This window comes from Pipra filicauda, unplaced genomic scaffold (assembly GCF_003945595.2).
Source record: "Pipra filicauda isolate LSUMZ 115617 unplaced genomic scaffold, ASM394559v2 scaffold28_size6257848_pilon, whole genome shotgun sequence".
Lineage (NCBI taxonomy): Eukaryota > Metazoa > Chordata > Aves > Passeriformes > Pipridae > Pipra > Pipra filicauda.
Genome location: NW_024104409.1, coordinates 3565551 through 3709729, shown reverse-complemented (window position 1 = coordinate 3709729; position 144179 = coordinate 3565551). Strand labels below are relative to the sequence as shown.

At 40.0% G+C, this 144179-nt stretch overlaps 1 protein-coding gene across 1 annotated transcript; it reads right to left on the bottom strand.

Annotated features, from left to right (window-relative positions):
- Window positions 1–51938: 51938 nt before the first annotated feature.
- On the bottom strand, window positions 51939–137384 carry EPSTI1 (epithelial stromal interaction 1). Its single transcript, XM_027720292.2, has 11 exons — window positions 137188–137384; window positions 127267–127325; window positions 125230–125313; window positions 120705–120778; window positions 119992–120075; window positions 114432–114505; window positions 104929–105022; window positions 101658–101741; window positions 98826–98899; window positions 96787–96884; window positions 51939–52466 (listed from the first exon to the last, which is right to left on the bottom strand). Exons 1-10 carry the CDS (start codon window positions 137382–137384, stop codon window positions 96797–96799), a joined length of 912 nt encoding a protein of 303 aa, XP_027576093.1. The 3' UTR covers window positions 51939–52466; window positions 96787–96796.
- Between the last annotated feature and the right edge of the window lie 6795 nt (window positions 137385–144179).

The window sequence follows — 144179 nt, the reverse complement described above, 5'->3', positions numbered from 1 at the left end:
TAAAATCCTCCTTTCTTCTGATGTTGAGAACCGATGTGGCTCCTACTTCAAATAGTTATTTGAGTCTTTATCATGCAATGGAAAACTGCTTAGTTATAAATAGCAAACAATGACAAAATATCTAAATAGATGGGTAGGATGGTGGGAGGAAGTTTGCCTGTATTTCAGAATTCCCAGAGCAGATCCTTGTTCCATAGGGGTGGCATTGTGCACCAGCTCTGCACAGGCTGGAGGTTTGATTCGGTATGAATAAAGTCTGAGTGAATAAGTGGGAACTTTGAAACTTTAGTTTCAGAACTAAAATCAAGGGAGCTATGGGTTTGTTCATGCAAACAGAATGTATTTTTTTTCCTTTTCTTTCCCCTCCAGCCCAGTGAATAAAGTACTTGAACCCAGATTCATCAATTTTCACAGGAGAAAGCAGGAAATAGGTCAACCTGGAATAAAAGACAGCAGGGCTGTCTTAGAAAGAGCCAAGGACTCTGGTCTTTTTGGAAGAAGGAGCAACCCAAATCCAGTTATGCGTACTGAGTTCTTTAACTCTTGAGTAAATGGGAGAAGAAGAGGCTTAAATCCCAATGGATAGAAATGCTCTACTTATCCACAGTTTTGATTCATCCCAAGTTTACCCATACTCTTTCGGGTTGATTTCGGGTTGAATACATTTTTGTGTTTATGTTTCTAACGATGCCTGATACTTATTTATGGGGACTAGTAAAGTTATTACTTTTTTTCTTGTAAAGGTACTTTCATTAATTTGTTTGTTCATTGAATTGCATGATTCTGTTCCTGCACTTGTTTTTGCAACTACTTTTCTCCATTCTAAACACAGTAAGAGGACACAGATGCAATTTAACAATCAAAGACCCATAGCATTGCAATATAATCAACGGCATCAAACACAAGGCTTTTATTTAGTAGAGGAAGCACAGGGAGTGTTGTCCTGAATAATGACAGTTGAGATGAGGTAATACAGGTGGCTTGGGGATTGCCAAGGAAGAAAGTCAAGCCTTGGTAAGAATGAGTATGAGGCATTTGTTTCATTAATGAATTTACAATAATATAGCAATATTTGGATAAGTCTTTCTTCCTGAAGATGCTGATCTGTTCCTCTAACTTCAGGATTTGGACCATAGCCCAAGTCTTTTCTTCTCTAGAAAGGAATTCCCACCCACTTTTAATGCAGAATGTTTTAAAGCCAACTGTTTCCTTGAATTAGAGAGCTCACTCCCCTTCCCAGCAGGGTCATAGCTCTCGGGGTCAGGAAAAGATTTTGCTCTGTTGTTTTTACCAGTATCTTGCACCATCAGGCTCTCAACTTTGCTTTGTGCCTTTGAATGTTACTGTAATGAAATTAATTATTTATAACATATAATTTGCCGAAGTCACGTGGGAAATTGCTTGCAGGAGCAATGCTTGTAAGCATTTCAAGGGTAATTCATTATATTCCTTCTCTTTCCTCTTTCTGTCATTTCACTCAGAGCTTCCCCTCAGCTTTCAGAGGAAGTTTGGCGTGGGGTAAGATTCAGATTGTTGGAAGTGACTGAACAACTGGAAAAGGAGCTTTCAGAAAACAAAGTTAATAAAACTGTAGTAGAATAGGTATTTTTAGGAAGTAGTTTTTGAAAATACTTTCAAGATACAGACAGAAAAACAATTGCAAATATTTAGCAATTTTCTATAGATATTTATTTTGTTGTATCCAAATCCTAGATGAACAACTGGATGAATTATTCCACTCTTAATTATCATTCAAATTTGACTAGGAGGCAGAGTGGTTAGAGTAAAAACTATGAAGTCATTTACTGAATCATGGCAGAGAGGGAAACAGTAAAATTCCCTATTTCCATGTTTTAAGTTATTATTTTCTTTTTGTCGTTGGGGTTGTTTGTGTCTTGTTGTTTGGGTTTCTTTTTGTGTGTATGTGTCTTTTAAAAGACTGCAGAAGCTCACCACCACATGAAATAGTGTGTTTTATCAGGAGAACTGTGATCACAAGGGGAACGAAGTTGTTTCATTCCATTCAAATGCTCTTTAGAGAGCTAAAAGGATAATGTACAAAGCTGAGGCAGGCAGGATGAGTAAAGTTTGGAAACATCAGGCTATGGGTGAATGGAGTATTTGCATGCATTTTAAGTACCCACAAGTGGAGACCTCAAACCCCTCTTCAGTCAGGGAATCTTCACCTCATACCACTTGCTTGTGAGGATGTTGCTTTCCCTTTCCACCCTCCCTAGGCAAAATACAGCCTGCTTCTTTACTGCCTATCTAGCTACAAAATGATGTGAAGCACAAAACACACACAGCCGTACTGGGGGCTTGCTCCTCAGCATGCTGAAATCAATTAACATCTTTTGTGTGTAAGCACTGCTCTTCTTTGGCCAGGCAGAAATGCGACTCTGAGGGAAATAAAAGAACATGAAAGCTGAGATGCTGCACTACTGAACTATAAAACTTCGTTTCATTTTATAATCCTTTATATGTAGAAAGATTTTTAGCAACATCTGCTTTCATCAGGTCCTTTAGTGTGTTAGAGAGAATTGACAAAAGTTATCCACAGAGAATCTAGTGCAAGATTAGTTGTCTAAACGTAGACACCAGATGTCATCTTAGGGTCCCATGCTTGTTGTCCAGCTGTGGCTACAGAAAATTAGAAATGTCACATAAATCTCCTGTGACGTCTGCCAGTCATGTGCAGATGTGTCAGGTGCTGTAGGAATTCTAGAATATCACTGGACTTCTGTATGTAAGCAGCTGAAGTCATCTTTGTGTTGAGCTGTTCTTTTAAAAATTTGCACTTATTCATTTTTATTTAATCATCACGTAAAAGGTGCGCTTTTACTGGTTCAGCAAAAAATGTGCACTTACTGTATGGAGGGTGAAAAAAACCCCCAAACCAATCCTATTTGGTTGTTCGTATTTCCTCATGAAAAAGTATTTGTAGCTTCCAGTGATCGGTTGCTGTTATTTCTTCCCACAGCCTAAAGAAGACAGATTTCCCCTATGACAAGGCCTGGTAGCCTTCTCATCATTTGAATGAAAAAGTGACTTTGTCATCTCCTGAAGAAGCTTGGTCTGATGCTTACACTCAAAAACAAAGTTTCAGCACAAAGTTCAAGTGGTATTTGGTTTCCAGGGTCAAGGTAGTGCCTGGGAAGCTGTGGAAATGATGGGTCATCACTGTCATGGTGAAACAATACAAAGTAAGGGCAGGTTCATGGTCTCAATGACTTGGGAAATGTGCTATGAGGGAGGGTAACTGCTCCTTATTTTTTTATTCCAGAAATGTTTTTTTGTAGTTTATTGAAATTCATATGGCAAAAGCTTAAGAAAAATTCCTATTTTTTTTTGTCTGAACCAAGAATCACAGAATATTCTGAGTTGAAAGGGATACACAAGGATGAGTGAGTGCAACTCTTAAGTGAATGGTCCATACATACCGGGGATTGAACCCATGACCTCAGCATTATTAGCACTCAGTTTTAACCAACTGAACCAATCTCAGGGAGCTCTGCTGAACTCTCCATTGCATTATTGGATGGCTCTGCATGCAAGTTATGCTCATTATCCTATTTTCTTTTAATTTCCAAATGAAGATCCAATTGCAGTTAGAAAAAACTTTTTTTTCCTCCCTTATGCATAACTATTATATGGTCAGGGAACGATCTTGCATTTGTGTCAAAATTAATTTTTTTAGTTACTTTAAATTGTCCTCTCTTGCTGCAATTACAGCATTGCATAATGAACGCTTCAGGTTTTGATTTCCAAAGGGAGGTACTTCAATAAACATTTTTAATTGCCCACTTTGTGTTTCACAGAGGTGAGATTCCCAGTATGAAAAAAAAAAAGATTTTCTTATTATATTCAATTCTTTCTCTCATATTAATTTTTGTGGTACCATCCCTCACGGGACATTACCATTCCCCCGATGTAGTCACATGTTCTGTATATGCAGCCACTATTAAAAGCACCGTACAAAGATTTCAGGTGTGGGCACTTGGACCTATTATTTGATGCCAGTAAAACATCAGGCAGTTTTCAGCTATAATATGCTCTGACTTAGTAATACTCTGTTTATCTTCTTCAAGAGGCCACTTGGTAAATGTTTATCTTTTACTTTTAGAAGCATGATCTGTTTTCATTTACAATTATAATTTTCAATTACTTGCTTTCCGCAAAAATTCTTTATCTTTTGGCAGGTTGAGTCAGAGTCACAAAGTGAGATGTTCTTATTACTATACATTAATAATTTACCATGTGCAAAAGTGATTGGGAGCTTTCACATGGTTTACATTTAGTGAAAGGAACCACCACATTTAAAACTGAAGGCTGGCACATAAACTTTGCAAGTTGAATTTCCACTGAACCTGGATCCCAATGATCTTCCTTGTTTTCCCTATGTTTGGGGTTTTTAATGAGGAAAGTCCTCTGCCAGTTGAAAACTTTACCTAATTCCTTCTTTTTATCCACTGTTTTACTAATTAGGCATGGTTATACCTCTTCCTTTCCCCTTTAGGTTTTCAGGCATTATTTTCCCTCCTCAGTGGTTTGTAATAGATACAATGACAACGCAAATGGTCTTGTCACTTCCCTTTTCATGTGTTTTAGAGAAAAAGACCAACTAATTGATCGGTTGAAATTAAAATCTCACATTTTGGGTAAAAACCTTGGAAATGAACAGTATACGTATAGAAATTCTTTTGACTAACTAAGAAAGTAAAATAAAACAATGGAAAAAAACAAAGTAATAGCTACTCAATGAGACTAAAAGACCATCTATGTCCTTCAATTCCTCTAATTTCTTTTTTTTTCCCCTCCCGACTTTTTAATTTTTAATTTGTGTGTTGTGAAAGAACCTGTGTTGTCACCCCTTGCACACTGGAAGACCGAAAGTGAAGGATTCTGCCATAGGTCTTAGCACTGAAGATGACCAGGGAACATTCTCATCAGAGTCAACAAAGAAAAAAGGCCACCCAAGAGATTTGCATGGAGGAGGTCAGCAAGTTACTTCCCGCTTGTGTAGAATTCAGGGGATTTTTTCTGTTGAGTTTAAAGAGAGCAGAAGCGGGTCAAAAGGCAACCAAGATGCATTTTGTGTAAGAGTCCCAGCAGTTATCTGCTCCTTGTACATGAGTTTGTAACTCAAAGGGAAGGACAGCGTGTGTACAGGGAAGAGTGGGACACTGCCCCAAAGAAGCAATAGCTCTCAGAAATCTGTCATCGGGGTGGAAATGTAAAGCTACATAATCATCTAAATCTCAACCAGTTAAGGTGGGGGAGATGAATGACAAAAAATGAATCACCTCCATCTACTGAATTTTATGCACTTCTGCACAGTTCTGTTGAGAGTATCTTGTAATGCTTTTTCAGGATATCCGGATGTTATGACCTCAGGAGCAGTTGTTCTCCTGGAGAGAGAGACAGAGAGAGGGCAGAAGGGACACACTGTTTAATGTTGAAATAACCTGCATGGATTTTTTTTCTTGTTCTGTTTATAATCTGGTTTGTTGTACATTGGTTGTATTGTGGTAAGAAAAAAACAAAGAACAATGGATTGACATTGTTGACAGGACGAGAGGAAATGGCCTCAAGCTGCACCAGGAGAGGGTCAGGTTGGATATTAGGGAGAATTTTTTCACTGAAAGGAGGCTCAGGTGTTGGAACGGACTGCCCAGAGAGGTAGTGGAGTCACCATCCCTGGTGTTCAAGAAATAACTGGACATGGCATTTAGTGCTGTGGATTAGTTGACATGGTGTTGTTTGGTCAAAGGTTGGAATCAATGATCTTGGAGATCTTTTCTAATATTAATGATTCTATGACTTTGACATTGCCTCCGATATTTTTGTTTCTTCTGTTCAATAATAGTACTTGAAGTTTTACTGCTTCTTTATCATTTTGAAGTTGTATATCTTGTACCCATATGTCTTGTATCTTGTATATCTATATCTTGTATCTATATCTCTGCTCCCTAGGATGGCATTCCTCTGCCCAAAGGTAGGCCTTTAGAGTTGATATAGAGAAACACAATTGCAAAGGCAGAAGCAGTGCAGTGAAACCTTGGAGGGAGTTTTCTCAGCTCCTGGGTTGGCCAGTAAAGACGCACCAGCAGAGTTGCCTTCCAGAGTGCTTACTTCACCACTGACTATGTCAAATTTTCACACCATACTTTTAGATGATCTCAAGTATATGGATCCCACCAGTAGCATTTCTTCTCTGCTAAACTTGTAAATTATTATTCACTCTGCCCCAAATGGAGTTAGAGACGGGGCTCTGACATATACAAGAGTTTTCATGGCTCTTGCTGTTTCTCAGCCAGTCATGCATCAAGATAGTGATGGGGCATGTAAAGGTAATATGAGATTATCTTTATATGAAAAAGCATAAGGCGAGAGACTTTAGAAAAGTGGCTGGCAGATGGCAACTTGACTTCTGGATCAACAGCACAATGAGGAAATAGAGAAGCAAGATAACCAGTCTCAACTTGGGACCATCTGGTCAGAATATCAATCCGTCAGCTGAAGAGCCGGGAAAAAAATAATAAATCCAATCAAACAGCTGGAAAATCTGCAAGCCAGCCAACAATCAACTGCATAAAATTTGCCTAATATCCTGAAGAACTTCAGATGGTTTTGCAGTGAACTTCACCCATTGTTTGGGCCTGTCTCCAACCAAATCCAGTGAGAGCTCTAGTAGATAGGAAGGGTGAAGAGTGACGCTCATGCCCGCACTTGTCAGGCACCCACAGGGAAGACCTGGTTTTCACCCAAGAGGGAGTGGGAGACACTCTTAACTTGGTCACTGATTCAGAGCAAACCTCCAGCTATGTAAAAATCCACTTTGGAAACACAGATGAAGGATCAATGTTACTCCTACACTCTGGTAAATCCCGAGACTTAGCATTTTCTGCTCAGTGACCATGATGGAACAGCAGAGAGGTTCTCTTTGGTTTATAGATGAGTGTATAGAAGAGTTTGGGTGAGAAATATTTGTTTCTTTCCCTGTACCCTTGTTCCCTTTTTCTATTTCCCTCACATGCTCTCTCTGCTCCTTGTAATGGTGTTCTTTAGAGACACAGGTTCACGGAGCTGGCTAGGATCTTTGGTGTTCCTCTCATCCTTACTTTGCTCCATATCCCATTATCTCACCCGCACTGATTTCAAGGTTTAAACATCTACATTAACAAGGCTTCAAAAGGATAACATAATAACATAATAACAAGAATTGTTTATCTCAAAGGAGAGACACAGGGTGAAAATGTTCTGAAGAAGCTCATGAATCTTCAGGCTTTTTTGTTCCCTTGTAGTTATTACTGGAAACAAGAAATGATTATGGCTGCCTGTATTCCAGCTAGGAGACAGTCAGCAAAGACAGTATTGGGCAGTGGGCTGAGGTTGGCTTGGCATCTGTTTTAAACTAAAAGAGGGTCAATTTAGATTAGATATAAGGAAGAAGTTTTTTACAGTCGGAGTGGTGAGGCATTGGCAGAAGTTGCCCAGAGAGGTGGTACATGCCCCATCCCTGGAAACATTCATATTGGATGGGGCTCTGAGAAACTAGAAATAGTGGAATATGTCCCTGATCGTTGCAGGGTAAGTGGACTACAGGGCCTTTGGAGGTCCCTTCCAACCCAAATGAGTCTATGATTTTATGATTCTGTGAAACTGCCACTAGATGGAGAGCTTTAGATACACTGTGTGTACATATATCTATATGCGGAGATTCAAAGACACTGAGGCTGGAAGGTAGCTGTATTATCCCTAAGTCTGAGCTCCAGCAAATGAAAAGCAGAAAATTTTTCTTAAAGATTTCCGTGTTGAGATTATCATTCCTTGCTGTGCCAAAACACAGCTTCTCGGAAAACAGACATCCTCTATATCAAGACTTCAAACAAGAATTTACTGCATCCATACTAAAGTTATTCAAATGGCAGTTAAAATATGCACTTCATTTCTCATCTGGTTCTTGTCTGTTTGGAATTCCAGCCATCACATGTATAATTTTGCTGGGTTTTTTACAAGTTGTTTTTACAAACATGTCTATAGTTTATAACTGAGCTTCTCTCTGCATTTTTTATTTCTGACCCATATTACCCTGAGCTGGTGTGCATGGGAGTTGTCTGGCATAACTGGAGAAGCTAAGTGCTCTGTATAATTTCAACACTTTGAATTTTTAAATTGCATTTTTGTTTTAAGAACACTAATTCCTCACTTATCACAGTTTAGAAGGGGGAAAAGGCTTTGCTAAAGACTTCTGCCTTTAATTTAACAAGTTCAAGTGAGAGTTCAGTACTGTCTGGTTTAATTTAAGCAGGATTACCTTGAAATACAGCATTAGTGACTACTAGTTTCTACTTTAAAAAGAGGCTGAAAATCAGTCATCAAATTTTCCGTCAAAGTTTGAAGCAGTGTTAATAATACTACTTATGTCTTGTTCCTTGCTAGTTCTGTGAATTATCTGCATTAAGAAGCTGGATCCATATAGTTGTCTCACCTCAACAAGTCTTTTCTCTGCAGGACTTTCACTAGAGGCAGAGGAGTATGAATAATACAGTAGAGGACGTTTCTCACAACAAAACAGCTTTCTTGCTGTGTTTGTTCTAAGTTCAGTCCTATTTCCATGACGGGTTATGTGTAGTTGTGAATCCTCCAGAAGTCATTTAAGGGTTTGGGAGCACACAAATAAAACCTGAGTGTTTCTGCTCATGGCATCACTGATGCTGCTTTCCCTGCTGACCCACATACAGTGGCAGATAATTTCTTTTCCCCCCATGCAGACCCCTGCGCGCTTGCCCTTGCTCTCTCCTTTCCTGCACCCTCAGGTCTTGCCCAGTCACAAGTGGGGATAAGGTACCATTCCAAGGATCCCCATTGGCCTGGCCCATACTGATTGCAGGGGCATTGGATGGATGGAAAATCCTCTGCAGAGCAGAGGGGATTGGCACATTAGATTTGTTGGCCTTTCTTTCTCAGGTGCTTTCAGGCCAAATAGGGACTGGGCACATGTTTGCCCCAAGCACGTGGTGTCACAGTCCTTGTTGCAGCTGCCCCACCACCTCTGGCTGAGAGGTCACCTCCTTATCTGTGCCCTCCCTATCCAAGCCCTTCCAGGTCACGGGATGTCCTTATTTGCCTCGTCCTGGCCTGAATCAAGCTCTCCATATGTGATGACCAGAAAAACAACTTTCCTAGTGAGTATATAACTGGGCCTGTGGGACTAGCTTCCTTCCCTTGGCCATTTGCATATCCAAGTGGAGCACTGTCAGACACTGGCCACCAACCCAGATGCCTTTTGTGTATTACAGATGCTGTCAGAGATGCTCTGCTGGGTGGCCTCCTCCTGTTACCTTCCCATTCCTGTCTGAGCCCTTAACCCTCAACCTCATTCTCTCTTTGGTGTCCATCCTTGTTTCTCCTTTTTCCCTTAGTTTCATCCTCTTCTAAGAGGCCTCTGTCCTGACACCAAAAGAGAAAATGACAGAAAGTCTGCCTACAATGCAGTCTGCCTTTAGAAAAAACACTGTTCTGGATTGCTCTGCTGCAGGGAAGGTGTTGCCAGGTCGTTCCCAGCTCCCTCACTCTGAGGCTGCCTCATGCACCATAACACAAGAAATGTACTCAGTGCTCTTGACTTCATGGGGTTATGCCTGCAGGAGTTTTCTGGACTATTGAGAAGGATAAAGGCCTTGTATTGTGTTGAGGAACTGAGTTTGCTGGAAAAAAATTCCTGTGCTATTTCAGTGCCATCAATGTTCAAAAAAAGACAAAGAAGAAAGTATTGCTTTCACTGACAGAAACACCAATTAGTGGGACAAGGTTATATGAAGTGTAACTCATGGTCCAGGAGACATCATCTAGTTGGTGGGAAAGCGGGAGCTGGTGGGGAGCTCAGCAGCAGCCAGTGCAGGAACATGCTGCTTGTGAGAGGCAAATGCAGCAATGGCTTGATGAGAGCTAGAGCCACCTCTAGTTGCTCAAGAGGATGAAGATGCCAAAGTTTCAGGAAGCCAGGAAGGAGAAAAGAAGGCATATTTTGCCAAACAGAACTTCCTTCTGTGGGAGGTGTTTTTATGCCCTTAGTTCTGCTACACACCCACACCCCTAACACTGAAGCATCTGCTTTTGTTCATGCACTTATCAAACTCATAAAGGAAAGTTAGACAGGAATCTGATCTTTCTAAAGTCTGCATTTTCATAAATATTTCCCTTTAGGAGTTTGTGAAATTTAATTTTGGTTGATAACCCTGCTTTGTTCAACCAGCCTTATATCCTCAAGAGAACAGTGAGAAAAATGAAAAGACTTTAACAAAATGTAATCATGGCAATTCAGTACAATGGTATGGAGACAAAGATAAGATGAGAAATAAGGTACTGTTCTCTCTGCTTTCCTTGTTCTCTTGTTTAAGTGATAATTTTCATACCTTACCTTTGAAAGATAATTACAGTAATTGGAATCTGACTATTTCTGAGAGCTATGCTGTGCATTCCTTTTTCCCCTTGATATTTGTGTCTTTTTAACTAATGTAAGATCTTTAATCTACTAAATAAATATGTGGGACCTGATTATCTGCTAGGTATGTGCACTTTGTTCTTCTCAGGCAGCTAAAAGCTGCATTAATACCAGCATAAGCAACCATGGGAGTCCATGCTCTGGAAAAAAGAAGGGTGATTGAAAACTGTTTCAGAATTTCTGGGACCACAGTGTGATACAAGCACTATTGTGGGATATGTCTTACCTGTTTCTCACTGTGTAAACATCCTGGTTAGCGATTCCCAAGAAAAAAAATGGGGGAATACAGTGAGTCCAGAGGGGCAAGAGAGAGGGAAAAGAGATTTCTGTTTTCTTTCAGAAAGAGGAAAAGATGAAAGACAAGATGAAAATGTTGGAGAGACAAGATGGTGAGTCTGCTTTAGATGGTGCACAAGCCTGCAGCATGGCTCTGGGTGTGTGGACAGTCCCCAGAGGCTTTCCTGGGAGGGTGGGAGACTTCTGGCCTTCAAGTCCGTCAGTCTCTTCAAAGGGTGGGAGTTAGTCACCTAGCCTGCACATCTAGTTGTAATTTAGATTTTTTTTTAATGTCAGGAGAAAAGTCTGGCTTAACTGCTTCCCCAAGTTTGTGTTTGATCAGGAATTTTCTTCTGCTGTGGTATGGTGAAATGCTTTTGTTTGCAATACCTGGATGGATCAGAAAGGGCATGCTAGAGCCGATATCCACAACTTGGCTGTTCCTTAGCTCACTAAAGGCGTGTTTTGTGTCTGAGTTCCTCTTAAACTAAAGCCAGTGCAAAAGGTCATGGTGCTGTCAGCTTGCATTTCACTTTCTATTATACATATAGCTTTTGTGTCTGCCCCCTTTTGTCTGTGCATTACCTGGGAGATGGAGAAAAGGCTTAGGAGAATACTGCTGGGATCAGAGGAAGAGAACGGGCTTGACACTTTTAATGTACTTTGTGTTCATGCCATTATACTGTGTGAATAACATAATTTTACTGAACTTTTTTCATTTCAGTTTTACTGAGGTCTTTTTAATGCTTGCCAAATTGCTATGTACCTTTCAGTACTGAAAAATAAGATAAATGCATAACATAATTCAGCTTCACTGACTTTCCATCCAGTTGTAGGAAAGGAAAAAAGACATCTCTTGATGTCTTCTTCCATTTTAGCGAGTACATTTCAGTAGTTTCTCATTCTGGTCTGGTTTTTTATCCCTTTGAAAATGACAATGAGATAGAAAATAATCCTGTGAAAATGAGCAACAATAAAATTACAGTGACTTCAGATGTCTTTTTGGAAAATGGCAACTTAGACTTGTATGCCAGTTTTGCCTCCACTGATACTTTCTTTTGGCATTTTCTAGTTTCCTTTAAAAGGAGCTCCCTTTCCAGTATCATGACCCTGAACTCTCTAGAGTGATTATCTTTTTGGGAAGGTGCTTCATATGCCAGAAAAGCTTCCAGAGACATCACATGATTGCTCAACAAGCAGGTTAGTCAGACTGGGTGTTTTTTAAAATGATTCCTACTTTTTAAGCTAATTTGAACTAGTATGACTGAAGCACAAGAAGGTGGAGTGACTTCCTTACAGTCACACTCTGAGTCACTGGCTCAGTACCTCCAGGCTTCCCATATTTTTATTCCAACCACTGAGAAGACCACATGGCTTCCTCTTGTTGTGCTTTGGGGTTTCACAGCTGAGAGGTGCAGGCTGTAAAAGTTTTTGCTGCTAACATGTGAGCTGCTGATTTTAGATCAGAAGTTCTTAATGTAGGAAGACAGGATCCATCCAGCAGCAATCAGTTGGCTTCTTGTCCATCCAATCCACCTCCTGTTTGTGTAGCTCCACTCAGACATTTTCCTGCAGCACTACCACTCACCACATAGCCTCTGCTTACCATGGGAGACAGGAAAATCACCGTGGTTTCTGTTCCCAGGGATCTCTGTCAGCCTTCTGTAGTTTTGGCTGGTGAGGTTCATAGACTCTTACTTTTGCTCACTGCTTCAATTTTTGAATGAACCTTCCTCTCTCTTCTCTTTCCTCCACACCAAAAACCCAAAGCAAAAAATCAGCTGAAATGGCCAATTTTTGCTGTCTTTCAGACGGAAACCATGCAAAACCACAGGGTTTGGCCTGGTGTCAGCTGGAAACTATAAATAGGATTGTTCAACTGAAACTCAGCCCTGTTTAATTCAAGCCACAACCCAAAGTTGTGAGACAGTCTCTGAACCCGAGCGGATGTTTTGGAGTGTGTTGACCAAGTATGGTGGCTACAAGAAATTCAAAATTCTGCTGAGTTACCTGCCTGGTTTGGGGTTTCATTGCAGAGGTTCTGTACAGCTGTATTAACCATCAAGTGCTCTCAAACTTGTTTCCAGGTGCCTCCTGGCCTTTTTTCAGGTTAGGTAGAGCCCTGGCCTATTGACTACTGCTTCTCAGCATCTCTAATAGTCAGGCTGTTCAGTGAAAGGGTTCTAATTCTTCCTTAATTTTCCAAGATGCTTTCAAATCAAACAGCGAAATTGTATTTGCACACTTTTACTCTGGGCATTACATGGTTTATTCAAATTCTAGTAATTTTAGGACCTAATCCAATAATCTCAGCATGACAGAAGTGCTATTGAAGGAAAATACTCTACTCCCTTCTGTTTAAAGCAACAGTAAAGGCCAAAAAAAAAAGTAAATATTCAGGGTCTAACTGCACCAGGTACCTCTTAGCCTAAGACTTGACACTGAATTTCTAATGTGCTCTCAAGAAGTTAGGCTGTAACAGTGTTTGGATCAATACCTTTCCCATACAGCAAGTAAAACACTTTTTAACTCAGCAATGAAATTAACTGTGTACATTGAAATTCTTCCATCCTTAGAGAGCAAATTTTCTCATCACATCCTGCTGTATGTTTCTGTCTTTTGCTCCTCCAAATTTTGCTGCTGAGGTAGGTTAGGATTTCTTTTGGGTTATAACATGAGACAGGATGCCTTTCCAAATTTTTTCCTCAGCTGATATATTTGATTTTCAGTTTATTCGCCTGAGATAACAATGTATTCTTTTATTAGCAGAGCTGTCACACTTCATTTGATAATTTAGAATTTGTTCTTTGGTATAGTGGATGAGGTAGTTTTGCAAGGCAGTATAATGTAATGAATTTATCTGCCTGGAAGGTGTCACCCAGAATCTCAGAGAGATCTATCTTTATATATTAGTAGATCAGCCTTGACTCTGGAAGCACCTCTAGGTCACAGTGTATTTGAACCACTTTAGTGTTGGGCACATAAATAGGGAGCAAGAAGCCAGTTCCCAATCCAGCTGTCACACAGACACACCAGAGAAATTCATCACAGAGCCAACTGTGCTTATTGCCTACCAACCATGAAATACCACAAGGACCCCTTGTGAGACCATAAATACTGTACCTTCCATCAGTAATGAGGGTGACACCACCCAAAACAGAATTTCTATCTTGAGCTCTCTGTGCAGAGGATGATGCAGGGTTCCACCTTCTTAGCGTCTCTAGGCAGGACACTGAAGTGCTACTTGTTGTGTAGTTCTTGTTTTCTGAGAGTCTGTCTTGAGCCTCAGCTCTATTCTGTGTAGGGCTGAGCAATCCCAGCTGAAAGTGAATATCAGCAGCTGCACTTTGAAGGTAGAAAGTGCCAGATCACAGGATGTTACAAATGAGAAATCCCCAGATTAATGGGTATCTTAATTCCCTCTTTGCCCCATTCCTTGGTATTTAATAGGAAGGGAATACTATTTCCTCATCTTCTGGGGGTTGTGAGGGACTTGAGAACAGCAGCAGAGCTGGGGGAGCACTAAATATTCTACATGAATTGACTAGAGCACAGTGAAAGCTGCACCTCCTAAGGGAATTCATGATTTGAAAAAAAAGGACATGTTAATTTTCAATCTTGTCTAGATCTCAGAAAAAAAGAGGATTTTTTGTGGAAAATATGGGAATGGGTCTGTTGAAATATTTTTGGTTTTACTTTCCAGAAGCCTTTTTGTTTGTATCCACTGTTCCCTTTCATTTCGTAACCTATTTTTAGATGAACTGATGTAACTCTGTCCTTGTCTTCCCCAAGTTTTTTCTTTCTAGGTAACATTTCATGCTCTTTCCCTTCAGGTTGGGCCCAGATTCTTTCTGGCATTCTCCCCTCCAGTACCCAGGCATCACAGGTAGGAAGGATGCTAGAGAAAGCCTCCTCCTAATTTCGGTTCAATTTCTGGCTATGGCTGAAATGGTAGGAAAAATCTCTCTGAGCCCTGGACTGGGGCACAGCCAGGGAACATAAAGCACTAGCAAGCCTCTATAAAGCCTGCACACATGGTAGTTTATCAAACCCTCATAACCTAGCCTCATGTAGACATGATTTTTTGTTTTCTTAACAGCACTGGGCAAGTCCTTGAGCCAGATGAAACCCTGCTGCCAAATCTCAACACCTATAACATAGTGACACAAAAGGTGTCTTGGGGAACCATGCGGAGAAATCAGCATGTTTTGCCTGAATCCCTTTACAGAAACTGGTGACATATTTTCAGTGAAATTGTGGATGTGTATTCTCTTTCTATATATGTAGATAGATAGATAGATAAGTAGATAGACGAAACAAACAAAAAATCCCCACCTGAAGCAGGCACACAGAATGGGAAATTTCAATCTAAATGAAAAAAATTGGCAAAGGACAACTAAAAGTGTACTTCATCTACTCTATGCTTCTGTTGTTTTTATTCAATTTACCTGTCTAGACTAGCCTCTTCTTCTGTTACTGAACAATATACCGAAGTCTTCTGAATGCGTAGCATAAAAATGGAACACTAAAGAAAAGGGTGTTTTAAGGTGACTGATTAAGTAGGGTATCTCTCCAGACTGTCCTGTTGCCTCTATTGCAACTACATCTTTTCTATGTTTGCTCACTATGAAAATATATTGAACGAATGCTGACAGGTCACATGATACCAGCCCAATCAAGTAGCAGCTTTTAAAGATGAGTCATTGTTTTGTCTGTAACAAAAGTACACAGTGAAAGGCCTAATAAAACAAAAGTACACAGTGAAGGGCCTAACACAACTTTTTAGAAAAACTCCAGAGATTTATTTTTCCATTTGTGGTTTCACTTTTTTTATCTTTCTCCAAAGCCTGAAACAAAAATCTTCATGAGCTGATACAGTATATGCAAGCAGCAGACTTTTCCTCTTGCTGCTGCTCACATTACTGCCTCACCTAATCTGAAAGTACAATTCTAGGGCATGCATCTGATTCCCACTCCTTGTCCTGAAAAGATGGGTTGACCCAACACACCTCAACTTTTGTACAAACAACGTAAACACATTTATATCAGTGAGAGGACTTTTATAGGCAGCAATCAACCTTTTCATGAACCCGTAGAATCCCAACTTTTTGTTTTCATTGTGTATTTGGAATGTAATAATTCATATAAAATCTGTATCTGACTTACGCTTTCAGATGCAAAGAATCTGCAAAAAAGCTGCACTGAAATAACCTCTCCCCATTTCATGTCTATAATATCCCATTTTAATTCAGAAGACTTGAAAAGAGGCTTTCTTGATTGTCATTTTGTATTGGTTTAACTTCAAGTCTTGGAACCTAGCTTACGTGATATTTTCAGCCCTGAAACCACGCTACAAAGTAATGTGTCAAAAAAAAGCCCCCAAAACACCCAAAGCAAAGCAAAGAAAAAACAAACAAACAAACAAGCAATAAAGAACAACAAAAAAATAACTGAAACAAAAAGGTAACTCCCCACAAGTTAACTCTTTCTAATGGTACCAGCTGCTGTCCAGATAAGTAAACACAGCAAAAAAATACATCTTTCCCACATCTCCTCTCAGACTTCTATAGTTCTTACTCACTAACTTCCTTTTTTTTGTAGACACACTAAAAATCATTGAATCCAATGAGTGGAATAGACAAAGACTTGTACGTAGTGGTAGGCTCTAGATATATTTTCCCGTGTGAAGAGGGGAAAAAAGTAGCCCTTGACAGCAGAAGAGCTTATACAGCTTATTTTGGACAGAATAAGGGAGGCCTGCCTGTTGAGGTCTCTGCTTGCTTGAAGTCTCTGGCCTTAAATTCACATAGAATCATGGAATGGTTTGGGTCAGAAGGGTCCTTAAAGATCATCTTGTTCCAACCCCCCTGCCATGGGCAGGAACTTCTCCCACTAGACCAGGTTGCTCAAAGTCCTGCCCAACCTGCCCTTGAACACTGCCAGGGATGAGGCATTTACAGCTTCTCTGGGCAACATGAGTGAAGGAAAATACTGCCTGAGCCTTCCTTCATCCTTTCTGTCTCCCTATACCTTTTCTGGAGATCCCAATATGTTGCTCTGCCTGAGTGACCCGTTGTGGCCTCTCACATGCTTTGCGTGCCTGCTTCGATCTAATGAAGAAAGTTTCTTGCTGAGCTGTACCATCAATCACCTAGTCCTGGAAATTATGTATACTTTATATTCTTCATGAGAAGCAGAGAATTAATAATTCCTTGGTTCATCTATTTAAATATTTATTCTTGACGTTCTTTCTACCCTCTCTTTTTCTTGGCTATGGCAGTGAGTGATGAAAACATCTGCCCTGCATTGAAGAGATTTGCAAATAATGCAGAAATCTACATTATAATAAAATATTGTTTCCTGTGGTGAGGGCTCCTGAAACTCAAAGCACCACACATCTTTTCAGCTGCCATTGGTTTGCATAGAGAGCTGACTAATTATACACTAACAAGCATATTTTGCCTGAATCTATAAGCACACAGTCTGAATCCCAGTGTTTCTGCTATCTGTCTTGGTGCTGCTTTTGCTCAGCTGAAGTTTGAGTTGCTGATTACAGGAACATAGGTCGGAAATAATGAGAATCTTCTTTTCACTGAAAGGCTGATCCCGTTGATCACCTTCTCTTGCTGCATAGATGAACAATGTTTTTATTCAATTTCTGTATACTTTACACAGGGGAAGCAGAAATGCTGTGTCCTCAAGGTGATTTGTATTTCTAGCTAAACACGCAAATGATGAGCTTGGAGGAAAACAGGTATTGAAGAGAAAACATGGGTTGTGATTCAGGCTGAGATGGGGGTATTGGATGGCAGGTATTCTCTGTGCTGTTTGGAATGAAAATGCAAAATATTTTGTTCCTGCAGAAATCTCAGGTTCTTTAAGCAACTCAGGAGAAAGCAGAAAGCTGCCTTTGTCCCCAGTCTACCCATGGGACTGGAGTGCACTTTGCTTGGCACTTTGGAGTCTTGACTAGAGCAGGGTGACAGATTAACCTCCACAGCTGTCTTCCTGCTGATCTGAGCTGTGGATTTTCATATTATCCAATCACCTAAGAGGGTGAAAGAGACTGTCTTTTTCCTCAGTGTCTGACTTTGTTTCTTTACCTGGCTCTGTAGCCTTAGCTCACTAAGATTACTTGATAATGTTTGATCGAATGGACACTTTAAACAAGAATCCTTGGAAAATATCTTATTGGGAGTATTTGTACCAGTAAATTGTTTCCCTTGTGAACAAAAGCTCTTAAGAACAGAGATAATGATGTTATTTTCCTACATATAGGTATCTATTGATATCTAAGCTATCTGCCCTCTATTCTCTTCATAGCCTTTGCAGAGAAATGGGAAATTCTAGGTGTGATTCACTTCATCATATTATAGGTGCCTGTGGTTAGAGAAATTGCTCCCTAAACATACCAATTGTTTTCCAGAGTCTAGGGAGGGAGAGTAGGATGAGTCTCCCTAGATGACTCCATAATGTCTAGGGTTCAGTAAGTGAAACCCACTCAGGCTATCCTTTTGTTTGTACTCAATTTGGCGCATCAGAACTGTGATTGCCAGCTGGGCTCCTAAGGCACTTCCATCCTGTAGCTCATCAACTCTGACAATGATGCTGGGAGAAGCAGACACAGAGAAAAGGAGTTCTTCAACAAATCTGAATTTGTGAGATATGCTTTTGATTGAGTGATCAATCTCTCACTTCTAATAATTCACAGTCTTGCCAGCATTGGGGATGCTGTTAAAGCTGTCTCAGCTAGTGAAGTGGTAAGGAGATCAGCCTCTTGTGCTTAATGCTGTCAGTGATCTTCATGGACTGGCATTCACTTACTGTGACTATAGATGGTTCTTCATGAGCAGGTGAAGGTTGCCTTGATCTCTGATCACTAAAGCACCCAGCATGGTGACTGATTAGTAAAGAAGGTTTAGCAAGAGTGGAAAATGCTCCTGTGACAACTTAGTGTAACAATGCCCTAGAGAGGTGGCTCAAAAAGAGACTCACTTATCTTCTCACTCTTATACACTAGAGCAGTTAATCTGCTTCCTAACAATAGTAGAAAAGAGATGTGTGATCCTCATGGTTTAGTTCCCAGATGCACCAGGTCAGGTGGTTACAAGTGGCTATTGTTTCTCTTTTCATGTCTGCTTTTCCACGGAGCCATCTTTGAAGACGCATTTCTCTGTGATAACACAGGTCTGTCCAGTGAGAATGAACACCTTCTTGGGGCAAGAATTTTGTTTTTGGGCTTTTAAACATCTAATGAAATTGTCCAATAGTATTTCCCTCTAGGTTTTTTATTTATATAATAAGGTGTCCCTTCATAAGCAGAACATACCATCTCAGAAAGAGAAGGCTGTTTCCCAGGAAGAGCTGCTGGCAGTGCTTTCAACACCTTCAAGAAATAATGAATTCCATCCAATATGTGTTCATGGCATAGGGTGTTTTATTACCCCTTTGTGTATTTGGATAATGGTTTCTTCTGGGGGGTTGGGGTCTCGGCCGGGCTAGGGCCTCGAGAGGTACTCGAGCCCCGGGTGGGTACAGGGGCTGGAATGGTTTGTTCATGTGTTTGTTTTTGGCTCACCTGCGGCTACTGCCCAGGTTCGGTATGTTCTGGATATATTTGTTACATCCTGAAAGGGTGGTCAGGACAAAGGGTTGTTCCTGGGTATTTCCTTGGGATTGAATATAGATAGGTGGCAGAAGAGTAGGAAGTGAAAGACTTGCCCTAATCGTTTTAATAGGAATGAAGCCTGTGTACCCCTATGTGGTTGTGAGCTATGCTGGCAATGGTACATGCCTTTGGTAGGGTTGCCCATGCCAGACAAGTCAAAACTGTAGGGCCAGATACAATACATCCTTGGGCAGGATGAGCTCGTTAGCCTTCTGGCAGTCATCCTAGGAGAAGGACAACTCTAATCCCAAACCCGGGCAGATGGAGCTCGCTTAGCCCTGTAAGGCCATCCATCTAAGAGAAGGTCACTCTAATTAAACCTATGTCCTGAGGACCTCGCTGCCACCATCCAAGCTCGCTTGGCCCTGGCAGATGAACCTTAGGATTAAAGGGTAGGTTCAGTTCCACGCATACTGCATCTCACCTAAAAAATCCATTGCACAGGCTTGAAGGCCTTACCCACATTCGAAAGCCCTGTAGCGATGGGTGAGGGTCAAAACGGCAGGTGAAAGATGCACTGGGAGCCACAGACCCAGCCCTGCATGCAGGCGGTTCAGGATATTGGTCGTCAGAGACTGACCAGAGATGACAGTGTCTTTGGGCAGCACCCTGAATGACCAAGCAGCCTTTTCAAGGAGAGCACTGCTTGCTGCACTTGGAGAGGGGCCTAGAAAAGGTGGCCTAAACAAAGCTCATCTCCCCCTTCACCCGGTTGGTTAACCGCAGGTCAATGGGCATCTTCTACTAATGCGGTCACACAAAGATCAAAAGACAAAGGCACACACCTGCCTCCAAAGGTGTACCCAAACTGACTCTAGCATGCTGGAACATCAGAACCATGCTTGATTCTGTGGACAGTGGATGTCCTGAGCATTGTTCTGCCCTAATTGCCCATGAACTGTCATGTCTCCACTCTCCAAGCTGACCCTGCCAAAAAAGATAAATTTTACACTGACCTGCACTGCCTTACCCAAAAAGTTCCTGCAGATGATAAGATCATTATCCTTGGTGATTTCAACAGCAGAGTAGGAAAGAATTTTGAAGCCTGGAAAGGAATTTTAGGCAAGCATGGTGTTGGAAACTGCAAGGATAATGGTCGACTTCTCCTAGAATTCTGTGCAGAGCAACAGCTCACAATCACTAATACTATCTTTCAGCAGAAAAATAGTCTGAAGATAACCTGGATGCATCCTAGATCTAAGCATTGGCACCTCATTGATTACGTCTTGGTGCAACGGAGAGGTATCCGTGATGTCCATCAAAGCTGCGTGATGCCCAGCGCAGATTGTCAAACAGATCATTGCCTTGTGCGCTGTAAACTTAACTTCAATCTTAAGTTCAAACCTAAAAGGGGCAGTATCCCAAGGAGGAGACTCCAAGTTAACAATCTCCAGTCAGCCACAGTGAGAGACAGATTCCAGGCAAATCTTCAAACTAGGCTCGAAAACCACTCCATAGATTCCACAGATACCTTTCCTGTAACACTTTGGCACCATATTAAAAACAACATCCTGCAGTCCTCTGAAGAATCCTTAGGGTTCTCCCTCAAGAAGAACAAGGACTGGTTTGATGAAAACAATCAAAAGATCCAGGAATTGTTGAGGAAGAAGAGAACTGCTCACCAAGAACACCTTGCACTGCCATCCTGTCACATAAGAAAAACAGCCTTTTGTCTTGCATGCAGCAAGCTCCAACAGAAACTTCGTGACATCCAGAACAAGTGGTGGATCAATCTAGCTGAAAAAAACTCAATAATGCACAGATACAGGTGATCACAGAGGATTCTATGAGGCCCTGAAAACAGCATACGGGCCTACATACCAGGTCCAAAGCCCTCTACTCAGCGCAGATGGTCAAACGCTTCTGACAGATAAAACCTCCATTCTGAATCGATGGTCTGAACACTTTCAGACTCTTTTCAGTACCAACAGTGTAGTCCAAGACTCAGCTATTCAGTCCATCACACAACAACCTGTAAAGTATGAATTGGATACTGCCCCCACTTTAGGAGAAATCCTTAAGGCCATACAGCAGGTGAAAATTGGCAAGGCAGGTTGGGGTTGATGGAATTCCACCTGAAGTCTGGAAACATGGGGGCCATGCGCTCCATGCTAAATTTCACAAGTTTGTGGTGTGCTGTTGGGAACTAGGCAAACTCCCATCAGACCTTTGTGATGCAGTCATCATCACTTTGTATAAGAAGAAAGGAGGTAAATCAGACTGCTCAAATTACCGTGGTATTACTCTGCTCTCCATTACTGGCAAAATCCTGGCAAGAATACTCTTGCTATAGCAGAAGGAATTCTACCTGAAAGCCAATGTGGTTTCAGAGCCAACAGGAGTACCACAGACATGGTATTTGTTCTCAGATAACTGCAAGAGAAGTGTAGGGAACAGAACAAAGGTATGTAACCTTTGTTGACCTTACCAAGGCTTTTGATACTGTGAGCAGAAAAGGTCTATGGCAGATTTTGGAATGTTTAGGTTGTCCCTCCAAGTTCCTTAAAATGATCATCTCACTCCATGAGGATCAGCACGGCCAAGTCAGATATGGCGATGCACTTTCTGAGCCCTTTCTAATAACTAATTGTGTGAAACAAGGCTGTGTTCTCGCATCAACCCTATTCACAGACTTTTTCAGCACGATGCTCCAAAGGGCCACAGCAGACCTTGATGATCAGGACAGTATCTACATTAGATACTGTACTGATGGAAGCCTATTCAACCTAAGGCGACTGAAGGCCCACACCAAGACCTTGAACCATCTTGTCTGGGAGCTGCTTTATGCTGATGATGCCACCCTTGTCGCCCACACAGAAGCAGCTCTGCAGCGTTTAACATCCTGCTTCACAGACGCCGCTGAGCTCTTTGGGCTGGAAGTCAGCTTAAAGAAGACAGAAGTTCTCTATCAACCGGCACCTCAGGAAGTCTTCCATCATCCCCCTATCACCATTGGCCAATCAGAGCTCAAATCAGTCCAGCAGTTTAATTACCTAGGCAGCCTCATCTCCTTGGATGGTAAGATTGATGGAGAGATAGACAACAGGTTAGCAAAGGCATACAGTGCCTTCAGAAAGCTTCATAAAAGAGTTTGGCAAAATAAACACTTGAAGAAAAGTACAGAGATCAGTGTTTACAGAGCCATTGTGCTGTCTACTCTCTTATATGGTTCCGAACCATGGGTCATCTACCGCCACCACCTGTGACTCCTAGAACGCTTCCATCAATGTTGCCTCCGTACAATCCTAAACATCTACTGGTCAGATTATGTGACCAATACGTCTGTTCTAGAACAAGCAGCAGTCACAAGTATTGAGACCATGTTGCTGGGAACACAGCTGCATTGGGCAGGACGTGTCTCAAGGATGAAGGACCACCACCTCCCTAAGATCTTGCTTTATGGTGAACTTGCCACCGGCTGCCACACAAGAGGAGCCCTGAAGAGAAGATACAAGGACTCCCTGAAACAACATCTCAGCCTTGGCCATATTGATCACCATAACTGGTCTACTCTGGCCTCCAATCGGGAGGTCTGGAGACACACCATCTATAACACTGCTAATGCCTTTGAGAAAGCACGCAGGATCACCCTTGAGGAGAAAAGGCAACGCAGAAAGAATCGTGCCTTGCAGAATTTACCACCTAAGGAGTCTTTCAGCTGTACCTTTTGCAACCGGCCTTTTTAGCCACCAGCGCGCTTGTGACAAATGTGGGTAGAGACCTTTCCCAAATCTTCGTTTGTGAAGCCTAGCCATGATGTGTATTTGGAGCCTGTGTATTAATCATCACCTAGAAGCAAGAAGAAAATTGTTAGAATCTCTTGAGGTGAAGGCTGTGTGTAAAGTAGTCAAGGGCTTTGTGGTATATTGTAGTGGTTTGGAAGCTGAATTAACCTGCATTCTTTTTTTTTTTGCCCTTCAGCACAACCAGCCATGGCTACAGAAATGGATTTCTTACTGTAAGAAAAAAAGAAAAAAGCAGGGTTTTTTGTGTTTCCTACCAGATCAAAGTGAAGAGGGCTGTAATTTTTCATCCTTTTACCATGGTAGTACAGGATTAGGTGCATTTAATCTACGTAGTTTGTGGACTCTGGTGAGCTTTTTATTCAAATTCTAAGGCATTTACTTTAACACTGATATGCATTTTTATTAGTGCAAGGCACAGTTCTGACCTGGCAGAAAAAAATTATTTTTTTTTTACTATGATCCAAGGATGATCTTTAATCTCATGCACGTACCTGCAAGTGGACATCTAGCCTGCATGTGAGATAGTGTGGAAATTCTGACACCTACATATTCACATCAAGTGCTATGTTTTTACTTCCTGGATTGTTGAAGGGAGAAGGCAAAACTCAGAAAAAGTCCAAAAGCAAAAAATCCAAATAACCTTGGTATGTTTGCTAAGAACATGAAATGTAATACAAAAGTGGCAGGTCAAATTAAATGTTCTAGATCTCCTGTATACTGATTGCAATGCTAACTAGAACTGGACATTTAAGGAAGAGTGTAAGAGAGGAAGAGAAATAGTAGTATTTTCCTCTAATATTTTCTCAGACTTCACTTTCTTTAAAGTTAGAAATTTTCTGGTCCTGACCAAGGCTTGTTAACCTTCAGTGGACTTCTCCAATCTTTTCAGTCTCCCTTGGAACCTATATACACTTTCTGTATCTACAACATCCTTTGTCAAGGAATTCTGCTCGTGAAGAATTACTTCCTTTTGTTTATTTTGAATTTTCTTCCTGTTATTTGATACCTCCTGGTTCTACTATTAAATCTTGTCATAAGTGTGAAGTTACAGGTCTAGGCATGGTTAGTTTTGTGTGAAAGGGTGGTTCAGAATTTTTACCAATCTAATTCTAGGAGAACTTGCAATTTTCTTTTATTTCCAAAATATGTTTTGGTGTACCATTCTGGACCATCACATCACAAAGCAAACCCAATGCCTAATTACTTGCATTTACCCCTTTTGCTTGCATGTTGTGGTAGCCACTTACACAAGTCAGGCCTAAACTTCAGTTTGCATAGCTCAGAAGGCTGTGTTAACATGACATCAATCTCATGTCATCAACTGCCTGAGGGAAATCTCATGTCATCAACTGCCTGAGGGAAAACAACACACAGGTTAAGCCAAACATACTGGTTGAATGACTAATGGCAATAAAGCCTTCGCATGGGGCTACCACAAAGTTCAGATGGTTTGGCGAGGCCCTCTCAGATGTATTGTCTCACATTTCTCTCCAATTATCTGAGAGTAGACAATTTAATGAACACCCAGTCAAATGCATCTTCTGCAGAGACTGGCCCTTCCCTCCCCATGCCTCCATGTTGTGTTTTGCCATGCAAGAACAAACAACCCAGACTATTCCTAACAGGGTCATCATCATGGCAAGAGAGCATGGGAAACCAGGGCAGCCAATTAGGTCACAGCTTTTTAAGAACCTTTCTCTTTCATCAGTCCTTTTTCATAAATTAAGTTATAAACTGGAAGAGAAAGAGAGTATGTTGTCTGGCAGCCTGGATACTACCTAGGATAATGAAGCCTCCCTCCTTCTCATGCCCTATAGGCATCACTGTAATATAACTGAGAAATAAAATTATTCTAGTTCATAGTCACAGCATATAGACAGATTCATTAATGTAAATTGGGAACACAATAATTAATTACTTTTTAAAAAGGAATAAATAATCATTATTGCTAAACATGTAAAGCTTAGGGAGGATGCTCAATTTATTGTCTGAAAATGGAAGGCCTTTGGTCATTAAATAGGATGTGGGAAAGTTGCCAAAGCTAGTCTGCTTGACTGCCTATGGGTCACATTTTCAAAAGCATTTGGATGCCTAAAGGTACTGCCATGAAAAATTCTACCCTAGGTTTTTTTCCTCTGTCTTTTGACATTCAGAGGTACTGTACAATTGATGCTGTCATGCTATGGAAGGAGGCAACCTGGCTAAAAGGCCGCAGCGCTGGAAGCTGAGTTGGGTTTTTTCTCTACAGCTCCTGACACTGTCCTGCGGTGTTAAAATAGGCCATAAACTTGCAGAAAGTCCTTTAGGATCAGTGAATGATAAAAAGTGACTGTTTTCATTCTGGGACAAGGCTCAGGTTCATTGTCCAAGTCTTGCTGTTTCTGCTGACTTTCCCAAAGATACGCCAAATCGTGAGTTACTAACTGTGATAAGGCTTCTCTGGTGTGAACAAATATTCATTAGGATCTTAACTGAAGCAATTACTTCAGTTTAAATTAGTTAACAGTGATCCACTGAATGCAGATTAGGCTACAGATCCTGTAGTATGGTTTGTATTGATACAAAAGATATGTACATTATGAAACCCCCAATCCATTAATTAGTCTCACCTACTTGTGGAAAGTCTTTTTATCTTGAAAAATATTGATTATAGCACCTGAGTTTTCTTAGTACGTGTACACTCAGGATCAGTTAGGACTTCTTACAAAGAAGTTTGTATTGTTGCAGAAAACCTGTGTTGCAGATATGCAAACTGAATGTGTGTATATAGTGTGGTAATTAGAGATTGCTGTCAAATGTTTAGAAGGCTGATAGGTCAGGGAAGTTTTAAACTTTTAACTTTACTAGATCCATTCATAAAGTTCACCCTTTGTGCTCACAGCATTGTTCAGCATCATCACTGTTGGTCTTTAACAGCCATATTGTAAGTCAGCTGTGTGCACTTAATAATGTAGAGATTGATGCCTCACAGCTGGCACTGATGGTTGTGGTCTTTGGTGGTCCCTATTTGCCGAGGTTTTGTGATCAGGCTTGAAAGCTCATTGATGAAAGAAGCCAGAGCTGAAGTGGGCTTGTCTTTTATCTTTTCTCTGCTTTTTTTTCTTGCTTATGCCTGATGGTTTTATGCTATTTCCTGCTCTCAGCAAGGAGGAACTCATCTGCTCCCAGTGTCACTTATTGGGCTTTTTGGTTTGCCAGTCATGCCTGTCGGGTAGGTCGTCTTGGCTATTTGCAGTCCCATGTGCTTATCTGATTCTCTCTCTGGCAGTTTTTGTTAGTTGAGTGCTATCTGTTTGCAACTTCATCCATATTTGGTAGTCATGTTGCTCACGTACTTATGTAAAATGCTTATAGATTGCATCTTTTTGTGCCTTGAGTGTTACAAAATACATGCTGTTGCCAGTTACGCTATCCTTGTACATATTTGAGTTGAAGACAGAATAATATTAATTATATTCTGATTACATTTATAACTTCTAGGTGTCACAGACCTCTGTATTGCTACAAGTGCATATTTGTAGTGTTATATACCCTTCTATCCTGTCTTTCTGTGGCACAGCATGCTTGTAGCCTTTACTCTCTTACTGACTGAACACTGGTGACCACACTGTCTTGTGACCTTGTAAGCAGATGGATACTTTGTCAGCCTTTCTCTGGCTATTTTGCAGATATTGAATTCACAATAGCCTGCTGGGGAAGAAAAGGAACTATATTCAATGACTAAAAAGGCTCTTCATAGCTCTACCGCAAGGACACAGAATGCTTTTTTTCTCTCCAGAGAAAGCAATTACGCCAATAATAAGTTCAAGGAATGGGCCACATCTCTGGCAGTATGATATAGTATCGTTTGTAGAAATGATGCTTGGATTAATTGATAAGTTTGCTGCTTTTCCTGTCACTTCGATTTGGGAAGCTGCATTCCTTGGTGGATAGAAAGTCTGAAGAATGAGAATGAGATTCTCCTCAGCTTTGTCCCCAACTCTGCCACCATCTTCCCTTGTGACCTTGAACAAACCATTGCAGATGTTATTAAAACACTGGAATAACAGTCACACAGGAAAAAAAAAGTTTTGTATAAAACATGAATTTGTCTTTGTATGGCTGGCATTCCTCGAGGTAATTTCAGGGAAAGTCATTGATTCTGAGGGATCCCAGCTATCCCAATGCTCAGGCCAAGGAGTCTCTGGAGTGACCTTTTAGCTGGTGTCCTCTGCTCCTTGACAGCCCTTCTAGGCAGGACCACACCTCAGGTGGCCTTGGGACGTGAAAAGTATCTGCTGCCCATGATAGATGTTTGTTCTCCTAACAGCAGGTGAGTCTGATCCCCAGAAAGCCCTTGATCCAGTCTGACTGTCAGCTTGCTCATACCCTCAGTGCACTCATGAAGGGAAATATGTGAGATCTGCTTCATAGAAAATGCTTAGGTAACTAAGGCAGTTCCTGTTTATATGAGTGTAATCATTCTCTGAGGTTGTGCTGGATGATGGGATGCCTGAAACGCTAACTAAATTTTTGCTAGTGTCATCCTCCCTCCTAACTGATGAGGTGTTTTGTCAACATCTGGATGAATCAAACAAGCATTTCTGGGCCAAGGTCTTCCATTTATCTTCTTGGACTGTGAGGGAAAGTACCTTGAAATAGAAGCTTGCAAGTACCTGATGAAGTCAAAGGCAAATAGGGGTACTTAGAACTAAGGAAAGCAAAGTGAAAATGTCTACCTTGTGGGTCCTATGGAGAACTCAGATAAACCTAACTGTGCTGGCAAGGGTATTTTTTTAATGTAACGAAGTGTCATTTCACAAAGTGTATTTCTCAAAGTGGTGCAGCACCTCCTGAGCCTGATGATACACTTGTGAGTTCTCCCCGTGATTTGGGCCTCATCCTATGACTCTACTGCAGTTTATTGAACTACCCATTTAACTACATAAATATTAAAAACATGCAATTAACTTTGTTTGGATCTGTCTGGCACTAAGAAAGGAAAAATTCTAGGGTTTAAAATGTATGACTTGGCATGATTAAATGGTGAAATGAATAATGTTTTAATGAGTGCTTTGTAATTATTTAATAATTAAAGAGCTCTTATGAATATTCTCGAACACCCTGTGGAAAAACTAAATTGTATGCTGATTTCATCAAGCATTCAAATCTAATCAGAATTTATTTTTATAGCATCATTTACACATAGTCTATAGGAACATTGCCACAATGATGCAGACAGAACAGAAAAGTGTATGCTATAATAGCTCTGCTTTTTTAGTGCAAGCTCTTGATTTTTCCATGCAAAGGATTTTTCTGCACTAATGGATTACAGCTGGACTCTATTCCAAGTCCTGCAGCAGCCAGTCAGGTTTCATAAGTGGTTCAGTGACAGACTGAGGGTGCATCAGTTTTGGTTTGTAAACACAAATGAATGGTAGCCACTTGCTGCAGGGACATTGGTTCCATTCGCCCCTGCCTGAAACAAACACAAAGAGAGACCAAAAGGAAGACAAGAAGGTATGAAAAGACAACTGTTTCACTCCTGACATGAAATCATTCAGTTTCAGCTTAGTCTCTGGACAACCAATTTTCTTTTAATTTCTGTTTCCATAATATGTACATTGCAGCTTTGGGCAACATTTTAAAAAGATGATGTTTTCTCTACCTAATCCTGGAAATACTCATCCCCCAGGGATAGCAGAGGTTCAAGAGCAAGGTAAATTATGTGAATCATAAATCATCCCAGGTTTTTCTTAACTTAAATACTAATGGTCAGGAAAATTTTTATGCGAAAGAGTTTTATGTTAACTAGACCTCCAACAGCTCTGAAAAGGAATAACAGAGGCCTCTTGGAGATTGTTAAAAGACCCATCAATCCATTAAAAAAAAAAAAATACCCCTACAGGACAAAAAAATAAATCCAGAAACTTAAGAGAAACCGCAGGTTGCTGTTAAATTCTGAAAGCAGTTTGGTACTCTCATATTTATTGGGATGGAAGAATGACCAGATGGAGGTCTTCTTCCACATGGATGTTGATACAGTTATTACTTGTGAGAGTATCATTGTCCTACTGAGTTGCATGGCTAATTAATTTTTAATTCTGTATTAGCTTCATTTCATCTCATCCTCTCTTTGTGAATTGTCCTCCAATAAATTGTGATTTTCTTGAATATATTTATTATTCAGAATAGACTATAGTACTCATGAGTCATTCATTGCAGGTAGGTGTCGTTGTTGTCCCGTTACACAGGTAAACTGACCAGAATCAAGTTTCGACTTCCAACATGTATTTACAAATCTGGAATTCACTTGCTTTTACTGTTCTACAATGCTAATTCTAAATTCACCATCATAATAATAGCTCCAGGAGATTCATTGGCTGGAATACTTTGAAGTAGGAAGACGTACTGAATGAATTCATTAAAAGAATCTGAAAGAAAATATTCATACAAGTTTTTGTAACACAAAGTCTAGTTTAGTGACCTGACATTCTGCCAAACAGAGATTAAAGAACTTATTACCCACCATCCAACTTTTTCTTTGAAATTTTTACCTTTCCTTCTTTATAAAAATGGAATATGTTGTTGATCAGAGTTTATCACTTCAACTTTTTTTCCCTAAAACTCTCATATACCTCCCCCCCGCCTCATTTCCAACCCACAAAACCACAGAAAGAGTAAAAACCACAAGTTTTTGGTAACTCCTTAGTTTTCCTGAGAAGAATTTCCATGTTTACAAAGGGCAACTATTCACTTGAAAACAAAAGCATTTTTTATAGTAGAATTTTTTTATCACTTGAGTCATAGAGTTCTTTCAGCTGCTGTGCATTTTTATTTCTAGTCATGAAACACTTGGCTTTCGGTAAGTTCGACCCCATCCAGAAATGGGTTTCCTTCTGTTACTCAAAATACCCCAAAATCCCGATGCAGGGTGATCCAAGCAATCCAAGCAGCTCTTCTGTGATTGTAAGGTGGGCCTGTAGTGTAAGTAATTACAGGCTTTCTGTACTGTTAGTAGAGAACAGGAGGTATCTCCAGAGTATCATACACCCAGTGTAAGAAAGGCATTGAGGGGAGGTAGGATGAAGTTGCTGTCACTGGAGGGTCCTACTGAACAGCACAGCAGAGGTCACACCACCTTTTTGACAGCTCAATTTGGGCAAAATGAATGTTACAGGGAAAAAAAGTATAAGAAGATGGGAGTGCAGAAATTGAGAGATCAGGAGAACTTGTCCAAAAGAATGCTACTTAGTGCTTCTTCCTTGTGTCCCCAGGTAGCTTGGGAATGAAATAAACAGGAACAGTTCTCCCCTCTGAGTCTCTCCAAACAGACTGGGTCCTCAAGAGCTTGGTTTTGCATTTGATAGGGAAGGATATTCTTCCATCTGTGCCTTGAAGCAAGAGCACACATTGTACTGGTATTTAGGCTCAGGGAAAACTCTTCTTTTTACCATCCTGAGACATTTAAATTTCTTACACTATTGTAGACATGGCTCAAGAGGCGTATGGCGCCCCAAGGCAAACATTTATAGAGGCATTCATGTTTGGCTTCTGAAAGATACAGCAAGTAGTTTTGGTACAGGGTTTCAAGTAATATGATTCGCCTGATATAATCTGAACAGGTAACATGGTAAAGTCAGAACATCTTTAACAATTGTCTCTTGTGAGGTTTAAAAAGGGTTCACTGTTCACAAAGGGATTGATTAATCACAGAGAAAGATCAAGCCTGATAGGCATCATGCTGTGTGTCCTGTGGGAAGCAGAGAGAGAAATCCTTCAACTATAGCCCATCACTTTTGTTTCCTGTTACAGTAAGGATAGCCAGGAACCTCCTTGACTTCCCTTCACTGGTGCATTATATATGCCTTATTTTGCTGCATGAAGAAATTATACCCCATACTCAAAACCCTTGACATAAGGTTGACAGATGATATGAGAAAGAAATAAAAGCTCTAGAAGGTTGAAGTTCCAAACAGGAGTTAGTTCATTAGTACTTGAGTGTGTCCTGTGGTGAGGAAGAGTGCAACTAACCTCACTAGCAGCACTGAGCTCAATATCAAGTACTTTTGGTCAACCCTGGTACACAAAAAGAGAAGCAGAAAGGGAGGAAAATGGAGAACAGTACAAGAAAGACAACTGTGGGAAGTGGAGAATAAATTATGAATACTTCTGTTTTGAAGAAGCCCTGCTTCAGCTTCTGTCCACGTCATTCTCTTTTGAGTAACACTGACCTTTATGACTAATGCAGCCTTTCTGATACAGATTTTGGCAGATCTGTTTGGTGGATGAGTCCTAGCAAAATGTATTAGAATTATACTACGTGCAGGATCAAGTCTGCCAGAGATCAAGAGCAAGAACCAAGCATTGCAGTGTTTGACTGTGGAGTTCTCAACACAAGAAACATAGAGTAAACACAAAAGCAAAGTTTTGCTCATCTTACCAGAATATAGCATATTGTCTCTGTATTATCTCTTATGATTTAACAGCATTTCACAGGGAGATACAGTAAAGTAAAACTACAAAATTAAGGACAAATATTGGTAGGTATTCAGGATCTCACTTCTTTTCCCATCTTAAAAAAAAAAAGTTAAAATGTGTAAAGCATAAGCATATGAAGAGCACTAATTTAGGAATCAAATGCCATTTAGGTTATAAGCAGAATTAGTTTGCTGCTGTCATTACAGGGTTCAGGGGATGCTGTTATGCTTCAGCAATTCATCTCAATGCATGGTGCAAATGCATCACAATTGGTGATTCTGCTTTGGATCTGCCCTCCGCAGAGACATCAGGAGGTTCGGCAGGCCATCCCTGAAAGGTGTGCAGGCCATTGTGCATTCCTAAGACTCAGCATCAAATGGTTTGGCAGGCCTGCAGTGTAGTGTATTAGTCCGTCTTTGCTGGGAAAGGCTTGTCTCTGCAATAATATTAGGGATTTCAGGCTGGTGCATGTTATTGCTTTAGAGAAGGAGAACAAAACAGTTCTGTCAGACCTGAATGAAGATGGATTTTTTGTTGAAAGTTCTTGGAATTGATTTAATCATAGAATCATAGAATCATAGAATCATAGAATCATAGAATCATAGAATCGATTGGGTTGGAAAAGACCTCCGAGATCATCGAGTCCAACCCTTGGTCCAAATCCAGTCCATTTACTAGATCAGGGCACTCAGTGCCACGTCCAATCTGCGTTTAAAAATCTCCAGGGATGGTGAATCCACCACCTCTCTGGGCAGCCCATTCCAATGCCTGATTACTCTCTCTGTAAAGAATTTTCTCCTGATATCCAACTTAAATTTCCCCTGGCGGAGCTTAAGCCCGTGCCCCCTTGTCCTATTGCTGAGTGCCTGAGAGAAGAGACCAACCCCCACCTGGCTAGAACTTCCCTTCAGGTAGTTATAGACGGTGATGAGGTCGCCTCTGAGCCTCCTCTTCTCCAGGCTAAACAACCCCAGCTCCCTCAGCCTCTCCCCATAGGACTTATGCTCCAGTCCCTTCACCAGCCTTGTTGCTCTTCTCTGGACCCGCTCCAGCACCTCAATATCCTTTCTGAACTGAGGGGCCCAGAACTGAACACAATACTCAAGGTGTGGCCTCACCAACGCAGAGTACAGGGGAAGGATCACTTCCCTGCTCCTGCTGGCCACGCTATTTTTGATACAGGACAAGATCCCATTGGCCTTCTTGGCCACCTGGGCACACTGTTGGCTCATGTTGAGCTTCCTGTCAATTAGTACCCCCAGGTCCATTTCTTTCCAGTTTTCTTCTTGGTAAGAGACAGCACAGTTGGGTTCAACTTACAGAATACCATTGATTTCTATCCCCAAACCACAGATGATTCAGCTTGTAATTTCCTCTGCAATTATAGAGCAGGTCTCCTTAGAAACTGCTTGTATCCATTCAAAGTTTTGTCTTGTGAAAACCACATTTCCCCTCTCTTTGGCCAGATGTGCTTGGCATGAGTCCAGAAAAAAAAAAGAAGGAAGAAAATATGGTAAATAGTTTCTTGCTCCTGTTCCCTCTTTTCTGCTTCCTAAAAGGAGATTCACAGCATTACAACTTCAGTTCTGAGCACTTTGGGATCTCAAACCATCCCAAGTGGTGGAGTTTGCTATGGGCCTGCTCATGGCTCTGCAACAGAAATGACCAGAGTGTGGCATAGCCTTCCTTGCTTAGGATAGGGCAGGATGCAACACTGAGGTCATGGTTTCTCTACTCTGACACAGTGTTGTGCCACCAAAGGCTAGTCAAACCAAGCTGATTTCACAATTGGCTCTGCCTTGGTTGGCTGTCATGTGTTTCTCCTCATATACAACTTCAACCACACACAGGGCAAGTCTTCACCTTCTCTTGGCACCCCCTGTGACCCTTAAGGAACCTCATGCAGGGAGTCCCTGTCATGGAAATTGCTTGGCTTCTGGGCTTGAGTGAGAGTCTCAGATAAACAATAGGATCTCATTTGGACAGATAAATCATAGGACCTAATGACAATCTGCAGAGCTTTGCAAGAGGGAAGCTTGTGCTGGGGCAAGTTCACACACAGAGTGTCTCTAAACTCTTCTCTGCCTCCAGCACTTTTCTTAAAAGGTAAAGATAACATTAAATTCCTTTTACATTTGGATAAAAAATCCCTCAGGTCTTCTGCCTTAGTAACTGCAAAGTGGGTACGTGCTGGCAATGAAGACAAAAACCAGACCAGTTTGCCCATATTTTCTTCTTCACTGTGCCATGAAAAACCCTCAGAGTGATTTATTTCAATCATTACAGTGGTTGTAGATTGACACTTCAGTAAAAGATATTAAAATAATATCTGTTGTGTGAGAAACTTAAATCCATATCAGTAAAGAGATAAAAAAGGCATAAAGAAGAGACACAAATGAAAGCGGTGCCTCTATAGGACAGAAAGTTGCAGGTATATATAAAAGTGTTTCTACATATAACATAGTTTATGGGTGTATATGTATACATTTGTAGATATACACCTATGTGCACATGTATACACTCACATACACATGTGCATAATGGCTGTGTAGAGGTATTAAAAATATGCAAAGAATATTAAAATTCCCCACCTTACTAACAAACTGATAGGGATCTAAGAAAAGATACAGTAAAAAGAAGATAGATACCAGTTTTATGGATGTGTGCTCTTCTTACCTTTTGTTCTTTCATCCTTTTCTGTGCAGTGAGAAAAATCTTTGTCCTTGAGGTATTCATATTATGTCAGTTTTTACCAGCATGGTTCTTCGTTCCAGAAAATAACCCACTTCCAGTATTATACCTGAAAGCTGCTGTTGTACAAGTGTTTTTCCTCAAACAGAAGTGGATGGGATCTGATCTTCCCGATATTGTATATTGCTTCAAGTGTTTTTGTGTATCAGGCCCTTAAGCTGAACAATTCATTGAGAAATCATAGAGGTCTGGAGGGCAAATTCCTATCTCAGAATGAGCGGCAGTATGGGACACAGCCATCACCACAGTATTTCAGTCAGCACTGTAAAGTCTTTTTCTGTGGCTAGGCAGGTATGCACATGGGGATTTAATTCCTGTAATTTTGTGTGTGCACCATGGGGTATAGGTACCTGTTCATCCCTGTCACAGCTGGAGGGTAACACCTAACAGAGATTTTGCATAAGTTGTCCCTTTGGGAGAAGATTTTCAAATAGTGCCAATATTGAGGTCTGCTGCTAAAACAATGTTATGGGACAGAGCTGAGAAGCTTTTCAAGCTCTGTTAAATTTACATAGGCTCTACCCATTTTTAAATTGTGTTCAGACATCCTTGTGTACAATAAATAACTTCCCCAGTCCCTTAAAAAAGTACTGATGCATAGTGCACATTTGCACTTATGTTCTTATTTAAAATCCAAATATTTGGTAAAGAGGCTGAAATTGCCTCCATTCTTCCTCTATACAAATACAGGCTAGAAATACACCACTGGGCCCAGAGAAATCTTTTCCTCAAAATTACTCTTGACTCCTAATTGCAGATGGGAGAAGTTTTGGTGAGGACATACCTTTTACAGACACCATATACTGGAATCCAGGTATTCCCTAAGTGCAGTGTGGGTGATTTTCGAGAGCTTGCTCAGCAATCATTGAGACTAAATGTCCAGCACTTTTTGGGGCATTCTCTTGGACGTCCATTCTGGGGCACATCCACAAGCATGGTTGGTGCCTCTTACATACAGCACAGGATTCTGAGATCCAAAATCACACCAGGAAACTCCCAGGTAAGCTACTTGATATACTGCCTGCAAAACTGCACTTGACTTCAGAACGCTGCTTTATCTTCCAAATAATACAGTGCAAGATATGTTCTGTCTTTTGCCATAAACAGCAGTGGATGAGGATTATTGAGCTAATTCTGCAGAAAAAGGGGAAATGAGTGACCAGATTTTTCTACCCACTCTTCAATCTCATCACAAAATTTTTATAAAAGATGTCATTTCCAAGTGCTAGCCATTCTCAAAACTGCAGCCTCTCCACTACAGCTAGATGCATAGTTCCTACAGGTTCTGATACATTTCATCACCTCTATTTGGTTTGTTCTTGAATAATCTGTGAATTTACCATGATCATACCAAATACATTCATTACCTGGTACTATTCACTGCACACTTCTGACAAATAATCCTTGGCTTGTGGGCTTTTTGTGAACAGCCATATACCGAATACTCATACAGATGAATAAGCCATGCATCTTTCTCCTGATCAGGTACAATTAATTCTCACCAGTGGGTTTTCAGATTGTGAATTAAAAATATGATTTCTATCATATCTTACAATACTTACTGGAAAGTTACAGTTTCACTCACTAATTTGCTACTATGTTTGTGGTAAATTGGTACAGAAAGTTATGGGAGTTGAGAGATCCTATTGAAAAATGGAATTTTTAGATTTTCAAGATTTTCAACTGACTTTGAAACCCCTTGATGAAGGTCATTGGGACACTGTAATTCCATTTCATTAGGACTTGAATTAAATGATCTACCTCTGCCTTATTAGCACAGCTGAAGCTGGTTTGTTTGAATCACAAAACATTGTCAGAGGATTTTGCTGGGTCTGTTCTTTCTGCCTGCATGAAGGTAACTGTTTTCTGTCTGGTTCCTACAGCACGGACATATTCTCTGCCTGATGTTAGGATGCATAATGCTACTCATTTCCACTCCAGCTCTCGGCAGCCCTATGCATTTATGCAGAGATGGTCTTTGAAGGCTGGGCAAAGGTTTCACAGGGGGAATCAGAGCAGATAGATGCATTGCAAAACAGCAAAGATGTGGTCATCTGAAAGAAATGGTGGTACATTGGCTGAGATTGTGCAAAACACTTAGATCAGTTCCCAGAGTTCTCTATCACACTTCTGTCTCCTCTTTCTCTACCCATGTGTTGCTGAGGTATTTGTCAACAGAATGGAAATCACACTGTTCCTGAGGAGAAATGGAATTTAATATTAATACTATCTCCTGTGGAAAAGCGAGAGTGAGTCAGAGCTGAGTTTGTTTTATATATGAAGTCTTTCATTCTGGAGAGTAACTCAGAGCACAGAGCTGTGAATTTAATGCAACCAGCTCGGGTGGCTGTGTGGGAAAACACAGCAGGCTTTGTGCATTAAGCAGCAATGTGCACTGCTGTAGTCATTAGGAACAGTTTCACTAACAAAGAAATAGGGGAAAAATGCTCATCAAAGTTTTTCTCAGTGGGCAGTATTTGCTAAGTGCCACAGGAAGCTTTGAATACATACTGGGCTGAAAACAGGTAGTATCACCTTGCTTTAAATGGAGTCTGCTTTATCTCTTCTTTCTAGTCTTCTTTATATTTTGTATTTTATTTATATTTCTCCTCAAAATGAGGCTCTCCTCAGCAGTGACTCTTATGTTTGTGCTGCCCTTATTTCCAAGCAAAATAATACAATACAATTTAAAATGCCAGAGTTCAATGATACAAAGCTCAAAATGAACAGCTTTGTCCATTTTTTAAGCGAGAACTCTGTCTTTCTTTCAAGTGACCTTTCAGTCATGTCTCATCAGATGTGTCCTATGTCCTGTCATGTCCTGATAACATGTCCTAGTAGATGCTGTTATGAGTAGCTGGTGCTTCCCTGTACTTTAATTTCCTGTGGGGAAAGAGGTTACCTGCTGAAGTAACCCTGTGCAGCTCTGACTGCTAGTGTATGGATGTCCCAGCAAATGAGAGGCCATGGTTGCTTCTCTTCTGCTCTGAGATGCTGCTTTCCCTGTTTGTGGTCAGGCATGGAAGGCATAAGAGGAAGGAGGAGAGAAAGGATAGCAGAGCTGGAGAAAAATATGAGTTTTGTTGATGTTTGCAGGATCCAAGGCAGATGGTCAGTCACAGATGGATGCTTTGGGCTGGCAGGTCAGCCACAACAGCTATTGGTCTAGTTGCTGGCTCCTTTCCCCAGTTAACTGTGTAGCTTGGTCAGCTCTCTCTCTCTCTTTTCTGCACGTTTTTCCCATTCTGGGCAGCTAGCTGTGGGTGTCTACTGACATCTCAGCCTTTTGGTTGTAGTACAGTCAGTCTCAAGATGGCTGAAAAACTGAGTGAAAGATGGAAAGAAAAGGCAGATGATGGAAGAGGAGCTTTGAGGGAAGGAGAGGCAGAAGGATAGCATGTTTCTGGCCCTTCACATGCAGCGGATGTGATTGGGAAAGGTTCCAGTGGGGATCAATGGAGCTACTGTGATGCTTCAGGTGCAATGGGGATTTGTTACTGGAGCGTAGCAGATGCAGGCTGGGCTATGCCCATTCTCCGTTTCTACAAGTCCTCCTTCCCTCCCCCATCCACTTATCTTTTTTTTCTTTTCTTTTTGAGGAGGCAAAAAGGACACGGACTAATCCCCTCATTATCTTATCTCATTACTTCTGGTGCATCTTTTAATGAACTCATTTCTGATTCCAAGCAATCTCTACACATTCTTTGGGCTTTTCCAGCTGGAAGGTTTTATTGATGTAGTTCAATATCCTTCTCCTCCTTTTACACCTTTTCCATTTATGCTCAGTGTTCAAGACTAACAGAATATTTACAAATCTGGTGTACACTTCCTAAGCTTCTATTCCCAACTACTGTAAGGCAGCAAAGCTTCAGTCATTACTGTACTCGCCTGTGGGCAAGCTTGCCCAGCAAGTGAAAAGCTGCACTGGCATGACACTACATGCTCAGTCTTTGAGCTGCTGTTTTTCAGGCTGTTGCCATCTGCGACCCAAAAGTACCAATACTTTTGGAGGTAACAAAGGGGGTCTCTAACTAGCATTGCATCATGAAAATATGCTCCTAGTGTTTTTAAATAGTTAAAATATTCCAGTGTAACCCCCCCCATAGTTTACTTCCTTATTTTTATTCTCTGCTTCATACAATAAAATCGCTTGAAAGAGAACATTGGAAGAAGAAAAAACAAAAGAAAAGGGAAAAAAAAAGAACAAAGCCATGTGAAATTACTTTTGAATCAGATGCAAATTCAGTCCTATTTTTCACAGATCACTATGTGCAGCCTTCCTGTGATGGGTCCTAAAGCACGGGCAGAAGTGCTATCTCTACAGCATCATGAAGCTTTATGACAGCAAACCTGTCATGAAGGAAACACTGTACCACTGATACGAGCTCAACCTCCAGTGGCAGAGCTCAATGGGTAAGTGCCGGCTGGCAATGCTTTGCATGTCAGTAAACTACAGCACTTGGAGCCTGCAGGATAAGGCTGGTGTCAGACAGTCACCAAACACACACACACTAACAGGGGATAGGAGGACCTCAAGAAGATTATGGCTACTGAACTGTGCCCTTCTCAGCAGAATTTATAACCACGCCAACAGGTACAGATAATATGTTTCCTGTGTATATGAGAATGCTTTCACTAATCTCAGGAGTAGTGACACATCACTAAGGACATGGACTGCCAACAGAAAGCTTAGAAGCTCCAGCTTTTAACTGTGAATGGTACCTTCAGGCTCCATAATTCACTCTTGGCAAAGGTCAGCCAGATTTACAACCTTCTGCTGCTTTGACCAGTGCTGTGGTTAAGCTAGCTTTTATGTGGTCCTAGAGGCTTTTCCTGCACAAGATCTTCAGCACTTTCAGGGATATGTGGCCTTGTGACCCCCTGGGGCAGTGACAGTGGACAACACGTGTATTCATCTCACAGCAGATTTATTTTCATCTCCTGCGCCTGTCATCCAGGTCACATTACCCAAGAATAAGTCATGTTTTTACCTCTCCTTTCTGGACCATGCTTGTGAGAGATTGCCCTGGACAAGCTCAGCTAGAAAGAGCATCCCAGCTGAAAGGGTTCAACTGGGTGTGAATCAAATGGATTGTACAGACATAAAGATCCCAAGAAAAGAGAACTGCTAGCTCCTCTCTGACCATCATCTTCAGATGGAGTCTTACTCTGTTTCTGGTGAATATAATATTAAAGTGATATTAACGTGTATTATTTCCCTTTGTCCTATCAACCTCCAGGAATTAATGTAGTTCAAATCCTACCAGGTGCACATGGTGTATTCTTGCCCTCCGCATCCATTTTAAGCATCAAAATGTATTCTTAATTAAAAAACAAAAGGAAAAATAGAATCCAGGTTGCTGGAACTGTGTGTTGATGTAAATGATAGGAGAAAAGACAGATCTGTGACAGGAACAGTCCAGGAATGGCTTATAAAAGACAGTATAAAACTGTTCCCATCTGTCCATGGCAATGATTTAGGTTGGGATTTTTAAAGACACTTGATGTAGTGATGTGTCCAAAGCCAGAATGCTTTGCCAGGTTTTCAGACTTTAATGTGGCATGAAAAGCATCACTGTATGGCCCACATCTTAAATGCTCCACTCTTATAACTTTGTGGGGGCTTTGCTGACTAGCTTTAATTTTGTTTTGAAGGAAAATGAATGAGACTGGTGTTTTTCTCTTTGCTCTCCCAATCTGCTATAGTTGTAGAAGCAGTACTTCAGTCTATTTGCTCCCACAGTGGGAGTCAATCTGTCTACTTAGGCCTGGCCAATAGATAGACTAGCTAATGCACTGTTCTGCTCCTCCATTCCACGTGGCAGGATAAACCCACCCTGATAAGACCTAAAATTCAATCAGAATGCATACAATGCAAGCTATCAAGCTATAATGCAAGATCAACTGCTGGGGCCAGAGTGTTGTCTTGGTGTTAATTAAGCTAAAACTATCCTGGTTCACCAGGCTTTGAATTAGATAAGATGATAGCTGGCCTGTAAATGTGTGACTAACAGTCAATCACTTTATTGTATAAAAGTCCAGTCCCATCTTATACAGTTATGTTCTTCTAACATAACCCTCTTGGGGTGTATGTGTGGAGATTCCTCCTTTGGCTGGGGAAACCCTCCAAGGATACTCCTTGAGGTTGAGAGCATTTGTATGGGTGAGTTACATCAAATCTCTACTTAATAATTATTTCCTTTTTGCTAGCTTTAATATAATTGTTTCTATACTTGTTCAATATAGTGCACTATCCTATCTTATATTATACTACAAGTAGTTTTAGCTTTTGTATTGTGTAGTAAATAATTCTGATTAGATTCTTTTGTATAAAATAAATTTTCATTTTATATAAATATTCTCATTTTGCCAATCATTAAAACCTGTGGGACAAAAGTTGTTCAGTCACACCTCTATAATTCCTAAAATTTAAACCATTGACATAATCAGAGGCTAAGACTGGATTAAGCTGCACCAAGACTTCCCTTTGAGAAGGAGTTTAGAAAGCAAGGGAGTCCTTTCTGCACCTCACAACTCAATGGCAGGGCTTTTTAATAAATTTTGTCTAGGCCTGCCTAAGCCTTCCACTCCACCCATGATATTTCCTGGATAACTTTTCTCTCTTTAACAGCAACTTAAAAAATGGGTTCCTACCTGAAACGAGCAAGGTTTTGAGACTCTTCATCCCACTTCTCCAGCCTTAGACAGGGCACCAGTGATCTTACACTGTGCTTGAACCCCTTTAAAAACACATCAGCCTACCTAATGCTCTTAAAAAATGGCAAGGGTGGGGATGAAACAAAGGAACTCTACTCTTTGGAGAGGTTTCAAACCTTCTTTCAGGTTTAATATATGCCCTCAGTGGACTGTGTCCCAGAGGAAGAGAGAAAACAGATGATGGGGTATAGATGTTCCTGGCAGAAGTGCAGGATTTAAGCAGCACAAAGCCAGGACTGCTAACGTCTTTTCTTGCTGCCCTGTTGAAGTGTGAGAGGGACATACATAAGGGTTGCACTAGCCGGGGCTTTTTCTGCAAACTGAACTGGCCCAACTATGGTTAGTCCAAAAGTTTCCATCTAGTTTGTTTTTCAGAGGAAAATTGGATTTCATCTAGGAAAAAGATCAATTTTCCCAAGGAAAACCTCTGTTTTGGAAAGTGTAATCTTAGTTTCAAAGACAGAATAGGGTGTGACATCGTATTATTTCACCACACACACACACACACACACACACGCACACGCTATTTCTCTCAAGAAATGTGTAGGCTTGAGTCAAAAAAGAGACCTAGCTGTTTTAAATTGAAAAAAAAATTATGCCCAATGGAATAAAGAAATTCTTACAGGTTTAATTAATTTTGTAGTTGCTAAAAACACATCCTTCTCCCAAAATTAAGACAGCTATGAACATGTGCAGGAGTACATTCAAACAGTGTGTTAACAACTTAATAAAAATATTTACTTGCATTGACTTTGATTCAATTAGATTTATTCTTATTGTCCAACAGAAATTAACTACCTTTCCTTATTAGACATTAAACAAAATAAATTCAGTCATTCATTCAATTGACCTGAACAACTCACAGTGGGAAATTGTGTGAAGAACCGAGTACCCTGTTCTGCCTGGTAAAGGGTGCAGCCTGCTCAGCACCTTGCAGGATGAAACCTTCCGAGCGCTCCTCTCTCTGTGGGTTTGCTCTGCAGCTCCCCAGCCCTTGCAGGGATCACAGAGATGTGAAGCGATGATGAAGTCTCTGTCTATACAATTATAATGGACTGCTAAAAGTATCAGAGTTGTTGTAAATAAATCATTATATCAGGCTCATTTAGCCTGATTCCTACTCTCAGATGGCTTATCATACAGTCCAATCTCTGAAAGTCAGCCATTCCTTTGCAATTATATTTATCACTAATCAAAAATGGAAGCATTCCTGCCAGCTTTGAATTGCACTTGGAAATAGTGTTGGGCTCAAACCTCAAAGCTGAATGTATTCATTTATTCAAATTTAAAAACACCCATCTGCAAATATTTAGATGCCCTAACTATTAATTAAAACTTGCTGTGACCATCTAGTGAGGTGCAGCATCCACATTAACCTAGACACCTAGTAAATCACAGCAGCAGAAGAGCTCCTTTCACCTCCTGTCTCCTGGCAACACACCTTCCACCTTACTGAAAAAATCCATCCAGCAAGGTAAGTGGTTTACAGCAATTGCATCCCTGCAAGCTGCAGTTTTGCCTTTTCACAGAGCCTGATGGGATGACTGGTCTTGACATGACCATGCAGCCAGACTTGTGCCAACTGTACCTGGAGCAGAGCTCCCCTGTGACAGGAGTTTGCACTCCAGGGCCGCAGGGGACTTGCTCCTGGCCCAAGACTGCCTTGAAAGGCGTCTCCCTTGTCTACCTTGTGACCTTGTTTGCAGCATCATATGGTTGCATCTGATGCCCGGCTCCCCTCCAAGCGGTGCTTGCCACTGACCCGCTCTGTTTCGTATGTCTTTTGGGTCTCAGGTAACTCTCATGGAGAGAAAAAGGGATTGATTTATGTCCTAGAAGGTCTCATGTCGCTTCTAATTCAGGACCAAATGCTTATGCAGAGCGCTGCCGAGTACACCCACAAAATCCCATCTTAGTAAATTTGTCTTCTGCCAATATGTATTGGGCCAGGATACCAAACAACATGCTGTGTGGGTGGATGTAAATAAAATCCCTTTATCATTGCAATCTAGACATCTCTTGGCAGCCATGGCAACTGAATAACAATACTCAGATTCTGTCCTCAGTGATACAGCATGAAAGTTTATATAATATAACCCAGGATATGTTTACACCAAGTTTCACACAAGGAAGACAAAAGGTATTTTGTACAAACATATTTTATTTATGTAGAGCTACAGTAGGAACCAGATGTATGGGAGAGGAGATATCTGGATATGACCAGATTATATTTTGTACTTTAATCCCTTTCCTATTCTGTAAATAGATTGAGGTGTCAAAATACTATTTGAAATTGTTCCTCAGTGAAATTCATTTCAATGAGCAGCATTCTGTGACTTGCTACACACAGTCTCCAAGGTTGCTTTGAAAATACGAAAGTATTTTTCCAGCATCATGCACCCTCATGAAATATTAATATCAGATATACTTCACATGTAATTCTTGGTCCCTCAGAGATGATTACGGAAAGGAAGAAGCATATGCCTAGGGATAGGGAATTTGTGGGAATAAGAAGTATTCTGTGAAGCAGAAGTCCATTCTGTACTAGGCAGCAACCCAACCCCAGTCTCCATTCAAATATCATCAGAGGTCTGCTCTTTAGGAAAGTACAGTCTTAGCTATTAGCTAGAGACTGATAAGAGGATAATAATAAAAAAATAACTTTATCTTTCCCCCCTGTTGTTTAAAATACAATGCATTGCACAGAAAAGAATTATTTCAACAAACATTCCTTTTTTCTGACTACAATGGGCATGTATAAAAGTGAATATAAACTAGAAAAATTACTCTAATCTCAGGTTGAAATTTTTTCAAGCATGTTTTTGCAATTTAATTTTGCTACTTCATTACAACATGTTGTTTGGTAGAGTCCAGGAAGCCATAACTATAACTATTCAGTATACGGGACCAATTAATGTAGTAATTAAATGGCATCATGCTATAGATTTCAGTGAAGTGTTCACAGTATGCTAATGTTTGTACTTACCTGTGGTAGTGTGGTCCTGGAAAGCTTCTTTCAGCAAAACTGTGTAGGACTTCGTGCTGCAGAGCGGGAACATGCCTCTGTCCCTTCTGATATACCAACCAGAAACTAGGAAATGTCTTGCCTCTGATGAGGTTTGATGGTGCAGATCTTCCCAACTGAGTAAAAGAGGTGTTCCCAAGGTGCTCAGGAACATCCGTTTGATTCTTTCCCTAGTGTCTTCGTCTCTAGTGTAAAGTCTCAGTGTAGCCCCCAAGTCATAAGGATGAAGTACAAACTGATCATTAGGGAAGATACTGCTACGTGAAGAAACTAAAATATGGCACCCGAGCCAGTGTACAAGTGCGTGAAAAAAAGCCCTCAGCTCTCCATAGCATGGACAGGACTGCACGAACACCTCACACAAATCCACGATGCTATTTTCCAGAATAATTCGGTGAATAGCTCATGGTTAAAATCTTCTCTAAAAGCTGATGGCAAAGGCAAGTCTATTGGATCCATGAGACCTTACTCCCTACTCTGTCATCATGGTTTACACTTCTCTGACACCACTATTACACCAATAAACTAGATCCATCATATTCTTATGAAAACTAATACAGAACAATATATTTCAACAAAACAACTGTTTCAATCCAGCAGAAGCAGCAGGAAATAATTTCATTTTATTCTGAAAAACTCTTTTTTCTGTAAAGAGCATTTTAAAAACTCATAACAATTTGAGTAAATGTGAAGTAAACTCTTTAGTCAGCACACGGAAGATGAGAAAATGGGTGATTTAAGTTACAGAACCTACAAACTTGGCCTCCTTGAAGTTACCAGAGCTAGCAGAGGGTCTGATTGTAAAAGGGCTAATATAAAAAACTAAGAAAATGTGGTAGAGTAAAAAAGAGGGACAAAAGCTACATACATTAAAGCAATTATTGCTCAACTTGCTGCTGTGTAACACATTAATATAGCACAAACTTTACCTGCAGTTTTGTGAATTTAACAAAAAAAAAAAAAGAGGGAGTAATTTTGAAATACTCAGATCAAATGGATACATCAGAGATTTGGAAATTTGATCTGGATATCACTTTAAAACCAGAAATAGTGATATGTGGTCCAGGATGATCTAATGGTTTCAACACTGAGTGTTACAAGAAAGGCTGGATGCAGACCTTGTGCCACATGGACAACCTGTTCTACAGCAGGTGTTAACACCAGTGGTCATCCTACCAAGTCTGGTAAATCACGTCTGCACATCATCTCTCTTGACTTGAGACTGCAAAGCCATCATTATTAGGGCCTGGTGCTGGCCGTGTTTTGAGGACAGACATGCAGGATATGGGTTCTAAAAGCCATGCAGGTCTTAAACTTAAAGAGTAACTGAGTCTGACTTTTAACCAGTTGTTGGACTCTGGCTGCTTCTGTAGTCAATGGAGTAAGCTCCACATTTGGACTGCCTATGACAGATAATAACTATGGACATTATGACTAAATTGCAACATCCTTCTTCACATCCACTGAGTTCTTACCTCTGCTGATTGCAACGGGTCTGGCAGCCTTGTCTGCTACCCTTCTGAATCAGTCATTGTTCTCCTGACAATGAAGGATGTCTTAACAGCCACCATCTTAGTCTGGCTCAGGTGCCAATGGTCTGAATATGATCCATATCTATGCCGATAAAATAGAAAAGGGTCAGGTACCCAGCCTCTGAATCTCAAGCTAAGTAGGATGGACAATGTCCACAGTGCCTTGCATAAGACTCTCTAGAGCAGCCTTGTCTTGGAGAGAGCTGGCTGAGACAAATCATCAGATGAGTCATTTGGATGATCAAAGATACAGTGTTTGACCTTGTTCCCTGATAACACAGACCTATACAATGGAATCAGTTATGTAATACAGCCCAAAGGCTGATATAATATTCCCTGTAAGAAAAGGAGGAGAAAAAACCAGATCTACCTGAGAAGGTCAAAGTTTGCATTCTAAATCATTATCTTATGACATAGCTTACAGTATTTTTAACACCTCTATAAATATTGAGAGATCCTCATACAATCAGGATAGTTCCAATAGCATTACAGGAAAGCATGACCTTGCCTTGTAGACTTCTACTTTTTGTACTAATAGACCGATACTTTATTCTGCCTGGTCTCTTTTATAGGAGGCCATGTTTGCTTTACTGCAAAAGAACTAATGAATGCATTCTTGAAACAAATTCTGAGTTAAAGAGGTGAACCAGATGACTCAGAGATTTTGGTTGCTGCAATTTTGTTAAGCTCATCAATGGCAACATCTGTTCCTTGAGTGAGTGAAGCTGGAAATGTTTTCCTTCCTTTTTTACTTATCAGAGTTATTAAAAGAGGAGGGATAAGGAAAAGAGTTGGTTCTAAGGAACTCCGTGGTGTCGCAGCTAAGATATTACTGGTACTTTGATTACTTCAGCTGAAGCCTGTTCAGGTCTTTATGCTGGACATCAGTGCAGATAAGCCTTCACCAGTCCATTGTGGGTATATCTGGAGGGAAATGTGACAGTTCCACCAACACTTTCCATCTGATGAATCCTCATCCAACCTGGAAGTGGTCTGTTTCCTAGCTTTGGAGAAGAGGAAAATTATCCTGTAGGCTTAACTGTGAATTTACACAAAAGTCACATCATTTTCTCAGAACATTTCCACTTCTACCCGCTTTTGAGGAGAGGGTACAAGTCAGTGAGGATGCGGGGGCTGATGCTTTCAGAGCTGAAAGTAGAATTGCGCAGGCTCTCCTTTGGAGACAGCCAGGTAGACCTAGTCCCAGTGCTGCCCCGGATCTGCCCAGACAGATCCACCACTCCTCAAGTAAGAGGCAGACAGAGAACTTAGATTGGAAATGTTGATGCACAAAGTTCTGGTGTGACTACTCAAAGGATAGCTCACCTGTGTGAGAAGGAAAATCCTAATTCAGTTACATACTGAAAACAAACAGGTAAACAGGAGTCCTTCACTAGGAGGTTCTTCCCACTCTGCTCATGAGCATTTGGATTCTTCCAGGTCTCCTCATTGTATGGATATCATGGGTAGATCAAGCATTGTGGAAAGGTCCCTCATTCTGCTCTTGTCCCTTTACACTGAGTGCAGGGACCACATTTAAAGAAAGGATCACTAGAAAGTGTGTGAGAGGCAGGAGGGCTTGTCTGGAACAGCTGAGGAAGGAGAGGCATGCATAAATAAATAAAAAAAAATCACCCACTTTACTAAAATCCAATCACAGAGGGTGTCAAGGGGGAGAATAGATGAGCTGGTATTAGAGGCAAGACTGTGAGAGGCAGAGCTCTAGCAGATATGTAAAATAATTTTGTGCCTCATTAGGCAGTCCCAGGGTGTCATACATAAAAGGACCAACCCCCAAATTGTGTGACACAATTTCTATTCTTTGCCCCTTTGAAATCCATCTAGAATCCACATTCTCACCCTAGTGTCATGAGAGTGTCAGAATCTGTTCAGGTAGGAGATATTAAGAGTAAAGCTGACAGAATGGGCTCTAAACCTTGTTTACCCTTCCCTCACCCATGCCGAAGCAGTGCCACACAGTAAGATTAGACACATTTCTCCTGATACTGGCTGTAATGAGAAACAAGAAGTAATAAGGTGATTTATTATCCCCTGTCTCTCCCAAAGACCTCAACATGCTGGCTCTGTCCTGCACTCCTTGGTGACTGGTTTCAGAGAGACAGAACTCTACTCACTCTTTTGCTGCAGCAAACTATCCTGCCTGTTCCCCAACACAAAGAAATGAGGAGACGAGGCAAGTTGCCAGGTTCTCAGAACTTTCCCTCATAAAAGCAATATATGTGCTTATTGTTCTTCTAGATTACAAAATTTGGAAAGGAGAAGAGAAAACGTAAATTGCACAGTTTATTTTATGGAATAGAAAACACAGCACCCCTGCTGCAGTGAAGTCCGTTGAGCACATAAATGTGTCGTGGCTTGATGGAGAGCACCATAGTCACTCAAATGAGTCAAGATTTCACAAGAGGACTTTCTACTGAGCTCAGCATGATTTACCAAAATTGAGGGAGAATGAAGAACTATGGAATGGCTTTAGTGGCTGTCTCCCAGCTTCAGACACTCCATCTCTTAACTACTGTCAATCTTCTGCACTCCCAGGTTTCCCAGGATCTTGGAGTCAGGGGCCTGTTGTGCCAAATGTTGTACTAACAGAAATGAACAAACAGTCATTATCCTGGAGATGTCATGAGGCTATCTCCAGATTTTTACTTTTTACACTTTAAATAATGTGCCTGAATGGAATCTAAAGGAGGCATGAGATATTTAATGTAGAATTTTGAATTTGTTCAGGATAAATTAGATTCTTGGCCTTTCATGCCAGAATGCTTTCTTCACCCTTGATCCTCTTGATTTCTTTGAGGCTTCTGGTGAAATAAAGGTGTAATGGATCCAAATCATGCTGCTGAAAGGCAGGCACCAGTATAGCTATTACTGGTACCACTGAGCATATAAGCAACAGCAGGGGATCCAGTTTCCCCTGCTGGCTGAATAGACAGCTTTCCAAAAGAGTGGTATTGGTACAATGATGGTATACTGCAAAGTTAAATTAATATTTCTTCTGTCTCACACTGTGTGGGACAACAAAAGTAGGGTGAGCAACTCAGGCTGCCCCTACGGCTGCCATAATCCAGCTTCTTATATCACTGATAGAAAGAAAAAGTCACAATCACTCAGGCTATTCTGTGTCATTTGTCAACCTGGTCCATTGGCTTCTTGAAGTCCCTAAAAATGTCTTCTGTTTTCACTAGGTTGGTCTTTGTAAGCCCTGCTGTGTCTGACAATACTGAAAGTAGTCTGCAGTACCTCACTTAAATGAGGCAGCACCAGTGTCACCCCAGATTATAATTACAAACTGTACTGATAGGCCCAGTGTCCTTCTTCATTAGAAATATAAGTTCCATAATGTAAATCTGGGAATCTAAACAGTTTTTTACGTATTGATTATGTTAAAGAGACAAGAAACAGAGCCAACAAGCTTGAATTTCAAAACAACTCAGCAGAAAAAAAGAAAAACCACAACGGTCCTTCTCTTAACATAGAGGATTATTCTGGAAGACAAAAACCTTAAAAATGAAGCTGGCATTCTGTTTGCAGAACCTACAGTGTTTATCTCATTGCTTTTGCAATATAAAAGAGCAGTATTTAAGTAAAAGCTAACTTTGGATATTTCTGTTAATACTGCAGGCAATTCTTTTGTATTCTCTTAGGGCCTTGTTCTTTCCTCTGAAACTCTCTCAGGCTCAGGTTGAATGAGGGTCTGAGCAACCTAGTCTAGTTGAGGATGTCCCTGCTCATTGCAGAAAGGTGGACTAGATTACCTTCGAAAGTTCCTTCCAACCCACACCATTCTGTGGCTCTAAGACTGTATGTGGCCAACAGGCTTAATTTGACATCTAATGTTTCTTGCTCTGCAGCAAGGATATAAAGGGGAAACCACATACCCCCTGGTTATTGCTTCCAGAACCTTACCACACAGTTCGTCTGGGTTTGGGGTCTACTTTGACACACCTGAAATGTACCACAGGGGGTACATGCTCTCCCTGTGTACCACAGGGAGAGCAATTTGAAGCCATCACTGAGCAGACTTTGGTCTGAGTGTCTAGTCCAGCACAGGGTCAGCACATGTCCCAGCTCAGTCCCAGTAGAGCTGTGACTGCATAAGACTGGTGCTGTGCCCAGAGTAATTAGATCTGCCTCTGAAGAAGAATAAGGAGCTTGGGCAGAATGACAGGGCAATGTAATTGTACTTCTTCTGGAACTAATTCAGGGACCACAGCATTAGGCTGAATTGCATAGCCTAGATATTTCAGAATTTATTAATTTTGAATTATCTTTTCTAAATACTCAGAAGGGAGAGATTTAGTGTTGCAGTTATAGGTACCATCCATCTCTCCCTCCTCCTTGTTTTAGCAGTGTCTCACATGGTGTTTTCTGTTTCAGTCTCAAAACCCATAGTGCAGCCACATGAGCCTTAGAACCCCTCCATGCTCCAGCCTCCATGAGGAGGCATGATTTGTCAGAGGACATCTGACGCAGCTTCCCATTCAACCTTGGAAAAGAACTTCTGCCATTTTCAGGATTGCAGAATGGAGAAGCACAACATTAAAGGAATGAAAACTAATGGTGTCAAGCACAAAGGAATCAGCCTAGGTTAATAATATTGGAAGGTCATTATTTTTGCTGGCTTTTCAGAGGGGTTTTTTTCAAAGCAGCTCAGATATGTTACTATGACAAGCACAGCATAAATGCTCAGCCAGACAATCAGACAGCGTACCTTCACCTTATTACGTGTGACTGAAACTGCAAACAGCTCAGATCAATCTCAGAGATATTAAATTAGAGCTGAGTCTCACTCTATCTCCCCTACAAAATGAGCTGAGCTAAATCTGAGATAATGCCCATATCAAGAGACATGACGAACCATATTCCACTGGGTGAAGATTTATTTTTAGTTTTTCCATAGAATATTTCTGATTATATGAACAATGGAAAAGAAGAAAAAATCTCAGCATTAGAAATGCATTGAATCTGTACATGCATTATGTAGCAGCTGGGGGTTCTGTCTTTAAGACAGAACCGAATTATGATTCTTGCATAATGTAACAATATGATAACTAAAAAGGAGGCCTGGGTTGAAATGGGTAGCAGATAATATTACAGAATTACAATAACAAGGTCATTTGAAAATGAGAGCAAGTAAGCAACTCAAGGAAAGAAAGTAGATATAATGAATAGAAAGAAAGCATTCATTATGGGGTGGGTGTAGAGCAAAGAGTGAGTTAGATTCCTAAACTAAATTGGCACATACAGGCCGCATTTATATCCCTGCAGTTTTGAAAAAACGTCTCCCATTCCCCATGCTGTTATTGCAGTTCTTAGGGGGATAAAAAGATCTTGCATCATAAACACTGAGCTGAGCAGCATTGTCATCATCATCATCACCACAGTAAACTGGTTTAGGTCATCTCAAATAGTCTAGTAGTTACTTTCTGGCTATACCTATATTTATGACCTCTGTCATAAATAGAACAGAGGCAGGTTATAGGCTAACATGCTGTCCTAAGACCACCCCAATTGATTATTGCTAAAAATTCTCTGACGTATTTTTGTCTTTTTGTTCTACTATTTTCCCAGACAGTTTCTGGACACTGATAGGGAATAAACTGGGTGAGGGACTTCCTTTCTGATGAGTGAGGGGAAAGTTTTGCCATGTGGAGATGAATTGTGCTGTGCCACTTGGCCTCAGGGGCAGACTGTGTTCCTCAGTCTGTTTTATTTGGTAGTACAAAATGAATCCTTTCAGAATCATAAAAGTCAAATAAGGTACCAGAAGACAGGAAAAAAGACAATCATAGTCATTATTCTTAAATAGGGAAAAGATTAGTCAATATCAATTTCTAGAAAAAAATCTAGAACAAATAATTGACTACACTATATGTAAGTCCCTGAAGGATAGCAAGAAGATAAATAATAGTCCACTGGAATTCATCACAAACATATTGCATTAAACTAATTTAATTTCTGTCCATAACGAGATTTTACAGCTAGGGCTGAAGCAGTTAATTTCGCATATTTTGATCTGAACACTGTCTTATATAACATTCTCATTAAGAGATTTCCACATATATAGCCTTGGTAGATCTTCTGTAGTGTGGGATAAAATTGACCAGATAACTATATGCTAAGAATATTTTCTCTGGTTCACTGTTCAGTTGGAATGATTTACTTTACTGAGTGGCATGCTAGAGGGATCTGTCTTGGATCTTACTCTACTTGACATTTTAATTAATCACCTGGATGATGGAAAAGAAAATATTAAATATTAAATTTGCAGTTGGCTTGAAGACAAGAAGGACAGCAAATGCATTGGAGGACAGAGCTAGAATTTAAGGAGAACTTGAAAAATAAAGTGTCAAATAGCATTCAAAGTGCATAAATGCAAGATATCACACTAAGGCAAGAGTAATCAGTGGTGCATATGGTACAAAAGTAATCAGGGTACACATGTGGTATACAGTATAACAACAGTACAACCAGTAAAGCACTCTTCTTCAAGACAGGTTCTGAAGGTTGTGAGGTACTTCTGTACCCTGTGGGGGTACCCAGGCATGGCTGTGCAATGGTAGCAAGCTTGTAGACTGAAGGAGTCAGGGCTAAGGACCCAACTCTCGTGGGTTCACTTTTAGAGGGTTTACTTGAGTCTGGCTCTAGTCTGGTCTTGTGGACTGTCCATCAGCAGAAAATGTTCAGTAAGTAGACTCTTGAGGAACATCGTTTGGTTTAGTTTTGTCCCAAAGAAAAGCAGGTCATGCACCTCAAGATTTCTCTGTAATACAAAATAAACATATTATATGGGGATGAAGTCAACCACTTCAAAAGTACTCTTGTAACAACTGAAATACTGATGTACATGTATATACCATTGGACATCATAAATTGAAACAAATATTTTCCGTTGGCAAAATGGCAGACATCAGATCACATTTTACATACAGAGTAACAGCTCTCAAGTCATACTGTTTTGTCCCACGTTTTGTAAGAGCTCAGCTGAAACTCTGTTCAGTTTTGGGTATGAGAAAGACAAGCTGGAGTCAGTCTAGAAGAAAGTGATTTTAAAATCACTTGGGAAAGATTAAAAGACTTGGGATTGTTTAGCTTAAAAACTGATTGGGTACATGACAAAAGACGACAAACACTTTTAGAGAGAAGAGAATAATCTGTTCTTCTTCCCATGATGGATAGCACAAACAAGAATAACAGGAAAAATCTCCCAAGCCTATGCTTGGGGAAGCACCAGCACAGATTGCCTATGGAGATATGGCAGTCTCTATCAAGGAGGATCAGTAGCAATTAGACAAGCAAGTGGTATAAATGATCCCTCCTTAGGCTAGGTGGATGGACTAGGCAGCTTCTGAAGGTCCCTCCCAATCCAGTTTTTCCATGACTCCTCTTTTTTCCTCCTGACTCAGTGGAACTACATTATTTTTTCCCAATGGTCCTTGTTTCAAGCAGTGGGGAGCAGAATGGTTTGCGTCAGAGAGAAGCTTAGGATGTTTTCCTAGGATACAGTCTGAAGCTGCTAAGGTGAAACGTCCCTAGGAACCTACCCTGCATGACTCCTGTGGAGGTCCCACTCTTGCCACTGAACTATTGGATGGAAGAGGTGTTTTCATTCACTTCAGACCATGGTTTTAAGTAAATGTGGTTATGCTTTGCTGGGAGAAATCATGGCAATACAGATCACATGCAGAAATAGAATTTTATGTGACTTGGAAAATGTGTTGCATGTTCATTTGGGCATTTGAAGAAGTGCTGAGAAGATTGCAGTGAAGACTGGAACCTGTATATGTTGTGCTTGTCTGCTGAACCTGAAGCCTGTATATGCTGTGCGTCTGTCTAGTGCCTTCAATAGAAGAACATAAGGACATCAGAGATTAAAAAAAAGTAGAGGCAACTGGAATTACCAGTTGCAGTGGCATATCCATAGGACAACTAAAACAAACACCTGACGCTGACTGCAATCCTTATGTAGAACAGGATATTCTCTGGGTTCAGCTAGTACTAAATAGATGCTAATTGCATAATCTGTATGTTTAATAAAATATTTATTTCTTTATTTTAATAAATTAAACAAATAATTAATCATTAATTATATTACATAATAATATAAAATCTATAAACAATAAATATTTAATTCATTAAACATATTTAATAAACCTAGTGTATATGCAAACTCCAAGGAGGAAATGTGGCTCACTGTTGGTCTGCATATCTGCATATCCTCTCTGATATGGTACAAATGACACTAAACAGATGCCTTTTCTGAAGTCAGCTGCAACAGGGTGAGGCTTGTGCAGATCCGTAGAAGGTCAGACTTCTCACACATCACAGGGTAGTTGCTCTTCAGGAACAATGTGACATTTAGCACTGAGTCAAGAGAAACATAATGGCCTAGGCAGTGCTGTATTATTGTGTTGATGACTAGGTGTGCAGTGGCATTTAAAAAATGAGCACTGGCTTTTTAGTGCTCTACAAACTCTGAACCCGGTCCTTTAAAGCCTCCATGCGTGGAATTCACATTGACTTGTGTATATGGAGGACTAGCCAGGTCAAGCCTGAATATTAAATAATAACTTGTCATTCCTGATGTTGCTGCTTAGAGCTGGCATCATATTGTTTTGTTTAGGCAGAAACTGTTAAAATTTTTTTCATACTCTGGGTTTTACTAACTGAGAAGACTAATATATTTAAAACAATTATTACAGAAGGGAAACCTACACTCTTTTTTAACCCGCAAAAAAGCCCCAAACCTGAACAAGAATAACACTGGCAAAATCTATAAACAAAGCAATTGCTGAAACAAATAGTCAATGTTAAAAAGAATATGAGGCCATTCCAGAACAACCTCTATCTTTTTAGACAGTCTAAACAGGCCGGCTACAACAACATGAGGAATTTGGCTTTTCCAAGCTACAACATATTTTTCTTTTTTTAGCAGCCAAAAAGCTCCGTAGGCAAGGAGAGCATACAGCCAAGTTTTATATACAGTGAAATAAATTGTAGAGGTGTAGGTGTTAGTGGAGCCTGAATACAATGAACTACTAGAGGTGGGGAAACTGTGTCTCCTGGTCTCCAGGACTCTGCAGTTTATCTCTCTGTGATGCATATGTTGAAGCTGGACTGAAATTAACTTCTGCTGAAGGCAAGATTTGTCCCTAGAGGAGGTTAGCTCTAGAAACCGTAGCAATATACACAGTTTATTTGTTCCACAGGGAAAATATATTAAGAACCTGTAGCTGTGGCATGACTCATCTACTCACAATGTACAAGGAGCTGGAAATTCCTCCATTTTACGAAAATAGAGCACGTCCCTTGAGTATCTGGAAAACAGACGTAGTGGTTTTACATCAAGCAAAGTCTTGCTTGTCTAAGCCAGAATGAGTAAAAATGGAAGTGCAGGGATAGAATGACTGCTGATTTCTAGAAAACTGGAGAACTGCAAATATAATTGACTGAAAGGTAACATATAGAAGCAGCATACTTTTATGTAGTGGTTGATATACCTATTATATTGATTTTTTTTTTTCAACTAGAGCTTAACACATGTAAACAGAGTCCACAGTATTTAGTAAATTGTGCTTAGTTGGAAACTTAATAACTAAAAGATGAATAGTCCATGAGCAGAAACACTACAGGACCAGCCGTTGTTACATGAATGGCAGATGGCATGAGCAGCCTTGCAAACTTTAAGAAGCTTGTTTTCCATTTGAATGAGAATAAATAGAAAATGTAATGAAATGAGGTTGCTCTTTCACCATTCATGGGTTGGATCCAACTCTTCCTGAAGTTGATGATGGTTTTGTTCCATGTAGAGTGGCCACCTGTTGTAAATGGTTAGCCGAATTCCACTTTCAGGTATGTTTTAGGGAAGAATCTGGGGAGATTGTGACTCAAGGCTTGCTTTAGAGCAAGGCATTCAGTCTCATTTCCCAACCCTACACAAAAAGAGAGTTAATTCTTATTTCTGGGGTTTTATTTCCTTCAGGGTGATAATGTATCTGGTACTACTTGTGCTTGTTCAGCACATTATTACCCTAGCTTGGCTGGTGTCCCTGGGCAGTGCTCTCTGATACATGACATTAATAATATTAATGATGAGAAAGAAAGATCACCATTGGCATTAGTTCCCTGTTCTGTGGAGAGGTTGAAGGTGTGTAAAAGGCTGGAAGGTATTGGTGCTGTCTTTCCTCTGCGTCAGGATTAAGGCCACTGAGGAGGACAAACCTGCCATTCTGCTGTGCGTAGAGTATAAATCCAGAGTTTTTTAGGTCATGTCCATTAAAAGCACCACATTTATTTGTGGTGTAGCAACAGTAGCAGTACTAGTTGAAGTAGAAGCAGCAGTAGTTGTAGTAGTAGTTGCAACAAATGTTCAGGCATTAACTGACTGGCCTTTTTCAAGGGAGTTATCACTGGGGGCTAGATGAAGGAGGTGTGTGGGTAATGTGGGGTCTACTAGCCCCATCACACTAATTCCCTCAATTGCTGCTCTTATTAATCTATTTGGTTATTACGTTAATCTCTTTGACTATTTCATTAATCTCTTTGGCTACAGCTAGAGTTAATATTAAGACAATTTTTCTTTTGTGTACTTCCCCTGGCTGGGACTCCTCCAATTTCTGGAGCATTGCAATAGCTTTTACAGCAGCTTTGAGAATACCTCCACTGAGATATGCATAATATGTTATTTACTGAGAAATTCCTAAAGAAAAAACCTGGCCTTTAAAATAAACTTTACTAGACCTAGGCAAACAGATTTAGAAACACTAGAGCCAGAGAATTTTCATCTGCATGAAAAGATTCTTTTTTTTTACCAATCAACAACTGTGCTTCATGGATAAGCCTCAGCAGAAGAAAATATTTCCATAGCTGTTACAGCTGCTCTAAAGGGCTATTGCCAATATCTGGCTTTCTGCTTTCTTCTCAGTGTTTTGCAACTTCAAAATAAAGTTATTTCTTTTCTAAATATCCTCTGAACTGGAAAATATAACCTCCAGGATTTCTTCCATGATTTTCTGTACACAGGCAAGCTGAACAAACACAGGGCTATTCTAAGACGGAAGCTTTTTCTTTTGTATGAATGCAGGTCTGATGATCAATGTAAAGTGTCCTCCTATCCAAAGCACAAAGATTTTGGTGGTCTGAGTTCTTCTGGTAAACACATTTGCTTTTCTGGAAGGCAGTATGGAATTTCACATAGGCTCTGCTTAGGAAGGAGACTGCACTTAAGTTTTGTGTATACTTTGGAAGATGGTAGCCAGTGTATTTAAACATATTAATTGTCACTTCATTCCCAAGATGTCATGTCAGTTCCCAAGAAGGTTCTGACGAGAAGGCCAACAAGGACCAGTCATAGTTTCACTCTCAAGGTTAGCTGAATGTGTTACAAATACTAGCACCACAATTAGCATTGATTACACTGACTGGTAGCACTGGTGTGAGACAAGTACAGACCGCAGCTGAGCAGGGACACAATTAAGCTTGGGAAAAGCTACTTTAAGTCCTCTTTTGCAGAGCTGTTTGCAGCCTGCCATACCATGCCATGTGAATGATGCAGCAAATTGTTCAGTGCATCAAGGAAGAGCTTATGTGGTCCATGCACCTTGCTTTCCTCCAGCCTCTCTTGACTCCCATTCAACCATGCCGCCACTCAGGGTCTGTTTTCACTTCTCAGAAATTACTTTACCTATCCTGTTTTGTTTTGACATGTACACAGCTGACTCTTTGATCAAACTTCATCTTGAAAAAACCCTCTGTGCATGTAACTCGAAGCTATCAAAATAACGGAATAGAACCAGAGAATGTCCAAGGGACATGAAAACATAAAAGCTGGTTGTACTTTAGCAACATGCTATACTGCAAACTGTGCTGATTGAACTATCCATGGTAAACCATGCTTATTTGTGGCTGACTGCCTCATCAATTTTCGTTTGGGAACTGAAATGGAATTTTGGGGTTGGATATGGATATGGGTTGGAATTTTGGATATGGTATTAATTTGGAAGGAAACTGGCTGCAATATGCTTGGAGATAAAAACCTTTTCTGGTGGGAATCTGGTTTTGTATCATAACCAAATCGTTAAAGAAGCATTTTACTGCAAAAGATATTTTTATGTAATACTGTTACCTCTCACTGGAGGAAAAGAGAATTAAACATGGAGATGATTGGATTAATGAGAAAAAATCTAGAAAAAAGACTTTCTGGCTACAACAGATTCTTAAGAATTAAGTTTTGATTGGGAATGCCCACTAATTAGTCCATGCATAGCTCCCATATCTTGTAAGTAGTTGGACAGTTCTCATCATGGCACTTTACATTATTCATTTGGCCTTTGTCAGGACCATAAGATCATTATAAACATTCACAAAGCTATGCATAGCTACCACATCTGTCCCATAGCTTATAAGTGCTGCTGAAACACATCTTACACACAAGCATTGTATCATGGTGTGCAGTTTTTAAAAGCTAGGTAAGAGTCTGAAGGTGAATTCTGATTAAGGCTCTGTGGCATTGATCAACCTCAGACACCAAAGCAGAGCTTCTTGAAGCTTTTCAGGAGTTTGATCTCCTTCCCAATTGCAGAGCACAGCTAGCTGCAATTCAGGCCCTGCATGGGCTTTCTTACTCTGCTCAGCCCTAAGTGTACATCAGGGCAACACAACTATAGCAGTAAAGCTAGAAAAGTGAAGAAAAAAATTTGAAGGATGCCCACTAATTACAGTCAGACACAAAGCAACGGAAAACGTCACAGTAAAAGAGGCAGGAACATCAGTGTAGAATGCTTTTTGGGAGAGGAAAAGGCAAGTTAAAGGACATACTAGAAGAATGAAATTCATTAGAGGGCTTGTAAAACACAGGAAAGAATAGATTATAAGCAAGAAAAGCAAAAAGCGACTGAAGGCTGAGTGGTAACTGGAGTGAACAACTCAAGCAATCAACAGAAAAATTGAAAGCTGACAGCAATCCAGGAATTCAAGGAGTGAAAGCCTAGAGCCAAGCTGACTGTCAACATGAAAATTGAAGTCTGGTCTCCCAAGGAAGGGAGGACTTTAATTAAAGGGGGAAATCAGGAAAAATCAGGAAAAAGGAAGTTGAACTCACCAGAAGATAGAAAAGAGACAAGTTAGTTGGATTCCAAAAGACAAGGAAGATGAAAGGGGAATAGAGATGGACCTGACAGAAGAAAACAGTAAAAGTGGAAGTCTGGTACCTCTGCAGCAGCTTTGGGAGTCAGACAACAGGTGCCTTAAGCCAGGGCTCATCAAGACCCACAAACACAAGAAGCAAGCAGGGAAAGAAGGGTCAAAAAAGCCTTTCTGGGAAAGCTGACAAAAGTCAGGGAGATGGGTTAGCGGTAGTCCTGACATCTGTGTGGTGCCAGACAACTGTGAGAAAGAGACTGCAGCCCAGCAGAGGAGGCGATCTGGGACATGCCATGATGATTTGAGTCCAACTGCTTTGTGAGGAGTACCGTGGAAAAGACAGTTTTGTATTTCTTAGACCAAACTGCATATTCCTAAGACTATCCAGGACCTGAAAATCTGACTGTGGCTTGTGCCTGCTGGCTTGAGGAGAAATAGGTGTCTTAAGTAAGAGTTTTTGCTTTTTATACTAAATATATTTTGTGCATGACAGAAAATTTGGGAGACAGAGAACAAGCAATCAGAAAGGGCAAGAATTTCTCTGTCCTGGTGGCAGACGTTGGGATTTTCTGGAAGCTCAGAATCACAACTCCCCCTAAAGAGCTTCCAAAAGAGGAGCTATCCCTTACCCTGATGTGCTTGGCTGGAGAGCTTGCTTTTAGCCACATATTAAAATTAAATGTCAGAAAACTCAAGGTCAAGCTTTTGTTTTTAGCAAAGCTTTAAATTATTAAAAAATTTAAGGACACACTTTAGAAAGGGTCCATGGTTGGAAAGCTAGTGGAAAATATTTAGCAGATCTGCAAAGCAGTTCTATTTATTTATACAGAAGACCTCTTCTGCACCAGAGCAATTTCAGTCCATGAAATGCTCAAAGATGCAGTGCCACCTTTTGGACAAATGGATGTCATGTTAGGTCAGGCATGAAGTTGAAAGAGGGAGAGAGAAATAACAGATGTCCAGAACTGGCTCTCTGAGAAATGATCAGTAGCAAATGGAGAAGATAATTGGAAGCAGTACTCATAAATGGCTGTCTGCTTTTTCTTTAGCAAATGTGTGGGTTTATTTCCCAATTTACTTGAAAAGCTTTTTAAGGTCAGTGAAGTCCACACCTGTTTTAAAAATAAGAAAGCAAGTAAAAAATAAAGAAGAGAAAAAAAGTACACTGTGGTTGGTTATACAGAACTGGAGTATGGGTGTTAACTCAGCCTTGCTGGCTGTAATGTTAGATAAGCAATACTAAATTCTCCAGTGACTACAGTGGAGTAGTGCATGATCCTCACCGTTTAGGGAAGAACATTCAAACAAATATGTATGCCATCATCTAGATGGAAGGGGACCACTGTAGTCTTGGAGATTTAAGGGCTGACAGCAGAGAAACTGTATGTAGTTCTTGTCTAGCAAAGGAATACTTTAAATGATATATCAATCATCTTCAGTGAACTGTGAAGTCTGTGTATTACCTGGAATAGCCAAAACGTCAACAAATAAGAAGGACGTTAACCATAGAGAAAGGTGAACTGATTAGTCTGGAAATCACATATCCACCCAGTGGTACCCTCCTACTGTGCTGTACATCCTTTCGGTAATCTCTGTGGGTTAACTGTTTCCTTGAAAGCACTAAAAGGATACTGTGCAAATAAAGTGCCCAGCACTGTAAGTACAATGAAAAAACACCCAAGACTCTGCATCTTTCTGCAGTGTGAATCCTTTGGATCCTTGTACCAAGGCCAAACCTGAGAATGAAGTCTTAGAAAATTTCCTTAATTTCTTCTCCATGTACCATAACAGCAGCAGTGGACATTGCAGCCCTTGCTCAGGTAGCCCGCCACAAAATGACATAAATCTGTAGAACAGTCCTTAGGGTATCCTAGTACTTTCCTGGAAATGTTGCAATAAGGACTTGCAGTCTGAAGGAGGACAATATTCTGGTCCAGGCTTCTGCTACTGCCAGATCTGTAACCCACCGAGTGGATGGCAGGATAAAATTCCAGCAACAAATTACTGGTTTCCAGCAAGAAATTACTGCTAGGTGTCTTGGTGGTCCTGGGACCCATCACGTATGTAATCTGTCTCTCTCCTGTGTGCCAGCACAGGGATTGTTATTAGACTTCTCTGTGTGCTTCCTCTTCTCACCAACTTGGCTTATTGCAGTCACAGATAGTTTTCTCCAGATGGGTGAAATACAGAGCATGCATGTATTGCTTTCTAGCAGGGAAGAGGTGCTTTCAAGAGTGACACAATGTTCTTGTTCCCAGTGGTATATCTGTGCTAGGACAGCTCTCTTCTTCCCAGTGTTTCACTTTGTGCTCAAACCACAACACACTTGTCTTCAGCAATAGGTATTATAAAGCATTCTGTCTCTATCTCCCAGGCCATTCCAATAATGCTGTGGACTGAATATGATTTAATCCACAACTGAAACAAAAATCTAATGAAGAAAATGCATTTCAACTGACAGAAATCCTTTTAATTCCATCCAAATTAGATGTTTTGTTTTATTTTGTGCATTTTTCTCATGCTTTAAATAAACATAACGTAGCTGAAGTTAGTCTTGAAATACCATTAGAAGAATGCTACCTATATTATGTATAGCATACTATGCTTCCAAATTTTGAAATATTTCAATTGTTCCAGTATGAAAAAAATAATTTCATAGAATTTTATCCCTTAAAAAAAAATCCATTTGTTTTTATCTGCAAATATTTATGGATTTTGCCAAGAATTCAAATATTGGCTGTCCAAAGCATGTTTCTCCTTAGTAAATAAATGATACAAATGACTAAATATGTCTCATTCTAATAATATATTTTATTTTTTGTTATATGCATAATAAAAAAATTGTGTTTGCTTTCATTTAGCAATGGATCTGAAAACATAAATGTTTTCAGAAATGTGAAAGGCAGACCTCTCACAGAAAATTATATTAGAAGTTTATACTATACTCAAATTTAGTTCAAATGCTTCTACTTCACCTTTTGTGCAGCAAGTGGCACGCACCAGCAAATGGCAAATCACTGCTTATGTTTTTTATGCTCTGTGCTTGCCTGTTCTTGTGCCTTTACTGTACTGTGCTGTATTGCTCTTCTGTTGGTTTTTTGAAAATACACCTTGTATGAAAATATGACAAGACAGCTAAAACAAAAGAAATGTGATAATGTGTAATTCTGTACACACACAGCAGCTGCTGTATCTATGATTTTGCAAGTCAAAAAAAGGTGATGAGGAATGCAAAGCCTGACTTGAACTCTTCTCTTACGCCAGTTTCATGGAGACACCAAAAAATTCAGATACAGTAGAATGGAATGTTAAGCCATTGTTTGTCTTGTCATGGGCAACTAAACTTGTTAACAGGAGCAATGCTTCCTTACACTCTCCCAGGATAACAAGTTTGGTGGAATCTAAAATACTTTTAAAGAGAACATGTACATTAAAAAGGTGGACCAGTAATCTACTGGGCTTAGGAAAAGAATGTCCAAATCTCATTTGTACAACAGTCTCCAGTGACTGAGAGGGAGGAAATAAGGTTTTAGTCCTATTAAAAATACGGACTAAAGTAGCTGCCATGCATAAGGGTAAGGTGATGGGTTAAACCTGAAGTCATGCTGCAATTATTTTTCCTGAGGTGCTAAACATCTCCAAATCACCATCCAATATTCATGCTAATACACTGCAATTAGAGAGATGACTAAGTAGCAATACACACTATTCAAGGAAGGAAACTTGCAGACAGCTACAAAAGCTTCTCTTCACAACTGCAACAAGGTCTTCTAGTGAGTGCATCAATTTCAATTAGGAGACCAAGTTAAATTTTCAAGTCCACACGTAGATTTTGTTTTCCCTTGACAGGACTAATATTGTTAAAGAAAACCAAACCAAACCTTCTCTAGGACAAACACAACTGCAATGAGCAGCTTTTGAGGTAATAGATTGTCCCCTGTATTAGAAGCTGAATCAGTATAATTGCTTTTAAATTGTCACTCTGTAGTTACTCTATGCAAACATCCTCTGTAGCTACACATGGAACTTTGTTTGGATCTTTTTCTGATGTTTGAAATATTGTGCTTTTCTATTGTTGTTGATGAGTCACAAATCAATCTGTTATGAGCCTGTTATCTCACATGAATACCATTAGAAACCAAATGATGCGCCCACAGCTGGCATGACATGAAGTGAGAGTGTGTGCTAAGTCTGTAGACTGCAGGTGATCCACCTGCACTTCCCGTGGAGCTTTTCATTATTTAAGTGTGAGTAGCCTTGTAAAAATGGGTTGGTTTTTCTGAGAAGCACTTAATCTTGGTGTAAAAGAGTGAGATTTCATTCACCTTGAGGGATTTGCACCCAATTCCATTATGGCTGAATCAAAGCTATTTTCTTAATTCAAATCTAGTAGGAAATGTTTTTTGTTTACTGCTCTGGTTTTGGGGGAGAAAGAGCTTGCAAGACAACAGATTTTGCAGATTCCTTCCAATGTTCCCAGAGATAATAACACTCTGAAATATTATTGGAAGATTGTGGTAAAATTCTTGGGGCCAAACTCCTCAAATCCTCCTGCCTTTTCCATAGTAGTTTATGTTGTTGTCAGGATCTGCCTGGATCACTTGAGCAGAAACCACAGCTCAGTGGACACCAGAAATTGGCTCCCAAGAAAAGAGTGCTGGTACTTGTACAGTTTATACATTATTGTTGTGTGTGTGGAAATACTTTGCATGCAGAAGGTTTGAGGCTTATTTACACTTAGAGCAGTCCTGATGCAGCAGTCAGCAGAGATCAATTTGTGCAGCTGGGCCAGTTATAGTCCACTCTAGAGCCCACTATGGAGAGAAGCAACAATCACATGCTCTGCTGATGTGGTGCTTAATGCAACCTATGTGTGTCCTTCCCTATTCCTAATTGTCAGCACTGGAGCATCTATATTAATAATCTGCTGCCAACTGTTCCTAAGAAAAGCCATGGGAGTTGCCTCACATATTCATGCCTGCTCTATGTGTGCAGCTGTGGCACTGAAGTAGCAAAAGAGAATGAACAAAATGTACTTGGGCCTCTGCCCTCGTTTCTGGCCCAGTTCTGTAGACCTTATGTGCAGTGGACTGTACGAGTAACCCTGTTATGCAAATATACTTTCTAGAAGTGCAGAGTAGCTTATATCTTACTCATCAGCAGAAAGTTAAATACTAGGTGGAGGACGGATCTCCTCATCCAGATTTCCTCTGTCTGATTTTACAGTCTTTCTATAGATTTTTCAGTGAAAAACACTCAAAAATAAACATTCATGTGGTATCAGGCAGCATTTACAGTGCAGAAGAGAGTGTATTTTGACAATACCAATGTTTTCTATAATTGGTAAGACCGCAAAAGTACGTACTTGACTGAACTCTTGAGTGGCAAGTATTTTACTTGCAGTAAACAAGATCATCAGAGAGGCATTCACAGGAGAGAGACCAAATCAGTGAGCTAGCAGTAGATGGGGCTTGAGATTCAAAAACGAAGAGCACAGGCGACTTCATCTCCTAAATCTATTATTGATTAAACCATGAACAGTCAAGACTCTCATTTCACTCATGTTTAGTGCAGCAGCTCTTGGCTGCCAAGCTTAGGGTGTGAACAACCTAGAAGGAATTAAAAAAGATCTGGGTAACAAAGTATATGCAGATAAAATGCAATCATACCATTATTATTGATATTAACTCATGCACAGCTGAAGCCATTTGCATGGGTTAAAATCAGAGATGAAAGAAATCTTTAGCAGTACTGGTGGCAGCACATGTGCAGAAGTGTGGGGCTGGCACAAAGTCCTTGTTTGTGAGTATCAGATGTCTTGAGTACTGCTATCTGCAACAGCTCCTTTTACTCCTTGGGAGACTGTCTCTTTCTCATCCCTGTAGTGGCTGATGCACATCTACAGTGGTACGGGCAGTTCTGTCTCATCAGAAAGTGATGCTCTGATCTTCTTTTTCTCCCTTAGCACCTAGTCCAAAGTAACAGATTTTCTTCCCTATCATGTTAACTAATTTTTTTTTAAGCAGTTGTTTTTTTAGAGGGGCTCTAAATTACGTTTTCTTTTCAATCTTTGTCTTAACCCCAACCTTCTCTTAAATATGATACCCAACATCTTTTCCTTTTATTATAGGATTCTTTCTTTCTTCAAGCTGCTCTTCTAACAAAATCTGGACACTTTTTTCAGGATCATAACCCAGTGACAGCATAGTGACTGCCTGCTTCTTTAAGGCAAACAGCACCTATGCTGTTAATAAAGTTATTGCTCAACCCTTCCTACTTTCTATTCTATCTTGTGAACAGGGAAGTTTGACCCAACAAAGCCATTGAATAACCAAAGGCAGTGCATAGGGCTGAATTCTTATTGTTCTGTGTTCCTTCTTCCTGAACCTGAATGATATGGTTCCTGCTGAGTTTGAGTGATTTCCCTAAGGGCAGTCAGTAACACCAGTAGGCTTTTGAATTGCAAAATGCTACATCATGCTCATCCTGAAAATTTGTTGTCCTCTTACTTGCAAATGGTGGACTGAATCTGAGCTCTTCAGAGAAAGCGCTCTTGTTCTGCTCCTCCACCTAACAGCATACATAGAGCAGACCTTACTAAAGGAGCTGCACTGCGACAGCCTCTGTCCCATTGCTCAAAACAAAAGCCTGGATCCATTTTCTTTACTCCCCCCATAAGGCATTTATCCACATGGATAAGATTCTCCTCAGCCTTCTCTTCTCCAGAGGATGAATGGTCCCAGTTGTCTCAGCCTCTCCTCGTCTCAAAATGCTCCAATTTCTTAACCATCTTTGTGGCCCTTCATTGGACTGTCCCCAGCATGTCCATGTCTCTCTTCTACTGAGGAGCCCAGAACTGGACACTACTCCAGGTGTGGCCTCACCAGGGCTGAGCAGTGGGCAGGGGTCACCTCCGTTGACCTGCTGGCAAGACTTTTGCTCACACAAGGAGACTGTTGGCCTTCTTAGTTGTGAGGGCACATTACTGGCTCATAGGCAGCTTACTGTCCACCAAGACCTACAACTACTTCTTTGCAGAGTTTTTTTCCAGTCGGTCACCAGTGTGTACTGATGCCTGGATCGTTCCTCCCTTGGCATTTCCCCTTGAATTCCATGAGGTTCCTGTCAGTCTATTTCTCCAGCATTGGATGGAAGCATGAACCTCTGGTGTATCAGCCACTTCTTCCAGTTTTGTATCATCTGTAAAGTTGCTGAGGGTGTACTCTCTGCCATCACCTTGGTCATTAATGAAGCTGTCAAGCAGTACTTGCCCCTGTATACACTACTAGTGACTGCCCTCCAGCAGGACTTTACGTTACTGGTAACAGCCCTCTGGGCCTGGCCATGCCATCCGTTTGTCTCTATACACTTTGTCAGCTATGTCTATTTTAAGCATAAGTGGTAAAAACTGCAGTTTCCAGATGGAAGGCCCATCTTGAGCTGGAGAGCCATAGACTGTGCGTATCACGTGGAGGAGTTGCAATCAACCTCTTGAGTGCTTTTGATTCTGTGATAAATTAGACAGTAAAGGCCCTTTTCAGCTTCCAACAGCACTTAATCCAAACAGAGCATGACCTTATCTACCTGCAAACTGTTATCATCATATTCTGCTCTCTATTTTGCTTCAAGGGATAGTTACATCTTGCTTCCTGCTAGACACACCTGGCCACATTGATTCTGCTCCATTTCTTAAGAAGTCAGGTCTTTAGGCAAGCAGTAATAATTGCCAGTGGTGTACAGAGATTTATAGGTTTGTTCTACATCCTGTAGGCTTCAATCCTTTGCACTTGTTCAGAAACCTCTGGGATGACTAGATGAGCTGGTTTGTTTTTTGCACTGGGTTCTTTTTTCTCTCCCATCTAAATTTATTAACATGATTTTCAATTACTTTTAGAACCCTGATAGTAATTTATTTTTAATTATCTACACTATGTAGCTTTAACTTGCTAAATATTCAGGTCAGTTCAAGGTCTCCCTCTAAAAGTGAGTATTACTGTCATGGAAAGGCTCTCAATCTAGCTCTATTATTACTATTAATTCTAATTAAAATAGTTCTTATCTGGCAGTTTTATGTCTGGAGTATTTTGTAAACATTTACTAATTAATTTTCACACAATTATTGCAAGATAGACGGGAAATAACAGTGAAAAATCTATAGCATAGAGTAAAAAGAAGAAAATCACTTATCTACAGTAAAAGAATTTCATGAGTTTGTATTGCCCATAGGTTCATTCTCTTGGAATGTTGTGTAGTTCCCTGCACATGCATGTGGACCCACTGTACAGTAGCAGAAACTGTGCATCCTTGACAGCATGTGAGCTAATGCACACTCTGTTTTCTCTCAGCAGGGAATAGAGAGTAAAGAAGTTCACATCATCAGATTCAGCTTGAAATGAAGAAATTGAACCAACATAGCATGAGGATTTAAAGAGGCAATAGGTCTCCCCATCTTGATTCAGAGCCATAAAAAGAATTGGATTCCTCAGCATATGGTTAAACACCAAGGGAAAAGGACTAAATAGACAAGATTGGATTGAAAGGAAGAGAATAGATCTGAAATTCAAATTAGGAAAGCAATGCTAAGTCCTTGGCCCTGTTACCAGATTTGACACTGACAGAGATTAGTCTTGGCACCATCAGTAATGAGAGAGTTGGGGTGCTTTTTAAGCTAAATTTGCTGCCAATATCTAAAAGATTTGCCATCCATGGATGAGCACATTGTGTCAGAAGGCCAAGAGCTATTAATACAGTCACTACATAATGAGTGGGGAAGACCAAAGAAGCAGCTTGTGTAAGATTAAAGGCAGTTCCAAGTCAACACCATTTCTGCAGTGTTACAGTTCTGTGGATCAGCTACAACGGAAGTCTGGGACTCCAGGGCAGAGCATCAGTGATGCAAAGCCACTGACTGGCACATTTGCCATAAGAAGCCCAGGGGACACACACAAATTATTTCCCCAAGGAAAAAAAAGAAAAAGAAATTGTTGAAATGATGGCTTTGCTCCTTGGAAAAGAATGATGCCAGTATGACAGTTCCAGGCATAAGATGGATGCACGATCTGATCACCAGCCACCAGAAAAGATGATGAAGAAGCTATTGCCAAGTGGTTCTAAGAGGTGTGTCATTAACATGCCACGGGCTGAAGACTCCCCCGGAGTTCTCCCATAAATGGTAAAAAGTACCTCCAAGCCTATGTTGCTTGCAAATGTCTCCAGAGGGCAGAATCCAGGCAGTCAGATGAAGCATGAGGTGGTGTGAAGGCAGAGAAACCATTCTTATTCAGGACTGGCCAGTTTTCAAAGATGTAATGACAGAAGACATTATTGCCATGTACAGGATTGGCTGAGTATGTGCAAGAAAAGATGTTTAGTGCATCCTAAACAGTTATTCCTGCTGTCATGAGATAGACAGTGACTGAAACAAGCTGGAAGTATATGGCATGAATTACTGGTTGTGAGTGTGCAGAAAATAGTGAAAGGGATATACAGAGAACAGAGGGAAATGTCAGAAGCACGCTACAATCTCAGTCTATTGTCTCCACCCACATCCCAAATAAGAAAGCCTTGTTAACTTTTACAGGACACAGCAGAGATCATGGCTGCTTTTAGTTCTTTTGAGCTGTGGAGACTATTGGGACCATACTTGGATAGGACCTATGATAACAAAGGAGAATTTTCAATTGGAAAACTTTAAAAACAACCTGATGACTAAAGCCCTGAAGAGCCCAGTTCATTGCCTTCTACTCTGGTGGGCAGTTGTAGGGAGACTGGCTTGAACACAATGTAGGTTCCTACCCTCTGTCAACAGAAAACCTCAGAAACATAGAAACCTCAGAAAGTGTCAGCTCAGCACATTGTTTTTACCTTTTCCTTTCTTAGGGAGCTGTGCATAGTTGTGAATGCCCTATCCCAAGCTGTGGATATCCCAACCCTGGAAGGGTTTCCCTGGAAGGGAAACAATGTAGGAGCTTAGCCCACATGAATTTCTGAGTTAGTGCCCACAGAAATAAAAATCTGCTGGAGCACAATATATACTATTCAAAACTGAGTTGTCTTTCGCTCAAGACATCTTCACATGGTGTGCAGCGTGGATGAAAAGGTACTGTCCATCCTGTCCCCAGTGCTCTGCTCTGTCAGATTTCCTTCAGTTTTGTAGTTAAGTCAGGAGCCACACTGGCTTGCAATAGGCCTTGCTAAGGTCTTCTGTCCTAAATCATCATGGGCAGTAGCTATGCCATGATGCAGGGGAAATGTTTCCTCATTTATTCTACATGGACCGGGCTGGAGGGACTGGAGCACTTACTGTTGTTCAGTCCGACTGTACAGGTTAGCTTGTAACATTCAGAAGATGGTCTTTAAATATCTGTTTTTAAGGGGCGACATGTGGAGTTTTTCTGAGTCATACCTTACAGACTGGGACATGTACTGCAGGCTGTCTTATCAAGAGGACTGTGCTGGAGATGGTCACAGGCCACTGTGTGCCTGCTGAAATCAGCTGCAGTCTGCGCTGGGGCACATGAAGGCAGTGATGGAGAAACTATTGCATGACAAATCTCCACCATTATCCAGTCAATGAAGCACACAGTGCCCTTGCTCAGACAAATTTAAGAAAGAAACCAGTAGCAGTTAATGGTTGTGGTTAATGGTTGGACTCCATGATCATGGAGGTAATTCTGAGAAAACAACTGATGCCAAAAAGGCTGGTGACATCCATGAGGAACTATGGCCATGGGTGATCAATGCTGAGAGAGGGACACCCCTGAGGGACTGCAGTCATGAGCAACCCATGCAAAGACAAGAACATTCAGAGGGACTGTGGCTGTAGGTGATCACATGGTGAGGAAGCAGGGAAATAGAAGTTTTCACAAGTTTTAAAAAAATCAAATATTTCTCTGCTTTTTATTAATACCCAGATAAGTTGCTGAGTGTTTGTGTTGACTGTCAAAAAATTAACTAAAGTAAGACTTCCCAACCTAAGACCCTTCTGCCCATGGTAAATGTCTTACTGCATCTCACTCTAGGGTTGTCAGTGATATGAAAATAATAAGGATAGTGAGAACAATGAAGCAGATTTTGGATTCAGAATAATCAAGACAGAGTGAAGGACACAAAGTAGCACAAACACTATCCAATTTCTTAAATTTCAATAACCATTATATATATATATTTATCTAATATAATATCAAATATATACAGATGCATTCATGTGTGTATATTCAAAAAATAGGTATCTTTGAAAATATTTTATATACATATGTTAATTTCTATTACATATTAGCATAGTTTATTATATATTAGCAATTTTTATACACAATGATTTGAAACAATGGAAGTAAAAATAATCTAATCTAATCTAATATATATGTGCTATACACATATACAGGATACAATATAACATATCACAAACAGTCAAGAGATTAAGCCATATAATTTATGTGTTAGTATACTGTTGCTCAGTCATCTGGTAAGTATCTCTGACAGATGATACCTTTCTACATTAAAACTTGCATTATTTCGATCTTTAAATCTAGATTGACAAAAACTTGATAGACTGAAATTTGACTGGATTTTTGTTTTTTCTTTTTTAAAAAAATAACTTGTTTATTCAATGTGTATTTCTATATATCTATGCACGTTTTCCTGAAAAAAAAAATAGAGAAGGTGCTTTAAAATTGTTTGTATGAACTTCCGGGGAAAAAATCTTCCCCTGTTCCTATCAGCAGGTTTTGCTCTTCAGTAGTCACGAATTCTGCTGATTCCCTGGTACAGAAACTGTGGGAGAACTCATGGCCAATCCTGTCCAGTACCTGTTGATGAGAAGAGATGTGTCCCGGGGACTACAGGAGTCATGCAGGAGACCAGCAATGGACCAGCAATATAATGAACCCATTAAGTGAGAAAAATTTATACTTGAGAGAAAATGACTAAAGTGTCTGCTAACAATACATGTGAGGACGTTTGGTCTCACTATGTAGTGCAATGCCATTTTTTCTTAATAATATTTCTGTTCACCTTTCATGACCCAACATTCCTTAATCATGAAAGTTTGACATCATATCTAAATTTATGCCTAAACGTAGCTTTCATTGAAGTCAACCCCCTGCTGGCATCCCAGTGGCCATGAAAAGAAAATGTTCTCTTTCGCTGCAGAAAAAAGCAAAGGTGTCTGCAAAAGAATAAATGAGCTACTTATCAAACTGCATTTTAAATCTGTGCTTTTAATGTGACAGGGTATTTTATGTGACTTATTTTCTTTCTATTCTCTCTTGCTAATTGATTGTTCATGTACCAAAAACCCCAAAATAAGTAAAAGAAAGCAGAAGTGCTGATTGGAGAATGGATTTGATTTCTCACAGCACAGTCATGCTGTGGTTAGTTATGCACCTGCTCAAATGAATGCAAAGACTATTCAAATATACAGTGGCTGAAGGGAACCTTTCAGACCTGTTTATAAGTAATAAAAGTACATACACACTGCTGCCCATTTGGTGCTGAGTGAAATGCTATGTTAGTCAGACAGACTTAAAAGGAATGGCTGGAGAGATTAAGTAGGGAGCTGTCGTCTGTGTAGTAAAAAACAGTCACATTCAAGTGTTTACAGCAACATTGGCTGAGATTTTGTTTTTCCTTTTAATATTGTTTTTTCACTGAAATGATACAGCAAAATAAGCCATGAAGGGGTAGGACAGCTCTATGTGACATCTCATTTTACTTCTGGATACCAAGAGAGATGAATGTATGGGGATACTCAGCATTCCCATTTCCGTTGCCATTCCTCTAGAATTGAAATATCATGTACAGAAACTTATTCTTTATGATTTAATTTCCTTCTGCCCAAGCAGCCAATCATAAACATAAATGGACAAAAACAATTCTACAATAAAACTGTGTGTGTATTATATTGCAGCCATATTATTCTGAATTTTTGCTCTGATTTTGCCTAAGGATCGATGGATAACTGAAACACAACAGTAAAATTTTTTTTTGTTTGCTTCTTAAAGAAAAACAGAACCACCCAATTGATAATAAAAATCAGTATGTGCTTTTCTGTGAGTGCATTCTTGCACAGCAATTAAGTATTGAGTAAATAATAAACATCTCAATGCAAACCTTTTAGAGCCCAAATAAGATAAGTGAGTTACAAAACGTTCTCTTACAATAGGAAAATTGCTTCATTATCACTGGAAGCAACACGAAACAACCAATGCTACAATTCTATTCCTGGTGCTTTCTCAGCAGCCCAGTGGAATACTGGGTGTTGTTTGGAAGGAAGGAATTCCTTCATTTGAGCATGTGGAAATCAACATTTTCAAGACTTCTCAAATTCAGATACTATATTAATGCAGGAAAACAGAAAATATTCTCTTCATCCCTCAAAGATGGTGGTGTTTGTCCTTCTTTTAATCTAAGGGCCTTGAAAGCTATTTTACTTCATAAAAAGGTATCCAGCAAATTATTAGTTTCCATAATAGTACAAAGGACATTGATTGTCCAGCTGGCAGAGTAGCTGCCCTTTAATTAGTCCAGCCTGCAAGGTGAAGGGTCCTCTGTGACACTGCTGTCGTGTGAAGTATTGCTTGTGCTGAAGTCAATGCTACTAATGACATCTGCTGAGCCAGGTTTCATCTCTCAAGGACAGCTTGTTTTTTGCAAAAACACACTGGCACCAACCTCCCAGGTTGCCTTGGGACAAGATCTCACTTCTGCTCTGACTGGGGTGAACTTTGAACCTCACAAGCCAGAGATTCCAGCTCCTGGGAACATAACCCTTTGTTTTTCCAGGGCTCCTACCACCCTGTGAATGCTTTTCTTGGGCAGATTCTTGCAGCACTTAGGTTTGCAGTTTGGCTATAGCCTGTTACGAGTGGACAGGGTCACAGACAAGACAGGCTGTCTTCTTGGGACTTTGTTTCCTGTTTTTCTTGAGCACTTTGCTTGTGTAGTCAATTTTCACGGCATATTTTCCTGCCTGTTAACTGAGAGTTTTGTTTGACCACAAATGGCTTCCCTTGGTTATGCCATTTATCACTAATCAATAAGACAGACACAGGGACATAATGCGGAAATGAATTGATTTCTGTGAAGAGAAAAGAATGTGACTAATTATTGCTAAACCACCTGCCACTACAGCCAGATTGGAACATCTCCACTGCTCACTGCTATGTTTAGCAGCAAATTGCTAGGTGTGAGGGCTTTCTGCCAGCAATGCAAATGCCCTGCCCAAAAGGGTGACTTCTTCATAGCATATCCCATGACTTCAGCTTTTGTAGACAAACTGGCTTCAAACTAGCAGCCCAGGTGCTCCTATCAAAATAGGAGGTGTACAGCTCACCCCATTTCCCTGGATTTTAGGAAGGAGTTTTGAAAGCAGTTTGAAACAGAGCTAGGGATGTGAGAACAACCTACAGTCCCAGAACTGACCTTCTTATAGACCTGCAGTATGCAGGAAACTATTTTTGCATAGCATTTACCTCTATAGGTCTTGGGATGCTTGACAAGGACTGTCACAATTATCAGCTTTTTCAGATATAAAGACTGGGGCAGGGAGGCAGTAATTACTATTTTTGATCATCAAGAAAGCACTGGCAGAGACTGAAAGTAGGCCCATTTGCAAAAGCACTGCTAGTGCACTCTTTCCTAGTATCTGCCCATGCTTGCTTCTTCAATTCTTCTGGAAAATCATTTGCTCTCACCTGCATAATTTTCAAAGCTACTTATATTGTTTACAGCATTTCTAGACCTACAAAGCTGACCTGGATGCTCAGAGTGGCTACCCCAAGTATATTGCACTGCAGCTTTGGCTGGTTTGTACTAGGATGTAAGTGATGCTCATGCCTGTAGCAACTGTATTCATAATGCCTTGCTAGTATTTGCATTTTCTAGAGTCCTCATGGCCTTTAGACAAATTGTTCCTTCCTTCTCTGCTCATTCAAAAATTAAGCTTTTAGTTCTTCTCCCAGGATCAACATATGTCTGGGATTCCCTGAATGCACTGAATAAATCACACTGATTTCTCTAGTGTTTTTGAGCACCTGTCTTTTTAATATGATTGCTATTCTGATGCATGGAAAAATCTGCCAGCTCAACATTAGTCTCACAGTTGCTGTTTTTTTTTCTTTTAAATGCAGATTGGTTACATGTCAATCTGAAGAGTATGCTGTTTGTCTGCCACTGTAAAATATTTAATTTGTCATCCTTCTCCTCATCCATCCATTTCAAATGGACATACAGACAAAGAGGCAGGAAGGCCTTCACTTGATTAGGTTCAAATATCTAAGACTATATGGGAAAAGAGTGTAATATTTCATATTTCAAATGCCTTACATTTTGTATTTCCTGCTTAAAATCCCTTTGAAGTTCTTTTTTAATTGGATTGGACTTGCAAATTAATTATCAGCAGTTAGAGAGAGCTTTACCTCCTCTGAGCTTTGCTCAGATGTTAATGAATTAAGGACAGTTTGCACCTGATTTGGACTAGGTGACTAAACAACTCAGAAAAAGAACCACGCTTCTATATATAGTGTCTCATTTTGTCGCTGCTGGGGGAAGTACCTGCTGGGGGGGGGATGGCTGATGTTTAGGGGCTTGTGCAGTGAGGACACTTGCTATTGTAGCATGGAGTCATCAGGGTTTGCTCTAAGCAAGTTTTTTTTCTCTGTCTGTTCCCTCAGCACACAGGCAGCTGCACCACATCACTTAGAGGAACAGCTAAAAAGCGTACCAGGGTAGATGGGCATATTAACGTGCTAAATACATTCAAACATAATCAATGGTTCATTGCTGTTGGGTTAAACAACCTCCTCACTTGTAGAAGGATTTTACTTGACAGCAAGGTTATAGTGAAACACAGAAATCCAATATTCCTTCCATAGAATACAGACGGAGAAAAAAATTATGTGGACTAAAATTATGACTTAATATCACATTTAGTTTGTCCTTTGCTTGGATTGGTAGGCTGTGTTTCAAAGCTTTATAATTGATTTTGCTCATAACACCAGGGGAAAAGAGAAAGAGGGCAGGCTATAAGCTATGAGACTGGAGCTGTAAGACAAGCGTATTGTAAAGTGACAATAGAGAACAAAGAGGTTCAGAGATCACTAGATGGCAGTCATCTCTCCAGCAAGGATAACTGAGGAAGGGAGACGTGAGTTCGCGGGGACACAAAAACAGCATGGAGGAAAGCAGCGGTAATGTCATAAAATTCTCAAAATTATGTCAAGTTTGCTTTGCTTTGCACCGGGAGTCCCAGAGCAGGCAATGCTCTTTTGAAAGTGGTCTCATTGTGTTAATAGATTTACTGACATGAGGAGAGCAGGTGGGACTGATCTGTGCACACACAAAGCAAGGAAAAGAAATTAATTCAATTTAAAAGAAAAAAAGTTAGAAAGAAAATTACATTGCCAAGTCTTTCGGTCTTGTATTGGGATGTGAAACTGTGGTAGTTCAAACTCAAGCCCTAGTTAATTTTTAGATACAGACTGAACACATTAATGTTACTTAGTTGCACAGCACCAGGGTGTCATATAATTTAAAATGGTTGAAAATAGAAGAATATCTGACTGCAGAGTTTATTAATATTGTTTATTATTTCTATTGCACTGTTCATGGTGCATATGCATGGGCTAACTTCAGTCCATAAGCCAATACCTGAATTTGGGATCACCCCATCATTTCCCTTCCATAGTGGTGTTAAAGGAAGGCAGAGATTTCGAAGACGAGAAGCGTAGATTAAACAGTAGCTATGAATTAGTTCATCTGTTATTTTCCAATTCATATGAGTATCTTTTTCACATTAACACTCATTCAGAAACATGGCAAATACAGTTCAGTTCTCCATACAGTTTACTGGAATAATTCCTAATTTTAAGGGACCCAGGATTGATAATGTGAGTTGCTCTATACCAACTAAGACCATAGGATTACATCAAATATTGTGCTCTCCCATAAGTATTGAACATTTGTAGTTGAACTAGGGCTACATTTTTCAGCCTGTGGGGGTCATAATTTTCAGTAGGTGGTCACAATGAGAGCTGGAATTTGTTAACAGTAGTCTTGTAATCTTTTTTAAATGTTAAGTCAAACTTGCCTTCATTGGGGGAATAAGAAACTCATCTTTTTAGAAAGTCATCTAGCTTTGCTTAGTGATTTGGAATGATGGAGAAATAACTGATTTGCCTTATCATTTGCTTCTTCAGCATTACTCCAATAGGCATCACTCTGAGACAGTGACTTACAGGCAAAAAGCCTAAAACCTGCTAACACACTGGAGAAAGAATACACAGAGAAACCTCTTCCCTGATAACCTCAGAGATCTTATCTGAGGTGCTTGTTGTCGCACGAACACCACTACTCAACCAAGCAGTGTGAGAGCAGAATTAAACTTCATTACAAAGGGCATCAGTTTAAATACAGTGTTTAAATCGCGTCACATGATCTCTCAACCAATGACATTAAAGTATTTCACTGAGCATGCATGAGAGACCGGAAAACTACAAGTCCCAAAATACTTTGCAACATTCTTCCTGCTACACTTGGAAATAAAACTTCTTGACTTGCAAAATTTGGTGTCTCTTTCTCATTTTTCCATACAGAAATCACTTTCTTGGCCCTGACAGTTAGACTTCAGTGTGCTTTTATCCCATATTTTTAACATTCAGTCCTTGGTGCATTTCTACACTTTAGTTGATGGCTCTCCTACACTTTCTCCTTACAATACAGCTTGTTGAATTTTAACAAGTCATCACCTCAGTTTCTTAACAAACACCAAAGGTGTCACGGTGAAATGCATTTCCCAGGCTTCGTATCAGTTGTGTTTTTCTCTGAACTCTGACTTTTTTTTCTTTTTATGTCATTTTCTCAAAAGCAGTGATAACAGGATCAAGACTAGATAGCCATAATACTTTTCCCAATGTTAGAGAAGGGGGCAATACCACCTTCCTACACCTATATGCAAGAAATGTATTAGTGTCCCCACAAGTAAACAGCCCCCCAGGAATAAGGAGTAAACTGCTAGGAAATAAAGGTTAGTTGTTTATCTAGTAAGATATCCAAGGTCTTCTCAAAGTCATTGCTTTGTAAGACAATCATCTAGTTCATTTGGGCTAGAGGGATGACTATATTTAGCAGCATTTAAATAAATAATTTGAGAATTTTCAACACATGTACAAAAAAAAAGCTGATTCAATAAACTCAAAGGGACATGATGGGGATGCACATATTGCACATGATGAAATTTATATCTGAGATTTGTTTGACAACTTGACTATATTCCCAAGCAAGCTGCCTGCTTTAAGAGTTCTCAAACCAAGGAGTCCTCTGTGCATTGTAGGTAGAGGAGTCTTGCTTTTCTACTCCCACAGATGCAGAGAGGTCATACATCATTATAAGAAGAACAGGTTGTTCCCAGTGTTCCTGGGAAACAAAATACTTTAGAAAGGAGAAAGGGAAGGAAATGCTTTGTTTCTTCATTCTGACTCTGCATGAACATTTTCTTCAAAGTCTTGAGATTTTCAATGGAACTGAAATTTTGTGTGTGTACATCAGTATTTTAATTCAGATCAGCAGCACACATTTGAATCAAATCTACTTGGTGTGCTAGCCACCATGCTTGGGCTCTTATTTCAGAATAGTCTTAGGTCAACCTAAAGTATAGGAAGGGCTCCTGCGATGCCTCCAACATGCTCCAGTCACTAACGGGCCTTAAATGTGTAATTAGTCCATAGTCAAACTACTGAAAATAAAGATAGTGTGGGTCTTGGTTCATCAGCAACAGTTTTGCCCTACAAATCTGATCCTATTGAGCAAAACCTCTTGTAATATAATATAGCTATTGTACTCCAGCCAACCTAACAAAAGCATGCATTTGAAAGAATTTCTCAAACAACTTCCTGCTATCTTTCGTTATTATTGCCTACTGTATGAAATTTTTTTTCCATCAATTCCATTACCAGCCCCAGGCAGGAATCTCGGTTTTCACAAATCTGACCTTTACAGATATCAGTTTAGAGGCATCAGCTTGGCCTCACTAAGAACAAAGCAGAGGACCTGATAGGACTAGGAGCATTTTGACTCCTAAATGTTGCTCACTGATTTCTGATGCAGTTTCATTGCTCCTTTGACCCACAACCCACAGAAGACTATCAAGGTCTCATGATTTTCAAGGAATCCAAGTCAGCCCGCTTTCATTATCTAGCAGTGGACATCTAAAGCTGAGCTAATCCCAGGAGGCTCCTTCTGCAGCTGGTGAAGAGAGATGGGTCTCCAAAAATCATTTTAAATGACACACATTAGAAACTTATTTAAGAATATGATTTGTCGTCCAACAGAGATACCTTTTCTACTATACCAAATGGAGCCAAGGGTAACTATGTCAGATCTATGTGTTTTGGTTTAACATGCAGATGAATCTTATCTGTGGACTGCTTAGAAAGAAATGGAAAATTAAGATTTTGGAGAAATATGAAATTGAAATTTATATTTTCTAGTGAAACCATTATAAATCTCAGAATAACAAAATAAAAATGCCCACAGTGATGAAAATTTCCACAAGTGACAGGTCAGAGGGACAATTTGCTCTTCCATGGAAGAATTTAGCTGAGATAAAAGTGTTTTCCATAGTCAGAATAACATGCATGCAATAATCAATTATCAGTTAAGAGCTCCACTCCCTAGGCACTTTATAGAAAAAGCATATTTTGTTCTGCTGCTTAGCATCACTGTCTTAAGCTAAGTTTCACCTTGCTGGAGTCATGTCATTTTGATGAGTACTTTTACCTTTTTCTCTTCCATTATCTTTCAATAAGGCATTTGTCATTTGTTTTCCTGGTGTTACATTATCTGTTTCATGCCCTATAGTTCTTATATTTGCCTGCCCTGCTGCTGTACATAGCAATATGAAAACACCTTCATCCCCTTCTTTTTATTCATCTTATGGGGCAAAGAAATGAGGATAATTTGTGTCATCAGACTGGGATTTGTGGATGTCATCACAGTTTAGTAAACATTGTAAGTCCTGTCACTTGTACCGTATTATTCTGCAATACAGTTGGTATATGAATTGGCAAACTAGTAAAAGTAGAAGAGGATATTTAAATTTTCTGCACAGAAAAACATCCCTCTGCTTCATTGTCCCAGCTTAGTGATACACTTTCCATACTGTACTTGGGTATCAGTCCTTTGCAAGACATGTAAATGCTGTATCTCTCTCTTCCACATACTTCCTTCTTCCTTTTTTCTTTTACTTTTGTCCTCCTTTAAGTCATATAGTAGAGTTTGTAAAGCTTTCTATAGCATTTTAAAACCATATCACAGCACTTAGCAAACAACTGCACTTTTGCTAGTTGATGTTCTACATCAGTAAAGCAAGATGGATAAATGCCTTGTGAAAGTATATAGGCTTTTGAACCAACTTCTTTTTAGTGCAATTGTTTTTACGAGACTTATTCCAAACATGGGCCTCAGAATGAAGTTTTATCTCCCGGGGATGTAGAAGAAAGGCTTGTAATAGCTCTGAGCCATACATTGAACCTAAATCCTGCTCATACATCTTGCTATTAAAGGCTTGACTGGCACTTAATTTCCATCTCTATCTAGCTCTTCACATTGGCTCCTTTCTCTTTCCTTTACTTTCTTATGACTTTGAGTTTTTGTTTCTTTTCAGGACTTCCTTCATAAATTCAATTCACTTCTTCCTGTTCTCCTCATGATATTATCAGGTAAAAAGTGCATTTTTTTTTCTTATAAGCACTTTATTCAGACCATAGAACATAAGAATCTTATTTTTTTGTTTCAGGAGGTTTTAATTAATTGTAATTAATCAAATGTGTTTCTATGTTTGGTTAAGATGTTTTTAAAATTATTTTTTCTCTCTTTTATGGTATTGTTCCTAGTTGGCATTTTATTCCAAGAAAAAGATGGTTTTGAGACCCATGTCCTTGGTCATACATCCAGCGACTCTCTTTAACAGTTGTGCCAACTTAGGTGAAGTATCCTGTATTCTGCATTTTGCATTCTGCTACGTTCTTGCATTTTTTGCAAAGTCGTATAACAAAGACAACTAGGCCCTTTTCTTGTGCTGATGAGCAAACTAGGAATTAATACTAAAAGCTAATCCCTGCCCAAAGAGTGAATCAACACTTTTTTTTGTTGATGGTGGCTTTGGTATTTATTTTTTTTTATAAAGAGCAGGGAGGAACATATGGTGCTCCCTGACTTGTGCAGTTCCCAGACATATGGATGCCTTCCAGCCACCCCGATGGCAGAGTGGGCTGGCAACAGATTTGATGCCAACACCATAGGCACACTTGACTGCACAGCCTCCCTTGTGCTAAGAGGGGAGCCCCGTGGGGCAATCAGGTCTGCACTTTCACCGGAAAGCTGTCTTGAGGTGCCCCTTGGAGGATCACAGAGCTGCATCCAAAGACATTTTGGATTAAATGTGTGGGATAGTGTGGGATATTTGTCACTGTCAGCTTTTGAAGATTGTTGTCCCTGAGCTGAAAGGTTTTGGCAAGCTGTGTGCTCAACCTTAAACTCTGACTCTTAGTAATGAACAATGAACTATTCACTGTCAGCAAAGATTATTTTATAACTGTAATAACAGTTATACGCTTACTATTAAATATTTCTAAATGGAACTTGCACATACAGAACAAAGTCAGTTTTGTGACATCTCTTAACTCTTGTCCAGTTTCATTAACTTTTATTTTCCTCACCTGTTTCTACTCTCATTACTATCAGCCTGGGGACAGGCATTTTTGAAGCATTCATTTTAATTACAGCACAATAAGAATACAATCCCTTGTGATATTTATCAGTGGAATACTCAAGAAAATTTTAACATATTGAAAATAAATCCTGTTTATAGCATACTGTTTTCCCAACTGTAGAAGATTTTAACTGTTCATATATCATGCATTTACCACCTTTTTAACATTTAAACAGAGCCTAGAATTTATACCCTTTGATGACTCACCAGTCCCTGCTACTCAGACGTAATCATCATTCAATAAGGAGCAGAAGTCCTGAGTGAACACAATTAATGCTGTAGTGCTGACTGGGGTGGCAGAGCTCAGCAAAGTGGGTTTAAAAATTCCAGCATGATCTATTCCTAGCAACAGACATGATCACTCCAGAACAAGCTGTATCTGATCCATATATATGCAAAGCCAGGTAACAGAGAAAGTGAGATTGCTGGATGCTCACTACAGAAGCTCATTACAAAAGTTTATGGTAGACTTTTACCGACTCCTTAATTCTTGAGAAATGCAACCTTTGTTGAATTACTGATTAACCATTTGCTGGGAGCTTGGGGAAATGGAACAAAATATTTGTAGAACCTGTATGCGTAGGCTTTGGCACAGAGCCAAAGGCACAGAGCCAAAGGCACAGAGCCTTTGACAGGCTAACTGTACCATATTATAGTAGGAAAATACTTCATAGATCCATTAGCAGGGAAGTGTCCAAGGAAAAGACTAACTCGTCAGTACTGGGAGCTATTAGCACATAGTACTACTGGCCTTTTTCTCTGACATGGAAGGGTTGAACATAACAGTCAAATGCTTGGCCTCACAGCTCTGCAGTTGATGCCTTTTTGCAATTAAATACAGTGAGCTGATTCTGGCTTCATCTGTGGGCTTTAGCTGTAAATGAGATCAGGCCATGGCTTGGCATGTCACTGACCCTCAAGGGCATCACCAACATCTCCTTTACTGTTTTGCATGACCACACTGTTTTGGCACCCCCACTGGATGCACAGTTGGTGTGTTTAGGAGGTGCAAGCAGGTGTGGTAGCAATAGGCTGTAGCATGCTGAAAGGATTCCCAGGATTAAGTTTGTTGCCAGCCCAATCTGGCATAGGGGGTGTCTGCAAACCCCCTCAAACTGCCTGGAGCCAGCTGTGTGGCTCCTTCACATGCATGAGATTAAGCTGCTCAGAGTTACTTGCACTGAGATATGTAACTTGTGCAGTTTAAGGGACCCAATTTCACCAAGGTTATACTGATTTACCCCTCTTTATGATCTGACTATATGTATTTACTTAAAATGCTGTCACATTCAAGGTATCTTAAATACCTGTGTGGTCTGTATTGCCTTTAAGATGAAATAATGTATCAAGTGGCACAAACTTCAGTACTGGTACTAGGTATTTATGGGTGGTGTTGTCCCCTTCAAATGGATGCCTGGCAAACAGCAGCTGAATGAAGTAAAGTGGCTCAGGGATGAAAAGGTTTTTTTGCAACAATAAAATCATAACACATCATTTTCTCAAAGCCTAACCCTGCCAAGGTGTATTCCAGTTGGGATGTGAATGAAAGGCCAGCAATGACAGAGACAGCTCTGCAGGCTATAGAAAGGGAAGAAACAGGAAGATGCTGGTTAGCTATAGTCATAACTCCCTCCTGGCAATCCCTCTCCAGAGGTATTGAGTGGTACTCCTTCAACTCTAATACAACCATAGAATCATAGAATTAATTTGCTGTATGTATGTATATGAGCAGGTGTCATTCTGTTCATATACTGTATTGCGTTTTCCCCTATCCTCTGCCTTGTCTGTTCAAACACAGCCTTACTGGATCAGGGGCTCTCAGTGAACAGCAGTGCACAATCTTAGCCGGCCCTTCAACAGCCCTTAAGCTTAAAGTGCCACAAATATCAACATATGATTTGAGCTAATAGATATCAGTTAGTACCAAGGTGTGATGGTTTCACTCTAGACCTTCCTGGAGACCAGCTTGTAACCAGGAAGGAACTAGAAAAGTGATCACGGAAGTATTCCGTGCTATTCCTTTACGTAACTTGAGGTATAAATAAAGCCAGCAGGAGGGACCTCAGCCTCTTCCTTTCGGGCGAGGTTCGAGAACAGTGGGTCCCTGTCTCAGTCTGGCTTATCTGAAGCTGAGGTCTACAGGGACTGCTGTTATCTGCCACGCGTGAGGGGAGAGCGCTGGGCCGTGTCTAGCCATCCTGCCTGTTCAAAGGGAAGTGGTGAGATTTTGCTAGTTTACCTTCAGTTGGCTGGTTGACTTGTTTGGTCTTTGTCCCTTTTTGTCCTTTTCCCTTCTCCCTCCCCCTCTTCCCTTTTTGGGGAGCTGTTTGGGATTTCTGGAGTTGTGGTGTATAGTATTCTCATTATATATATCTGTCTCATATGTAAAAAATATATATATATATATATTTGCTATAGCTTTGGCTGCTTAAGTCGTTTTTTTTTTCTCTTCCCTCTCTGGGAAGCAGGTCCTTGTTGTTGAGTTTTGGGGACTTGGCGGGAAGCCAGCTCGAAACTTGCACACAAGGCCTCCATTTTAAACTCTCATCACTTTATTTGCCTGAAAGACCAATTTGTGATGACAGCTTGAAGTGTGGAGTACTGTAACCTTCTGGAAAACCCTTGTGTTTATTTGTGAAAGCAATTTTTTTAGGACTCCATATATAGTTGCAACTATGCGGATATGCTGCAAGTAAATCACTTTTCTTGATGCTAAGGTTGTAATAGTTGGGATTCACATAATCAAAAAAATTAGGAACGTAGTCTGTGGTGAACATTTATATTCTCTCTACAGACAACAAAGACAGACAGATGTCCTCAGAGGCTGATTCATCGTAGGTGTCAAAGATCCCCTAGAAGATGGCTCCACAGATCTGCACTCCAGACAGTTCAGAGAACTGAATCCTTCCCTCAGTAAAAGCACCCCTTAGAACAGAAAATAAACTGTTCCTTCAGCAACAATTTGTGTTCATTTCTCCTCTCCACATGCAAACTACAAACCTAGTATGTGGTCTATTTGTACCACCTCTGTATCTGTATTCCATTTCCCTTTGCAGCTTGTTCTGTCTCACATCATTAGAAGACTGCTGTAAAGATTACTGCTCCCTATGTTAAAGTTAAAATAGAACCAGTAAGAAAAATATCCTCTGTGAATCATAAATTTTGCTAACACAGTAGCATTTGTTTTCAGTACTTGTTCATGAGCCCACAGACCCACTCCCAAGTCTTAAAAGTAGTCCCTTCTGCAGGTTTTGTGACATCGGAGAGCTAACCTGCAGGAGACCCAAGTGCTGGTTATCCCACTTGAAGTCAAAAGGAGACGCAACTTATAAGACAATAATTACACTGGATCTGTTTGTTAAATGATTTTATCTTTATGTCTGTGATTCTTTCTTATCACTTTAACCTGTTTCAGTTAAAATATTTTCTATTGCCTTCTGCTGGAGACATTTATCAGAGTGCAAAGAGCAAGCACTGCATTTTCCCAGATTAAACACAGTAAGCAGAGTGAATCACTGCTTCACACAGACTTTTTTTTGAAGGAGAGCCAAGAGAGACATTGATTTAAAGAGTAAAGTAATCAGCACTTTGAGTTTTGATTTCACATACAGAAAAAATAAAAGTTCAAGAGAACAGAAAATTCATCAGAGTTGATCTAGTGTGACAAGGTACAGCAGAACTTTTGAAAAGCCACATAAAATAAAGGTTAATAAAAAAAATTTGAGCCTATCAAACTAAACCATTTCTTCCCTCTGGAAGAAATTAAAAAAAAAAAAGAGTTTAGATTTTGGTTTTTTTTTTTTTTTCCACTGGTTTGGTTTTGTGGCCTGGGGGTTTTGGGGTTTTTTTGGATAGTTTTTTTGTTTGGTCCCCCCCCCCCCCTTGTTTGTTTGTTATTCCGGTTAAAAAGAAATAGGGTAAAACAGATTTGCAGTTACTAAGTTTACACTTACCTTAACCTCCACCAAAAGGTCCATATTAGTTCACTGTAGCAAGTCTCTTTGATTTATTTAAATGTGGTTGGATCAGATACATGAATAAAGACCAGTAGGCCAATTTCTGGGATTGAAGGCTGTGGTCTCTGATGTGCTAGCAATTGCTGATCTAAAACAGCTAAAACAGCTAAACATCTGTTTACCATGCTCTCCAGCAAGACAGAGGAAGCATTTCAGTTGTGTACATCAACAAAACAAACACAAATTAAGCATGCTGATAAATTTTTTGCACCTTATTTTGAAAAAAAAAGAAAAGGAAAAAGAGAGAGAGTGTCAATAGCAAAGGAGTCTCTCCACAAAAGCAGAGCAAGACTGAAATAGTATAGGGTGGTCTACATTAAGGAGAAAATTGCAGATTCTCAAGGTGAGAAATGTTGGTTTTTTTTCCTGGGTTTGTATTGATCAAATTCAATTGAACAAACCAGAAAACTTTTGGCTGTAACTAAGAAGTTGCTTATGAAGAGTAGATCTGTCTGTTCTTCTCTTGGCTGCTGGCCCATGGCATTACTCAAAGCTTTGAAATCAGTTAGACAAAAGCTTTGGTGTCATAGCTATATCAAAATTGCCTTTGTTAAGTTCTTCTTTTCATAATTTTATTTTTACCTTTTTAATCTAAGACTTAACCTTTTTTCTATGATTCTATGATTCCCTGGTGGAGTAAATATGGAAGGTGGCTACTAAAAACTTATCTACTCTGAGGATGAAATTTTACAATAATGAGATACCCTACTTCTCCAGTGGCCACCAGTCATGTACCATGGCTTGTGAAAACACCCTACTCCAGATCGAAGTATCTGAGACAAGGAACACCAGCACAGAAACTCTGCCACCCCCTCAGATTACCTAAATAACCACCAGTGTGCCAGAGAGGAGGAAAAATGCAAAATTCTCACTTCTGATAGCAACATACATTTTTATTTATTTTTGGGAAACAGACAGATAACTATTTCAGATGGGAATAGGGAAATATATATAATTTATTCCTTCGGTAAAGCAGTGAGTTACTGAATATCAACAAAGAAAACTTGAACCATTGGCTGTAGATGTATCAACTGATGAGATTGCTAAACTGCTGTTTTCAAAGCAGGATACTGAATAAATCCTCTGAGATATGGTGACTGTCCAAAAGATTGAACAAAGAAGACAGGAAATAAATTTTTCAGGATAATGTGCTGAAAATGTAACTATGGGTCTGTCAATTTAATGCTTACCCAGGGCAAAATCTCAGGAAGGCAAAAGAGGATGTGCTCAATAAAGAATTAAGGGTGAACAGCATCATTAATACCAGACAACGTGGTTTAATGAAAGACAAAACTTTAAATATAAAGAAGTTGCATTTGTGGTGGAATTCCTAGTCTGACAAAATGAGCATTTGTTAAAAGAGCAGAGTTATATAAGGCCGTACAACTTTCTCATTTAAAAATAAAGAACTAATCAAACTTCAAAGTCTAGATAAGCGAATTGAGAATTTGCTAGAGAGACTTTAAAGGAGAATACTAAATGGGAATCATCTTTCAAAAATAACATTTCTGCTAGGATTTTCTTACCCAAATATAGTTCACGGGAGTTCATGGATTGGGAGGGAAGAAAAAAGAAATTGGTGGTAAAGACTGTGGTTGTCACTAGCTGAATAAGAGATAAAGATAGCTCCTAGAGAGAGGTCCAGGCAGTAGGAAAAGTTAGTCTTGCCTTCTTTTAATTAAAGAGCTAAGTGCAAAGATCAAACAGCTAGGAACAGGGAATGTGGGCTCAAAGTGAAATTAAAAAAAAATGAATTAAAGTTGGCAAGAAATAAACTCACTCTTTTTTAATGAGAGCAGACCAGAGAGAGATCAGATGAGATCCCTAGAACAGTTTGAAATTTAGAAAGTCTTTAATGAGAGACTGAAGAAACACAGGTGAATTTTCTCTCATCTTCAAGCTTGCATTTCTACCCAGTCACAGTCACAGCAAAAGCTCCCATGCCTACTAACAGTGCTAACAGTGTCAGCATCTGCTGAGTGCCTGTCCATGACTGCTAGAGTATCTAGACATGCTCGGAGCAGGGTCACCTACAGCAGATTGCTCAGGACTGTCCAGTTTGGGTTTGAGTATCTCCAAGGATGGGGACTCAGCAGCCTCTCTGGGCAACTGTGACACTGCCTGATCACTTGTACAGTACAAAAAAAAAAAAAAGAAAAAAAAAAGAGGCTTGTGTTTAAATAGAATTTTCTGTATTTTAACTCATGCCCATTGTCCCTTGTCCTATTGCTGGGCACCTGACCCCATCTCCTTTACTGTCCCTCTTTCCAATATTTACTCACGTATGAGATCCCTCTGAGCCTTATATTCTCCAGGCTGAACAGTCACAACTCTCTCAGTCTGTTCTCATATCAAAGATGCTCCAGTATGTCTGTATCATTCCCATACTGGGGAGCCAAGCACTGGACCCAGCACTCCTGATGTCTCACCTGTGCTGAGTAGAGGGGAAATATCACATCCCTTGACCTGTTGGCAATGCTCTTCCTAATGCAGCCCCATGTCAAGACAGAAAAGGATGGGATAAATAGGGGACATAGAGAGAACCAGGAAAACACATCAGTCTCTCAGAAAGGAGAGAGAAATGATTGCAAAAGAATAAAGGTTACACTGAAGCAGCAAATAGCAATAGTGTTTTTTCCCTCAGTGCTTCAATAGGATATATCAGAGAAAGAGTCTGTGGAAGGAGTCAAGAGCCATGGCACAGGCCACAGCAGCAACATCCTGCTCTTGGACTAGATAAAGCTATGAGCCTTCTCATTTCATGTGTATTTCTATTCTTCTGTATAAAACAGAAGAGTCGCCACAGCCTGGATGCTGAGAACTACCCTAAAGAATCTGGTGGTTAAAATATTCTCCAAGACAGAAGACAAGGATTTGGATTTCTTGAAGCGAGGGTGTGCACGAACATGGATAGGTACCATAAAATGTAAGCTATGGATTAGCTCCCTTTCTAGTAGCTGATTGGAACAACTTTTAGGTATGTAACAGCGAATTAGTCTTGTAAGTCCTTAAACTAATATTACATTTCTTCATAGGAAGACAGTTTCTGATTTATGCAGACCATAAAGGCTAAACATAGGACACTTGCTGTCAAGTTATACTGGAATTCAGAATAGCTGACTATAATGGTTTAGTCAGTTTGTTAAAATGAATTTGACTCAGCAATGAAAAAGCAAGGTAGTTTCCTTTTGCAGCTTCCAGACCCATACAACTCCCTGTGGGAAGGTTTGTTTCTGAAATAAGATCATAAGTGCAAATTATATTGAGATAACAACAATTAAAAAAAAAAAAAGACTTTTCATTTACTGTTATATAGTAATAAAAAATCAGTTTTTATGCCACAGCATAAAGATACTGAGTTCGGTTGGTATAACTTGTAACTAGAGGAACCCATTTGAATTTGAAAATCTTTATCAAAGGTTTATTCTAACAGATAGATAGAAAACATGCCCAGCTATCAGTTCCTAACTCTTGGCAAACAAAGTCATTTTCCAGTCTACAGCCAGTTCATTTCATTATAACTCCTTTAAAGAGATGTCATAACATCAGGGCAGGATATGTGTGTGGGGAGGTGGTAATTCTGAGATACTGGAAGCTTTCCAACAGGATAAGAACAACATTTTCCAGATATCCTGCTAACATCCATTTGTGGATGGATGTAACTTCTTATCATCTTCATTTCAGGCCATGGCTGTCAAAGACACTTCCTGGGCTACTGTTCATATAGATTTGTTTGTTCTGTTCAGAAAGATAGGAGAGGAAAAATTCAGATATTCTGCATTAAAAAGGGCTGGAATAGTTAATGTCTCAAATAGTTTGTAGACAGCATTTCAAATAACAGGTTAAAATGCTGGATAAGGGGAAGCACTTTGAAGACTGTGATCAAGTTTCATCTTTGAAGACAGTAAAAGAAAGAAGACAAGCTTAATGGAAGACATTACCTGAGGTGACTTGCTACCACTGTTCCTGAATGTGAAAGTAACAGGTTAATAAAAAGTTCTTCTTTTGCTTTGGCTAGAGAAACACAGCGACAGAATTTCAACTTGTCAGGGACAATGATGACTTCCACTTCCACTGAGCCTTTGTCAGCAGGTTCTAGGTTACCATACATCAAGTGTGGAGAAGCTGCAGGTTCACTACTTCAAAAAGGCTACCTGCAAGTCTTATTCTCATTAGTGTACAACACAAGGTTCTGACTCAGCAAAGACATTTCCTTTAAAATATATGTGTATGCATGTATATGTAGCCCACTCTGCAGACGTCCAGATATCTATCAAAGAAGGCTGGGTGAAGGAGTTCTTGGAGGGAAACGTAAATTTAATTTCCAAAGCAAAAGCCCAATGACACAGTCAAATACTGCTTGCAATGCAGTATTTGTAGGTATGAAAAAGTCTTCCCAAGGAATTTTCCCAGAGTCAGATACCTAAAAAAAGGCTAAATAACAGAATATTGCCAAGATCTCCAGCATTTCTTATGAACATCAGCTAGCTAGTAGTATGAGAGATTTGAGTAATTCTTTGACACAAACAGAGCCAAGGGCAACTACAGAGTGTCCCAGAGGGGAAAAATTGCAACATCAGTGGTTCAAAAGAAAACTTCAGGTGATTCATTATGAAGATTCCATATTGCTAGGGTGATGGAAAAACAACATGGTATGCCTGCACACTGAACAAAACTGCTCCAGATACCTTTAACTTGGCCTAACACATACTTGTAAATGCCACAGATACTTTTTCTTCTCTGTGTGGTTTATGTAACATGTATCGTAGAACCTGCTTTCACGTAAGAAATGTCTTGATCTTGCATCTGACTTTTGGAAAGCATTAAAATGTTGCCAACTGTCTCAGAAAGAGGGGGACTCAAATTAAATTCCATTAGACTAGAGGGACAAAGAAAAGCAAGAAACTAAAGTTAACCTAGGAGTAGTTTTCCCCATACATGTAACAGAAGTTACCAAGGTAAAACAGGCAAAGTGAAAAAACAGTATATCATACCACAAAAGTTGTGGAGTGATCAAATAAACTTCAGTGTTATTTCAAGCTTTGTTTCTTTCATGTGTTGTATTTTTCTAAGAACATATTTAAAAGATCCTGTCTACAATGCATGCATTTCTTCTTGAGTGTCTGTTGAATATAGCAGTAAAACAATTTCACAAAATTGCCTTCCCAAAAGAAAACCCTCTATCTTCTTCTTTAGTTCCTCTCCAAGTTGTTTCTGTCTGGGTATAGAGCAGCAAGTAAACACAGATATTACTGCAGTTTCTGCAGCCACAAACTAATTTCTGAGATCCCAAAGACTGGGATAATTACATTCTGCATGAGGCAAAACAATTTATGAAAAAAAAAAGACATATTCTCATTAAAAATGAAATAGACTTTCATAATCAGCTGTTTCAAATATGCATCAATAATGACAGCTAGAAACCAGTCTCTGCAGATTGCTCATGAAGTGGGTGTGCAGCTGGAGTCAGTGTAAGAAAAAAATCACAATGATAAAGAAGAGGTTTCTTGGAGCTTTTACGAAGTCATTTTACCTAGGCCAGATAAAAGTGAGTATTTCTCCAATACCCTGTAACAAGCAGGAGAAAATAGAATTAAAAATTATCTTTTACAGCAAAAACAAAAATCAAAGTCAACTTCTCAGGGATTAAGTCCACTGGAAAATAATGTTTTCCTTTTTCTTCCAACAGGTTTTAACATTTAATTATGTAAAGCCTTCATGAAGGAATTTCTATCTTTTTTTTTTAAATTTAATTCACAAAATGTCCTAATTATCTGCAAACATATTAATAACTCTTTGAACAATATATTAATGTAGCAAGCTGAAATGTGTTTTCTCAACAACAGCAAAACAAGACTTAAAAAAGTAATTCTTATACACTTCTTATACACTTCATATGTAAATATATTATTGGTATTGTAGATATTGGGAAAAACAACAAGGAGTACAACATGTTGAATTCCTTTAGCTGTCCACAGTTTATAAAACCTAACAGAACTGTGGGATGCAAAAAAGTGGTCATCTCTTCCCCTCTGAGGAACTGTCTTCATCTACTCATTGTCATTCTTTAGTGATTTAATTTTAATAACAATTACAATTTTAAAAATTGAAAAGACAACTCAGGGGAGGCCAACAATATTATTTTGATACCATCTTCAGAATACAACCCTGTTGCAAAAATACTAATGTAACTGTTGAAGCAGTAAATGAGGAAGACAGTCACAGAAGAATATTTAGATTTGTGGAAGAAGGGTTGGAAGCAAGGGACTTTTGAAAGTTTGATTATTTTAAATTCCTTTTTATAAAATGCTAGCTCAAAAAAACCCCAAACAAAAAGTCAGAGCCATCTTCTAAGGCAAGAACTTGAACTTGCAAGGTACCTGAACTTGCTTCCAAAGTCTCCAAGCCTAGAAGTAAAGGCTCTGCAGAAATCTTTCTATTGTAACTGGTAATTAAAGTAGGAGAGCCCTTTCAGAAAAGAACAGGTGTAGTGAGCCCTATGAAAAGGGCATTTGAAAACAGAGGGCCTGATTTCTCTGGTTCTTTAATGGTGTTTACTGACAGCCTCCACTGATATGAATCCCCTTTTTGCTCATGAGAAATAGCACGAAGAACACAGCCCATGACAGTCATTCACTTAAGACTAATGTAGAGTCACTTCCCACAGTTCCAGCCACATTCCTCAGCTGTCCAGGTTTATCCATGTACAGTACATGATGCAGAGAACATGGCTGTATTGAGGTTTTAGCCTAAATATCAAGGCACTCCCAGAAGATGCCTTCCATGCCATCAGCAATTCTTCTGACCTGCAATATACATTCTGTGGTTCTTTACAAAAAAACATGTTTCAGATTAGATATGTGCCATTCCATAGCCCCAAACACGGAGTTGGAAAGCATTTATTTTAAGATCCCCTCTCATACTGCTTCAAAATTAAGTTACCTAAGCTGTCATAATGAAATGTCAAATACGTAGCTAAATTAATACGGGCATTGGTACTAAAAAGAACAAACAAATTCATTATTCTTAACATTTTCCTCCTTCATTCCAAGTAATTCGACTTATGGATAAAAGAAAAAAATGCATTAGTACAGTACAATGTACAGTACAATCACACATTTATGCAAGGAATTATGATTATACAGTTGAGTGGCACTTCGTGGATTATTTGAAGACTTTTCTGGCCTTTTGAAACTCCACTTAAAATAACAAGTAAGTAGTTCTGCAAGATTCCAGTTCTAGCAAGAAACAAGCATTTGATTTGAACTCAATATGAATAGCATAGTGTATTGACTCAGGAGATAAACGTATCTTGTTTTTATTGGGGAAAAAAATAACAATCTAGGAGTGTTTCAAATGTCTTCAGATACCTCAGTCATTTCTTGACCTCACACAATTTGAAAGAGTGAGAAGTTTCTTCTGTTCCTTTCCAGGCTGCCACTATTCTCTTTTAGGATGAGATTTTCAAAGGAAAGAAAGATTGAGCTCAAAGTCAAGGCAGGCAGAACGCATCTGCATATGATGTTTGACAGCCTTAACAGAGGTAAGTCATTAAACTGGGATACAGCATGCCTGGACCTACTCATCTAACGTTCCTATATTGATGCTGATACTTCTGCTAAGTAGTTTCTATATTTTCTGTCATCTTTCTGCCAGGAAAACAAGCATATTACTTTCAATAAAAAGAAGAATACAAACTAACAAGAAAATAACCAGTTTTAGGAAAAAAATAATCTTTTCAACTCAGATTGTACATAAACTAACCAAGTTAAAGCTATACTAATGAATCACATTCTTCATTAAAACAAATGTAAGCACTGTGGATTGCATTCTGGAACCTTCTTGTATAAACATTCTATTCTCAATATTTCCATATTAAGTAAAACCTTTTTCTTTGTGCTGGGAAACCAGCATTTTCAGTGCAACTTGATACTTCTGAAAGTTCATTAAAGGCTGATTGTTTATGGAAACCTGTGGCATGTATGCTGCTCTTGTGACTTCAGGGGCCTTTGAGCTATGGTTCTTTTCGCTGTGCAACAGTAAACTTCATGACATACTCCCTCTTCAACTGGTAGTAAATAGCAAACCAAGCGCTGGTTAATGCTCCAAAAAGACTTTCCCGTGGGTCATGCTACAAGAACTAAACCAAGTGCAAACCCACAAACCATGTTTATTTAAAATAGTTTTATCCATAAATCATTTTTCCTCAAAACAGATTTATCCAACATCTATTGACTTCCTGTTCTGCACATGGGAAAGGAAGAGAATGGGGTTTCCTGTCCCACTGCACCTGTGTTTTCAGGGCATAGTTGCTTCCCACAGCAAATATCTAGAATTATGCATCCACTGAAAGAGCAGAGTCAGCATCCAAGGGAGCATTTCTCATTCTTATGCATGACACCGGGTGTAATGGAGACATGAAACAGGAAGATGTAATATGTCATCTTGCTTTCTAGATTCTGGTTTTCCTATAGCTCAGAGAGTTTCAGCAAGACAAATGGTATTTCCCTAAAGAAGGGCAGACATAAATTTCATATGTTCACCATGTGACCTCTTCCCATTAACAGAAGAGACGAAAGGGTACTTGACAGTGCTCCATTTCCATGCAAAAAATAAACAAGGGCTCTGTTACAGGCTTGCCACGTATTAGCACTTGGCCTCTGCAAATCTCTCTGTACTTCAATACGGGCAATCCTCACGAGTATTGAATATAAAAATGTGCAACTGTTTTAAAGTTATTCTTTTGTGACAATAGAAGTGTTTTACTATTTAAATAAAACTCATAATCTGTGCCATTACAGTAAACAGATACTGACTCAGTTATAAGTTCTAGCTAAGTAACAACTAAGTTAGGAAGAAGTTCTTTACTGTGAGGATGGAGAGGTACAGGAATACAGAGGCATAGGTTGCCCAGAGAAGTGGATGACCCATCCCTGGCAACGTTCCAGGCCAGGTTGGATGGGGCTTTGAGCAATGTGATCTAGGGAGATGTCCCTGTCTATGGCAGGGGTAGGTGGAATTAGATAATCTTTAAGGTCTGTTTCAACACAAACCATTTGATGATTCTATGATATGGTCTTATTTATTAAGCTTTGATGTTGAAAGGACAACCATTATTTTTTTACCCTCCTATCCTGAGAGGTTTATCCTTATGTCAGAGACAATGGCAATGGAAAGGACATCAAAACTTTCTTGACAGTATGCAACAAGACTCAGAGTTCTCTCAAGGCTGCAGTAGCTCACAGGTAGAAGTGAAACTTCATTAAGTTGTTTTCCCATTAAAACTAGGAAACCTCATAATGACATAGAAGGTGCTTTGGCATTTATAACCAAAAAGGCAGAAAAGATTACTTTCATGAACATCCTTCTCAAAATAACAGTTTATAAATATTCCTAATAAACCACAAAACATCTGGAAGGCAATTGAATTAATGAAAACTCATTTCCTATTGATTAGGGGACATTAGGAGCTGGGCTCCTCCATCATGCTGAGACATACACTACATATTCATCTTCCTCATCTTTTCTCCATGTCTCTTGTGATATGCATGTCCCCAGGAAACCAGGGCAGAGCTGCAGCTGCTCAGGAGCTGTGTCCTCACTGATCAGCCAGAGGGCTGCAGCCGAAGGAGTGCCCACCACCTCTCAGAGTGGGGCACTGTTTTGGGGTCTCTCCTATGCCAGTCATTGCTTTCACAAACACACAGAAATTTAATTATCTTTGAGACTTACAATCTCTTTCAAATTTGGCTAAGATTGGCCATCAGCTTGAAAACCTTATTACGTGCAGACAGACAGCATTATCATACAAACTTAATTTCCTTAGGAAACCAGGCCAATAGAAATAACAGTGAAAAATACAGCAGGTACATCAACAACAGAGCACAGTGTTCAGTTTCTGTTAAGTGTGAAGCTGTTGTGACTTTAAAGAGTTCAAACGCGGAAAAAAAAGAGGGAAAGAGAACAAATATTTTCTCTTCAGTGTCACTACAGACAGAGCAGGCTCAAAAATTACCTGCAGGTCTCTACTTTGTGAACCTTTCTAATTTCTTTTAATCTTAGTATATAGTCTGACCTGCTTCAGTTAGCTCCCTTGAAATGTAAAATGCCAGGCTGCAGACTACATGGCTTGTAAGCCCCACCTGGAGTTCAGTTCTTTTTGTTTAAAATCCCTGGGGAAAGGAGAAGAATCTCATTATAAAGACACTGAGGTTGCTGCCTCCAGCCTATCTTTTGAGAGGTATTTTTCTTTCTTGTACTAGTTACCAATGCTCATTTTTAATTCCTTTCCATTATGACATATTCTTTCATTGTTTAATCTTTCCCTCCTCTGTTAAGTCTTCAAATCTCACATCACAACATAAAGGAAAAATGGATCGAGCATTACTCAACAGAAGACAGGCTCCTTGGAAACCATTAAGTAAACAACAGAGTAGGAAATTAATCATTTCTACACATGGGATTTTATTGCGTTTTTGTTGATGCATTCTTTGAATATATATATTTAACACTCTCGCCCACTACCCCACAGATTGGCTGCATACATCACAGAGGCATCTGTTGTTAAAACTGTGCCTGGGCTGAGTACACTCATTTGGTGGTAGCAACACCTGCCCTGTGAAAGACGATGTGCACCTGGCTACAGGTAAAACCCTGCTGCTACCTCTGCAGGCAACGGCAAGGTTTCCAGTGGCAATGGCAGGTGCTCTGATGGAGATGCTTGAGTCTAGATATTGGGAATCTCAGCTATGTCACACATTTCCTTTTGAGTTTTTCAAGGAACAGTATACAAATGAGGATAAAAGACGCACAGTGCCCTTGTTGCTTTTGTTAACCAGGAACCATTCAGCAAACTTCACCTTTTGCTCTTTACGAGGTATCAGTTGGCTCTGTCCTACCCAAAGTCTAATTCTGCTGTCTGTAGACACACCGTCCTTCAGCAGATGACTCAGGCCTGCCATACACAGTGCTGTCTTACTCACAGTCTTTAAGTAGCCTGGACATCTGTAGTTTGGCTTCCAGCAACTTCCGGACTGCCTGGCGCATGATCCAGACCTTACCAGTAAAGCTTCTAACCACCTGCTTTGCCAAGCATCTGCTCACAGACCTCATGGGAGGTTAAACTGGCAGGTCCTGTCTCCTCTCACAAGGCCAAGAGGACCAGTCCAAGGTTCCTGAGCCCTCTGCTGTGGTCTAGGGCTTGCCCAAAGCTTGTAGTGATGAAGACAGTTCCAGCACATGGAAAACTCCAGCAGTAACAATATCTGCTTTTCAACTAAGCCTTGACTTTGTAGATGCTTGAACCCAAGTTTTCCTGGCATTCATTGGCCAACATATGCATCCTCACCAGATAGTCCAACAAATCCAATTCAAGCTTTTAGTTCATCAGCTAAACACCTTCCTCTACACTGGCAAACTCATTAAATTCTCTTAGACTCTCATAATTTTGCTGCTCAGTCTTCCTAACTCTTCCATTTCTGCACTAGGGTCCTTTCATCCATGGAAGTTCAACCTAACAGAAATTTCCATGATGGGAATACACATAATTTTATTTTTTTGTTTATACTGAAGAGTGCAATTCTAAACAACAGTCAAATTAATGCCTCATTAGGACAGTTGAAAAATGAATGGATATTTAATAGACTACAGTCAAGATTACTTTTCTTCAAAGAATCCTTAAAAACACTGATTTTAAATCAGTTGTTGTTGGGCCTTCTTTGTCATAATTTTATATGGGTAAAAAATGAACAGCTATATGTGGGAATAACTATGTAGATATACATATATGGCATTTTTCCACTCCAATTTCAGTATCATATTAAAATATTTACAGCATATCCAAACATCTTTCATTTAAAGATTTTCAAAAAATTCCTAACAATTCACCATCCTTGTTTGAACTTAAGGAAGTACTTTGGATGTTGCTCCTTGCAGTGAGTATCTTGCATGCAAAGCCACTGAATTCTACTACAAGAGCAACTGTTTTTCCCTCCTCCCATTTGAACAGCTTATATATAGACAGGATTCCTTCTTAAAAGCTATTGAGGACAGCCATCCAGGACTGTAAGTTCTGTGAGGCAGGTTAAACACACCCAGACTCACAATAGTGTCTGGAGAAAAAGTCAACTCATTATTTCCAAGTTCTGCTCCCAAAAACTTACCCTTGTGTCATTAATGAGGTAGTCCAGTATATCCAGTTTGGTAGCTCTCATTAGGTTGTGTTTTCTTCTGGAGTCGGTCCAAGAAAGCATTATTTACCCTTAAAGTACAATAAAAAAATGAATAATGACTGAAGGTAATTGAGAAATTCACAAACTGTTGAAATTTAATATTTTGTGAGTGGCTTTCCCTTCCCCTCCATTCAGTGCCTATCCTCCTATATTTTTCAAACCTGTGCTGCATAACTGTGGACAAGAATGAGACTGAGTGGATTTAATTTTCAGTTCTATAGGTGCATCCTTATCCTGTGGTCAGTCTGTTGTGATTAAAAGGCACATCTTGGCTGCTGTGAAAAATTCTCCATAGAAAGATGACCTGCACAACACCACTCACCTTATCAGGGAAATTACCTATTCTGACAATTCATCTTAGATAATCACTCAGCCTTCAGCACACAAGGAAAGTTTCTAGAAGTACTGATTTCCTAATGCAAATGAAAAAACAACCTAAGCTTGTAACTAATAGAGACAATTTATGCAGCTGACAACTTTCCCTACTATCCAGTTCTGGAATCAACTCTAGCATTTTCTTCTAGCATTCACTGCTCTATCAACATGGAAAGCATGAACAAATACAAACATAGTTTTCCTCAATATGTTTTAAGTATTTTCAAATTGGGATTGTTAAACCTGGAGAAGAGAACGCTCCAGGGTGACCTTATAGCAGCCTTTCAGTACCTGAAAGGGGCTACAAGAGAACTGGAGAGGAACTTTTTACAAGGACATGTTGTAATAGGATAAGTGGTAGAGGCTGTATACTCAAAGAAGGTAGATTTAGATTGGCTATTAGGAAGAAATTCTTTACTTTGAGGGTGGTGAGGCACTGGAACAGGTAGCCCAGAGAAGCTGTGTATGCCTCATCCCTGGAAATGATCAAGGCCAGGTTGAATGGGGCTTGGAGCAACCTGGTCTAGCGGAAGGTGTCCCTGCCCATGACAGGGAGGTTGGAACTCAATGATCTTTAGGGTGCCTTTCAACGCAAATAATTCTATGATTCTTTTGAAAACTGTTTCATTTTTCCCCCTATTAATGCTTAGGAATGACATACATGCTTATGTATGTCATTACATGACTGTTGTTTTAATGTTTTAAAATACCATTGTAAGAAAAATATAAAATGCAAGATACTGTGTTATTTCTACATAGGGACATGAGATGGAGTGAATCGAAAATCCTTCATTAGCTTCTATGGGTAATTATCTCAATGTCTTTGCTAGAGAAAAAAAAGAAATGAAAGCAGTATGGAGAGTGGTTGCCTACAGAAGTATTTTTTTAATATTTCCATAATGGTATAAAAAAATGGTGGATTTATTTTTGAGCCTGAGAATTGTTTTCTTTTTCCAGCAGAAAATGAAGCTGAGAATAAAGCTGTGCTTCAGGATAACGGAAAGTCAGTTAAGTGACTGAAGCAGAAGATGAGAACAGCTGAGCATGGAGAGGTCACAGCAGTGAGGCACAGCCTGAGGTGTGAAGAAATGCTAATGCAGAAGGCCTTGCTGCACTGCAAGAGCAGTATCTATCTGTATGGATATCAAATCCCATGTTTAGCTCTGTCTGTTAACCTTAGTGACAGTCAACCACAATGGACTAAGTAACCCACTGTAGAAGAAAGTAAAATTATGTAGATTTTATATCTATCTTACTGATAGATAGATAGATAGATAGATAGATAGATAGATAAACGTGTGTCCCAACTGAAGCTACTGTACTAGTAGTTAATACTGTACTAATAGTTTCTACCCTATCCTGTATCCTATGCTGATAGGATAAAGAAAATTAAAAAGGCACTCTGGGTCATCCTGCGTTACTGTGAGCAGTTGAAATGATAGATATTAGTGCCTCATTTGAAAGCAAAGCTAAACCAGAGACGAGATACAGGATCCTCTTTGCAATCGTCTTCTAAAGTATGAGTGCCTGCAATTTTGAGACCCTTTCCAGGTGGGAATTCAATTAGAGTGTACTCTGCATTTTTTGCACTGTACCTCCTCTGTTCATTTTGATGTGCTCTTGTCCTGGCTTCCTCTTCCTGCTTTTGTTTAAATTCCATTAATTCAGCCTGGGAATGATAAAAGTGAAAACCAAACAAATAAACAAACAAACTAACTTACTTTTAATTAACATACTTATGCTGCAAACCCTACTAATTCCACATGATATTAACCTCAGTTAGAGCCACATGTCATTCCCAGAACGTCTCTCAGCAGCATTTTATTTATGTGACAGCACTATGTCAAAAATTGAGTTCATTTTTCTATTCAGCATGTGGGTGCCTTAAAAAATGGGAAGTTACAGGATTCAGACATTTACAGTCCTACATTTAAGGGGGTATGCCAGACACCAGTCTGCTTCCCCTTGCCCCAACCCAGAGGTTTGAATTTCCCTGTGGGTCCAAGGGGGAAGACAGCCAAAGTAATCTAGCAGGAGCAGACAGAGCTGTCATGCCCATAGGGTAAGAAGGAGACATGCCCTTTTCCCTCCTGCCTCTAAAGAGCACAAGGAAAAGATGAGATATGGGGTATGTGGTGTGGTGTGTTACCTCCAGCTCCCTGGGGCTCCTACCAGGGTGACGAGGGCAAATGATACTTTTTGGTGTGGTGGAAGCATATGCAAGCTCTCAACATTGCAGCAGACTAACCATCCTTATGTAATATTAAGGTATATAAACAGTGTCAAATGGGATTCTTTTCAAAGGAGAGTTTGCTTATGCAATTTTAGCCAGAACTGTGAAGGAAACACAGTTTGTATGACTCTGGCCTGCATATTTGCTTGTTTGTGTAGCTCTTGCTCCTTGTAAGGCACCCAAGAATTGAAGGTGCAGATTTTTCTGCAGAAAAAATTTGGCTTGCAGGGCAAATGTGAAGGGATAGGAACAGACCCATCTTTCATATTTTCCATAGCAACTGTGAGGCAGTAGGAATAGAAACTAAAATAAAATTATTCGTTTAGATAAAAGCTTCAATAACTGAATGGAACCACAAGTCTTTTTTTTTCTTTAAATCAATTTAAGTGGAACATTAAATAGTAATTATTCAATACATGTACGAAGAAAATCAATAACTGAGAATGTGTTGTGTATCAATATTTGTCTAGCCTTAAAGAAGAAACAGGATTAAGAAATAAAAAAGCCAACCCTAATTTTCACTGTTTTAAATAACTATTCAACCTGAAAATTAAAACTCAGTATCTGACTTTCCAGTATGCCGACTCCTCTCTTGGAGTAATGTTCTGAAATATATTGTGTGCATATGATGCAAAATGTACTGAAAATTTCTAAATCAAGTAATACATACTAAAACCTATTGTGAACTAAAAAGGGAACTGACAATGCCTACACATTTTATAGCTACACTGTGCCAGGAGGTACACACAAGACAAAATCCATGATTACTTTAATAAATATTGGTTTGAAGTAGAAACGAGCCAACATATATCTGAGGGACAATTATTGGAGCTTTTAAAATATATATTATTTACTGTAGGTTTGTAAGTAGTGCATTACTTCGCTTGATAGGTTGCAGCAACTGTGAAGGCAAGGAGACCCTGGAACCATGTAGCAAACAAGTCCAGCCTTAAAAGCAGCCAACACCTTCTTATTAATTTGTGGAAATTAGTAAAGAGTCTACAGCTCTACACAAGTCCCTTAGAAAAACCCTCATCAATTAGGGGCAAGCTAATCTACATCTGTAGCTATTTTCTCTTTGGAAGAATCAATGTACAGAATACAACAGCTACCAGCCTTACACTCATCAGGACTGATTTTAAAAAATTTTACTCTTTATAGTTCCTGGGAATAAGCATACACCTGATGGGATAGCAATTAAGAACCTCCCTTTTGCTCCACCTTTTGTTTCCGGTATCACAGTGTTACAATAACATGAAATGAGGACACATCCCCAACATGTAAAGAAAAATATCCACAAGAGGGAATCAGTCACTTCTCCAGCTCTAGTAGAAACTCACTGCATGGAATTTGTTGTGCTAAGGTTCTGCGACCGGGGAAGTACTTTAACGTGAATTTGGATACTAGTAACAGTAGAGGCACAGCAAGAGGCTCAGTATTTGCTCATATGTTTTCCAATGACTCGCTAATATGATTTTCAAATGTTGCCCTCCCCGCACTTTCGAAGTCAGACCTGGAGCCAAGACAGATAACTTAGCACACTGCCATCGTCTTCGGTAGATGAACTTCATGTGGTTATGGTACCCAAATCTATAACAGAGGGACTACAGTGTTCAGACACATTTCAGGCAATGCATGACACATATGCAGAAGATGGAGTTCAAAGTTGCAGTTACGGCATGCCTGCTTTTTAGACAATTCAAAACTCTTCATTTAGGTGATTAGTAAGGGAACAGAGAAGCATACTATAACTAACAGCAAATCTGAACGTTTCCATGTCCCCATTTGAGAAAGCAGGGCACATGGGTGCCAATTCTGTAGAAACAGACTATTCAGACTGAGATCATCATGAATATCTCAGTAAGACGACTTCTGCTCGAGAGAGAGTAAACTGGTTTCCTTAGCCTATGAAATCAGGTGCCATGGTGAAAAAACACTCTGCACAATTGTTCATATGGAGAGGCAAACAGGAGCTTCTTATCCAGATGCAAACAGCCTTGAACCCAGAAGACAATTGCCTCGCCCCTGTTCAAATTTTGCAACTCGACTCGTCTCTCACAATGTTTGAAAACAGTGACTGAATGACTTTTGCTGAAGAGAAGCTCTGTGCATAGACTACAAGTAATCAATGTATTTAATTGGTTTCACAGCATGCAAAAAAGTTACACTATGCAAACTGTTAATGTATAAATACCTTCCTTCGTTGTTCTTGCTTCATTTCCTCTAATCTTCTGTTATCATCCTCTCGAAGAGCTTGCTTATAAGCATGGCTTCTTGTCTATTTTTCAGCAGAAAATAAAAATATATTGGTGTGGGGAAGGGGAGGCCAAACTCCAGAACCTTATTCCCAATTTGTTATATGGGTAATTAACAAATACAAATCATTGAATGATTCTAGTTACTCGAGAAACAGATTAGTCTCAAAACTAGAATTTAAACAAGAAGTGTTTAAAAGTCTCTCTGTGATTCAGCTTGGCTGAACGTCCACCTATACATCACAACAAAGTATCCACAGCACATGTCCCAGTGACAAACATAATCTAAGCAGTCACAAAACACAATTAGGATATATCATAGTGAGATGGGGTATTCTGGGAAGAAAAAAAGTACTGGAAATATTACCAAGATAAAAAAGCAGAACAGAGGTCTGGTAACAGAGGGAAAAGCAGGATTATTTGTGGAGGAAAGACAACAGAAACTGAGAGATGAAATCTGCTCTATTATTTGTGGGACAGCCAAGACACCTGAAAATCTGAACTACACATCACAAATAGTATATTCAGCTGTGCAGTACATTTTCATTATAGTAACTAGCCCTGGTCTTTCACAAGTTTTATTTGTTGGCAAAAAGCCATTAGGATCTTATAGGATCTTCAGGATATTATACACTGGAACTTGTACTGAAAAGTCTTTGAGGAGGGACATAGTGTAGCACACTTAATAATGAGACAGTATAATTTAATACAAAAATCATGCAGGTCTGACTTCAGTGAGGAATTTGTGGCAGGTCTACACAATGTTCTCAAAACTTGATATATGCATGCAGAATGACACCATTAAAACAACAGGCACATAATTTGCTAAAAAGACTGAATAGAGAAAGCAATTATTAATAGCTCAATTTTGAGCTGGGAGAAGTTGTTACATGTGTCCAGGGAGACTCATTCTGGGTCCGATATTATTCATTACTCTCCATAATGGCTTGGAGAATTGTGTGGAGAGTATGTTAATCAAGTTGGAAGACAATAAAAATCTACACAGGATTGGTCACACTTTGAAAGACAGGATTAAAATTAATTATGAGCTTGATTAAATAAGTGGGCCAAAAAAGTCATCAATGACAGAGTCACTCCAAAGAAGTCAAATTTGTTCGCAGACATCAAGTAACATTTGGCCTTGATAGTCGAACTAGGTGTGCTGAATTAATATCACTACCAAAGAAATGATGTGAGGGAAAAACTTAGACCATTATTACATTGTCCCAAACTGGTGTTAGAGGATGAATTTTAAATTTTAAAACTCACATATATGTACATGTATGCCCCTTTTAGCATGCATGTCAGCCATGTCCTAAGCTTATCACACTTCACTACTTCAAATGCATCGTTCCTGAATCTTTTAATTACTCCAGACAAAGGACACGTTCAAGATAACACGTTCTAAATTAGAGTCCTAGCTTTCCCACTGGTTTAGAATCTTGATACTATGCCAAGATTATTTAGATAACAACTCATTGGTTATGCGCTTCACATTCCTCACACAGAGCTCAGATGGTGTGAGTATGCCTATAGACCATACCTCATCCAGGTTGCTTGGGAGAACTGCTAACTGCATTGCTGCATTACAAGCAAGTGATTAGTTGATTCAGAAAGCTATAGAAATGCTGCTATGCAACCGACAGGTATAACATCATCTAGTATTAAAGAACAGTACTGATGAATGATGTATTTTACCTGCTTGGACACTAGCAAAGCAAAAGATTAACTATGGTATGTAATTTGGCACAATTTATTAAGAAACCTGTCAAAACCTGGACTGAGAAAGACACACATATGTAGGTAAAGTAGAAGGCCAAGGCTAAAAGAAGTACCTGAACATCTGAAAGAATTCAGTGTTCCTTCAGACTTCCACCCACTTCTCTATGGATATGAAGACACCACACCAAAATGCTGAAATCCAAGTCAGTCCTGGGGATATGAGCTCACTTGTGTTCACAGTTCAATGCTCGCACCATACAAAGGCTGCAGAGCGGGGTCCTCCCTACCAAAGAACAAGCTCCCCACTGTTTGGAGTGTTGGATGCTTCAAGAGGGAGGCAGAAGTAGTTTCAAGACAACTTTTCTCTCTTCCCATGGTCTTTCATCTTTCTTGTCCATCCAGGACTACAAAAGATAGTCTGAAAGCCACTCTCCTGCAATTGACCTTCTGTCCAGCAATGTTGGACAGGAGTTGGTTCCTTCAAGCTATATATCTGCTCACATATGCAAGGATTTCTTTAGGATTTTCAGAGGCACAAAATTATTGGCAAAATCAAATGGGAAAGAAATCTATTTTCAATATCACCTTCCCTTTTCATGCAAACCAGGGAGAGAAAGGAGGGGCAAGACAGCTGTCATATACTCTGTTGCCAGCAATTTCAGTAACGGGAGGATTTTTTGCACCTTTCTAAGGCTTCTGAGGAAATAGGGAGGCAAATCTTCCCTTCCTGTTACTCAGCTGTTCAAGATTGTATACAATAGAGGGCTGCCCAGATCAGATACTTCCAAATTTCCTCTGAGTTACTTATAAGAGTAATTTCTGTCCACTTGGCTGCCTCTTCTCTGTCTTCCCCCAATTACAAATCTCCCTACAGGAGAAATACTTCTGTCTCAGGGTTAATATTCCTCACTGAAAGTTATTACATAATAGGAAAGCTTGGTTTAGACATGAAGAGACTAATTGTATGTGGAAAAGCCTTTTAGAGGCAATTAGAATAATTAAACTTAAGCAATACTTTATCTATTTCCTAATTACATTGATACTCACCAGGCTCGCTCAAACTGGGACAAAGACCCCAGGCAGCGTATGGAATCACTTTTTACGATACAGTGAGAAACAGGCTTCTCTTTCTTTTGACTAGATTTTTAATGCAGTAAAGCTTCTGCTGACAAGAACTAATCGAGATTTCATGAAAGCTTACCACCAACGGATGAGTACAGGGCATATTTAAGATTCTGATCTGACCTTTGAATATAAATCTGGTTCTCATTTATCAGAGAGAGATCTGTGAGCACTCCCCTACTATGTAGAATACTCTACCAGTTTGTAAGAGACAATGTAGGCAATCTCATTCACCCAGAAAGACTCCTTGGTACTCACTGAGTTATGGCTAGACAATTAAGCTCAGTTAGAATATTCTAACATTACACTATTGACAGCACCTGGAAAGCTGATAGAAAATACAGCACACACCATAGTCTTGCTTACCCATGCTGTAGATTCTGGGCCAGGATTAGCAATCTGACAGGAATCACTCTTTGGCAAACCCAGGTGCAATCTGTTCAATAATTCATTGGTTTTGCTATGAAGAAATCCAATCCAAATAGAATTGTTAGTGCTTCCATAAAAATAAACACAGCTTTTTATCCCACCCTTGGAATCCAGCCTAGATATTTTATCACGTGTCTGCTGAAAAACAACATAGGTGGAAAAAAAAGGTTATGGAAACAGACAAAATGAAATGAGACAGAGGATACAGAACCTATACTGTGGATAAGACATTTGCTGGGAGGATTTTTAAGCAAACAATTATTTTCATTCGCATATTTGGGGTGTACAGTGGCTACGTTTTCTTTCCTCATTGTAAAGTTCCTGTAACACAGACTCATATACCTTTGGACATTGTCAGGATGCAACTGCTTCACTGAATTGTTGCAAATCCTTCAACCAGATCTATAAATCTCTGGTAAGTAATTTAAAAGATAATTTTAGGGATTTTCCTTCATGGTTAATATGATGAAGCCTTACAAGAGATTACTTAATCAAGCAGAAAGACTTAGAAGCATTTTGTGGCATTAGAAAAAAAAGTAATTGTCTTTATTTGAAGCAGAATTGCACAGCATCGTCATTTCTTATTCTGTCAAGCACAAATTTCTTTTTCCAGTTGCATCCCTTATAAAGCAGATTTTCAAAGTAGCACCACTTTGCTCACAGTTTCAACCAAGTGCAGTTAAACAAAGTCACAAACAAAACCAACAGGAGTTTGGATGCTGTGACTGGGAACCATTTTCCTAGCCTTCAGTACCAGACATATCTACTCCAGCCTTTGCTCACTCAAAGGAAGAGTTAGAGGAAAGAGGCAATTTTATTTCTGTATACAGCTTTGGAAAGCATGAAAGCACTGAAGTGAGAGCAGAAAGAGTGCTTCAAGACATATTCAACACAAAGATTTACTCTCCTAACAGGGCAACCAGCTAGCTCTGTGGGGGAGAAGATGCCTCTACCAAAGACTTAAGCTTGGAGAAAAAGCCTTGGCTGCCAAAAAGTGATGATGACTAACAGCTGAAACAGACTACCAGATGTGTTTTTATCTTTCACTCCATGATTTGAAACGGTGAGTAGATGTCTTTTTGGCAAATGTCCTGCTAGTCAGTGAGGAGTGCTACATTGAGGAGAAGTTCTGAGAAAGAGCAAGAACCCACAAGTTCTCTGCTACTCTACGCAATACAAAAACATTTTACTACTTCACATACAAAGTATGTGCCCAAGTTGTAGCAAGCCAGGCTTTTAGAGTCTGATCATTCCCAGTTCACCCTCTCTTTCCTCCATTACCTGGGCAGTTTACATAGACCTCAGCCAATGCACAGTAAAGAAAGAACCAAGTGAAATATTTGTTTCCCAGATCTATAGAGTATCAAGGTTGAACAAATTATTAGTCTTCTTGCACGAGTCTTAAGCACTCACATTTTTTCCATGACAGGGAAGTGGTAAGATTGCACAGAATAATTTTGGCAACTTGAAGTTTTAAATTGCGGATTTTGTGGGTTTTTAGTTATGCTAAAATTGATAAAATAGCAATTTATTTCTATACCAGAAAGACCAAGAACTCCTATAGAAAATCCCGAATATATTAGAGAAGGTTGAAGCTCTGCAAAGAAATATCTGGCAACTTAGGTCTATACCTGGATGTCCTAGTTCCTTAGGGATGTCAAAAGAATCACATGGGGGATGTAGAATTTCTATTTATTTAAATAAAAATGTGGTGGAAGACACTACTTTTCCAGGATCAGCACAGTGATAGATGAAAAGTTAACTCAGTTTTGGTATCAGAAAAGATGATTACAAGAGTGGAAGCAAATAAAGTTTCTCAGCAAGACTGCCTCTGAATAGAGGAAACACCCTACTACACCAAATTAAGTAATATATTAATCAAGTGTCCCTATCACAAGAAAGGGACTCAGATTTCTGGACCTGACAAAAGACAAGTCAGGTCTTACATATGTTAATTTGTTTTGTGTCATTTCTATGGAAACCCAGCAATGCATCTAGAGTTGCCAGACTGAATGTCTGAAAGGTATTTTTCATAATACTAAACCTGTAGTCATGACAGTGCAAAGCATAGCATAAGCCATACTGCAGGAAAAGGGGGAAGTCAGAGAGACCACAGTTGAATTAATGTTATGGAAAGGAAAGTATTGTCTCCAGTGTTGCCGCTGTATTTTGGGGCTGAAAAAAATATCTCCAGAGCAGTTAGTTAGGGGTGAGATAAGAAAGGGTTTATTTGCCAAGGCAGTAGATGTTACACGACGCGCGCGCAGGCCGTGCCTGAGAGGTTACATTTTATAATACCATCCATCCAATCCCAGATGTGTCCACCCTGTGGCCTTTACTCTGGTCCGCCCCGGATCCACCCCCTTGAAATGAGTCTGGGGTGTATTTTGGGACCCCTCATTCATCCCATCTTCACCATCATCAGAGCACAAAGGGTACATAGTTACCTAATTCTTGACCGTATTCTGCGGTTTAGGCCTTGATATGCTGTTCTGTCAACCATCTAGGCCTTGCCTTGACAAAAGACTAAACATTTCTGCTGTATTCAGAAGTAGGATTGATATGGGGAGCATAGAATGGGGTAAGAGGGTTAAGGAATGTATAAACAAGGGTACTGGAGAAAGGGAAAGGGACAAAAGGGGGGGGGAGGTTGCTGCTTTTAAAACCTACTTATAAAACTTACAAGGAGACTTGTGGCCTGTGGAGAGGAAAATCCGCTCTGGAGCAGGTTATTCCTGCGTAGGACTCATGGCCCTCTGGGGGTCACATCGGTACAGCTCACCCTACGAAGGATTGCATCCTAGGAAGGACCATTGGGGTGCAGTGACCCCCCCCTGCACCCCATGGAGAAGTGACCCTCGGGACAGTAGATATGGAAGAACTACTGCCTGAGGGGTGGACCCACACTGGAGATGTCCATCAAGGACTGTTACCAGTGGGAGGGACCCCAAGGAGCAGGGGAAGGACTCAGAGCTGTGGCCCCTGCTGTAACCCATGGTAAGGACCATGGTGAAGCACGCTGTCCCCCTGCAGCCCATGAAAGAGCGACCTACAGGACAGCAGATTTAGAAGACCTGTTGCCCAAGGGCTGGATTTTTCTCCCTGCACTGCTGCGGGGGGAGGAGGGAGAACATGGAAGGAAGGAGGGGTGGGTGGAAAGTGTGTTTAAGACTGTTTTATTTCTCACTCTTTAGATCTTATCCTGTTAGTAATAAATTTAGTATTAACCCCACGTTGAGTCTGTTTTGCCTGTGTGACCTCTCCCAGCTCAGAGTAACTTCAGTGGGTGCCTAGAATCTGGCCAAGGTCAACCCACGACAGGGCTCTGTCTTACGCATTGCCAAATGCATCTTGGTCAGGCATTTCCTATGATAAACAAGCCTAGTTGGTACTAGGGTCATTGCTGTTCCTCTTACATGTGGCCTAACAAAACAGAATGTTAAAATCGAAGACGTTCCAGAAGTCAATGCAAAGGTTGATGAGATTGCTATTCATTTATGCATGTTTCCAACAGATTCTATGTTGGAAGATGGAGAAAGACACTCCAAAGGGAGGTGTAGTTGGGATTTCACCAATAAAAATCACTTTCTAAAAGGGGAATGAAGTTTAGGGGGTTGGGGATGGGGGGGCGATAATGCCATATGTGAAAATAGTCTCACCAAAGGTACGTGGCTTTTTCTAGTACACAGTTACACATGCCTTCTCTCACTCCCTCCTCCCTTGCAGAGATTAGCATAGCAAGAAGTTTACATGGTTTAAATAAGTTCAGAAGTTTACGAGCATCTTTTTCCCACAGATGGACCGTGACAAGGGGTAAGGTAGTAAAAACATCTCCGTCTGTCATCAACACACATGCCTTCAACTCTATATGGATTTTGGTTGCCTGTACCTCAACTCTAACCCACATCTGTAGGACTGAGTCAACTTTTGGGTAAGGAAAAAACATGAACTGATTTTGGAGCGTGTATTGGTGCAAGATTTGTCTTTTGCTGGAAGCTATATGGTAAAAAATTACAACGTGAAATAATTAACACATTAAATGCATGTATGATGTTGATGGTTCTTTTGCAATGCCCTTTACCATGAGGAAAGGTCATCCTCTGAATATTTAGTTCGCCTGCTTTCTAACACAAATCTTTCCAGTAGCCATATAGCAAGCTTACTGTAGTATTCACAGACTTCACTGGCAGTAATGCAAAATCATAATACAGAGAACTTGGACAAATCTAATGATAGTGATCAAAACTGTGCTATCTTTGGTTAGTAGGATTTCTTGTCTGCAAGCTCTTGAGCAGGTGTTCCTGATTTGGGGGATAAGAACAAAAAATGTAGCACTAGTTCATTTTAGGTACAAGGCTTCAAGAAAGTATACAAATAGATTAAAGAAAAAAGGCAACTTTCTCAGCAGAATTATTTTCATCACTTCCTACCAACACTCAAAACTAATCTATCCTGTCAACTCACCTGCTTTCTTTGTTTCCCTGACTGGATAAAATAACAGAGCTAGGCTATTCTTTCCATCCACAAACTCATCCAATATTCCTGGATGTTATTTTAGATGTAAGTTTCATTTATTATCTGAAGTAATAAGCATAAATCCAGTTTTAAGGAAAATGCAGTTTCGTATCAGTCTTTTGCATAGATTCTGTGCGCTCCATCTGCATGTGCAATCTGCTTCTATATTTTCAGCCAGCTTGCATGGGCAGATTAATGTGTACAATTAGAAAGCAACCTCACAGGCGTTCAATAAACTGCCTTCATTATTACACTCAAGAGAGTCCCTTTGGATGTCTATAAAAGCCTAGTTTTCTGCCTGTTAGCTAAATAATTGACAACGCTTAAAATAATCAGGAGCAAATGAACAAAACAAAGACAATTGTGGTGAAAAGAAGCAAACAAAGGATTCTCAAGGCTGCAAACCCTTTTTGTGTGAGCTCTCTTTCATTCTCTCTAGCAACCTATATCAAAAGTCTGGTCAGGTTTACATTTGTACTTCTGTGGGGAAAATCTCTTGCCAGCCTGCTGTTTGAACCACACATCATAAGGGACTGAAAACTGGCAAGGACACTAGTATTCCTCCTGTAAAAATAGATAAATAAATAAAAATTCTGTTTTGATTCAGGTTTTATTCTCTTGCATTTTATGACTTTTGAGAAAACTGCTTTGGCAGGCAAGTGTATATCAACTTGGTTTGGTGAACCTCCTGCATTGTGTTTGGAATATGCACTTACAGGCACTCTGGCAAATTCTGTTTCCAGTTCCAAATTCTGAGCAGAATATATTGAGTCCACACATGTACCCGAGTGCAGCAGTGCCAAGAATTTTTACAGGAGTACGACCTTCACAAAAACAGAGGCATGAATATGTAACAAAGTGAAGGATGAAGTGACACAACAGTCATCATATACTATTAGAAAGTAACCTATGTTCTAGACTGCTTTACCCATTACATAAATAGGTAGATGACTATTAGAAAAACAGTGGACCACATCCAACACAACAGTTTTTGAAAAGTAGAATACAAATTAAATAAAAGCATCTTACTAGATTAAGCTGTATGGTGAGATACCCTAGAGTTCAAACACAGATTCACGCAGCTACGCAGCTGAGAAAAGCAAGTCATGAGATACCCATCCTCATTACTGTTTAAATGACAGTGTACTAATTAAAGACGGATGTCCTGAAAAGTCCTCTTCTTTGTTTCCATTTGGAAAGATGGACAGTCAGTTCTTCCCTCACATGGATCAGCAATTCCAAAGTATGGACTATACAAGCCTTCACTACCTTTTCATGCACCCTGACAGAAACACAATCAGGCCCATAATGCAAAATGTATCCAAGATGTCATGACTCAGAATGAAGGACTCCATTTCATGGGTAAGTAGTTTCTGGTAGAAAGTCGACACACACTTCCCATTTTCTAAATCTGGCATTTGCCAGGACAGAACCACAGCAACATTATGACCAACAAATCCCTCATATGCTTCTTCTCTGTTAGCACAAACTGTAGCAATCACTTCCTATATATGCAGCAACTTCGTCAATCCAAAGTCCAAAGAAGCTTACAAGGCTTTCAAACATAGAAAATAACTGTATTCTGTAGACAGCAAAAAAAGTTGCAGACCATTTTTCTTTTTAGCACTTCATGTTAGACCCTCTGAAAAGAGATTTCATTGAGAAGTTCTTGGTTTTAATAGTGATAAGAATTTAAACAGAAATACAAAATTCTAGACAGCATCATAGTATGTTAATGACATGAGAATCTTAAGTGCCTTTCCTTATCAAATAGAAGCGGCACTTCATGCAGGAGAGGTACTGATTGGGCTGTAGCCCTTGGAGGCTGATATGGCTAGAGGTGGTGATCAATTTTAAAAGGTTTTCCAGCTAATGAGAGTGCTGGTAGGCATTGATCTCCTCAGGAAAATTGTGATGTTGCAGCTACAGGTCTTATAGAGGACAGACTAACAAGGGAGCTTACCTTTTGAAATGGCTCTACAGGCCATGACTTTGCAGAGGTCACTGCTTTATATGCAGCACATGACCTTCCTTCCCCCATCTCTCAGCAAGCAGAGAAGGAGATCAAAATACTCCAACAGAGACAGCAAAGAAAGGGGCACAACCTTGCATTTGTTCTCTTTGCCTCTAGACAAAGGGTATTAGATGATGCAAGTAATGAGTTACTCATTTTTGCATAGTAGGGGTTTTTTTTTGCATAGCATGACTTTTAATACCAAGCATTTCTATGTGAACATGCAGTACTTCAATAGAGTTACTTCACAGAACCTGAAATGTCACACAGAATCTTTCCATTACTCCTGGATGCCGTGCTTCATAATGGCAGTGTATCTCAGCAATGCATCCTCAGCAACATCCAGTGGCACAGACTCTCCTTCCTCTGCTCACCAGAGGATTCCTTCAGAACAGGGAAGACACTAGTGTCACTCTATATCTTGAGGAATACATTCAGTGCAGGTAGCTTGGTGTGCAGCTGCAGTGAGAGCTGCAGGTTGAGCTCTGGGTGGCAGAAGCTCAAGCCTGAGGCAAGAAGCCATGAACTGCTGACACTTTGCATGTTCAGGATCCCTCCTCAGAGGCACCAGGTCAAGCTGGTATTTTGTTGTTTAGTTATTGCATCATGATTAAATTATTTTAAGAATCTGGATGTCTGAGACAGTGCTATGGGAAGACTGGGGTCAAGCTGGTAAGGAAACCTGGTCTGACTGTGTGAGCTGGGGTATGTAGCTGTGAAGGGGCTTTGGTCCCAGCTCAGGTAGTGCAGGAGTGACTGCCAGAGTAACTCCTGGATGGTTGGACAGGGAAGTTTCCTTAACACTGTACAGCATGGAAGGTTTTTGCTTAACCAAAATTGCATTTAGTGTAGGTAGTTTTTCAGTTCACTTCCTCCAGGAGTAGTAGCTACAGGGCCCTTCTGGTGTATGTTCAATACATAGTACATACAAATAATGTTCTGATAGTTCTACATAATCTCAAGCAATGGAGCTCGACAGTCCATCTTTATGTTCAGTTGCATCAGTCAATTAGTTTCCAAAGATGAATGCTCCCAAGCCTTTCCTTAATCAGTGGACAGAACAGCTGCCAGCCAGTCCACTTCTCAGTGCTCCGGCAGCCAGAGCTCCTGCACCACCTGGGGACTACCTGACTGCCCACATAGAGTCATTTAGGTTGGAAAAGTCCTCTACGATCATCATGTCCAACTGTTAACCCAGCACTGCCAAGTCCAGCACTAAATCATGTCTCTACATCTTTTAAATACCTCCAGGGACGGTGACTCAATCACTTCTCTGAGGCAGCCTGTTCCAGTGCTTGACCACCCTTTTGGTGAAGAAATTTTTCACTTGTGGTCATTTCCATTTGTCCTGTGTTTCGGAGGGTTTGGACCTGCTTTTGGCAAAACCGAACTTACTTTTAATGGAAAAATCTCTGAATATCAGAATTCATTTCACCCTAAGCAAAAAAAGGTACAGACAGAGAAGGTGATGGAAAGGAAAAGATATGTCTCTGTTCATAACTGAATATACCTTAAGACAAAAAATTATATTAAATTAGAAGATAAAAACCCTGACAATTCCCTTAGGAAGAAGTAAGGCCCCGTAACTGAGGACCTTGCACTGCAAAGACCTGATGTGTCTGTTGTTGATTTAGGCCCAAAGAGAATGAAAGTGTCTAGTCTGTCAGAAACAGGCAAAGATCTAAAGTTATGAAGGGTCTTCAGAAATCCTGAGGAATCAAGGGGTGTGTGGGAAAATCCACACCAGGACAAACCGAGAACAAACAGCAAGCAAAACACCAATATCTAGAGACAAATGCTGATAACGTATTAAAGGAAAGAGCTGTGCCTGAAGTCAAATGCAAAGAAACAAAAATAAAATACAAGAAAGGCTGAGATGAGTGACAAAGTACTAAAATGTCTGTGCATTAGAGAACAGAGTCTGGGCAAATGGTGAAGAAACTGGAGCTACCAGCATGGGAAAAAAGTGACTCCCTTAAAGGTCACAGAGGAGGGAAAAAACAATCAATCAGGCTAAACATACAGGTGAGTAATTTCAGAAGCCTAAGATAAAAAAGGTAAAGGTGACTAAACAGTATTGTGTGTTAATTATGTGATAAAATCAGTTTGGACCAGTTAAAAATAAATAAATAGGGTAGAGTGAATGGGTAAGGCAGGAACTTCACTGCCAATGGAATTAATTATACCAGGACTTAAGCTGTATCTAAATCTGATATTAAGGAGGTATTCCTGGGAAACAGGTCTTCACAACAAATCTCTACATTTAAGTATGCTAAATATAGGAAGTCCTCATTATTTCCATGTAGGTTAGATTTCTTTACTAGTCAATAAAATAAATGGGTGGAGATGTAATTTAAATCCTGTTTCAATAATTAGTCTTGGACTGAATGATCAGCTTTCATTTGTAAGTGTGTGTTTTAGGAAGCTAAGAGAAGTCTACAGAATCAAATTTCTCACAGAATAGGGTGTGGAGGAGGCTTGGAATATTTCACAGAATCATAAAATCTTTGAGGTTGGAAAGGACCTCTGGATGTCATCTTGTCCAACCCCCTGCTCAAACAGGGCCACCTTGAGACAGCTGCCCAGAATTTTTGAATATCTCCAAGGATGGAGAATTCACAACCTCCCTGGATAACATGTGCTTATATTCAGTCACTCTCAGAGTAAAAAAGTGTCTCCTGATGTTCAGTAGGAACCTCCTGCGTGTCAGTTTCTGACTCTTGTCCTGAAATCAAAAGTTTCAAGTCAAAAATTGAAAAAAATAGCAACAGAAGCCCTTCCTGAGCCCCGAACCAGGAAAAAAAAAGACAAATAAATAATATTAAATAATAATTAAAAACCCAACAAACAAACAAACAAGAAGGACAAACGGATGAGGAATTTAAGGTAATAATTTTCAAATTTTACTTACTAATTTTGATCTTCAAGGAACATCTCTCTTCTTTGCATTTCTTCTTTTCTTTTTTTAACTTCAAGTCTCTCTGCCTACAGTATTAAAAACAGGAAAACATATTTGATGTTTCCAATAAATGAGAAACAAACATTGATTATTTCAATTCCAGTATTTTAATATTCTGGTCTTTGAAAGATCTATGGCAGCAGTTGGGTACAAAAGTGACCTAATTTCAAATTTAAAAGTAATCAGATATGACCAAACATCTCCTAGTCAAGAGATCTGTTTAAAATAGAAAATGACATGGTGCTCCTCGTAGATCCATGTACCTAAAGGACCTTGTAAGCCTTGACAGTTCTCATATCACAACTCTGCTTGGGGACCTCTCTTGGAACATTGGTCCTAGTAAGAAGGACCCAAACCACCACACCAAAGCAGAGGATAATCCTGTAGCACTGACAGTGCAGTGATATGAGTACGTGTAGCTCATAGACCTGACCTTCAGGGGCATTAGGTACTGGCCAGTTGAATACGTGCTAAGATGGACGAAAGTGGGAGACATTGGTACTTAACCAGCATTATTCTGCCTCAGATACCATATCCAGTATAAGAGTCAACCAAATCCTTGACACATACAACTCCTTTTAAAATCTGGATACCACAAGTGATTAAGTCCTTTAATACAAAATTGCACATAATTTCCAGTGAAAGGATCATATAAGATGCCCAAGCCCCAAATTCAAGTAGAATAAAACATTAAAATAAAAGCAAAAACCAGAGAACTTGCTGCAACAGCAATGTGTAGTTCAACCTAAACTCCAGTCAAAAGAAGGCCAGCCAAATCTTTGCTTTGGTTCGCAGGCTGCAGTTAGGTCACATGTGAAGAGCAGTCAAAAGGCAGATCAGTGTATTAAAAGCACAAATTGGAAGTGCCAACCTGAGATTTCAGCCTGCTATATTTTGAGCACAAGCTCCCACACTGTAGCTGGGGGGGGGGGGGGGGGCTGCAAGAGTTCCTAGCCAAGGATCACGGCAACTTGCATATGGAGCAAAATACAGACTTGGACTATCACTCTGCTTGTCACCGCCCCTCAAAAGGAAAAAGAATATTTTTTTATTTTCAGCCATTCCTCTGAACAAAGTGCTGTGGAAATTTCAGACAATACTTTGCAGAGGTGAGAAGGGTGGTGTAGGTGAAAATGGCCAGACCCCCAAATCAGGGAGAGGACACTCTACCTGGGCAGAGGTGTTAAGAATAGGACTGAAACCCCGAACTCTATAATCTTCTTCCTTTCCTGCAATCAAAAAAGTTTCAGAAAAATTACAATTCTGCTGGCAGTTACTCAATTACTTTGCCTTCAGTGATTTAAGGGTATTTTTTAATTGGGTAAAGAATGACTGTTTGGAAGAGATTGGCAAAACAAGTGCAAATTCCTCCTTCACATGTATTGGATTAAGAAAAAAAATCCTTTCAGATATTTGCAAACAGGAAAAGAGCCACTATGTTGTGTGACGATATAAACTGCTGGAAGGCAAATGACTCAGAAGTTTTTGTTTGGAAAAAGGCAGTGGAAAATTAAACAAAAGGAGAAAGATGAATCTCTGAATAAGATGTCCTGTTGTTCAGTCATTTGACATCCAGAGACAGTGGTAGAATGTATGATGTACTGATGCAATTAAAAAATTTAACCAAACTGCAGTGAGGAGCATGACTGCACAGTATAGGTAAACTTTGAGAGTGTTTAAGGGATATCTTGTTTGTTCCTAACCACTCCCCCCAGAGAGGGATGATTTTTTAGGCAAAAAGACTCCCACCTATTTATGTAACTACAATTTACAGGAAAAGAAAGGAAAGAGGTAGAAGGGAAATCTAATCTGGCTTCTGTTATAGTCAAAGGTGATGCTGATACTCTCAAGACATCAGCCATAGCTTCCAGACTTTTTCCCAACACTGCCCAACACTGCAAGCTGACTCCTACCCCTCTGAAAAAACATTGGGTGTGAGATCTGCCACCATATTGCAAGGCCCCTGAAAGTTCAAATCCAAAGCTCATGGGAGTTGTTGTGGTCTAGCTCCTAGCCAGAAAAACACAGCGATACTAATTTTGATAAATACAAACCTTCAGTATCATCTCTGTTTCCCACTAGAAAAAAACCAAACAGGATATCCTACAGCTATTCTACCACCAGAATGGTACCTGAAGAAAACCCCAGCATCTTGAAATTATTCATTTGTGGCTGACATGACTATTTTTTACTCTGGAAGTTTACCCTGGGACCCCTGCTTAGGATGCATACAAGTGGCAGGCAACAGGACTGGAACATTCTCTAACTAACGACAATCTATCAGTAGACATTGCCAAAGCACTGTACATTTGGCAGCATCTTCAAAAACAAAGCCAAGAGCGGAACAGCTGTGACACTGAAGGTAAACATGTTGAAAAATATTAGCAGAAGGTCTGTAAAGTGTCTGGTTCTAACAAATTCCTGGAAAAAAAGGCCATTCATGCTGATTAACACAGTCAAATAAAAAGCACATGAATTGATAAAAAATAAAATGAAATTACAGGTTATCCTAAATAATACAGTTTCTAAAGATGACAGGACTGTTTACTGTGTGAGGTAAGAGCAACAAGTTGCGTAAGGTAAGAGCAAAAAGCTGTATGAACTGGAATTCAGTCAAGACTTAGAGCATACAAGGAAAGGCCAAAGGCAGGGTAACAGCAACAGAAATTGAATGACAGCAAATAGAAATACCCAGTGCACTAAAGTTGTTCTATTTTATGTGCAGCACAAATTCCAAAAGTTTAAAAAACAAGAAGCCAAATCTCAGCCACTGTCTTATTTTTGGGAGAACTTTGACAGTCCTTTCACCCAAAATACACAAAGGAAATTATGGTTTAGTCTGGTCAAAATCTGTGATGTGAAGGGCTACACAAAAGATACCAAACTGCAAATACTTACTACGAATGAGAAATTAATAAAAAAACTACTTCCCATGTACATCCACACTTTCTGCAGATCAGGCACACATCTCAGCACTGGGGACAAAAACAGAAATAGGGAACTTCCTGCCAACATTACAAACTCTTTTTCAAATTATTTCAGTGAGCACTGAGAGATCACTACCTTAGAATACTCAAACTCATGCAGCCCATGGTTACCCCATGAACAAACCACAGCAGTCCCAGGACAAGCTGCCTCTCACAGAGCATGTGGGAGACTTGGGTATCTGTTCACACAAATCAGTCCTGTGGAACACAGAATAAAGAATCTTCCTTCTCTCTGAGAGATGGAAAGAGACAAGGTAGATGCCAAGTGCATTGGTATTTCAGCACCTAATAACCTCAAGATTAATTAAAGAATGACAAAGACTGGCAGGTGGACTCCTACATATGGTAAGGCAGACCTTCCACATTTGGATACTGCTTTGGCAGACACACAGTTTTCTCCGTCCACAAAGACAATTGGAAAGTGGGTGCTGTTTTTTCTGCAAAATCAGCATTAAAGCAGAAACATAAACAGATCCTAGGTTCACAGGCAGCACTGGCTTATATTGTTCTTACAATCAAGGAAGAACTGAGCTGAGTATCAGCACCCGTTCTAGTCATAGCACATTAGTCTGTAGGGCTTCACCATTCACGTTTTTTGGCAAAGTAGCTTTCCAGCTGTGAAAGTTCCAGGGTTCCTGCTGATAAAGCTGTCTAGCCATTATCTCCCTTCAGACTGTCAGACAATTTGGTTTTTATTGAATGAATAATAACCTTGAGCAAAAGAAGCACTGGCCAGCAAGAAAAACGGCTCTCAGCCGATGCACTGCAGGTGCAGTTGAATACAGATCTATCACTTCAAATAAAAAGCTTATTTCTTGTGGTAACCAAAGGCGAACATTGGTGATACTGTACCAGTTCTCTAAGACTCCTCTCATCCTCAGCTCTTGGGAGCCTTTCATTTGCAGGTAGGGTGAGATAGACAAATTGATACCTTTAAGTGGCTTTCCAGCATGCTCTTCTTAAAAACAAGGTTGAGTTTTTAATACATAATCATCTTCCAAGAAGAAATCTTATCAGCTGAATCACTATTGTGGAAGACAATCTGAATAAACAACTTCAAATTAAGAGTTCCCTTTCATGCTCCTCTGTTTTATTTGATTGCTTTTGGGTATATGTTTATTTAGTCAAATTAGACAGTCTGTTTGGCAAAGATGTTTGCCATTATGTTTCATCCTCCTTTAGAAGTTTTACTATCTCCAACATCTATAAAGATTTTATAATCTGTGGGAGTGAAGGTAAGGAAATTAAAGAGTATGAAAACAAAACTGATACATCAATATATTTTTAGGTGTAACTAGAAATTATATATAGCAGCCCTGTAACATTTTTCTTGTCCAATGCCCATGGGCAAACACCATATATTAAATAATTAAACCCCTGTCTACCATTGCTATCCTCATTCTATAGCTTCTGGAACTATACATGAGCTGGTAACCATCAATGACATTTTCCCATGATAGCATTTATAACCTCAGTGAGCTATTGTGTATGGGTTTATCCCCAAAGAGTAATGCTAACCACTGAAAGACTGAGAACAGACTAACCCTTACCTGGAGGCAATTACAGTTATTTTTGTTTATGCATGCCCTTTTACGCCAACCAGTATTGATTATTTTTTAATTAATTTTCAAGATTCAGTTTCTGCACAGAAAATCATTTTTACTGTTGTAGAGATAAAACTTGCAAACCTTAAATCTCCCTTTCTCTCCCTGTTATTGTGGACATCTGTATCATGTTTCCCCTCTTTTCTTTTTTCATTTAAATTCAACACTGCACTCTTGAGCACTATTTGATTGCCACCAAGGAGACACAAATGAACTTTTACAAAAGTTTTGCAGCACAAAGGATGAGAAGATGCTTTGTGAGAATAACTAGAAAAAGAAAACAAATGCAAAATCATAAAAGAAATTTTGAAACTGAGCTATCATTGGTGTCAGTATATGGAGAATATTAGAAGGAAAAGTGCTCTGACATTAGCAATACACTTGTGTGTGCAAGCCCCAGAGGGGCTGGAGGGCCATTCGAACTTCATGGTGCTCTCAGCCCAATGCAGATAGACTACACTGACCTTTTCATGATTTGGATGGCTTTTCCACCATAACAGGCCAGATTTTCTAGTATTCTTCCCGTGTGCACAAGCAATTATAGATTTTATAAGGTCTTTGTGCCATCTTCCACAATCTGATCTTATAGGAGAAAGCTCATGTCAAAGTGAACCATGTAACCTGCATACACAATGTTACTCCTGACCTTAGTGTTCTACCTTTCTGCTAACTCCTCAGGATGGATGCAACTGAAAGGCTGGAGCTTCTGAAGAGCCCAAGGAACTCTCAAGCTCCAAAGAACACCAGGTCAGACACCCTTTAGTGAGCTACAAAGAGGCGGAGGACTGGATTTCCTAATTCCTTGATGCCATCTGGGGTTACCACTTAATTTAATTAGCCTCTTCCCTGTAGTTCAGCAAAATCAAGCATCAAGACATGAACTCTGTTATATGGCTCTAACTCTGCAATAACCAGGTTTACCTTTTCTCTCTGAATTGCTTTCTTTTTCAGGATTTCAGCTTCTTCAGCTGCCTTTTTTGCTTTTACATATTCTTCTCTCTTACGCTGCATGACAAAAAAATACAAAATTATTTTACATATGTATTTATACAAGGAATGCATAAGGTAACGGCTCCTGTACTGTATATTTTTCAAATCTAAAGTGTGTTTGGGGAAAGTTTCCAGAATTTTTTCCCTTAAAATGAGACACTAAATAATGCAGGCTGTGCAACAGCTACTCCAATATTGTCTTTAAGAAGGCTGAGAAATCTAGGACTGATAAATGGGCATCCATGCAAGGAATCACACAGCTGATTGATAACTTACAAGCATTTATACCTCTTATAACAGAAACAACATTTCTACATAAGTACAGTTTAGGGTGGTACATTGATCAATTAGTTGAAGTGTAGGCAGCATGCCGAAGGATACGACAAGGCATATAAGTGGCTTTACAACCGTACTGGTTATTATTTTCTATATCATCTGTGATACAGATTTCTACATATTTATGGACAGATTTCTTATTTTCTTTGGTGCAGAACATTTGTTTCTGATTTCCTGCTGCTTCCTTCAGGTTTCATAACTTTCTTCTGTCAAGCATCTCTGGGTTCAGTTTATAGTCATAAGAAATACTTCATGAAAAGCTTTCTTTTGAATTCTAAAAATAAACAAACAAATTTATTCTTACCGACCTTTTGCTGGTATTTAGATTGCATGAGCATCATTTGCTGGTTTTGCCTTGCTTGAGCCTCTGATTCCTTTCCACCTTAAAAAAACCCAAACATATAAATTGCATTTTTTATGAACATTTTAACTGCCAATACCAGTCACTTTGGAACATAGGAATATAACAGATTGGATGTATGCCTATACAGGAAATTTTTCATAATTACAGTAGCTGTCTGATATTAAAGAGAACAGAGAGGAGACCTTTTTGATCATTTTATTCATCCATCAAAAGCACTTGCTTATTATTTACAGAGCATCCACTGTATCACCCACTCTACCAACAAATATGTCTCTACAGTATATGATCAGTTTACTGAGGAACTATTCCATTTTCAGAAAATCAGTCATGCTTTGCAGGTGAGTTTTCATTTTTCAATCCAACTATTCCCACCTTCGCTCAGTTTGTCACACACATACAGAGTCAGAAATTCTATTACCAAAAAGTTTATCTTTTATCAAACTTAGGATCTTGGACTCTGCCAGCTCTAATGGGATGCTATCACTTTAATATTTTCTAACTAACGTTTTGGCGCTCGAGGAAGAATCCCCTTTCTGAAATGGAAGTCAAAGCCTTTTCCCACAAACCTCACATTCATATCCAGATAGCAGAAGGTGTCCTCATTCAAAGGCATGGCCTCTCTTTTGAGAACATCTAAAGCTCTGGCCATAATGTTCAGCATTCAATAAAAACAAACAACTCACAAACAAAACAAACAAAAACCTAACCACATAAAGAACTTGATACTAGGGCTTAAGGGATGGAGGACTTTGATTTTATTATTCTGCTCTACTATTTTCCAAAGTATTTTCTTGCTTTGGGAGAGGAAATAATTCATTCCCTCAGTTGTTCTGAAAATCAACAGCAATTCTTACTCCATTCGGAGGGTAGGGAGTGTATTTTCCCTTAGTGTTTTAATGAGAAATTCTCCTCTTTGTGCCTCCTAACTATAGAAGCAGCTGCACCAGTCTGTGCAACCTGACGTGCCTGATATCCTGGGCTGCATCAAAAGCAGCATGGCCAGCAGGTCAAGTAAGGTTGATTCTGCCCCTTTATTCCACTCTTGTGAGACCCCATCTGGAGTGTTGCATCCAACCCTGGAGTCCCCAACATAAGAAGGACATAGACCTGCTGGAGTGAGTCCATAGGAGGGCCTTGAAGACAATTAGAGTGCTGGAGCACCTCTCCTATGAAGACAGGCTGAGAAAGCTGGAGTTGTTCAGCCTGGAGAGGAGAAGGCTCCAGGGGGACCTCCTAGAAGCCTTTTAGTACCTTAAGAGGGCCTAGAAGAAAGCTAGAGAGGGATTTTTTGCAAGGGCATGTAGCGATAGGACAAGGAGGAGTGGCTTTAAACCAAAAGAAGAGAGATTTAGATTAAATATAATGAGGACATTTTTCATTGTGAAGGTGGTGAAGCACTGGCACAGGTTGCCCAGCAAAGCTGTGCATGTTCCACCCCCGGCAGTGTTCAAAACCAGGTTGGATGGGGCTTTGAGCAACCTGGTCTAGTGGGTGGCATCACTGCCCATGGCAGGGGAGTTGGAACTACATGATATTTAAGGTTCCTTCAGACCCAAGCCATTCTATGAAATGTAAGACAAATATACTAGATCTTTCAGAAGGGATCACTCTTCTCTAAAGGCAGCTTCCTCCACTTACTAATGGAAGGTAACTAATCTTTAGGTGCTTTTGTGAGGTTCAGTGAAGGGGAGATCAATTCCCTAATTGTGGCAACATTTCTACGCACAGAAATAAATCTGTAGGATAAGTCCTCAAAAAAGACTGGCCATACAGGATACAGACAACAAGCTTAGAGTAGCAATAAGCATACAGCTAGCATTGAGTGGAGTGACTCCTTCACAGGTCTAGAAAATAAAATGGCTACTAAACAAGTTTTTAAACCTTTTGGATGCTTGATCTCTGTTTTTTTTCTAGCCTTTTATTGGCAATATTTCCTGTGTGCACTGTACTTTTTTTTGCATGTAGTGATGAGCATCATCTCTAAACAAATATTTTTCTGATCATTATTAGCTATAGCCTATAGCCTTTCAGCCAGGTTTAATTCATTCAAGGTTTGGCTGTAATGTGTCAAATGTTTTGCTGAAGTCAGAGTATGTAGTGACTGGCTGTATATGATATGATCAAAAAAGAGACCATTTTATCAGGCATGAATTGTTGCTTCACTCATTGCTTATGAAGGAGGGTAGAACTTGCATCCTTCATTGCTCTCATCTCTCCATGGTGCCTGCAAGTTTGCCAGTCAAATATTACAGAGCTGAAATCCAGAATACTTATTTCCCTATGGAAAGCATGAGTGTTAAGAAACTTCAAGGATTCTCTGGTGATTTAGACTAGATGTGTAATCTCTTAAAATCACTCTGAGAAAAAACACATGATACTTTTTTACCTTAATGAGTACCTACAGTGGTGAAATTAGAGATGCCACTTATATCTTTTTCTCCTTCCTTGAGCTCGCTTCAGCTCCAAATTTGTTCCCATGGGAATGATAAGATCTAATAATCTTTGCACATTACCTCTTTTCAGAGGCACTGAACATACTGTTTCAGTCTCCAGGAGTCTAAGTTGCAGCTAGACAATGACCAAAGGGATCATATTTTCTTACTTTTTTTTTTCCTTCTCTTAATTTGCTTCTTCCTCAAGAAAGTTTTTAAATGCTATGGGCCCAGAAAAAGGTAAGGCTCCCCACAACCAGTCCCTGCAGCTTTGACACCACATCCTCAGTCACGCAGCCAGCCCGCACACATTCTACATAGACACCATACACCAAATTTCTGTTTTCAGATTTCACTTTCTTCAGCAAAAAGCTTTGTGATCCTCTTGTGACAGAAGCATGTCTTCTAGGAATGACTTACAAGCAAGAAGCAGATATGCAAGAATTCACAAAGACCATGTCTGGCCACATGACTGCCCGTGATGGTGGGAATACAGGGCATTACCACCACAGCAAACTGACTCAGGCTGCAGGGCAGAATATGTGGGACCTGTATCACCTTGATCTAAAAACCAAGTCTGGGTTGGAGTCAGTTCAAATTCCTCTATGTCCCACCTGCTATCTATTTTTATACACATTATCCCACTGCAAATTTATCATGTGTAGTATGGCAAAGAAAGAACTCAATTTGCAGGTCAAGGTAGCCAATAGCCTGCACCGTGCACCCCAGATTCTCCTATGATAGCCAAGGGAAGGAAGGGCAGTTCTAGGTTTATAAAACTAATAAAGGCATTGTTATAATAATTCAATTTGCTAGAATTAATTTTGCCTGATTTTTATTAGTCAGTTTCTCAAGGTCATCCCATCATAGTCTATACAGATGATGCTTTAAAGTCGTCTTGTCAGCAAGTTTCATCAGCTTTCTCCTAGCTTTAGTGCCAAAGACATTAAAGAAAGATACTGAAACAAGATAGGTCTGAAGACTGGTACTTGAAAAACACTTCTAATAACATTCCTCTTGCTTCAGCACAATCAGCAGTTCTATTCTCTGAACAAGATTTCTTTTGGGTTGAGTTGGTTTGGTTTTGTCTTCTAATTCTTTTTTAAAGTAACTCTGAAATATGACTAAATTAAATATTTTATAGTGGTTGCAATTGAAGAGATAACAGTTTCTCTCGCATGTTGTAGGGGGCGTGTTTTAAGGATGGTGGAAGGGGCATCCTGGGAGATGAAGTCCCGAATGTACTCCTACACACATGGGCATTGTGGTACCACATGGTGATTGGTTAAGAGAATCACGTGTTGTTTTAAAGTGCATATAAAGGGTGTTGTTTGCTTCCAATAAACAGATTTGATTGTTTGAACCCTCAACCAACGGGTTCATGTGGGTTTATTATTTATTATATTAATAAACGCCACAACCTGTCTAGAAAAGATGTTGATTATCTTCACAAACACATCAGTTCACAGGGACTTCAGTTCTTGTAGCTTTTTATCCTGTTTTTCATTTACTTATCTTTGTTGTTATTTTTATAAAATTGGTAATACAGAGCTTCATGCACATTTAGCCTACAAATGCTGAAGCTGCAGGGATCACTCTTGCCTCTTCAAGAGCCAGCAGTCATGAAAGCACACATACTAGCCCCTAAGACAGAGGAGTATTCCTATGGGCAACTGGAGAGTCTCCAACATGTGCTGTCCATCTTCATACTAACGGCAAATGTGTGCCCCCTCAGAGACATCAACCAAAGACAGTGTCAACAGCAGGAGGGATAATCCACCTGTTTTACCCAAATGTCAGCACAGATTTTCTACTCTAATCTCAGCATATTTCTTGAGTGACAATCTATGCTGTTTTGTTTGAGAAACATATTCATTGCCACGACCATCAAGAAGCACAGAGAACCTGCAGTAGGCTCCTGTTAGCCCTTATTGATACTGAATCTCTTTAATAGGTAACATGAGAGAAAAAGTGAAAAATGCCTCATGTTCTGTAAAACAAAATTTTGCAATGTGCAAATGCTGATTCACATCTTACCCAATCTCTGTGGAATCAATGTGATCGGCCCTGGCCTGTGCTCTTCCTTCCACCGCTCCAGGTCATCTAGCTCTTTCTTAGCAACTGAGCAGGCATAAAAAGAAACAAATATATGGAAGTTAGAGAGAATACTAAAAAGCATGCAGTATTGCTAATTACATGTAATCCTGAAGACCATCCAGGAACAAACTTGTTCTCAAGGGGTGCAGACATCCCCCAAGATGTTACTCAGTCACTGCAATGATCAGCTAACAAGGCAAATGTTTTCCCTACCTCGAGACTCTAATGGTGAGCAAACCCCAGGACTAAACCCCAAAAGCAAAACAAAAAACAGCTAAAGGACTGCTAATAGACTGCTTTTTAACCTCTGGAAACCTGTAGGTAAAAGCCACATTATTTAGTCCTGCAGGTAAAGCAGAAGTTGTTACAATTAAGATGTTACTGCTGCACGGAGGGAAATGTTTGTGATATAATGCTCCCCAGCAGGGAAATGAGAAGTAATTTTCCCTCCCAACCACATGCTCTTTAAATAAAAGCAAGAGGAATGCATGAATCAGGTTCAGATTAAGACACTTCAACATAGGTGTCCACATGTGAGATGGGCAGCAATTTCCCAGTGTAGTCAGTGGAAGACAACACAGACAGGGTGCCAGCCATATGCCCTAGAATGGCTGGTTGATTTAACTTCGCTCTTTATCAACTGCCAGAGGAAGAAAAACAATTCCTTCCAATAGCAAGCCCAACAAAACCTGTGTTTTACATTATCACTTCAGTTGCTTTAGGAGCTCATTTCACTCTTAGTAATCATATTTCCTAATGACTGGCTATGGCTATCAGACAGTAACACCAGGTGTCCTCTTAGAGGATAAAGCCAGTACGTGAGCAAGTTTCTAAAGAGACCCCAAAGAGACATCAGCTTTTTATTTCACCTTTAAAACAAACATTTAGGTAGAGATTGCATTCAACTAGGTCCTATTTCTGCCAGTATCCAAAATGTAAATACTTGGCATGCTTCAGACCTTACATGCTGCTAGCACAAAGTGAAACTAGATCTTTATTAGAGTAGCAGCACCTTTGCTGTTAATGTCACAGGCGAGTCTAAGATGATCTGCTGCTATTCATCCTTCCAGAAGATTATGGTTTGGTTCAAGATAAGTCAATTTTATTTCTTGCAGCTAAAGGAAACCCAACCCATAACCCATACTAGCCTGATAGTGAAGCATTTCAGCCAAACTCACGAAGTTTGAGAAGGATTTAATTTAATTGTTTCCTTGAGGGCTCAAGATGTGAGAAGTGCTGACTCACACTCCTTCAGCTTTCATATCTTGCATAAATCAATGGCCAGGAGTGCAGGACTGCAGTGCTCAGTCACCTCTGCATACAGAATTTATTTCAAAACTGACTGACTCTAGCTGTAACTTTGCCAATGAAAGATCTTTCTGGTAGAGGTTCAGGGTGTTCCTGCTTAGCTACTTTCACCTGCAAGAGTCAAAGCCAAGAAAAAGTCAGTGTATATATACAGATACTTTCCATCTATAATGACCTTTACCAACTTCACTGAAAAGGCCACCTAGAACCTTCAATGCAGATTCAAGAACCAACAGTGGCTGTAGTTACTTTTGTTTCCTCATGGGAATATTTTCAAAAATATTTCTTATCTATATGTTTTCTTCTTCCTACTGACCCAGAGACTGTTCAAAGTTGGGTTCTCCAGTATGAATTCAGTCCTGTAAAAGCTGGATAGAGCTAATTCCGGTAGTTTTGTAGAAGCCATCTTGAACAGCTCCAGCACTGAAATTACCACAACCCTTCTCCGGAACAAGATTTATTCTGCATGAAGTGTAGCCTGATGAGGAGTCAATCTTCGGAAAAGCTACGTCATGATGGAGAATGCTCATAGTACTGACTTTACCGTCACAGCTGCACATACAAAACCATTGTAAAAATGAGGATAAAAGTTGCAAGAGCAATAAAATGCACAAAACCCTAAAGTTATTCAAGTAGAATATTGTTACCATATTAGACAATTCAACTTACTTTGCTGCAACTGTTTTCTTCTGGTTTCATTTGGAGTTACCAAGACATATGGGCTGACACTAAAATGAAAGAAAACACTCTTATTTTTCCTGTTTACGCAAAACCAGGACTAGAAGGGAGTGCCTTTATCAAAAAAGTCAGTTTTTTGCTGTCTTAGCAAATAACTTCGTAAAAAACTTGATATTTATTCTGATTCAGCTCTTCAGGAGTTTTTGGTAAATACTCTAGAAGTACTTATTATATTTGGAGCTGACAGCAGATACCAAGGATAACATTTCCAGAAACTTATAGCATAGTCTTAGCTGTTCTTATTCAAGTCTCACTCTAGACTGCTGACCTCAAATCTCATGCATTTTGAATGAAATCCCTTCCTTGAACCAAAATGTTCCATGTGGAACACCATTGGGTGTCTACTGGGAAAAGCACTGGTGTTGACAGTCCCACCCCATACCTTGAGGGCACCAAGCACTTTGTGGATTTAAGCAGTCTGCCCAAAAGTTGTCGAAGGAGTATGCAAAGTCACACTGTTTGTGATGGACCCAGGTCGCTTACTCTCAGACTGAGCCTTGGTTTCCTTTTCAGTCTTACATTTTCAGGGACCAGGAATTCCTTGGACATATTCATCTTGCTGTCATGCCTAAGGTGTGACTCACTGAATCAGGACGAGGACCCTGTTTTGCTAGACTTAATTCAAAATGCAGTTGCTGTCTCAAGGAGCTATCAATCTTGCATGACAGCAAAGAGGCAAGACAGGGTTCAGAGTGTATTAAGAGACTCAAGGTGATCAAAAGAGTGATGAAAACATGTCAGTTCCACTTGGAGAAGACAAAGGGTTTTATCTACGTGGTGTATTTTGTGAGTAGTTTACATGGTTCCTGCTCAGCAGAAGCTGTGCCATGGAGGTGCAGATTTACCAGAAATGCACTAAGCAGCAGTTGGCCCCATGTATCAGAGTAAACTCACATCTCTTTTGGCAGGGTTTTATATGCACACATGGGCACAGACATTTCATCTGGCTTCATTGCAGCAAAAGCACAAGGAGAAGAGCAGCCAACAAAGAATAATGAGGGGTGATGTCTGATGTTCTTAAGGAAGGACCACAGGGGGTGGCTGGAGGACAAGCTAGGAAGCAGAGAAAGTACAGTTGGCTGTGGAAAAGAAATGAAACAATGAGGCCCAAGACTAAGGCTTAAAAGGGAAATGAAAATCATGCAGAGAGATCAAAGTGCCAAAAGCTGACTGCTGCCGTATCAGTGTAACTCAGGGTTTGGGAAGGAGAGTATTTATATCCAATTACCTCTTTCTCTTTGAAGACTTATTCTAGGAGAATGTGGATTAATTTATGAGATTAAACTAGTAAAGATAGAGCTGTGAGCTTTAGTGGTGCTATTTAATATGATCCTTCCCCTTCCTGCCAGCATACTCTGGTGCCCCTGAGACTGTGAGACTGTTCTTCACCTCTCCAATGAATTCCAGACTTTCAAAGGCAGGAGCTAAGAGAGCAGCAGTGCCCCACTAGCATTCATCACACAACTGCAACTATTACTTAAAAGAAGCTTTGACAACACACCTAACTTATGGCATAACATTCCCCATCAGTGATGTTGTTTCAGATTTTTCTTTATTTGACTGAGTAGTAGCATTTACAATTTATCCCAAAGTGCCTTTGACAAGCTGTTGCACAATTTATCTGGTTCAAGATTTTTTTAGTAACTTTTGCTGTTGTTTCAGATATCAAAATCATATTTCTCTCTAGTTAATACACAAAAATTAAGTACCTTTTACACTCCCCTCCCTTCCCTTTGGAAGTGATAAAAATGGCTGAAATTGTGGGTTGCAAGGCTACATATTTTCCCCTCCCATAAATCAATCAGTGCATCTTAGACATCACACTGTTTCACAGCACTAGAGGGCAGAATTTTTATACCATGTACTTTGATGACTTCAAACAGTGTTTGTTTAGTTGATTTGCTTTAAATTAGAATCAAGTTTAAAAGAAAGCAGGGACCTCTGCTTGTCTGAACATATATGAGAAATCACTGTATCAAATCTAGCCCTTATGCCATGAATCATTTCCTTTATCCGCTTCTGCTTTTTGGCTGGAAAGCTCAGAGTCCAGAAGGCCAGGTGGGGGCACTCTTCTGACATCTGACCATGACCTCACCTTCAGAAGTTCAGAAGGACATGAAGTACAGCAAAGATCAATCAGTTTACAAAAGGGGTAGAGGTGACACTACATTTACCATCTGTTTTCTGAAGAGAGATTAAGAGTTATTGTGGTTAAAAGAGTGCTTAATGTAAGGCCAAATTGGTTTCCATGTTATTGAATAAAGGCGAAGTAAAATAAAATGAGGATGCCAAGTCTCCAGTGGGGGAGGGAAAGGGAGAACAGGATACCAACTTTTGTTTGTCTTTTACCTAATGCTTATACTATATGCTTTGTTTTTATATTACATGCTTTGTTTCAGTCCAAGTTATAAGAAAAAAGAATAGGGGAAAAAAAGCATTATTGAGTTTATCTTATTTTATAGTGTTTACTGTGGTCTCTGGAAAGATATATCAGAGTGTAGCTTTGGGTACTGGGATCGCAAATGGCCTTAAGCTAAAGGAGGGTAGGTTTAGATTAGATATTAGGAAGAAATTCTTTACTGTAAGGGTGGCGAGGCATCGGAACAGGTTGTCCTGAGACATCGTGGATTCCCCATTCCTGGAGATGTTTAAGATCAGGCTATACAGGGCTCTGAATAGCTTGACCTAGTGCAAGGATCCCTGTCCATGGCAGGGGGGTTGGATCTAAATGATATTTATGGTCCCTTCCAACACAAACCATTCTATGATTCTGTGATGAGGAGAAAGGGAGAGCAAGTACACAGTAAACTTCTTGTGTGATGGGTGAAAATCAAGGTATGAACTGGTCCTGGATTTTCAATCCTACAGCAGGAGAAGAGCCAGAGGAGCTGTTACTTGAGACACTCCATGTGCCCTACCAGTTCTAAAACCCACGCCTAGCATCCCTTATTTTCTTGAGGGTTTTTTTGAAGGAAAGAAAGTTAATGCAAAACCCCCCCACCAGCTTTCACTTCATGTTTTTATCCATTTTGCAGGGTATTGCATGTCGTTTCTTTGTTCAGGCAAAACCTCTGATCCAGTAAAGCCTATAAAACCCGCTACAGCCTGTCAATTTAATATTCCAGTCAGTTTCTGGGTTGCCACAGTAGCCACAAATCTGGAGCAAATTATCCTACTTACCTGGGTAGCAATTAAGGAAATGTGAAGATTTAAAGCTATCAGTTGTATGCAGACTTTTTGTGCTTTATACCAATATAGGAAGTGCTCCAAAATCCTCAGCCAGAAAAGATTATAAAGAATTTAACTTTACTGTTTCCCTAATAATGATTCTAATTGTTATAAGACTTAAGCCTATCTTTGAGATAGGATTGTTTTATAAATACAAATACAGAAGTCACTCAAAGAGGTGGGAAGAACATCTTAACCTGGTTATAGCTCTTCAAAAGAGAAAAACAAATCTTCTTCTACCTTTATAGAACATATTAACCTTGAAGGGAATTTTTTGTTATATTTTCTCCACAGAAAATGGGAATGTATTGACTCATTGCAGAGACTGAACAGATATTAATGAGAGTAAAAAAATTATAACCCAATAAGAGAATGTATCTATACTGAAATAAAAACAAGAAGGAACCTTCTATGATTTTTCAAACAGACAGACATAAAATACCACAGTAGTGGGGTCATAAATACCTATATAACAACATATTGTTGTGGTCTAACCCCAGCCAGCCACTAAGCACCACAGAGCTGCTCACTCACTCCCGTCTGGTGGAATGGGAAAGAGAATTAGAAGGGTTAAAGTGAGAACAGTTGTGGGTTGAGACAAAACAGTTTAATAGGTAAAGCAAAAGCTGTGTACACAAGCAAAGCAGAATTTATTCACTGCTTCCCATGGACAGGCAGGTGTTCAGCCATCCCCAGGAAAGCAGGGCTCCATTACATATAATGTGTAACTTGGGAAGACAAATGCCATCACTATGAACATCCCCCCCTTCCTTCTTCCTCCCCCCGCTTTATATACTGAGCATGATGCCATATGTTATGGGATATCACTTTGGTCAGTTGGGGTCCGCTGTCCCGACTGTGTCCCCTGCCAACCTCTTATGCACCCTGAGTCCGCTCACTGGTGGAGTGGGGTGAGAGGCAGAAAAGGCCCTGACTCTGCGTCAGCACTGCTCATCAGTAATGAAAACATCTCTGCGTTATCAACACTGTTTTGGTCACAAATTCAAACCATGGCCCCACAGCAGCCACTGTGAAGAAATAAACTCTGCTGCAACCAAACCCAGCACATACATATAAATAGAGGGTTATACATCGGGAGAAACATGCAGTACAGTCATAGAAAATCTGCAATGATAGCTTACAATATGAGTGATCAGCAACACAAAAAAACACCATGTCTGCAACCTTAAATTCTGAATCCTGTGTATAAGTTTACTTATCTAACTAGCACTACTCAAGGACACCTCAATGCTTTCAGGGCATTGACCATCAAAACTTTTGTTCTACTTTCTTCAAAGGTTTGTGTAAAATAGTTTATTTCTAAAATTGAAAAACCATGAGAACTGCAGTTCACCAGTAATATTTTTTGCAGAGCCGTGCTTTTCAGTTTTTTCTCAAGTCTACTCCAGCCATCTACCACTGGAGAGCTTTCCAAATGAAGTGTGAAATAGTTTAAAGAGTTACAAAAGTAATGGCTGTTATAAACTATTTCCAGTTCCACTGTGTTTTATACTGCGGCTGCATTGATACATAAATGCCACAGAGCTTAAAGCTAAATATCTTGCTCTGCTAGGCAAAGTGCTCTGTGTAAGAAAATGTAGAAACTGAGAATGTAGTTGGAGAGCAATACAAATGACTAAAGCTTGGGAAGAAGACCAGGGCAGATTGAATCTAGAGGAGAGACTCGGGGGAAGATATGGGTGAAATACTGCATTAAATAGTATGTTGAGATCGAATTTAAAATGAAAAAGAGACCAAACTGCAAAAGACAACTGTTAAATTTCCTTCAAAGGTACGCTAAATTTATTTTTACATTCATTTATCAGGAATTGTTTTAAGAGCTGTCAAGTCCATGGCACCACAAAGTATTGTTTTCACCGCTCCCATGCCTGATGGAACAGCCATATGCTGCTGAGCACCATGGAAGCTGCCAAATCAGAGGACTACAAGATGCCAAATCCCAACAAGCAGACAACTATCCTGTAGGTATCCCCATTTCACAATACACACATGGCCAGATGCTAACAATAACTGACAGCGACAGTTCTAGACTTCAGCCAAGCAATATGCTCTGTGTCCCAGCAGTGCCTTAAGCAGAGCTCTGGGAGGGTGTACAAACCTTGCATGCAGGCTTGGGGGTCTGGCTTTCCATCTTTATCAGCAGCAGCATCTTACTAGTTTGCAGCTCAGAGACAAAAGTGAATTATTCGGGCTTAGCATTACACACTGTCGGATTCACCCTCACTGCATGTGTGGTCTTAGCATAAGAGGCAGAAAATGAACTGCATTAGAAGGGAATGTTTATCATCAAAAGTCTGTGTCTTTGGATTTTGTCCTGTGTTTGCCACAGGCCAGGAATACACTTAATTACCACAGCGAGAAGTGAAACAGCAGCAGAGAGAGGCCCATGAGAAAGTATGAGTCAGAGATCTGCAGGAAAGAAACAGACCTGAGGTTCTGTTTTACCCACATGCTTGTAGAAAATTCCTTAAGTTAAAATTTGGCCTAAAGACTAAAAATGAAAATTGGAATTGAATTTCCAAGAGTTTAGATGGAGCTCAGACTCAGCAGCTTGTTCTGGTCGTAGCACATCAGAAAGATGTGCTTCAGCCAGCACACTGTTTTGGATGATCTCGACCAGGTTCTAAAGCTCCAAGAAAATTGCCACAGTGATGGATCAAATCAGGGAGCCAAGGGGTAGCTCTCAGCCCAAACTTGGCCCAGAGCAGAGCTTTCTCTCTCCTCTGTAAAATGCTAATATGCCATTAGTCAGCCTATGGTTGTGGTCAGATTACACCAAAGGGGCAGAACTCACTGTGGCGTGTTATAGATTAGCATCAGACCCAGCAAAGTCTATGAAGTCAGACATGGCCATGCTTATGCTGACCCCAGGTCCTAGAGCAGCTAAGTTATCTCAGTGCAGTACCAGGGATGTAGCCAGCATGCCAGAGCCAGCTGGAGAACCTGGTAATCACTAGCTGTGAGAAGCATGGAGCATCCACACATGGGCAGGCCAGACGCTGGGCTTGGCAACACCAAGCGCTGAGCCAAGCTATCCCCTGCAGGGGCATCCATGTGTTGCAAGTCAGTCTTGCCAGCGTGCCTGGAGAGCTCAGCAGGTCAGATGCTGTATCACATGAAGATTAGGACTTAAGCTGGTGGCATGTTCATCTCTGCTTCCCCTCTCTTTTCAACAATGTATTTCCTCCTCCGCTGCCTCTGAATCAGAGAATTTGTCCTTTTACTGCCCTTGCCCAAACACAGCATCCTCCTATAAATTCCCTATTCATAACCTCATCACAGTTCCTCATCAAACTATCCATCAAGGGAACATCAGGGCTTGTGCAAATCAAGCTCTTCCAAAAAAGCTTCCAATGCAGGAGCTGGAAGGACTTCCTCCCCTCCTCCAAGCATTTTAAGGAACACAGTAACCCCCACAGCCCAGCCTAACACTATAATTATTGTCTTATATAGACCTGCAACCAGACACTTGGCTGGAGAAAAGGTTGGCTGCTGACCACAACAAAGCTGGGCATCTCTGAATTGCCCCACTGGGCTGTAAAGATTAGTACATAAGCCTGAAAGACGGAGCTGGGAGATTTCTCCTTTGTAACAAATACAGAGTTCAGCTCTGAACAGATTGTCCATAATTCAAATTACCCTTCTAGCACTCCCACTGGTGGCTGGGCAGTGGGCAAAACAAGCATTTTGCTAAGCATCCACCTACAGTTTTGTAGAGTAATTTTTTTTTTAAAAAAGAAACTTCAGATCATGAAAGAAAAAAAAATTCAGAACTGCTAAGTATAGTCTATCGGCAAAAGATTGAGGGGTCTTACAACACTATAGATATTTTCTTTTTTTTTTTTTTAATTCAGGATGAAGATTGGAAAATGAAGGAAAGATAGTTCTTATGGATTTGGTTCCAGCAGCAAAGAAAATAATTTCTCGAGTCAAGCATTCTAGCAACTCTGCTCTCCTTTCACACAAAATGATGAGGGACTGTTACCTGCTGTGCAGCAATGTATCCTCAGGTTTTATTATCTTGAATATCATTTTTTAATGGATTTTAGCAGAACCAATATTATTCTTGCCAGCTTTAAAGGCGCCAAGGACAGACTGCTGAATGGGGGGCAGCAGTTTCTTTTTCAGACGCTAGCTATACTTTACCCTCTAATTTTCCCACTTTCCTTCACCTTTTTTTCTATACAGACTTTTGTTTCTGAAAAGATATGAACAGGGGCAATTTGAGAATTCACTTGCTGCTAGCTAATTTCATGGCACTTAGCAGACAAAGTGAAGTAACTTAAATGCAAGCTTATTATTATAAGCAGTTTCAAGCACTTGTCATCCTTGTGACTTTTTTCTCCATGCCTGAAACCACATTCTATATATAACTGGAGGGGGATGTGCAAAGCGTGATTTCAATTTTGCATTTGAACATGTATTTTTCTTAGCTTAATTAGGACCACTTTATTGTGACTTCTCAGCCTCAACATATTATATAAGGGCTTTTCCAAAGCAAAATTATCTTCTAATACCAGCTGCCTACCCTGTACTTTTTAATACTCAAGTTTGAATATTGACTAGTGGACTGCAACGTGCCATGTCCCACACATATTTCATGTGTCCAGTCTACATGAAAGGTCCCCTGACCCCACCTTAAGATGCTTCTAAGGTGTGTTCCCATTCCAAACTGTTCTGACTGATTGAGACTGAGAGTTTGCATGGAATCAACTCAAGCAAGGGCTTTCAAAGGAGACTCCAGCTCCTGCTTTGCTGGTAGCAAAACCATATCCTGACTGTTTCCAAAAAATTAGTGAGCAGCACAGAAATTGGAATAGAAACACTCCTTGGCACAGAGGTATCTTACTTGGGCCCCTCATGTTCTCTCTGTTATATGTATTCCAGAAAGCCTTTAATTAATACTAGTCTACATATTTTTTCTTCTACTGTGACTTCAGCTACCCTACTGCTCTGGTTATCCCAGAGCCTGAACACCTGGACCATTCTGAGGGTGCCCCGGTATTTTAGTTTTAAAGATCATATTTAAAAGGATTGGTGACTAAAAGGCTGAGTCAACTTTATCACTGCTAAAATGGTATTTGAATCTGAGATCTTTCTTGAAATGTAACTTGAGATAACAGAACAAAGTAATAATGAATGAAATAATTTTTGTTATGAGAATAAAGATCTCTCCTTGTCTGCTTCAGTATTTCAGATACTATTTACTAATTTAATCTGTGTTAGTTAAGGAAATTGCAGTTTAAACATCTTCAACTTGTTCAAATTGACAGCTGGTACCCCCCTCCTCAAGGGAAGGATGCAAGCTCCAGCTTTGTTCACTTCTTTTTTTGAGTATTTGTACCACTCATATTACATGGTTTCTGTCGGAACCTGCCTTTCCCTCATCCCTCTTCCTCATTAACTACATACTAATGCAGACTTTAATTTGAAATTTAGGAATTAATTCTTTATTAGAACTTTTTGAAGACACAGAGAGAATCTTTTGTGTCACATAGCAAAAAATATTACTGTGGATATATGGCACTGAGGGCAGGCAAGACAGAGCGTCTTTCGCATTTGGAAGTGGCAGAAAATAAACAGACTGTAACTAAGGATTTTTTGTTTGCTCTGCTGAAAGTCAGTCATTGAAGTACTGACGGATTCCAAAGGGACCCAGCTTTCAGTAGTCCCCGTACCACTACTACCTAGTAGGCAAGTATTCATGGGTAATCGAAAGCTGCTGATCCGCTGATTGCCATCATCATCCTGCCACCTCCTTCACAGCGTGGCTCCACCTTCTTCATCCAGAAAAAAGGGAAAGGAAACCGAAACAGATTGCAGTTCCTGTCAGCTGCACTTTGAAAGCCATGAGATCTGCACATAACAATAATAATAGCATTGCATGCACTGTTATTAACAGCTCATGAAAAAGCACATTTGGAGAAAAAGACTAAACAATTAGCTCTGTTCAGCTAAGCCTATTTGTATTAAACACGTGCATAAAAAATACACACATTACTTTCAGTTTCTATTCTGTACTATATCTGCAAGACACAGGCTATACAAGCTATCTCAGAATTGCTACTGGAAAACCAGAGATGGACTGAGCATAGATTCCAATAAAGCACAAAATGAAACTGAGGGCTAAAGTTTCGTTTTACTTTTGTCAGCATGAAGTTGCTGGAACTGTTCTGTGTCCTTGACTGCATTCAGATCAGTGCTGGAATGCAGCCTATATCCATCTCTTAAGCCAGTAGAAGTATTTTTAGACTTCTCAGAATGAAATATTAGGAGAAACAGAAAACAAGGAGCTAGAACCAGATTTGAAATTTCACTTTGAAAAAAGATGCCAGGAAACAGACCCTACGTATGCCGATATGCAACATATAGAACTGGCCACTGCTATTGCACAGGGTGTAAGCCATGCCAAAGCCTGCCAGAACAACTCAGGTCCCATGTTGGAAGCACCAAGAAAAGGACAATATGCTGCTTGTGCGCTCAGCCCCGTTCACAGGCTCTCTACGAAGTATTTCCCCCTTTAAAGATATACAGCTCAAGCAAGCTCGGGAACAGGCACCCAATACACATAACATCATCTTGGACAGGCTCCTTGTTACTTACTGCTGCTCTTGCTGTTGTTGGTAGACCGGCGCTTGGCTGCTTTGTTCCTTTCCAGACGTTTTCAGCTTCTGGGTGCTTTTACCCTTCTCTGTTTTGTTGTTGCCATCCAAGGGGTAACCCTGAGAGGAAAATGGAGTACTAGAGCCAGCAGCTGTCCTGTACCTGCTGCCTTCCCTCCATCCTCTAACCCCAGACATTGCTTTGGGAGTACTTTGAATTGTCAGACACAAGTATTGCTGCTTAGGCTAGGGAAAGACTCAAAACTTTGGAGTTTCTACAAATTAGTTTCAATTCCTTGTAAGCTCCTCCTCTGTCTGGACTTTCAGCTGTCACGAGTGCAAATACATGTACTGGTTTCTGAGTCATCGTCCAGCTGAAGCTAAAGTTTGATCATCTCAATCACAGCACCTAGGCAAACAGGAGTCACGGAGGGGAGAGCAGAGCACATCTGTACTAATAAAGCAGACGACAACATTTGTGCAGTCTTGGAATAGACTGCTTCAGCAGAAGCATGGCAAGGACTGGCTGAATGCTATATTTCTGACAATTTTTTACCCCAGCATGTCAAATTTTCCTATGACAGAGGGAATAACTCTCAGGGGTTTACTGGTTTCTATTTTGCATGAGTATACAAAGAAAGATGGAAACTAAAAACTAACCCTCAGGTAAATCCTAAAGTCTTGCACAGCTCAAATTCTGCCTTTGAGTTCTGCTCTTTATTTTTACTTTCCTAATTCCACCTGAATAGAGGACTAATACATGATCCACTTATCAAAAACGCAGTTCCCTTCAGTAATCACATCTGACCAGTGGTACTGTATCTATGGGATCTGCAGGGCTGGATAATCAGCAACCTTTGTTTGGCAACTTGTAGCCCAAGCAAAAAAGAAGTAGTAATGCTACTCCAGCTTAATGCAGCGGAGCTAGGGAAATCCAGCTCCACACATGCAGACTTTGTCACTTTTTGTCCTCAGCTGATCAAGCTGCACTAAAAACACATTGCAGAAGGGAAGATCATGTGGCCAGGTTTCCTCACTGCCCAGATGACATAGGCCTTACAGCACACCCCACACATGCTGGGGAAGGAGTAAAACAAAATGCCACATGGAAAGCCAAAGGCTGCCTGGTGGTTGTAATGCTCCTTGGTGTACTGTATGGGACACTGTCACCAGCAGCACACCTCCCAGAGCTGCCACATCCAGAAAGTTGCATCTCCTAGGCCTGCCCCAAGGAGGCAGCATCAATGGTCTCTCCCTCCCACCATCCCTCCTAACATGCTCTGCAGCAGGTATCATCTACATTTGTACACAAAACATTCTGCAGAGACTCTGGAGTGCACTGGCAGTGTGTTGTATAGGGATGAACTGGTGCATAATCCCTTACACCACTTCACAAATATTTTATGTACAAGGTGCTGGTAAATGAAAGCAAGAATCAAGCTTACTCTCTTACGTAGAACTTCAGGATGAATACAGGAGACAAAAAGGCACTAGAAGTAGCAAAAAAATTATAGCAAAGTCATGTCGGAGGACTGCAAATGTTTGTGTGATAACAGCTGTGCCTACAGACATCCTATCTGATAAAAATCCAGCTTCAATATCTGGGGTTTTCTTATCCAAGCAGACTGATGTCTTAATAACTCATATTTAATTACAAAAATTGATTATAATTAATGTGGTGACTGCTGCTGTATCCTCAATCCTTCAATGTTATGTAAAATTCAGATCTAATATCTTTTTCCTGTTGAAATTTAGAAACTTTTGGCTGAAAACAGTAACTGTAGAATCTAAATACTTCACATCTATATTGCTCAAAAAAAGAGGAATGTAAAATGAACCCAAGTACTAGAAGCTAAATCACTTATATCTTTTCAAAGCTCATTTATTTCATAGCTCTGTTGTGGACAATCTAAACTAACTCTCTCCAGAACAGCATTCAGGCCTGGGCTCTAAGGATGGTTCATGTCAGACATGACGCCCAGAAAGTCAGTATTAATGACTGTACCAGATTTAACTTTCTCCACCCTAAACAACTCTCCAGCACTGACCCAGCAATCTCTGCATCTCAAACACATCCCATGTGCATCTTTGTGATACTGCACAGTTTATCACTCATCACCCCTTCAGTTTCATGTCACTAAAACACAACGTCATGGGCTGCAACCCATCCCTCATATTGCTTCAGACACACTGGGCTGAAATATCCCCTAAAATAATAATCAAATTTTAGAGTCACAGCAGTACCACCTAAGGCTCTCAGGACACTAGGAGTTTAAGTAGTATAAGGACATGCATACTGCCTCCACTAGGATCAGTCTAGCTACTTAGCTACTTCTATCCTGGTGGAGGCTTGCAATGGGCAGCATATATGTAAGTCTGTGCTAGCTGGATTTAGGAAAAAGGATTAGCTTCCAGCCCTACTTTATTCAGTGTTGTAGATGCTAAATAAATGCTAAAATCTCAGATTGCTGATTCAACCTCCTGAAACATGCAAACCCCACCAAATCTGAAAACTTCCCAAATCCTCCCCAAGAATTTTAATTTTAATGTGTTTTTCTAGACCCACCAAATACTAGTTGACTATTCTATCTGATGGTTTATGTTTATAGTTGTCTCACATTCCTAACTGTGCCTGATGCTGCAATGCATTGGTCCTTGCTAGCAAGTGAGTACCCACATAGCTGGTGGTTCCCTCCCTCCTTACCAGTGGGACAGGGGAGAAAGCAGGAAAAAGGAGTGAGAAAACTCATTTGTCAAAATAAAGCTTTTTGTCTGTTACCTCTAGCTATTAACAATGGGGGTTTTTTTATTTTGTTTTATTTTCTTTTATTTTTATTAAGATAAAAATTATCTTTCTCTTGCTTTGAGAAAATACCTCAGTGGACACATGGAATATTAAGAATCACCATGTACCCTCGCTCACCTGTGTTTTTCAGGATATTACAATAGTAACCAAAATAACTTCTTAGAGGAACATTCTGTACTGAATCTGTATTTCCAACTCAACAGCATCATGAACTATACCAAAAATGAGAGGAATTAGAGGTCCTTTCTCACTATAAAAGATACTCAGAATCCCAGTCAGCTGCATCATCATTTCTTTGGTAATGTTAGATAGAATAAAACTCTCTTCTATGAAAGAATAGTATTAAAATATATAAAAGTAAAACAGTGCAATGTCCCCTATCTTCTCTTCCCTGAAAACACCTGTTTATTCTTCATTATTTCACTGTTGTTTTACGGATTTTAAGGTTTTGCATTTTTAAGTTTTCTTTCCTCAACCATAGAGACATTTCATTAAAAGCATCAAACTGTAGGAAACCTTCAAAAAGACAGCCAGGACAGGCAAGCTTTCCACTCTCTGTTTTTCCCAGGAGCCAGCAAGTGGTATCAAGAGGCCTTGATCACTGGAGAACTGCCTTTTCTTTTGCTGTCAGCACTAAAATACTTAGTTCAATACCTGAATATGATGCTCAAGGGTTCACATACAAAGTTTTTTCACAGGACACTTTGGCTAAATAGAGAAGACACGCAACTGAATGTACTATAGAACATATGCATGTAGCTGATCATAGGGAACACATCCCTGTATTTTAGGGCAATGACAAACTATGGCAAATAGAGGCATATCTATAATTAGCTCTGCATATAGAGTTTTTATACCACGATGGCAAAACTGAATTTTTAGAGATGCATTTTACTTTACAAAGGTTTTTCTGGCTGAGTACTCTACCTTGCTGTACAATTAGTTGTGAACAGAAAATCTTAAACTAGACAAGAATTGTTCAGCTTGACTTTTAAAATACTTGATCTGAAACATGCCTATGGCAAGCAAAGTATCTGAGTTCACTGTAGACCAAAACCACAAAACATTAAAATGAATGAAAGCTGTAGTATCACTTTTAGTTTTGTGCACTTGACAGAAAATGTTCCATTAGAGCAAGCTTGCTGTGTTGTGGGGACCCTGCATTCTGCAGGGTTGATACAGCTCAGGATGCTGGAGAAGAGGAACTATTCTGCTCCCTGGAGAGGTAGGCCCAGAAGGAGGGTAAAATGTCAACATTTGGCCAAGATTTATTCTTGTTAAGATTTAGGACTGGAATTTGTCAGGTTCAGCAGAAAGAATGCCATTAGCTTTGACAAGTGCGCGTGTGTATATGTGTTGGGTAATTTATTTAGGAAATGTAAAATGCTGCACACACTTCCCATTTTATTGCAAAAAGCTTTTATTGCAAAAAGAAATTGACGGTACCTGTCAAAAACTATCATCTTCCACTCTCTAAAAGAAAATTGACCCTTGCTTTCTCCACAGTATCCTTCAGCATTATAGCAGGTCCACCTCTCTTTTACCTAATACTACTTCAGAAAATGGAAGTGGAGATTGAAAATCTAATTGACCTGATGTCCAGAACATGCTGTATTGAGGTCCAGAAGCAGTGCCTGAAGATTATTGCTACATTTAAGGAGTATTCTTATGCCGGGAGGGTACTATGCATATTTATATTGTTGTATAAATAATACTAAATAATAAAGCAGGGCTATTTTAAAGGTCTTGATGTTATAAAAACAATCAGGACTAAAAATGAATGCTTTATACCATTAAAAATGCCTGCAAGGAACACATTACAATAGGTAAAATTAACTGGTAATGAATACAAATGCTATCAGAAACAAAGAACCCTAACAGCTATTGCTCCAGCATTGTGTCCAGAAGGAAAAAATCCTTGAGAAGTTTGGCAGTATTAAAATACTAATTTTAGATCTTTTTCTTAACAGTTTTTACAGCAGGGGAGATTTACTTATTCACAAAAGATACCTGAGCCTTTTGGCATATTGTCCTAGTTAGGACAACTGAGACCAGTTCATCAGGGTATGGGTGTAACCCAAAACTGTGTATTCTATAGCCTTCCATGCCATTTCCCAGAAACTGTTATCAATGAACCATTTACACCATCTGCCCATAGAGCCTGACTCCTCAGGCTACAAACTAGGTGTTAAGAGGCCTGTGAGATAGGAGGATGCTCCTGTCCTCACACCCTTTGTGGAACTCCCCGCCCTGAGGGAAGTGCTGAGCATTCCTGCCTGAACTGCAGGATATATAATCTTGGAGTCTTGGAACATTTGGAACCACTCTGTGGGATCCAGAGAAGGACTGCGGCTCATCGCTCTCAAACAGACTTGGATCACCCTATACTGGACTCCAATCACCACTTTGACCAGACTGCAACAGCTCTCCCCCCAGCATCTCACTGCAATCACCACTTTTGACTAGACTGCAACAGCTCTCCCACCAGCAGGTTCTTCCCCTCTCCCTTTACTTTGGACTCAAGCGGGGCCCAAGGAACACCACGTTGTTCATGCCCCAGGGTACTGGGTTATACATTTGGGTTTTGTGGGTTAAGACCAATTGTTTGTTTGTATGATTGTACTTACTGTATTATTTTAGTAAATTGTTATTCTGACTTATAATCTCTCCTTTGAGTTGAGTTCATTTCCCCTGCTGGTTAACTCTTAAACCAGCACATTTTTGGCGCCCAACGTGGGGCGGAGAGAGAGAAGTCAGAATCACAATTTCACTTTAAGCATTTGTTTATTTGGATATAGAAACTCCCTGATCACCATGTTGTTTGATGCAGTCACATGGATGTTGTATTTGAGCCTGTTCATATTTCCACAGATGGGGAACTATTTGCCTCTTTTTGATGCTCTCTTTAAGACCAGGGAGAGGGATCCAAATTGCTTTATTAGTATATTATGTTTATGTCATTCTAACATCAGAAGCAATGAGTTTCATTGTAAATGTGTATTCAGTCCTGTTTGCCTGTCCTGGTTTGGGTTGCTACCTCTGGGGTTTCATTAAAAATCGTACCCAGCCCTTTGGGGGAACAGGGGGGGATGGTTGTTTCCAGCCTCTCACCTCCTTCTTCCCCTTCAGACCTGCTACAACAGTTTTTGAAAATATTGAGTTCCCTTTTGATGTTAAGGACAGTATAATGTTATTGTTAGTGTTGCTCTGTCTGCTCTGTACTGTGTACACCATGTTTAGGGTCAGAACAGGGCCTTCTAGGGAGGTTGTCTGGACACCTGCCCTGGGAGTAGATAATGCTGAGTGGCACGGGAAGTGGGAGGACATCAGCCAGTATTTGGAGAAGTTTTCTCCTCCAATGATCTGGAAATTCACCCCTGAACAACTGCAGGATCCTGTTAGCATGATAAGACTGGTGAAGGAAAAATGCTCTGGCAACTCCAGAGATGGCCAGCTCACAGCAACCTGCTGGGCCCTGGCCACTGCCTACCGGACACTACTTGACATGGTACAGCACTGTCAGGGGGAGAAGGACCAAATCCGCAGGCACCACGTCCACCCAAACCACAGCTGAGTCAGAGGGAGAAAGAAATAAACCAACCGGCACCGTGTCCACACAAACCATCGAGGAGCCAGAAGAACAACCAAAACCAATAGCAGTCGCCCCTGTCCAGAAAAGGAAATCAAAGACTAAATCAGTCCGTATAGCAAATGATGACGAAGAGGCAGGACCTTCACATCCACTGGAGGAGACAGAGCCAGAAATAATCACTCGGTCCCTATCCCTGGGTGAGCTACGCGAGCTCCGGAGAGAGTTCACACGACAGGCAAACGAGTCCATTCTGACCTGGCTGCTCCGAATCTGGGATGCCGCAGCTAACGATACAATCCTAGATGGGAGTGAAGCCAGACAGCTGGGGTCCCTGTCTCGAGATGTAGTCATTGATCAGGGGATTGGAAGGAGGCAGGAAACTCTCAGCCTCTGGCGGCGACTGTTGTGCAGTGTGAGGGAGAGATACCTTTGCAAGGAGGACCTCCACGTACAGCAAGGACAGTGGAACACGATGGAACAAGGTATCCGGTGCTTAAGGGAGTTAGCTGTACTGGAGATAATCTTTTCAGACGATGAAAGATTCCCTAAAAGTCCAGATGGCGTACAGTGCACCTCCCAGATGTGGTTAAAGTTT

What these genes read in the sequence shown, in the direction of transcription:
- EPSTI1 (XM_027720292.2), bottom strand. Translation starts at nt 137,384, where the DNA reads ATGTCTGGGGTTAGAGGATGGAGGGAAGGCAGCAGGTACAGGACAGCT. An exon ending in GCCCAGAATCTACAGCATGG is followed by an intron (nt 101,742 to 104,928) that starts GTAAGCAAGACT and finishes GCTGAAAAATAG; the next exon opens with ACAAGAAGCCATGCTTATAA. An exon ending in CATCAAAATGAACAGAGGAG is followed by an intron (nt 96,885 to 98,825) that starts GTACAGTGCAAA and finishes TTGTACTTTAAG; the next exon opens with GGTAAATAATGCTTTCTTGG.